Genomic DNA, 144,179 nt, shown 5'->3' on the forward strand with positions numbered 1-144,179 from the left:
GCTCTGTGTCTGAATGTCTTTTTCTCCTCAGATCATGCCGAGCACCGCCGGGTCACGCAAACCCGACCAATTCAATATTAAAATCAAATTCAGTCCTGTGGCCCGTTTTTCTATTTCGTATTTTTGATCTGTGCCTAAAATTGAAATATGAAAAACCAGACGTTTTTCCGTTTTTTGTGTTACCAACTGCATTTCTATCGCAGGTTTTCTCCGATATTGCGTTTCTTTTGGTAATGTTTAAATTTCTTTGCTGTAGTTCATGAATGTGTTTATTTGCCTCTTCCACTAATATCAACTCCAACTCGTCAAATTTCATTTTGCGCTTGTGACTTGTGACTGTGCATTCCATCCACTCTCCATGGCGCAGATCTGCGCTCGCAAACCGTAAGACACGCAACACCTCATTTAAATACTGCTGTTTGCACCTGTTATCAATTGCGCACGCATTCTTAGTTGTTCACCCGCAAACCACACGCAAACAGCACGCGAAAACCTTTTCAGTGCACACGCAATTTAGTACTCTTTATTTAGGATCTTAGTAAATCGGGCCCTAAAACTCTAAACTCTAATTGGGAATTAGAATTCATATAAAACAGTTTATTCCGTATTTCACAATCGTCCCATGCGCGTCTGTCACATACGCACACACTAGTTAAGCCTAATTATGCCTAAATAATGGTCCGCGTTAAATCGACGCAGAGCCTACGCCGTAGGGTACGCGGCGACGCGCACTGTATGGTGCGCCAGCCCATACAGTGCTCTGCGTCGATTTAACGCGGAACCATAAATCATCCTTGAGCAGCACTGAGGGAGGAGGGGGAGCGGGCTGCCGTCCCGTCTTCGCACAGTGTCCTGATGATTTGTAATACAGGCTGAGTCTACCGTTAGTTCTTAAACTGTAAAAAAGCTGGGGGGGGACTAAAGCATGAGTTTGAAAAGTGGGGGGGGGCATGCCCCCCCTGTTCCCAGTAGAAATTGCGCCCTTGCGCCTCACAGCGTTTTATTTTCACTCGCTTTATTTTTTATTTCTGCAGTTTTCATTATGGACCAATGTGTGTGCTGAAATATGGAGAACACTGGAAACAGCTCCGCTCACTTACTGAGACAAGTGCAAATTGCAATCAGCCGCAAAACTTTATGGGCGTGTTTGCGCCGGCATATCATTAGAGCAAAGTCTTTTGTGAATAGGACCTTAAAGCGGGGAAAATTGCGGGCGCTAATGCAGCGCAATTCACAGCGCTATTTGCGGGCGCAATCTGTTCTTTGTGGATTTACCGTCTTACTGATCAGTCTTACTGTCTCCTCTTCAGGGACCAATCAAATCACGGCTGTTTCCTCCCTGAATTTATCACATGGTGTGAAGATCCCTCGACCTAAATGTATCAAAACTAAAGAATTGATCAGAGATTTCAGGAAATCTAGAGTCGACCCCAAACCCAGCACTATTCACAACGAAGACGTACAAATACTACAAACGTACAAATACTTGGGCACTGTGTTTGACTCGTAACTGTACTTCAATGAAAACACTGACGGCGTTGTAAAGCGAGCGAACCGAAGGATCGTCTGCTGAGGAAACTGTTCTGGTATCAGAAATATCTGGTGAATCTTTTATCAAAATTTTGGTTTGGTGGTTTATCTATGAAAGACAAGAAGTGTCTGGATGATGATCAGAGTTTGCTCTAAAACGGATCAGCAACCTGCGGCTCTTTAGCGCCGCCCTGGTGGCTCCTAGAGCGGCTCTCTAGCGCCGCCCTGGTGGCTCCTGGAGCGGCTCTTTAGCGCCGCCCTGGTGGCTCCTTGAGCGGCTCTTTAGCGCCGCCCTGGTGGCTCCTGGAGCGGCTCTTTAGCGCCGCCCTGGTGGCTCCTGGAGCGGCTCTTTAGCGCCGCCCTGGTGGCTCCTGGAGCGGCTCTCTAGCGCCGCCCTGGTGGCTCCTGGAGCGGCTCTTTAGCGCCGCCCTGGTGGCTCCTGGAGCGGCTCTTTAGCGCCGCCCTGGTGGCTCCTGGAGCGGCTCTTTAGCGCCGCCCTGGTGGCTCCTGGAGCGTCTCTTTAGCGCCGCCCTGGTGGCTCCTGGAGCGGCCCTTTAGCGCCGCCCTGGTGGCTCCTGGAGCGGCCCTTTAGCGCTGCCCTGGTGGCTCCTGGAGCGGCTCTGTAGCGCCGCCCTGGTGGCTCCTGGAGCAGCTCTTTAGCGCCGCCCTGGTGGCTCCTGCAGCGGCTCTTTAGCGCCGCCCTGGTGGCTCCTGGAGCGGCTCTTTAGCGCCGCCCTGGTGGCTCCTGGAGCGGCTCTTTAGCGCCGCCCCGGTGGCTCCTGGAGCAGCTCTCTAGCGCCGCCCTGGTGGCTCCTGGAGTGGCTCTTTAGCGCTGCCCTGGTGGCTCCTGGAGCGGCTCTGTAGCGCCGCCCTGGTGGCTCCTGGAGCGGCTCTTTAGTGCTGCCCTGGTGGCTCCTGGAGCCCAGAGCGGTGGATTAAACAAAGACATCATATAGAACACTAGACTGAGCAACAACGTAACGCGGGGCCGCCATGTTGGAATGGTGATTCGCTCCATTATAATGGACTTTAACCGGGTTGATCGGAGCAATGAACAGTCAGCGCATTTAATTAACAACATGTCGCTAAGTAACACTCGTTTTTATGTTTTCAATATCATCCCTGAAGCACTGATAAAAAAAAAACATGGTTTGGCGGGACTTAATGTTTATTGTTCATACTTGACACACATTAACACACATCTTGAACACTGGATATACATCACACACACACACACACACACACACACACACACACACACACACACACACACACACACACACACACACACACACACACATACTGTACATACATATATATATATATATATATATATATATATATATATATATATATATATATATATATATATATATATATATATAATCTTAATCTTCATCATCATCATCATCATCTTCATCTTTATCTTCATCATTATCATCATCTTCATCTTTATCTTCATCATCATCCCGGTCCAGTCAGAGTTTGTCCACACAAACTGGTTCTGCTTCAACTCTGAGGACGATCAGGACACGACTCATCCGTCCTGGACACTCTCATCATCTCCACCTGTAGAGGGAAGAAGAAATAAGAGAGCAGATAAAGGAGTGTTAGCAGAGAGCCCTCCATCAGCTGTAGAGGGAACAAGAAATGAGAGAGCAGATAAAGGAGTGTTAGCAGAGATCCCTCCATCAGCTGTAGAGGAAGAAAGAAGAGAGCAGATAAAGGAGTGTTTGCAGAGATCCCTCCATCAGCTGTAGAGGAAGAAGAAAGAAGAGAGCAGATAAAGGAGTGTTAGCAGAGATCCCTCCATCAGCTGTAGAAGAAGAAGAAAGAAGAGAGCAGATAAAGGAGTGTTTGCAGAGATCCCTCCATCAGCTGTAGAGGAAGAAGAAAGAAGAGAGCAGATAAAGGAGTGTTAGCAGAGACCCCTCCATCAGCTGTAGAGGAAGAAGAAAGAAGAGAGCAGATAAAGGAGTGTTTGCAGAGATCCCTCCATCAGCTGTAGAGCGAAGAAGAAAGAAGAGAGCAGATAAAGGAGCGTTTGCAGAGATCCCTCCATCAGCTGTAGAGGAAGAAGAAAGAAGAGAGCAGATAAAGGAGTGTTAGCAGAGATCCCTCCATCAGCTGTAGAGGAAGAAGAAAGAAGAGAGCAGATAAAGGAGTGTTTGCAGAGATCCCTCCATCAGCACATCCAGGACTTCAGAGTTCAGAGCTGCAGTGGAGCAGCTGTGTGTCTGAACATCCTGGAAGGCCGTCAGCTGGAATACTCCTTTATTTCTGGACACGTGAACACCAGCACAACACTGGTCTACAACAAACATCTGGACGCTCTGATTGGCTGACTGCTGTCTCTGTGTGTCTGTCCAATCCTGCAGCCTGTCATCATTCTCCTCTCACAGCTTCATGAGGAAAGCAGATGCTGAGAAGCTGCAGCTTTACTGGAAACACTAATCTTTGATACCAACTGGTTTTAGTACAAAACTGCTCAAAGCAGCAGAACCGAGTCCAACCTCCACTGACCAGAGATCCTGCAGCTGGTAGTCTGGACTGTCCACCAGATCAGAAAGCTGCTTCACATCTGCAGCCTGCAGGTTGTTGTCACTCAGGTCCAGATGTTTCAGATGGGAGGGGTTGGACTTCAGAGCTGAGACCAGAGAAGAACAACTGATCCCTGACAGACCGCAGATCCTCAACCTGAATAAAGAATAAAAGATACATTACAATTCAGCATCATCTTCATCATTTTACAGATTAATTACTATTCAGCATCATCTTCATCATTATAAATGCTCCATACAGAGTAGAGTTAGAAAGGTGATGGACTTTATGAAGGCTGATGTTCATATTGATGTCACACATGTGATCAATAGTCTGCATATATTTCTCTTCAGTATTATTGACTTGATGATCAGAAAAGTCTGAGTTTGTGCTGATTTCAATAAAGTCAGTGATGAGGACGACAGTCTAGACCATGTAAAGTCCATTCGTGTCACGTGTTTCTGTCCCAATAACACGTCTGTTTGTAAATTATGTTTTGGACGATAAAGTTTTCATTCCTAGCAGGACTATGTGAGCAGAGAAAGAGTTTCAGGACAGGAGGACGTCTTTGTTTATTCAGCATTCATGAAAGACATCTCTTCCCCAGTGATGGATCTGGAACTGGTGCAGAAAACTTTTGTCTGATTAATACATTTGATTCATCAAGAACAGATGCATGATGGTACAGAAACGTACAAATCTGAACCCTTACAGGGAAACTAGAACCAAATACTCGTCAAAATATGGAAAGTAATTGATGCTCCAGGGTTTAATGTAGTTTTTGATGGCAGAATCAGTTTTGGTAGATTTAATTCAAATATCAATCTTTCTATGTAAATATTAAATGAAGGTTAAAGTTTATTGAAGCTGAGTTTTGATGTAAAATTTATAATTTGTTAAAATGTTTTCTTCCATAAACGATGAATAAATGAACAATATCATCATTTCCATGTTTTTAAGGAGACATTTCCTCATCAATCAGTACATATTTGTCTGTTTAGGAGTTTTTTCAAACATTTTCTCTGAAAAAGTTGATTGAGTGACGACATAGTTTCAACACAAAGTTTCTGATGTTCTTGTTGGATGTTTTGTTGCTGATGAAGGAAACTCATCGTCTAGACAGCAGCTTTATTTCACTTTACTAACTTCAACACACATGTATTTATATTTAGTTTTACACACTGAAAACCATAAAAAGACATTATTTGTTGCTCCTTATGTCTTGATGTCTTGAATGAGCTCTATAACTCATAAATTGGACGACTACACATTCAGTCTGTCCACTATTGTCTGTCAGACTCTCTCAGTTTATTAACATCTGGATGACATTTCTGAACGTATTAGCTGTAAAGTTAATTCATGTTTGTTCAGATGTTTTATTCCAGGTTCAGACACATCTCTGGTTCTTCATTTGTTCCTGTCTGACACATTCACATGTTTAGTTTTATGTAATGAATCAGAAGAGGAAGTTTAAGATGAAACTAAAGCAGAGAAGAAGAACTCAGAGCAGTCAGATGGTCAGTGTGGATCAGTAGAAGATCAGCCTGATGTCTGCAGGTTAGTGTCAACACAACTTTCACATCAGATTCATCTGAACACACAACTAAAACATGTCTGACCTCAGAGTCTCCAGTCTGCAGTCTGGACTCTCCAGAAATCCACTCAGATGTTTCACTCCTGAATCCTGCAGGTTCTTGTTGTAACTCAGGTGCAGATGTTTCAGATGGGAGGGGTTGGACTTCAGAGCTGAGACCAGAGAAGAACAGCTGATCTCTGACAGACCGCACCTCTCCAACCTGAACAGAAAGTAAAACATGTTCCAGTCTCATCAGAGAAGTGTTTCTTCAAATATCAACGTTGACATCAGGTCCATGTGGGTCCCCACCGTATCTGGACTTTATAAAACAGGTTTTACAGTTTTGTTACATCCATGATGTGGGTTCCTGGTTGTTCCTCTGACATGTTCACCTTTACTGAACATCCTGAGCTTTTCTGGTCCAAGTCTGACACTAGATTAAGATGAAAACACCAACATACACACCAATCCTTTTGATTAGTGTTGATGTTCAAATATTGTTCAAAGCAGCAGTTTAGAGATCAGAAGCTGATCTAGCAACAATTATTAACACCAGAATGGATCTGTGGAGAACTGCTGGACTTTATATCATGTGTCCAGTTTTATATCATTTATGCAGGATTCCTGAGCTTTTTATCATAATGATCCTTGTATGTTATAAAGAGTTAAAATGATGTTTTCTGAGAGCAGAACATATTAAAATACTTTACTTTTAGTAATGTGTCATTTATAATTTGACCTAACTTGCAAACACCTAATAATTCTGTTACAACTGAGTTTATCAGTTAATATCTTACCTTTAGTTAAAGATAAGAATGATTGAATTCTGTATATTTATCAGACTAATTCAACAGATTCTGAAGTCTGTGTGAAACTAAACATCAGGTTCTGTATCGCTTGCACTTGAAAAGTCTTTGCTTGAACAACTAATGATCTGCTTGATTAAAGGACATTTCTGAATTAAACCCCCACGGGAGGATCTAAGACACTTCCTGTCAGGACGATCACTTTGACGCTCCACCTGTAGCCGTCAGTCCAACCTGTCCAGGTCTGAGGCCTCGTTTACACGCAGCAACAACGCTGCTGTTTTCATGAGTTTTAGCCGTTCCTTTACACCAAAACGAAGCTCAAAGTCTCCAAAAACCATCATTCCTGAAAACTCCGGCCAAAGTGGAGATTTGCTTGTAAAGGGAGAGAAAGGGACATTTAGGCTTCAGAACGTCTCATTATGGACAGAAACGTCACCAGCGTCATGTGTAGCAGCTGTGGTTACGGTTTGTTTGGCCGCTGTGATCATGATGGAAGCTGTTAAGTGATAACTGACTTCACTACTGTCTTAATGTGGCTGTTCAGGTCTGAGTCAGAACCACTCCCTGATTTCTGGCTTGGATATTTGGTTTTTAGCTTCACTACTTGAAGCTGAATGCCCACGTTTAATCTGATTTACTTGGTTCCAATTACTTCTGTTTTTATCTTCAATTAACTGAATTAAATTGTGGAACCTCCACTTTTTAATGTGATCAATGCATTTGAATGCATTAAATATTTGAATTTGTTAAATGTTTTCTTCCATAAAGGATGAATAAATGAACAATATTCATCATTTCCATGTTTTTAAGGAGACATTTCTTCATCAATCAGTACATATTTGTCTGTTTAGGAGTTTTTTCAAACATTTTCTCTGAAAAAGTTGATTGAGTGACGACATAGTTTCAACACAAAGTTTCTGATGTTCTTGTTGGATGTTTTGTTGCTGATGAAGGAAACTCATCGTCTAGACACCAGCTTTATTTCACTTTACTAACTTCAACACACATGGATTTATATTTAGTTTTACACACTGAAAACCATAAAAAGACATTATTTGTTGCACCTTATGTCTTGATGTCACCTGGATGAAATGATCTTAACAGAATTATTAAAGAATAATATTAAAAACACAGAAAAATATGTTTTTCAATGTTTAGAGTTTCATATTTGGTAAATTTGTAATTGTTATAATTAAATGTAATGTTAGTCAAAGGAAGCCAACGTTGGTTTGACTGATTTCATCCACAGTAAGAAGTTATTTAGTAAATGAGCTCTATAACTCATATATTGGACGACTACACATTCAGTCTGTCCACTATTGTCTGTCAGACTCTCTCAGTTTATTAACATCTGGATGACATTTCTGAACGTATTAGCTGTAAAGTTAATTCATGTTTGTTCAGATGTTTTATTCCAGGTTCAGACACATCTCTGGTTCTTCATTTGTTCCTGTCTGACACATTCACATGTTTAGTTTTATGTAATGAATCAGAAGAGGAAGTTTAAGATGAAACTAAAGCAGAGAAGAAGAACTCAGAGCAGTCAGATGGTCAGTGTGGATCAGTAGAAGATCAGCCTGATGTCTGCAGGTTAGTGTCAACACAACTTTCACATCAGATTCATCTGAACACACAACTAAAACATGTCTGACCTCAGAGTCTCCAGTCTGCAGTCTGGACTCTCCAGAAATCCCCTCAGATGTTTCACTCCTGAATCCTGCAGGTTGTTGTTATCCAGGTCCAGAAGTTTCAGATGGGAAGGGTTGGACTTCAGAGCTGGGCCCAGAGAAGAACAGCTGATCTCTGACAGACCGCAGTTCCACAACCTGAACAGAAAGTAAAACATGTTCCAGTCTCATCAGAGAAGTGTTTCTTCAAATATCAACTTTGTCATCAGGTCCATGTGGGTCACCACCGTATCTGGACTTTATAAAACAGGTTTTACAGTTTTGTTACATCCATGATGTGGGTTCCTGGTTGTTCCTCTGACATGTTCACCTTTACTGAACATCCTGAGCTTTTCTGGTCCAAGTCTGACACTAGATTAAGATGAAAACACCAACATACACACCAATCCTTTTGATTAGTGTTTGTCATGGCACACATTCTGTGGCCTCAAATTATTTCTCCTTTGCACCACCTGGTGGTAGTTTAGTAGTGTAAGTTAAGCGTTTCTGAGTGGTTAGTTCAGATCGTGTGACTCAGTCAGCCAGGAAAAGCTCTCCATGCGGTCAGAGAGACAGCTTCTCTCCTCTTTTCTTCGCGTTTGTGCCTTGGAGACTCTTTGCTTGTAAGTTCATCACCTTTTAATGTTTGGGGAAATTTATATACTTATATATTGTTTGAAATTCATATGTTTAGCTTGTTAAAAATACTAAGCCAAGCTAAATGTAGCTTCTTGTCGTAGCAGGTGTACGTAAGCAATGTAAATTCATTTATGTTGTATATTTTTCGTAACTAAAGCTTTGTAAATTTGTGTTTATTTCAGTTTTACATAAAGAATGGAAAGAAGAGAAACTGCGTTCGACTTTCTCTGAATCCTGTCTGTTAGCTATCTGTCTGGTGCGTAGATGATACACGTATCAGGGACACAATAGTAAAAAAGCAACGCTACAGCGGGCACAACAGCTCAAGAAAGCAAGCTTCACCTCAAGTATTCCTCACACATCATCACGCGCCATACGCCTGGTAGGCAACGGCAATACATGATGTCGGAGAAAGCATTAAAGGGTGAAGATGCAAAGGAGCAAAATGAAACTCTCAAGACCAGATCCATAGCCTCAGCTTCATCACGTGGATCAAGCAGCTCATCAGCTAGCACCGCTGCTGCCAAGGCCCGTGCCAAGCTAGAGGCAGCCCGAGCCAAGGCCGAGTTCATCAAGAAGGAATCTGAAATTATGATTGAAAAAGCTAAACTCAAAGTGACAGAGGCTCGTATGGAAGCAACACTTGCAGCTATAAAGCATGATGGAGAAGTGGCCGCAGCCATCGCTGAGACAGAGGTGCTAGAGGCGGCAGCAGGAAGCGAGCATGGAGAGAACTCAGATTCAGGTGACATCTCCGAACGCATCCGCGACTACATAAAGAGCCAGTCCCAGCTGGGATTAACGATTCCTGTAGAGGCTGAGCCATATCAACCAGTAGAACCTATTATCCATGTACTCAGACCTGAAACACCAACGAGGCAGAAAGTACAGCAACCTCAAACGTTAACACCAGCGCCTCATCCCATCTCACCGGCACCTCCATTCACTTTTTCACCTATTGCTCCAAAAACACTACTCACTGGAGATAACAATGTGGGTGATGTTGCTAGGTACTTAGAACGACGTGAGCTTATTACCTCAGGACTTACCAAGTTTGATGATCGTCCTGAGAGCTATTGGGCGTGGGAATCCTCCTACATGAACACCATAGACGGGTTGCAATTATCAGCTAGTGAGCAGCTAGACCTTCTATCAAAATGGTTGGGTGAGCATTCAGCACGTCACGTGAGGAGGATTCGAGCCGTGCATGTAGGAGATCCAACTAAAGGCCTAGTAAAGGTGTGGGAGCGCTTGGAAGACTGCTATGGCTCTCCTGAGGTAATAGAAAAGTCTCTCTTTGACAGGATCGACAACTTTCCAAGGATAAGTAATAAAGATGCCAACAAACTCCGTGAGCTTGGAGATCTTCTACAGGAAGTGGAGTCTGCTAAATATGAAGGTTTCTTGCCAGGACTCGCTTATCTAGAAACAGCTCGCGGCGTAGCGCCTATTGTAGATAAGCTACCTTATGGTCTTCAAGAGAAGTGGATGGCTCAAGGTTCTCAGTACAAAACTCTACGTAAAGTAGCCTTTCCTCCATTTTCATTCTTCTGTGACTTTGTCAGCAGAGAGGCACGGACACGCAACGACCCAAGTTTTGCTCTTTCATCAGGACCAGACAGGACAGGTCTGACAAAAATGGAGCAGCCCGTAAAAAGACAAGTGAAAAGCTCAGTCTATACCCACAAGACGGAAGTCTTACCAGAGACTGCGAGTCAGACAAGAGGTTCAAGCGGTCATTTAGATGATGTTGACAAAAATTGCCCTCTACATAAGAAACCCCATCCTCTCAGACGCTGCCGAGGGTTTAGGAACAAACCCCTACAGGAACGTAAGACTTTCTTAAAAGAAAATGGCATCTGCTTCAGATGCTGTGCTACAACCACTCATCTGGCCAGGAATTGCAACATAGCAATCAGATGTAAGGAATGTAATAGTGACATTCACATCGCAGCCCTTCATCCGGGACCACCCCCTTTAACACCAATTGAGCAAAGCGGGGAGGGAGAGACCGAGGCTGCTCAACCTGATGTTAGTTCTAAATGTACTGACGTCTGTGGAGATGAGAGAGGCTCAAGGTCATGCTCGAAGATCTGCCTAGCTAAAGTGTATCCAGAAGGCCGCCCAGAGAAAGCAGTGAAGCTTTACATAATTTTAGATGAACAGAGTAATTGCTCACTCTGCAGAACTGAGTTCTTCGACCTGTTGAACATCGAAGGAGCAAGCTCAGCATACACACTCCGTACCTGTGCAGGCGTGATAGAAACCACAGGCAGGAGGGCCACAGGGTTCATAGTGGAGTCCCTAGATGGATCGACAAAGGTAAAACTGCCAACTCTGATTGAATGTAATGACGTGCCAGATAACCGGACAGAAATACCGACTCAAGAGGCAGCGCAGGTGTATGCTCACCTAAAACCTATTGCTCATTGCATTCCTCCACTGGACCCAGAAGCCCAGATTCTCATTCTCTTGGGTCGTGACATCCTTCAGCTCCATAAAGTGCGAGAGCAGCGGAATGGACCCCACAACACCCCCTATGCACACAGACTTGATCTGGGTTGGGTTGTGGTAGGAGACGTCTGCCTAGGATCAGTGCACAAGTCTGCAGCTGTAAGTGCCTACCGCACCCATGTATTAGAAAATGGACATCCTTCTCTTTTCCCTCCATGTCCCAACCGGTTCTGTGTCAAGGAGAAGTTCAGCGTTGAACCTCCGCCTGAAGTTTCTCTTGAATGCGACACTCTCACCTTCGACAGCTGTGCCATAGGGAGTGCCATCTTTGAAAGGTCAAAGAACGACGATAAAGTTGGACCGTCTATTGAAGACAGACACTTCTTAGAAATCATGAATAGAGAGATGTTCATAGATGACAGCAACAGTTGGGTGGCACCGCTCCCATTCAAGACACCGCGAAAGCGGCTCCCCAACAATAGAGACCAGGTGTTGACATGTTTAACATCCTTACTACGCACTCTGGAGAAGAAGCCTGAGATGAAAACTCACTTTGTCAACTACATGCAGAACATTTTTGATCGTGACCATGCTGAGGTAGCCCCTTCCCTGCAAGAGGGTCAGGAGTGTTGGTACCTACCGATCTTCGGGGTTTACCACCCTCAGAAGCCAGGTCAGATCAGAGTTGTGTTCGATTCTAGTGCACAAAAACAAGGCATCTCTCTGAACGATGTTCTGCTTTCTGGCCCAGACTTAAACAACAGTCTGCTGGGAGTTCTGTTACGTTTTAGATGAGAATTGGTCGCCGTAACTGCAGACATTGAGCAGATGTTGCACAGTTTCATCGTCAGGGAGGACAGCAGAGATTTTCTACGCTTTCTATGGTTTAAAGACAATGACACCAGCAAAGAGATCATCGAGTACCGCATGAGAGTTCACGTGTTTGGTAACAGTCCGTCCCCTGCTGTGGCCATTTATGGTCTCCGACGTGCGGCTGCTCATGGTGAAGAGGACTATGGCTCAGATGCTAAACACTTTGTTGAAAGAGAGTTTTATGTTGACGATGGACTTCTGTCAGTGCCTACAGCTACTGAAGCTATCGACCTGTTAGCACGAACACAGGAGATGACTCGAACCTGAGACTTCATAAGTTTGCCTCTAACAGTAAGGAGGTAATGGAAGCGTTCCCCATTGACGATCGTGCTAAAGGACTCAAGGACCTCGACCTGGAGAAAGATCCTGCTCCTATCCAACGCAGCCTCGGACTTAGCTGGGATCTGAAGAAAGATGTGTTTACCTTCTGCGTAGCTGACACAGAGAAGCCGTTTACACGTAGAGGAATACTTGCCACTGTCAACAGTCTCTTTGATCCGCTCGGGTTCATCGCGCCCATCAGCATCCAAGGAAAGTTCCTGCTACGCGAATTATCAAGTGAGGCTCTTGACTGGGATTCCCCTCTTCCTGAGGAAAAGGAAGAACAATGGAACACCTGGAGGAAATCGCTCCATGATCTTGAACAGTTGGAGATTCCCAGGCCATATGCTCCCTCCACTCTCTCTACAGCCCTGAGAAAGGAGCTTCACATTTTCTCGGACGCTTCTGTCAAAGCAGTTGCAGCAGTAGTGTACCTCTGTGTCATCGACAGAGAAGGGGCATGTCATGTTGGATTTGTTCTTGGTAAAGCGAAGCTAGCTCCACAAGCTGCTCACACTATTCCCAGACTGGAACTGGGAGCTGCTGTTCTATCTGCAGAGATAGCGGAGATAGCCACAAGTGAATTGGATCTCATCCCAGATGCTGTGGAGTTTTACACCGACAGCAGAGTCGTGCTTGGTTATATCCATAACCAGACAAGGCGATTCTACGTGTACGTCAGCAATCGAGTGCAGCGCATCAGGAAGTTCTCAAGCCCAACACAATGGCATTATGTTTCTACAAAGCATAACTCTGCAGACCATGCCACTCGCTTTGTACCAGCAGCTCAGTTAAGCTCCACCACCTGGCTAACAGGACCTGCATTCCTATCACAAACTGGAAAAGAACCTCCTTTGGAAGAGGACAAGTTTGACCTTGTTGATCCGGACGTGGATGTAGAAGTTCGTTCACTCTCCACCACTCTATCTACTCAGAGTCCCCTCCTAGGATCTCAACGCTTTGAGCGTTTCTCTTCGTGGAGGTCATTAGTGAGAGCCACAGCTTCAGTAATACATGTTGCCAAGTCTTATAAGGCTGACGTTCAGGACAGAACCTGCAAATCATGGCACCACTGTACAAAACCTTGTACCGTGGAAGAACTGCAACAAGCAGAGACTGTCATAATCAAAAGTGTGCAAAGAGAAGCTTATGGAGAAGAGCATGCTTGTATTGCTAGCGGAAAAGACATTCCAAAGAACAGTGTTCTGAAGAAACTGGACCCTTACTTGGATGATGGAGACCTCCTCAGGATAGGAGGTCGGCTTAAGCATGCTGCATTGGACTTCAAAGAAAAGTTCCCTGTGCTTATTCCAGGCAGCAGCTATGTCGCAAAGCTTCTTGTGGAACACTATCATGACAGAGTAAGGCATCAAGGTCGAGTTTTTACTGAAGCTGCTGTTCGCACCGCAGGGTATTGGATTGTTGGTGCCAGGAAGCGTGTCAACAGCATTATTCATAAATGTGTGAAATGCAACAAGCTTCGTGGAAAGGCAACCGAGCAGAAGATGGCAGACTTACCCATCGATCGCCTGTCCACCGAACCACCATTCACGTATGTAGGACTGGACGTGTTTGGTCCTTGGACAGTTGTTGCAAGACGTACGCGAGGAGGGCAGTTGCAAAGTAAAAGATGGGCTGTTCTCTTTACCTGTATAATAATAATAATAATAATTCATTTTATTTAACGGCGCCTTTCATGTCACCCAAGGTCACCTTACAGAATAAAAACAAAACAATACAATAAAGGAAATACAATAATAATACAGTAGAAATTATAATACATACACACATACACAATACATACAATTAGACAATCAAGGAGCAACAGTACAGATAACAGAACAGTATGGTGGGAGGTAGTGTGTGGTGACCGGTCAAAGTGAATGGGCAAGTTTAAACAGGTGAGTCTTGAGTTGTCTTTTGAAGATGGTGATGGAGTCTATTTGTCTTATGTGTGGGGGGAGGGAGTTCCAGAGTCTGGGTGCCGTACAACTAAAAGCTCGGGCACCCATGCTGCTAAGGTGTGAGGTGGGAGTGAAAAGAAGTCCAGCAGAGGTTGAGCGGAGGGTACGGGAGGGGGTGTATTCTTTCAGTAGGTCACAGAGGTAGGTGGGGGCTAGGTTGTGAAGGGCTTTGTGGGTGAGGAGGAGGTTTTTATAAATGATACGGTATTGGACTGGGAGCCAGTGGAGTTGGATAAGAACGGGGGTGATGTGGTCAGATGACTTGATGCGGGTGATGATCCGGGCGGCCGAGTTCTGAATGAGTTGCAGTTTGTCGGTGAGTTTGGTTAGGAGGCCAGTGAGGAGAGCATTAATTCAATTCAATTCAATTCAATTTTATTTATATAGCGTCTAATACAACAGAGTTGTCTCTAGACGCTTTACAGAGACTCATACCCAGAACATGACCCCCGAGCAGTTATTACATAAACAATGGCAGGTAAAAACTCCCCTAGTGGGAGAAAAACCTTAAGCCAAACAGTGGCAAGGAAAAACTCCCCTTTAGGAGGGAAGAAACCTTGAGCAGGACCAGGCTCATCAGGGGGGACCCTCCTGCCGAGGGCCAGACTGGTGGGTCAGGGACGGCAACAGCACAGCAGGCAGGTGGAAGCAGCAACGGGATGACCGGGGGTGGGGACCGCAGGCCAGCACACAGCTCCCGAAGCTCCGGCCCAATCAGCAAGTCCCAGGTTGGGGTGCAGGGTCAGGAAAAGACTTGTGCTCCGTAATGCAAGCTACAAGCCACCCACGGCCACCTGCAGGACAAAAGAGAGAAAAGGGAGGAGAAGGGGGGGCCAGCAACGGGATGACCAGGGGTGGGGCCCGCAGGCCAGCACGCAGCTCCCGAAGCTCCGGCCCAATCAGCAAGTCCCAGGTTGGGGTGCAGGGTCGGGGAAAGACTTGTGCTCCGTAATGCAAGCTACAAGCCACCCACGACCACCTGCAGGTTCCGGTGTCCGGCAAAGGATGCTGCAACATGGACAAAAGAGAGAAAAGGGAGGAGAAGGAGGGGCCAGCACAAGAAACCACAGGAGCGACTCTGACACACTAAAGTTTACACTACCTAGAGATTTACCAACACCAGCTAGAGGTTTACTAAACACTAACTATAGGCTTTACTAAACAGAAATGTTTTAAGTTTACAGTACAGTATTACAGTAATCGATACGGGATGTGACGAATGAGTGGACCAGAATTTTGGTGCTGGATTGGGACAGTGCTGGACGAACTCTGGAGATGTTGCGGAGGTGGAAGAATGCAGTCCGGGTGATGTTGTGGATGTGAGGTGCAAATGAGAGTGTATTGTCCAGAATGACGCCGAGGCTCTTGACGTGGGGGGAACAGGGTACCGGGAAGCCGTCGATGATGATGGGAGGGGCGGGAGAGGGTTGTGACTTGGTGAGGGTGGATTTGGAGCCGATGAGAAGAGCCTCAGTTTTATTGCCGTTGAGTTTGAGGAAGTTATTGCTCATCCAGGTATTGATGTCGTGTAGGCAGGTGGTGAGGGAAGCGGGAGGAATGGCAGCGGTGGGGTTGGAGGAGATATATATCTGAGTGTCATCGGCGTAAGTGTGAAAATGGACCCCATGGTGACGGAGAATTGAACCTAGGGGTAGGAGGTAGATGGTGAAGAGAAGTGGACCCAGTACTGACCCCTGGGGGACACCCATTGTGACACCCGTGCATCCGGATTTATGGTTCTTTAGTTGGACAAACTGTTGACGGTCAGTGAGGTAAGATGAAAGCCAGGAGAGTGCAACACCAGTGATCCCAATGCCAGCCAGGCGGTCCAGGAGTATTGGGTGAGAAATGGTGTCGAAAGCTGCGCTGAGGTCCAGGAGGATGAGGATGGTGAGTAGGCCAGAGTCAGCTGCACGGAGGAGGTCGTTAGTGATTTTAACCAGGGCTGTTTCAGTGCTGTGATTGGGGCGGAAACCGGATTGGAAGGGTTCGTGGAGTTTATTTGAATTTAGGTGGGACTGTAATTGTGCTGCTACCACCTTTTCCAGAGTTTTGGAGATGAAGGGAAGGTTGGAGATGGGCCTGTAGTGATTGAGGTCAGATGGGTCTGCACCTGGTTTTTTTAGGGTGGGTGTGATGGCAGCTAGTTTGAGGATTGGGGGAACGGTTCCAGTGGTGAGGGAAGAATTAATTATTTTGGTAATCATGGGGGAAATGGATGGCAGACATGCTTTGACAAGCAGGGTGGGGAGGGGATCGAGCTGACAGGTGGTGGTTTTGGCTTTACGAATGAGTTCTGAGATGGTGTGTTCTGATACCGGAGTGAAATTGGTGAGAGGACTGGAGAGGGGTTGGTTGGTGGTGGTTATCCATGGTGGGTCATTTGTGGGAGAGCGTGTTGAGGCCAGTTGATGGTGAATGATGTTGATTTTGGAGCTGAAGAAGTCCAGGAAGGCGGTGCACTGGTCAGTGGAGATGTCTGGAGGGAGGGTTTTTGGAGGCTGAAGTAAGCGGTTGACGGTTGAAAAAAGGACTCTATTGTTTCCTGTGGCAGAATTAATGAGGTTGGAGTAATATGATGATTTGGCGGTATTAAGTGCATTTTTGTAGAGCTGAAGGTGATCGGAGTACATTTGGATGTGCACAGTGAGTCCGGTCCTTTTGCAGAGTCGCTCCAGTTGACGGCCTGTGGATTTGAGCTGGTGGAGGTCAGGGGTGAACCAGGGGGCAGAGTGGGTAAATGAAACTGAGCGGGTTTTAAGTGGAGCCAGGGCAGTGAGAGAGGAGGAGAGACAGTTATTGTAGTGTTGTACCAGATCGGCAGGGGAGGAGGATGAGGGGGGATTGGGGAAGGAGCTGATAAGGGTAGAGAGATCTGTGGGGTTGATGTGTTTGATGTTTCTGAAGGAGATGATCCGTTGTTCTTTGACTTTGTGCAAATGGGTGTGGATGTCATAAAGAATGGCTTTGTGGTCCGAGATGGGGAAGTCCATGATAGTGAGGTTGGCGGGAGTTATGTCTGTGCAGCAGATTAAATCGAGAATGGGACCTTTGCTATGTGTTGCGAGGTTGACGTGTTGTGTGATACCAAGGCAGTTCAGAAGTGATGTGAAGTCATTTGCTAGGGTGCAGGATGGGTCGTCAATATGAATGTTGAAATCGCCATGGAGGATAACAGTAGGGGACATTGTGCATACAGATGTTAACAGTGATGAGAATTCAGTAAGGAAAACAGCGGAGGGTTTTGGTGTATGAGCTCTCGTGCCATACATATTGAGTTGATTGACTGCATGGACTCCTCTACCTTCATAAATGCCTTAAGACGTTTTTTTGCTCTGAGAGGACCCGCCAAGCAGATACGCTCAGATTGTGGGACTAATTTCACAGGGGCTTGCAAAGACCTGGAAATGCTGCTGACCGTCCCCCATAAACACAGAGTAAGGAAGTACCTTAGCGAAGAGGGCTGTTCATGGGTCTTCAATCCACCTCATGCATCCCACATGGGAGGAGCCTGGGAGCGGATGATAGGTGTCTCAAGACGCATACTTGATTCTATGCTACAACAGAACAGTCCCTCTCGTTTGACACATGATGTGCTTTCTACCCTGATGGCAGAGGTCACTGGAATCGTCAATTCAAGGCCTCTAATTCCTATCTCGACGGACCCAGAGTCACCTTTCTTGTTGACGCCAGCCATGCTCCTAACTCAAAAGGTCTGCACTCTCTCTCCTCCCCCAGGCAACTTCAAGGAATCTGATCTGCACAGACAACAATGGAAGCAGATGCAGCATCTTGCTGACATTTTCTGGAGTAGATGGAGGCGTGAATACTTGGCAACACTTCAGAGCCGAAGGAAATGGCAAGAGGACAGACCAAACCTGAAGGAGGGTGACGTTGTCCTTCTTAAAGATTCTCAAGCCAAGCGCAATGACTGGCCGATGGCACTTGTGACCAAGACATTTCCTGGCAGCGATGGGAAAGTCAGAAAAATTGAGTTGAGGGTCGCAAAACATGGGACAATCAAGACATTCCTCAGACCTGTTTCAGAAACATTTCTCCTTATGTCGCCTTGCTGATATTTTGGTGCATTTTAGTAGACATTCCTATGTTCTTAGTTAGTTACATAGTGGTATATAATTAATACCAAGCGGGGAGTGTCATGGCACACATTCTGTGGCCTCAAATTATTTCTCCTTTGCACCACCTGGTGGTAGTTTAGTAGTGTAAGTTAAGCGTTTCTGAGTGGTTAGTTCAGATCGTGTGACTCAGTCAGCCAGGAAAAGCTCTCCATGCGGTCAGAGAGACAGCTTCTCTCCTCTTTTCTTCGCGTTTGTGCCTTGGAGACTCTTTGCTTGTAAGTTCATCACCTTTTAATGTTTGGGGAAATTTATATACTTATATATTGTTTGAAATTCATATGTTTAGTTTGTTAAAAATACTAAGCCAAGCTAAATGTAGCTTCTTGTCGCAGGTGTATGTAAGCAATGTAAATTCATTTATGTTGTATATTTTTCGTAACTAAAGCTTTGTAAATTTGTGTTTATTTCAGTTTTACATAAAGAATGGAAAGAAGAGAAACTGCGTTAGACTTTCTCTGAATCCTGTCTGTTAGCTATCTGTCAGTGGTGCGTAGATGATACACGTATCAGGGACAGAATAGTGTTGATGTTCAAATATTGTTCAAAGCAGCAGTTTAGAGATCAGAAGCTGATCTAGCAACAATTATTAACACCAGAATGGATCTGTGGAGAACTGCTGGACTTTATATCATGTGTCCAGTTTTATATCATTTATGCAGGATTCCTGAGGTTTTTATCATAATGATCCTTGTATGTTATAAAGAGTTAAAATGATGTTTTCTGAGAGCAGAAGATATTAAAATACTTTACTTTTAGTAATGTGTCATTTATAATTTGACCTAACTTGTCAAATACCTAATAATTCTGTTACAGCTGAATTTATCAGTTAATATCTTACTTTTGTTAGGATATTGGGCATTATAAGGCTCATGCACATCTTCACACACCCTGCATACACTGTTTGTTTATTATTTGGCAGATTGGCACTGGGTCGATACGTCACAAGGGGGCGCGGCTATATAACGTCATCACCCGCTGACGAGGAAAGGATTGTTTGAACCAGGTGGCGGCTGGCGTGTTTTGTGTGGTATGCGGGTCGGGAGTCACTGACGTTACGATTCACACGGAGGCCAACACTCAACCGGTAGCTGATAGTTGTGCACACGGTGAGAGGAGCGGAGCTTCGTGTATGGAATATTATTATGACTGAGACGCGTGCGGCATCGGAGACGTGCAGCGACATAGAGATGGACATATGAAGAAAAACATAAAAAAAACACCTACGGGAAAAAAAAAGGATAAAACTGAAAACGTAATAAAAAGAATCCGGAGCGGGATTGGATACCCGCATCTGAACTGAACCTAACCAGCACCTCGCTTCGGCTGCGACGGCCAACGACCGTGCTGGCCGTTGCCAGCAGGTGAGTGGACAGGTTCTGTTATTGTGGAACGTGGCCGGTTTTTGTTGTTTATTTTAGTTTGACACGCACACACACACACATACATACATTTCAGGTCAGGGTTATGTCCTACTTAACGAGGTAGTAGGTTTTAACTTGTGACACTTTTAGTTAAAGATAAGAATGATTGGATTGTGTATATTTATCAGACTAATTCAACAGATTCTGAAGTCTGTGTGAAACTAAACATCAGGTTCTGTATCGCTTGCACTTGAAAAGTCTTTGCTTGAACAACTAATGATCTGCTTGATTAAAGGACATTTCTGAATTAAACCCACACGGGAGGATCTAAGACACTTCCTGTCAGGACGATCACTTTGACGCTCCACCTGTAGCCGTCTGTCCAACCTGTCCAGGTCTGAGGCCTCGTTTACACGCAGCAACAACGCTGCTGTTTTCATCAGTTTTAGCCGTTCGTTTACACCAAAACGAAGCTCAAAGTCTCCAAAAACCATCATTCCTGAAAACTCCGGCCAAAGTGGAGATTTGCTTGTAAAGGGAGAGAAAGGGACATTTAGGCTTCAGAACGTCTCATTATGGACAGAAACGTCACCAGCGTCATGTGTAGCAGCTGTGGTTATGGTTTGTTTGGCCGCTGTGATCATGATGGAAGCTGTTAAGTGATAACCGACTTCACTACTGTCTTAATGTGGCTGTTCAGGTCTGAGTCAGAACCACTCCCTGATTTCTGGCTTGGATATTTGGTTTTTAGCTTCACTACTTGAAGCTGAATGCCCACGTTTAATCTGATTTACTTGGTTCCAATTACTTCTGTTTTTATCTTCAATTAACTGAATTAAATTGTGGAACCTCCACTTTTTAATGTGATCAATGCATTTGAATGCATTAAACATTTGAATTAGTTCAAATGTTTTCTTCCATAAACGATGAATAAGTGAACAATATTCATCAATTCCATGTTTTTAAGGAGACATTTCTTCATCAATCAGAACATATTTGTCTGTTTAGGAGTTTTTTCAAACATTTTCTCTGAAAAAGTTGATTGAGTGACGACATAGTTTCAACACAAAGTTTCTGATGTTCTTGTTGGATGTTTTGTTGCTGATGAAGGAAACTCATCGTCTAGACAGCAGCTTTATTTCACTTTACTAACTTCAACACACGTGTATTTATATTTAGTTTTACACACTGAAAACCATAAAAAGACATTATTTGTTGCACTTTATGTCTTGATGTCACCTGGATGAAATGATCTTTAAAGGAACCCTGGTTATTAAGACTTGTAGTCCCTAATTAGCCACAATTGTTCTCTTATACTAAGATATGTTGTTAGAAACACATAAAATAATCTAATTGCTTTAAAAATCTACAATGTTTATCACATATTTTGACCTGCGGGAGGCGCCATGTTTTCCCTGCGCAATGCATTCTGGGGGCGATGACGTAGAGCGGTGGCTCTGGGAAGATAAGCTGCGTTAGTTTAACTGGGACAGGTATCTAAAACATAGATGAGCAGCATCTCCCGGCCGTGGAGGCTGACGAGGGAGCCCATAAGACGTCTCGGTTCAGGCAAACTGGATCAAAGTTCTGTGATGCACGAGAGATCTGCAAAAATGATCAATGTCGTGCGCATCTTACCAGTGCATTAGGCTACGGCGTCGACGGCGGAGTCTACGGCGTAGACGGCGTAGCCGTGGCTCTAGAGCCTGCAGCGCACCGCCACCCGCTCTCCGCTCCCGCCGCTGCCGGGATGGAGACGCCGGTGGGCAGGAGGCACGTTTGGGTTTGGCATAGCCCCCCCTCTCCCCCCTAAAACCGGCCTGGGTGCTGGGTGATGACAGACCAGAGGCTGAGGGGACTGGCCCGGGACTTTGATGAAACGGGAGGCCCAGACTTCGCGTCAAATAGGCAAGAACATCTTTATTTAATTTAATGACGCCAGATCTGGCTGGGGTTTTTATTGTAGCATCGGTTATCTGCTAGTTGAAACGTGTGGTCGGTTAGTCTATCTGAGTTTTATGGTGTTTTTATAGTTCATGCTTTATGGTGCGGTACTTTTTTTTTTTTTACTTTTTTGTAGGTGTTCGTCACCTTAATGTTTATCTGTGTTTTGATCTGTGTTTCTGGTGCGCCGTCACCTGTTTAGCTGTGTTTTGATCTGTGTTTCTGGTGCGCCGTCACCTGTTTAGCTGTGTTTTCATGTTTCTGGGTGTCAGAACAGTGGACGGGGGTTAGCAGGAGCCACCGTCTGACGTCACTACCCAGAATGTAAACAACAATGGCGACCTACGAGTTAAATTATATTTTCAAATTTTATAAAAACGAAGACATCAACAAGGTTTTTTATATCACATTTTTATAATTGATACCAACATTTATCTTTTAAGACCTACATGTCTTAATAGCCAGGGTTCCTTTTAACAGACATATTGAGGAATAATATTAAAAACACAGAAAATTATGTTTTTCAATGTTTAGAGTTTTATATTTGGTAAATTTGTATTTGTTAAAATTAATTTTAATGTTAGTCAAAGGAAGCCAACGTTGGTTTGACTGATTTCATCCACAGTAAGAAGTTATTTAGTAAATGAGCTCTATAACTCATATATTGGACGACTACACATTCAGTCTGTCCACTATTGTCTGTCAGACTCTCTCAGTTTATTAACATCTGGATGGCATTTCTGAACGTATTAGTTGTAAAGTTAATTCATGTTTGTTCAGATGTTTCATTCCAGGTTCAGACACATCTCTGGTTCTTCATTTGTTCCTGTCTGACACATTCACATGTTTAGTTTTATGTAATGAATCAGAAGAGGAAGTTTAAGATGAAACTAAAGCAGAGAAGAAGAACTCAGAGCAGTCAGATGGTCAGTGTGGATCAGTAGAAGATCAGCCTGATGTCTGCAGGTTAGTGTCAACACAACTTTCACATCACATTCATCTGAACACACAACTAAAACATGTCTGACCCCAGAGTCTCCAGTCTGCAGTCTGGACTCTCCAGAAATCCACTCAGATGTTTCACTCCTGAATCCTGCAGGTTCTGGTTCCTGCTCAGGTGCAGATGTTTCAGATGGGAGGGGTTGGACTTCAGAGCTGGGCCCAGAGAAGAACAGCTGATCTCTGACAACCTGCAGTTCTCCAACCTGAACAGAAAGTAAAACATGTTCCAGTCTCATCAGAGAAGTGTTTCTTCAAATATCAACTTTGTCATCAGGTCCATGTGGGTCACCACCGTATCTGGACTTTATAAAACAGGTTTTACACTTTTGTTACATCCATGATGTGGGTTCCTGGTTGTTCCTCTGACATGTTCACCTTTACTGAACATCCTGAGCTTTTCTGGTCCAAGTCTGACACTAGATTAAGATGAAAACACCAACATACACACCAATCCTTTTGATTAGTGTTGATGTTCAAATATTGTTCAAAGCAGCAGTTTAGAGATCAGAAGCTGATCTAGCAACAATTATTAACACCAGAATGGATCTGTGGAGAACTGCTGGACTTTATATCATGTGTCCAGTTTTATATCATTTATGCAGGATTCCTGAGCTTTTTATCATAATGATCCTTGTATGTTATAAAGAGTTAAAATCATGTTTTCTGAGAGCAGAATATATGGATTCAAATGATTTAATTCTGTATATTTATCAGACTATTTCAACAAATTCTGAAGTCTGTGTGAAACTAAACATCAGGTTCTGTATCGCTTGCACTTGAAAAGTCTTTGCTTGAACAACTAATGATCTGCTTGATTAAAGGACATTTCTGAATTAAACCCACACGGGAGGATCTAAGACACTTCCTGTCAGGACGATCACTTTGACGCTCCACCTGTAGCCGTCAGTCCAACCTGTCCAGGTCTGAGGCCTCGTTTACACGCAGCAACAACGCTGCTGTTTTCATCAGTTTTAGCCGTTCCTTTACACCAAAACGAAGCTCAAAGTCTCCAAAAACCATCATTCCTGAAAACTCCGGCCAAAGTGGAGATTTGCTTGTAAAGGGAGAGAAAGGGACATTTAGGCTTCAGAACGTCTCATTATGGACAGAAACGTCACCAGCGTCATGTGTAGCAGCTGTGGTTACGGTTTGTTTGGCCGCTGTGATCATGATGGAAGCTGTTAAGTGATAACTGACTTCACTACTGTCTTAATGTGGCTGTTCAGGTCTGAGTCAGAACCACTCCCTGATTTCTGGCTTGGATATTTGGTTTTTAGCTTCACTACTTGAAGCTGAATGCCCACGTTTAATCTGATTTACTTGGTTCCAATTACTTCTGTTTTTATCTTCAATTAACTGAATGAAATTGTGGAACCTCCACTTTTTAATGTGATCAATGCATTTGAATGCATTAAAAATTTGAATTTGTTAAAATGTTTTCTTCCATAAACGATGAATAAATGAACAATATTCATCATTTCCATGTTTTTAAGGAGACATTTCTTCATCAATCAGTACATATTTGTCTGTTTAGGAGTTTTTTCAAACATTTTCTCTGAAAAAGTTGATTGAGTGACGACATAGTTTCAACACAAAGTTTCTGATGTTCTTGTTGGATGTTTTGTTGCTGATGAAGGAAACTCATCGTCTAGACACCAGCTTTATTTCAGTTTACTAACTTCAACACACATGGATTTATATTTAGTTTTACACTGAAAACCATAAAAAGACATTATTTGTTGCTCCTTATGTCTTGATGTCACCTGGATGAAATGATCTTAAAAGGAACCCTGGTTATTAAGACATGTAGTCCCTAATTAGCCATAATTGTTCTCTTATACTAAAATATGTTGTTAGAAACACATAAAATAATCTAATTGCTTAAAAAATCTACAATGTTTATCACATATTTTGACCTGCGGGAGGCGCCATGTTTTCCCTGCGCAATGCATTCTGGGGGCGATGACGTAGAGCGGTGGCTCTGGGAAGATAAGCCGCGTTAGTTTAACTGGGACAGGTATCTAAAACATAGATGAGCAGCATCTCCCGGCCGTGGAGGCTGACGAGGGAGCCCATAAGACGTCTCGGTTCAGGCAAACTGGATCAAAGTTCTGTGATGCACGGGAGATCTGCAAAAATGGTCAAAGTCGTGCGCATCTTACCAGTGCATTAGGCTACGGCGTAGACGCCGTAGCGTACGCCGTCTACGCCGTAGCCGGGGCTCTAGAGCCCGCAGCGCACCGCCACCCGCTCTCGCCGCCGCCGCCGGGATGGAGACGCCGGGGGGCAGCAGGCACGTTTGGGTGGGCATAGCCCACCCCTGCCCCCCCTAAAACCGGCCTCGGTGCTGGGTTTTGATGGTTTGATGACAGACCAGAGGCTGAGGGGACTGGCCCGGGACTTTGACGAAACGGGAGGCGCAGACTTCGCGTCAAATAGGCAAGAACATCTTTATTTAATTTAATGACGGCAGATCTGGCTGGGGTTTTTATTGTAGCATCGGCTATCTGCTAGTTGAAACGTGTGGTCGGTTAGTCTATCTGAGTTTTATGGTGTTTTTATAGTTCATGCTTTATGGTGCGATACTTTTTTTTTTGTTTTTTTTTTTTTAACTTTTTTGTAGGTGCTTCGTCACCTTAATGTTTATCTGTGTTTTGATCTGTGTTTCTGGTGCGCCGTCACCTGTTTAGCTGTGTTTTCATCTGTTTCTGGGTGTCAGAACAGTGGACGGGGGCCAGCAGGAGCCACCGTCTGACGTCACTACCCAGAATGTAAACAACAATGGCGACCTACATGTTAAATTATATTTTCAAATTTTATAAAAACGAAGACATCAACAAGGTTTTTTATATCACATTGTTATAATTGATACCAACATTTATCTTTTAAGACCTACATGTCTTAATAGCCAGGGTTCCTTTTAACAGACATATTGAGGAATAATATTAAAAACACAGAAAATTATGTTTTTCAATGTTTAGAGTTTTATATTTGGTAAATTTGTATTTGTTAAAATGAATTTTAATGTTATTCAAAGGAAGCCAACGTTGGTTTGACTGATTTCATCCACAGTAAGAAGTTATTTAGTAAATGAGCTCTATAACTCATATATTGGACGACTACACATTCAGTCTGTCCACTATTGTCTGTCAGACTCTCTCAGTTTATTAACATCTGGATGGCATTTCTGAACGTATTAGCTGTAAAGTTAATTCATGTTTGTTCAGATGTTTTATTCCAGGTTCAGACACATCTCTGGTTCTTCATTTGTTCCTGTCTGACACATTCACATGTTTAGTTTTATGTAATGAATCAGAAGAGGAAGTTTAAGATGAAACTAAAGCAGAGAAGAAGAACTCAGAGCAGTCAGATGGTCAGTGTGGATCAGTAGAAGATCAGCCTGATGTCTGCAGGTTAGTGTCAACACAACTTTCACATCAGATTCATCTGAACACACAACTAAAACATGTCTGACCCCAGAGTCTCCAGTCTGCAGTCTGGACTCTCCAGAAATCCACTCAGATGTTTCACTCCTGAATCCTGCAGGTTCTGGTTCTTACTCAGGTCCAGATGTTTCAGATGGGAGGGGTTGGACTTCAGAGCTGGGCCCAGAGAAGAACAGCTGATCCCTGACAGACCGCAGTTCTCCAACCTGAACAGAAAGTAAAACATGTTCCAGTCTCATCAGAGAAGTGTTTCTTCAAATATCAACTTTGTCATCAGGTCCATGTGGGTCACCACCGTATCTGGACTTTATAAAACAGGTTTTACACTTTTGTTACATCCATGATGTGGGTTCCTGGTTGTTCCTCTGACATGTTCACCTTTACTGAACATCCTGAGCTTTTCTGGTCCAAGTCTGACACTAGATTAAGATGAAAACACCAACATACACACCAATCCTTTTGATTAGTGTTGATGTTCAAATATTGTTCAAAGCAGCAGTTTAGAGATCAGAAGCTGATCTAGCAACAATTATTAACACCAGAATGGATCTGTGGAGAACTGCTGGACTTTATATCATGTGTCCAGTTTTATATCATTTATGCAGGATTCCTGAGCTTTTTATCATAATGATCCTTGTATGTTATAAAGAGTTAAAATGATGTTTTCTGAGAGCAGAAGATATTAAAATACTTAACTTTTAGTAATGTGTCATTTATAATTTGACTTAACTTGCAAACACCTAATAATTCAGTTACAACTGAGTTTATCAGTTAATATCTTACTTTTAGTTAAAGATAAGAATGATTGAATTCTGTATATTTATCAGACTAATTCAACAGATTCTGAAGTCTGTGTGAAACTAAACATCAGGTTCTGTATCGCTTGCACTTGAAAAGTCTTTGCTTGAACAACTAATGATCTGCTTGATTAAAGGACATTTCTGAATTAAACCCCCACGGGAGGATCTAAGACACTTCCTGTCAGGACGATCACTTTGACGCTCCACCTGTAGCCGTCAGTCCAACCTGTCCAGGTCTGAGGCCTCGTTTACACGCAGCAACAACGCTGCTGTTTTCATGAGTTTTAACCGTTCGTTTACACCAAAACGAAGCTCAAAGTCTCCAAAAACCATCATTCCTGAAAACTCCGGCCAAAGTGGAGATTTGCTTGTAAAGGGAGAGAAAGGGACATTTAGGCTTCAGAACGTCTCATTATGGACAGAAACGTCACCAGCGTCATGTGTAGCAGCTGTGGTTACGGTTTGTTTGGCCGCTGTGATCATGATGGAAGCTGTTAAGTGATAACTGACTTCACTACTGTCTTAATGTGGCTGTTCAGGTCTGAGTCAGAACCACTCCCTGATTTCTGGCTTGGATATTTGGTTTTTAGCTTCACTACTTGAAGCTGAATGCCCACGTTTAATCTGATTTACTTGGTTCCAATTATTTCTGTTTTTATCTTCAATTAACTGAATTAAATTGTGGAACCTCCACTTTTTAATGTGATCAATGCATTTGAATGCATTAAAACTTTGAATTTGTTCAAATGTTTTCTTCCATAAACGATGAATAAATGAACAATATTCATCAATTCCATGTTTTTAAGGAGACATTTCTTCATCAATCAGTACATATTTGTCTGTTTAGGAGTTTTTTCAAACATTTTCTCTGAAAAAGTTGATTGAGTGACGACATAGTTTCAACACAAAGTTTCTGATGTTCTTGTTGGATGTTTTGTTGCTGATGAAGGAAACTCATCGTCTAGACAGCAGCTTTATTTCACTTTACTTACTTCAACACACATGGATTTATATTTAGTTTTACACACTGAAAACCATAAAAAGACATTATTTGTTGCACCTTATGTCCTGATGTCACCTGGATGAAATGATCTTAACAGACTTATTAAAGAATAATATTAAAAACATAGAAAATTATGTTTTTCAATGTTTAGAGTTTTATATTTGGTAAATTTGTATTTGTTAAAATTAAATTTAATGTTAGTCAAAGGAAACCGACGTTGGTTTGACTGATTTCATCCACAGTAAGAAGTTATTTAGTAAATGAGCTCTATAACTCATATATTGGACGACTACACATTCAGTCTGTCCACTATTGTCTGTCAGACTCTCTCAGTTTATTAACATCTGGATGACATTTCTGAACGTATTAGCTGTAAAGTTAATTCATGTTTGTTCAGATGTTTTATTCCAGGTTCAGACACATCTCTGGTTCTTCATTTGTTCCTGTCTGACACATTCACATGTTTAGTTTTATGTAATGAATCAGAAGAGGAAGTTTAAGATGAAACTAAAGCAGAGAAGAAGAACTCAGAGCAGTCAGATGGTCAGTGTGGATCAGTAGAAGATCAGCCTGATGTCTGCAGGTTAGTGTCAACACAACTTTCACATCAGATTCATCTGAACACACAACTAAAACATGTCTGACCACAGAGTCTCCAGTCTGCAGTCTGGACTCTCCAGAAATCCACTCAGATGTTTCACTCCTGAATCCTGCAGGTTCTCGTTCCTGCTCAGGTCCAGAAGTTTCAGATGGGAGGGGTTGGACTTCAGAGCTGGGCCCAGAGAAGAACAGCTGATCTCTGACAGACTGCAGCTCTCCAACCTGAACAGAAAGTAAAACATGTTCCAGTCTCATCAGAGAAGTGTTTCTTCAAATATCAACGTTGTCATCAGGTCCATGTGGGTCACCACCGTATCTGGACTTTATAAAACAGGTTTTACACTTTTGTTACATCCATGATGTGGGTTCCTGGTTGTTCCTCTGACATGTTCACCTTTACTGAACATCCTGAGCTTTTCTGGTCCAAGTCTGACACTAGATTAAGATGAAAACACCAACATACACACCAATCCTTTTGATTAGTGTTGATGTTCAAATATTGTTCAAAGCAGCAGTTTAGAGATCAGAAGCTGATCTAGCAACAATTATTAACACCAGAATGGATCTGTGGAGAACTGCTGGACTTTATATCATGTGTCCAGTTTTATATCATTTATGCAGGATTCCTGAGCTTTTTATCATAATGATCCTTGTATGTTATAAAGAGTTAAAATGATGTTTTCTGAGAGCAGAACATATTAAAATACTTTACTTTTAGTAATGTGTCTTTTATAATTTGACCTAACTTGCAAACACCTATTAATTCTGTTACAACTGAGTTTATCAGTTAATATCTTACTTTTAGTTAAAGATAAGAATGATTGAATTCTGTATATTTATCAGACTAATTCAACAGATTCTGAAGTCTGTGTGAAACTAAACATCAGGTTCTGTATCGCTTGCACTTGAAAAGTCTTTGCTTGAATAACTAATGATCTGCTTGATTAAAGGACATTTGTGAATTAAACCCACACGGGAGGATCTAAGACACTTCCTGTCAGGACGATCACTTTGACGCTCCACCTGTAGCCGTCAGTCCAACCTGTCCAGGTCTGAGGCCTCGTTTACACGCAGCAACAACGCTGCTGTTTTCATCAGTTTTAGCCGTTCGTTTACACCAAAACGAAGCTCAAAGTCTCCAAAAACCATCATTCCTGAAAACTCCGGCCAAAGTGGAGATTTGCTTGTAAAGGGAGAGAAAGGGACATTTAGGCTTCAGAACGTCTCATTATGGACAGAAACGTCACCAGCGTCATGTGTAGCAGCTGTGGTTACGGTTTGTTTGGCTGCTGTGATCATGATGGAAGCTGTTAAGTGATAACTGACTTCACTACTGTCTTAATGTGGCTGTTCAGGTCTGAGTCAGAACCACTCCCTGATTTCTGGGTTGGATATTTTGTTTTTAGCTTCACTACTTGAAGCTGAATGCCCACGTTTAATCTGATTTACTTGGTTCCAATTACTTCTGTTTTTATCTTCAATTAACTGAATTAAATTGTGGAACCTCCACTTTTTAATGTGATCAATGCATTTGATAAAATGTTTTAATTGGATTATAGTCTCTAGGTGAGATTCTTATATAGATTGGGGTGTCATCTGCATAGTCATGGTAATGTGGTGCCGAAGAACGGGAGTCGGAGGCGGAGTAGGAATGTTGAAAGAAAGAAAGAAGGCGCGAGCCGTTTATTAACATCAGCCATTCAAATCAAAACAACACACTAAACCGGAAGCGTAACGTCCGTTCCTTTCCCTATCCGGGCGGAACAACATTAACCCGCAGAGGGTTCCTACGTGAATTATGTAACCCACTACACCAGCACGTTTTGTTCTTTTTCATCATTTGAGCAAGTGAGAGCATGTAAATATAAACAAAAGAGGCCCCAGAATTGAACCTTGAGGAACTCCACATGTTATTTGTGTTAACTCTGATATGTAGTTACCTAAAGACAAAAAATATTCTTTGTCTTTTAGATAGGACTGAATCAGGTTAGAGCTGTGCTAGAAAGTCCCACCCAGTTCTTCAACCTGTCTATCAAGATGTTCTTGTTGATTGTGTTGAAAGCAGCACTGAGATCCAGGAGGACTAAGACTGAAATGTTGCCAGTATTGGAGTGGATATCATTAAGAACCTTTACTAGAGCTGTCTCAGTGCTGTGATGTGGCCGGAAACCTGACTGGAACTCATCAAAACCGTCATTTAGTGTCAGGACTTGTACGGGTTTTTGAAAAATGGGTTAAATTCAGAATATCAACATCCATACAAGAAAGGCCACTCCACAGCTATGGCAATTGCTCAAATAACATTTGATTGGGTTATTGAATAAGTTACGCTGCTATGGTTTTGAATCAGCTACTATTGCATGTGGTGAGAGTTATTTGTCTGAAGGGAAAAGCACTGAATACTTTAATGGTAGTGATTCCGAGCTGAGAGCGTGAGCTGTGGAGTTCCCCAAGGGAGCTCTTTGGGTCCACTTTTATTTTCAATATTCATCAATGATTTACTGTTTATTCTTAATCATGCCACCATTGCAATGTATGTTGACGATTCGACAGTTTATACATCGGCAAATGTGTCTACTGATTTAACTGAGATTTAAAGAGTGGAATTAAAACATTCAAATGGATAAGAAACAAGTGAGGTCTTTATAAGGTGAAGAGAAAGTCTACTGTTTTAGTTTCAAAACATTTATTAAGGAATGACCCTGTGCTGTGCTCAACTACGGGTGATGTAGTGATAGAGCAAGTAACAGAAGTGAAGGTATTAGGGGATGTTGTAGAGTCAAATGTCCTGGAATAGACAAGTTGACCACACAGTGCAGAGATGGGTAGAGGTATAGCTGTGATTAAACACTGCAGGAAGTTTCTGCCTAATGATTTGATTAAACAGGTGATACACGCATCGGTCTTGTCAAATGTAGATTATTGCTCCGTGATTTGGTCCGGTACAACCAAACGTAACCTGGCCAGGCTGCAGGTAAATCAGAACAAAGCAGCTGGCTGAGTCATTCAGCGCCTTTATCAGACCAGTGGAAGTTATGAGGCAATAGTCAATGATGAGTTTGATCAATGAAGTAGTTATGACTAAAACACCAGAAACACTCTACAGAAGATTATCATTTTTTTCAAACACAGACAGTCATTGGTCGACGCGGACATCAGCAGGTGGTTTTCTGTTGCCTCCATGTAGAAGTAACTTAAAACAGAAGAATCACAGAGCGATGGTGGTGTGGAGTGAATTACCAGACTTTTGGACCTTAGATAATATGATAAGCTTTAAGAAGAGGCTCAAGTTATTTGTGTTTACTCAGGAGAATAAATGGACTGTTATGAATTGAGCTTTTAATCTGTTTATTGTGTTGACACTGTTTCCTTTTCCTCTATTTCTTTTGTGTTTGTGTGTGTAGTTTTGCTGAAGGAAGTGTTAAAATGTGACCAGCACATGATTATTTGTTCTATCTCACACTGTCCAGAGAGTTGTTGTGTTGTTGAAAAATTGAAAATATTTTTGATTCTTTTTAAATTGAGCTATTCATTTGATTTTTCTTAATATTTTGTTTGAGAGTGTGATGAGAAAATGTAAATCCTGACTTTCAAAGAGGAAATATAGAGTCATAATGCCATTGTGCTGATTATAATGTTGTTTTTTACTTTTAGGAGGTGTCCTAGTGCCTGTTGTCTCTGAGTTGTGAGCATTTATGTTTATGTATTTTAATTAATGATAATGTTGTAATTAAGCTGAGGATTCTGATGAGACCCCAGAGAAACTGCTGTGAAAGGTCAGCAGCTAACGGGGATCTAATAAAACAACCAAACAAACAGTTGTAACTGTCACCAGTTGGACACTTGGTGGATTCTGACCTGAGAGACTCCAGGTGACAGTGTGGACTCTCCAGTCCAGGACACAGCTGCTCCAGTCCAGAATCCTGCAGGTTGTTGTTGCTCAGGTCCAGTTCTGTCAGACTGGAGGACTGAGAGCTGAGAACTGAGGACAGAAGTGGAAAGATGTCTTCTGAGAGGTTACAGTAACTCAACCTGCAGAGGAGATTAAAGAGAGATCATGAGGTCATTTAAAAGTAGATTATGTCATTTAACAAATAAATAAATGACATATTATCAATGAATGCTGATTATTTCAACGAATAATCAATAAGTATTGATCAAAGTGATCGCTGTATTTCTCTTCTCTGCATGTAAAGTTTCCTGAGATGAATCATTGAGGAGAACTGGTCCCACATGAATCTGAACTTAGTTGAACAGTGAATTTAACTGGTTTCCTCCAAGAACATATGATTGTAACTAAAACAGATGTGTCCGTGTTCGTCCTTACACAGCTTTCTTGGAGGCTTTGACCACCGGCAGCAGCCTCCGTAGAGCCTCCTCTGAAGCTGAGAACTTCTTCAGGTCAAACTCCTCCAGATCTCCTGATGACAGTAAGATGAAGACCAGAGCCGACCACTGAGCAGGAGACAGTTTATCTGTGGAGAGACGTCCTGACCCCAGGTACTGTTGGACGTCCTCCACCAGAGACCCATCGTTCAGTTCATTCAGACAGTGGAACAGGTTGATGCTTCTCTCTGCAGACAGATCCCCACTGATCTTCTTCTTGATGTATTTAACTGTTTCCTGATTGTTCTGTGAACTTCTTTGTTTTGGTTCCAACAGACCTCGTAGGAGGTTCTGATTGGTCTCCAATGAAAGACCCAGGAGGAAGCGCAGGAACAAGTCCAGGTGTCCGTTGGGACTCTGTAAGGCCTTGTCCACAGCACTCTGGTAGAGGTCAGTCTTAAACCACCAGAAGATGTTCTTTTTTTCCTCCAGCAGGTTGACTCCAGACTTGATGAAGGTCAGATGGACATGAAGAGCAGCCAGAAACTCCTGAACACTCAGATGGATGAAGCAGAAGACCTGGTTCTCGTACGTGTTGCTCTCCTCTCTAAAGATCTGTGTGAACACTCCTGAGTACACTGAAGCCTTTCTGATATTTATGCCACACCCTCTCAGGTCTGATTCATAGAAGATCAGGTTTCCTTTCTGCAGCTGCTCAAAAGCCAGTTTTCCCAGAGACTCCACCATCTTCCTGCTCTCTGGACTCCAGTGTGGATCCGCCCCAGCTCCTCCGTCATACTTGACCTTCTTCAGTTTGGCTTGGACCACCAGGAAGTGGATGTACATCTCAGTCAGGGTCTTGGGCAGCCCCCCTCCCTCTCTGGTTTTCAGGACGTTCTCCAGGACCGAAGCAGTGATCCAGCAGAATACTGGGATGTGGCACATGATGTGGAGGCTCCGTGATGTCTTGATGTGGGAGATGATCCTGCTGGTCTGCTTCTCTTCTCTGAACCTCTTCCTGAAGTATTCCTCCTTCTGTGGGTCAGTGAACCCTCTGACCTCTGTCACCATGTCAACACAGTCAGGAGGGATCTGATTGGCTGCTGCGGGTCGTGTGGTGATCCAGAGACGAGCAGAAGGAAGCAGGTTCCCCCTGATGAGGTTTGTCAGCAGCACGTCCACTGAGGTGGACCTTCTGGGGTCACTGAGGAATGTAGATTTGTGGAAGTCCAGAGGAGGTCGACTCTCATCCAGACCGTCAAAGATGAACACGACCTGGAACTTTTCAAAGCAGCAGATTTCTTTGGTTTCAGTGAAGAATCGATGAACTAGTTCCACCAAGCTGAACTTCTCCTCTCTCAGCACATTCAGCTGTCTGAAGGTGAATGGAAGCAGGAACTGGATGTCCTGGTTGGTTCTGCCTTCAGCCCAGTCCAGACTGAACTTCTGTGTTAGGACTGTTTTCCCGATGCCGGCCACTCCCTTCGTCATCACCGTTCTGATTCGTTTATCTCTTCCAGGTGAGGGTTTAAAGATGTCTTCCTGTCTGATGGCTGTTTCTGCTCTGCCTGGTTTCCTGGAAGCTGCTTCAATATGTCTGACTTCATGTTCATCGTTGACCTCTCCAGTCCCTCCCTCTGTGATGTAGAGCTCCGTGTAGATCTGCTGCAGAAGGGTTGTCTTTCCTGCTTTAACAATCCCCTCAGACACATGCAGGTACTTCTCCTTCAGATTAGACTTTAGCATATCTTAATGAAAGAACGTAAACACAGAGATTTAGTGTTTTATGAACTTCACTCAACAACTTAATTCTAAAAACAATCAGGATCTGAACATCTCCTAATCGGCTGTAACTTTACGACGAGCTGTCCAATATTGAATAGATCGCTTTTAAAACACCTCTGAACATTCAGGACGTGGAAGTGACAAGAACATCTGGGTTTCTAGTACCAGGATGTTAGCAGTAGAGCCCTGATGGGTTGTGGGTTGAAGTGGAAAGTCCAGGTTTAAGACTTGGAGTGGAATTGGTCCCCACTGTTGCTATCAGAGCACATCAGGTTGGTATCTCAGAAGTCTGGAGGATGCATGAATGCCTCAGTTCCTTAATTGTGTTCTTAGACACCTTCCTAAGCAAGATGTGACCAGAGACTTGTCTGCAGAAATGTTTAGGTGGGTGTTGATATAAATATATATAAAAACTGGTCAAATCTGTCTCAGCATCGCCGTCTCAGGTGTCGCTACCCAAATAACACATGAACATCCCTGACAGCTCTGCAGCTCCATCAGCATTTGATTAACTTATGGTGGATGTGTTTATAGTCCAAAGTGAGGGAAGAAAGTGGGAGATGGTTTGGACACATAAAGAGGAGGAATGGTAAATACACGAGTAGATAGACGGAGACGGAGCTGGTGGGCTGGAGACAAGCGACTATTCCCTTGTCTTCCCAGAGAAAAAGACCTTCTCCACTCCAAATAGTTTCTACTAAGTTGCCGCACTACTGTCCAACTTGTTATGTGAACAGGAAAGAAAAGCAAATAAAGATTTGCTTGGTTCTCAACCCAAGTAGTTGGAGAAACCGACCGACCGGACCAGGGGCCTCATGTACTAAGAGTGCGTGAATTTCAACGTAAAACCGAGCGTGGAATTTACACGTAACAAACAAATCAGATGTACAAAACTGTGCGTACGCCCAAATCCACGCAGGTTTCTCTGTACAAACCAATCAGCGTGGATTTGAGTGCACATGCGGGAGCACAACACTCCTCCCCGTCTCCTCCCTCAAATACACATGTTTGAATATGATAATGAAGATAATTATCCATTAAAAACCGCTCATCGTAACAAGAAATGTGCAAAAAAAGGTAAAACTAATTAGAAAAAACATCGGCTGTGAGGTGGAATAAATAATTTATTTGGGGGCATTTCTTCTGATTTCAGCTGCATTGCATTATGGGTAATGTTGTTCTTTGCTTTGCGTTGCGTTCCATGAAGAGTTGTGGTTTTATTATAATCGTACGGGTTTGTGAATGTTTATGGCAGCGTTAGTGCATCATTACACTCTGCTTTTCTTGTTTGTATTTTAAGAACCGACACCAGAACTTAAGTTGGTGGATGAAAAACGGCTCGTCGTTCCGATTTATTGTCACGCGTATTATATACTGACGGATTAAGACCAATGTACACGTTTATTGATTCCTACACATTGTGGATGTCCGCGACCACCTCTCTCATACAACAATGTGAACAATATACATTTATATTTAAAACATGAAACATCACGATCTGATTCCTCTGCTGCAGAAATAAAGACAACTTGTGCCAACGGGATTATCGAGGTGTAAGCTGAAAGAATCATGCTGGTCTGAACCGGAGCAGCTGGTCCAGTTCAGGAAGCTCCAGAAGATCCAGAAGATCCTCTTGGTACCTGAACCAGCTGATGGTCCAGTCTTAGTCCTGGACCAGCAGGTCCAGACTAAACCAGCTGATGGTCCAGTCTTAGTCCTGGACCAGCTGATCCAGACTAAACCAGCTGATGGTCCAGTCTTAGGCCTGGACCAGCAGATCCAGAACCAGCTGATGGTCCAGTCTTAGTCCTGGACCAGCAGGTCCAGACTAAACCAGCTGATGGTCCAGACTTAGTCCTGGACCAGCAGATCCAGACTAAACCAGTCTTAGTCCTGGACCAGCAGGTCCAGACTAAACCAGCTGATGGTTCCATCGTTGAGCTCCTTTAGTTGTTTGTTCAGATCATGTGGTTGATTGTGAGATTGTTGCAACTCAAAATAGAGCAGCTCGGCTTGCTCTCAAATGCACATCAAGGTCTAATGTTAATGAGATGCATGTCAACAGACACTGTTCTCTCCTACATCTGTAAATGCACAGCTGATGTGACCCACACCAAGACCATCACCACCCGGGCTAACAAAAAGCCATGGCTGACAGTCCATCGGCTGCTGAGGGCCAGAGACAAAGCCTTCAAATCCGGGGACAAAACTGGGTGAGAACAGCGAGAGCCAACCTGTCCCGTGGCATCAAAAAAGCAAAACTGGAATATACAAATAAGATCACCAGCCACTTCCAGGACAGCAGAGACAGCAGAGACACGCGCAGCCTGTGGCAGGGCATCCAGACCATAACGGACTACAAGCCTGCATCACAGACCTGCAACGACAACATCTCTCTGCTGAACGACCTCAACAGCTTCTTTGCACGGTTTGAAGCTACAAACAACACAACCCCACAGAAAACTCCACCCCCCCCCCACGACCAGGCACTGTGCCTGTCTGCCGAAAGTGTGAAGAGAACACTCTCCACCATCAACCCCCGAAAAGCAACAGGCCCAGACAACATCCCAGGCCGTGTACTCAGGGACTGTGCAGAGGAGCTTAAGGATATCCTCACGATCATCTTTAAAACTTCTCTGAGTCAAGCTGCTGTTCCATCACACCTCAAAACCTCCATACCTGTGCCTAAGAAACCATCTCCATCGTGCTTTAATGACTACCGCCCTGTGCCACTGACCCCCATCATCATGAAGTGCTTTGAACGGCTAGTCATGACTCACATCAAATCCACCCTCCCCCCCACCCTGGACCCCTTTCAGTTTGCCTACCGAGCCAAACGCTCCACAGAGGATGCAATCTGCTCTGCTCTCCACCCAGCCCTCGCCCACCTGGAAAAAGCAGACTCATATGTGAGAATGCTTTTCATAGACTTTAGTTCAGCATTCAATACCATAATCCCACAACAACTCATCTGCAAACTGGACCAGCTGGGGCTCAACGCCTCCCTCTGTAACTGGATACTGGACTTCCTCAGTGAGAGGCCACAAGCAGTCAGAGTCGGCAACAACACCTCGAGCAGCATCACACTCAGCACAGGGGCCCCACAAGGCTGCGTGCTCAGTCCCCTGCTCTTCACCCTGCTGACTCACGACTGCACACCAACCTTCAGCACCAATCACATGGTGAAGTTCGCCGACGACACAACTCTGGTGGGTCTCATCACCAAGAACGATGAGACCCACTAGAGGAAGGAGGTCAACCTTCTGACCACGTGGTGCAGAGACAACAACCTCCTGCTGAATGTCAGCAAAACTAAGGAGATCATGGTCGACTTCCAGAGAGGCCACACTGAACTCCCACCACTGACCATCAATGGTGCTGCTGCGGGTCAGTGGAACCAAATTCCTGGGGGTGCACATCAGCGAGGACCTCTCCTGGGCCACCAACTCTGCATCACTGGCAAAGAAAGCCCAGCGGCGCCTTTACTTCCTCCACAAGCTCAAGAGAGCGAGAGCTCCCACACCCATCCTGAAAACCTTCTTCCAGGGCACCATTGAGCGCATCCTGTCCAGCTGCATCACTGTGTGGGGCGGTAGCTGTACTGAATACAGCAGGAAAGCACTGCAACGCATAGTGAACACAGCTGGGAAGATCATAGGTGCCCCACTCCCCTCCTTGAAGGACATTTACACCACCTGCCTCACCCGGAAAGCTATCGCGATTGCGAGCGACACCAGCCACCCCGCACACAGTCTGTTCAGCCTCCTACCCTCAGGTAGAAGGCACAGGAACCAGACTCAGTAACAGCTTCGCATACCAAGCTGTCAGGGTGCTAAATTCTCTCCCCTCACTCCCCCCAGCCAGACCCTCCAGATCCTCCAGACCGACAGGGAACTGAACTGAAATCCCCCCAAAAGCCCCCCCATGAACACTCAGGACTACGAAACAACTGCCTCTTTTAATATCACCGCTGTGTCACTTTAAATTCACTTAATTTACTGCTCACTGTTTTTTTAACATATATTTATAAAACTGTTTCTACATACTGCACAAAAAATCTTATCTGTTGTGCCTGTGCCTGCGCACTTTATATGTTACCGAGGGAAGTGGGAAACGTCCTCTCGATTCCTTGTATGTCTGACATGTGAAGAAACGGCAATAAAGCTACTTTGACTTTGACTTTGACTTTGTCAAGCTCTCCTGGACAAAAGTCACGGAGAGGCTGACAATGTCACTCCTTGTGTTCTTAAGAAAAATTAGATTGTCAAAACATCCCATCTGTCTATATAATCAACTCACATTATGTTCTGACACACATACTTATAAAACCAGACATGCCACAAGAGGTTGTTACCAACTGCCTAAAGCAAAAAAGGACGCTATGCAAAGTACTGTGTTGTATCGAGCCATGTCATCATGGAATGCACTGCCAGAAACCATCACCAAAGAAGAAACAAACTGGGTTTAAAGAGGCTACTGAAATGTCATCTGATAGCCCATAGAAGGCAGAAGGCAGAAGGCAGACGACGAGGGCACGGGCAGAAACACATACACACTCACAGATGATGATGATTAAGATTGATGTTACTGTTTTTAGGGCCCGAGTAGAGTTTCTTCTGACGAAAGGAGGGCCTTTTTGCCCCCCTAAACGTGCCCAAAAAGTCACCAAATTTTGCATGCAAGTCAGGCCTGGCGAAAAATTTTATATTTAAAGGTTTGCATTAATGGGCGTGGCAAAATGGCTCAACAGCGCCCTCCGGAAAACTTTGTGCCTCAAGCCCCACGATACGGTTTTACGTACATACACGAAAAACGCTACACACCTGTATCATGTAGCAACTTAAAGAAAAGTCTCTTGGCGTCATGCCCGAAACCGAACAGGATGTCGGCCATCTTGAATTAGTCGTGACATTTTGGCGAAATTTATGCCATTCCTTCGGCAGTTAATACGGCCCGAACCGTAACGTGCACCCAGGTGTGTTATACATCAAAATGTGCGTCTCCATCCTCTGACACGACGCATTACTTTTCTCTTTCAAAAGCGTTACCGTGGCGACGGTAGACGCCAAAAAGCGTGACCACCCTTCATCTGGTTGGTTCACACAGAAAAAACTTTGCGCCTCAAGCCCCATAATACGGTTTGACGTACATGAACGAAAATCGGTACACACCTGTATCATGTCGCAACTTAAAGAAAAGTTTCTTGGCGCCATGGCCGAAACCGAACAGGAAGTCGGCCATTTTGAACATTCTGAATTAATTGCGTAATTTTGGAGCAATATATGCCATTCCTTCGAGAATTAATACGGCCCGAACCGTATCGTGAACCCAGATGTGTTATACATCAAAATGTGCGTCTCCATCCTGCAACTACACGCATTACTTTTCTCTTTCAAAAATGTTACCGTGGCGACGCTAGACGCCAAAAAGCGGGCCCCCCTTCATCTGATTGGTGCAAGCCAGGCCTGGCGATAAATTTGTAATTTAATGGTGTACATTATTGGGCGTGGCCTAATGGCTCAACAGCGCCCCCTAGAAAATTTTGTGCCTCAAGCCCCACAATACGGTTTGACGTACATGCACGAAAATCGGTACACACCTGTATCATGTCGCAACTTAAAGAAAAGTCTCTTGGCGCCATGCCCGAAACCGAACAGGAAGTGGAACCATTTTGAATTATTGTGTAATTTTGGCGCAATTTATGTCATTCTTTCGGCAATTAATACGGCTCGAACCGTAATGTGCACCCAGGTGTGTTATACATCAAAATGTGCGTCTTCATCTTGCGACTACGCGCATTACTTTTCTCTTTTAAAAGTGTTACCGTGGCGACGCTAGATGCCAAAAAGCGCACCTCCTTCATCTGATTGGTCCATATTTGATAGTTCTCCAAAAGTCACCAAATTTTGCATGCAAGCCAGGCCTGGCGATAAATTTGATATTTCATGGTTTGCATTAATGGGCGTGGCCTAACGGCTCAACAGCGCCCCCTACAATACTTTTCTCTGCCATAACTTTTGAATGGTTTGACATAAAGAGTCGTGGGTGGTGTCATGGGACTCGGTATTGAGTCCTTGACCATAATTGGTGAAAATTAGCCCTGCCCCTTCTTCTGATTGGTTGTCCCTTTTTTCTGCTATATCTTTTGAATGGTTTGACATAGGAAGTCGTGGGTGGTGTCATTTCTGATATGCTTATGGGGGCGGTGGCCGTGAGTGCGAGGGCCCGTTCATCGCTGCTTGCAGCTTTAATTATTATTATCATTTTACATTTTATCAAATTTTTATCCTTAACTGTTTAGTCACACAGTGCCTTTGAATCATTTTTCTTCTCCTTTTCCCTTCATGGTCTATTGTGCTGAATGTGATTTGTTTTGGTATTGTTTGAAGTAGATTAGTTTATATTTCATAATGGGTCTTTTCCCCTTCAGGGGTTTTTTCCCTCCTTATCTATGATAGAGTAGCTAGACAGATTGAGTCTTTTGACTCTCCCCTTTGTCTAGTGGAGGGAGGGGTTTTGGCTCTTCTGTACTCGTGACCTATGATCCTCTGTCAGGGTTTCTTTAACTCCCGCGTTGGAGAAGGGGTGTGCTAGCGTTTGGCTGGTGCGGGACAGAGCATAGAGGTCACGGGATAGGTTATTGCAAAATTTCCTATTTTATTATGGTTTAGCATAAAATGCTAAAAAGGGTGGAATGTAATGGAAAATGTCTGTCTGTTGCCTGTTCTCAAGTGAACATTCCTTACCAAGGTCACGCGCTTTGACACAGTACGGTTGCCAGGGTGATGGGTGATGTTTTGTCTAGTTTCCCAGCTTCCCAACTATAAGATAACTTTTCTTTAAGCACGTTCAGCTCACTCAGGACTGACGGTTCATGTGACCGGTTGGACTGTGTGGCTCCATTCAATTGAATGTTTTTGCTCTTTTCATTAAATCTTCAGAAAGACAGCTGAGGTGTCCTGACATTCTTCTTCATCAACAATTTTTGCCACCACTGACCTCTGACCTCCGTCACCATGTCAACACACTCAGGAGGGATCTGATCGGCTGCTGCGGGTCGTGTGGTGATCCAGAGACGAGCAGAAGGAAGCAGGTTCCCCCTGATGAGGTTTGTCAGCAGCCCGTCCACTGAGGTGGACTCTGTAACATCAGTCAGGTCCTCATTGTTGTGGAAGTTCAGAGGAAGTCGACTCTCATCCAGACCGTCAAAGATGAACACGACCTGGAACTCTTCAAAGCTGCAGATTCCTTTGGTTTCAGAGAAGAATCGATGAACTAGTTCCACCAAGCTGAACTTCTCCTCTCTCAGCACATTCAGCTCTCTGAAGGTGAATGGAAGCAGGAACTGGATGTCCTGGTTGGTTCTGCCTTCAGCCCAGTCCAGACTGAACTTCTGTGTTAGGACTGTTTTCCCGATGCCGGCCACTCCCTTCGTCATCACTGTTCTGATTCGTTTATCTCTTCCAGGTGGGGGTTTAAAGATGTCTTCCTGTCTGATGGCTGTTTCTGCTCTGTCTGGTTTCCTGGAAGCTGCTTCAATCTGTCTGACTTCATGTTCATGGTTGACCTCTCCGGTCCCTCCCTCTGTGATGTAGAGCTCCGTGTAGATCTGCTCCAGGTGGGTTTTCTTTCCTGCTTTAGTGATCCCCTCAGACACATCCTGGTACTTCTCCTTCAGCTTAGACTTTAACGTATCTTAATGAAAGAACATAAAGACAGAGATTTAGTGTTTTATGAACTTCACTCAACGACTTAATTCTAAAAACAATCAAGATCTGAACATCCCCTGGTCAGCTGTAACTTTACGATGAGCTGTCCAATATTGAATAGATCGCTTTTAAAACACCTCTGAACATTCAGGACGTGGAAGTGACAAGAACATCTGGGTTTCTAGTACCAGGATGTTAGCAGTAGAGCCCTGATGGGTTGTTGGTTGAATTGGAAAGTCCAGGTTTAAGACTTGGAGTGGAATTGGTTCCCACAGTTGCTATCAGAGCTCATCAGGTTGGTATCTCAGAAGACTGGAGGATGGATAAACTCCTCAGATCCTTAATTGTGTTCTTAGACACCTTCCTAGGCAAGGTGTGACCAGAGACTTGTCTGCAGAAATGTTTAGGTGGGTGTTAATATAAATATATATAAAAACTGGTCAAATCTGTCTCAGCATCGCCGTTTCAGGTGTCGCTACCCAAATAACACATGAACATCCCTGACAGCCCTGCAGCTCCGTCAGCAGTTGATTAACATATGGTGGATGTGTTTATAGTCCAAAGTGAGGGAAGAAAGTGGGAGATGGTTTGGACACAGAGAGAGGAGGAATGGTAAATACACGAGTAGATAGATGCTGGAGACGGAGCTGGTGGGCTGGAGACAAGAGACTACTCCCTTGTCTTCCCAGAGAAAAAGACCTTCTCCACTCCAAATAGTTTCTACTAAGTTGCCGCACTACTGTCCAACTTGTTATGTGAACAGGAAAGAAAAAGCAAATAAAGATTTGCCAGGTTCTCAACCCAAGTATTTGGAGAAACCGACCGACCGGACCAGGGGCCTCATGTACTAAGAGTGCGTGAATTTCAACGTAAAGCCAAGCGTGGAATTTACACGTAACAAACAATTCAGATGTACAAAGTGCGTACCCCCAAATCCAGGCAGGTCGCTCTGTACAAACCAATCAGCACGGATTTGATCCACATGCGGGAACACAACACTCCTCCTCGTCTCCTCCCTCAAATACATATGTTTGATTATGATAATGAAGATAATTATCCATTAAAAACCGCACATCCTAACAAGAAATGTGCAAAAAAAGGTAAAACAAATTAAAAAAAACATCGGCTGTGAGCTGGAATAAATAATTTATTGAGTGTCTCCAACAGACCAAACCTCAGAAAAGTGCGTACACCAGAGTTAATGTGTGAGTGAAGGACCGCAACTTTCTACGTTCAAATCAATCTTTGTACATCCGACTGTGAGCGTAGAAAGTGGCAAACGCACCATTTTTATATGGGGAGGAAGTTCCAGAGTTTAGGGGCTATTGCTGAAAAACCACGGTCGCCCCTGCTTTTTTGCCTAGTTTTGGGAACAACCAGAAGCAACTGAGTAGAAGACCTCAAAGACCTTGGGGGAGTGTAAACATGTAGGAGGTCTGAGATGTACTTTGGTGCCAACCAATTTAATGAGTTAAAAACAAACACTAGTATTTTAAAATTAATTCTAAAAGAGACAGGGAGCCAGTGAAGGGAGGCCAGAACGGGTCTATGTGATCATACGGGTTCCTGTTAAAAGATGAGCAGCCGCGTAAGCGTGCAAGGGAGGTCTGGTTGACACCAGTATAGAGGGCATTACATTAGTCCAAACGGGTTGAGATAAAAGCATGAATCACTCGTTCAAAATCATTAAAAGATAAAACAGATTTAATTTTAGATAAAAGCCTCAGATGATAAAAACTGGATTTTACTACAGAATGTACTTGCTTGTCCAGTTTAAGATCACTGTCCATTTTGACGCCGAGGTTCGTGACTGTAGTTTTCAAGTAAATGTGTAGGGAACCCAGATCAATAGGAGGGCCATCACAGGCCCGATTGGGTAAAGGAGAAAAATGGGAAGGATGTCATGCTCAAACTGTTGAAAGTGTTTTTATAACGAGGCTGTGAAGCTAATTTCCTCCATTTGACCATAAAAAATGCAAAAAATGCGCCTCTACTTCCTCCTGAAACTGAGGAAAGCCAGAGCTCCATCAGGAGCAGCTTCTACAGCGGCTCCATCGAGAGCGTCCTGACGGGAGGAAACACACCCATTTCACAGGAGAGTTTTTGTGAAGTGAATCAATGCGACTGATCAGAACCATTTACCTGTTGCACCTGCTGGAGAGACTGGAGGTTTTTCTGTTGGAGGCCAATGAAACATATTATTATCAGTTATTGTTTAAACAGGATAAAATCTTCATAGTAAGATGGTTTTTGTGTTTTTTCCTTCTCAACAACAGACCTTTATCTCTTTTCATCATCTTTAAAATCTTCTCGGCCACCTCTCTGGTCTTTGAGGAGTACCGCTGCACCATCAGGTTTCCTGTGTCCAACGGGTCCGCCTTTTCCAGATAATACAGTTCGATCGGTTTGAAACCATCCTTTGATTCATCTGCATTATTTAGGTACCACTTGAAGTCCTTCAGCCCACTGGAGTCCAAATTCTTCAAAGTGGCCTTCAACCACCTTTTTACCTTAAAGAAAGAAATCATCATAAATTAAGTCTTAAAATCTGAATTCTTGACAGAGAATCAAATGGACTTGAACAAACTCAGGAACATCCAGAAATCTGAAAATTGGTTACAGACCAGTGTTTTCCAACTCTGGCCCTCAAGGGTCACTGCCCTGCATGTTTTAGATGTTTCCTGCTCCAACAGGCCCACGTTTGGACCTGCAGGTCTTCTTGGCAGGAGCGGACTCCAGCCAACCCAGTAAAACCAAAAATGAGTCTGGCAGGAGTCTGCCAAGAGATCCCTGTGCGGTCTCTCTGATGGCAAAGAGCAACAGTGGAAGACCCTCGTCCCTCTCACGACAGACCTGGACAACATAGACTTTAAAGTCTGATGAAATCGTTCCCCCAAGACTCGGAGTGACAAGGACTCCATGTTTGATGCAAATACTGTGAAACTTCTCTGATGATTTCAGTGAACTGCTGTCTGTGATCTGTGTTGATTTAACCGTGGAATCATTGTTGCTGATTTTAACATTCATGTGGACAATCCTCAGGACATGTGGACAACCCTCATGACATGTGGACAACCCTCAGGACATGTGGACAACCCTCAGGACAACTCTCAGGACAAAGGGACTAAAGACCTGGGAAGCTCTGGACAACTTTGGGCCGACGCTGCATGTAACAGAGCACAAACACGATAGGGGGCGGAGCTAGACCTGCTGACTCTGAGCGGTCTGAGCATCTCAAAGGTTAGTGTGTCTGAAACAAACAGATCCCACACCACCAGGGATCCGAGATCTGTTCTCTTTTCTTATTAGAACAAGGTTTGACGGGTGTCTTTGCTCATGGCAATGAAAACACTCACGGTCACCATTTTTACGCACCAATTTGGACGTGCGTCTCTGTTCAGCAGTTGGGGATTGTGTAACTTTTAGAGGAAACACATTTGTATACGTTAGAATCAAGTTTCTAAAACCTTGTCCATTTGCTTCAGGGACAAGTTCATATGCGTGAAACACCGTTCTTTTCAAGTTAGCACCGCAACGGCAGAGACCAACACTAATTTAGTGCAGTAGCCCAAAATAAGAGTCAACGTCTGACCGAAACGAAGGAACTAACGTGGTGGCTTACTGACGTCAACGTGTGTGCTTTGAGGTGACGTAGCTATGGACGCGGGTCAACTCTTTTCAAGAGCTCTGATCCGGAGATGCATCGCTTGCACTAACAGCTCTTTGTTGCGTCTCCACCTCCTGAATATGAAAGGGTTAAGCGGAGATCTTCGGGGGGACAGACCTGGTTGAGGTTCAGAAACTGGATCAAGGTCCACACTGGATCACTGAACACTTGAGCAACCTCTGCTACCTTCGCATCCGCCCCGTCTACGGTGGTAGACGTTTCTAACAGCCTCTCAGACGTTAGCTGCTTTACTTCAGCTTTGTCAGAGCATTTGTCCGGTTCTTCCTCTGCCTCTGGTGGTCAAATTAGGAATTGCTAAAGTTGGCCTTTCTGCATTAGCGTCAACTGACGGGTCTGTTGGAATGATGGTGTATTCGTGGTCTGTAACATCATTTGCTCTGAAAGAGAGAGATATCTGCTTCCATCAGCTGAAGAAGCTGAAGAACAAGGAACTCTTGAGTTTCTCATTCAGGAACAAGGAGGTTGTGATTTAAGACTGGAAGCAGTTTGACTTACAGTATAGCTGTCACTCCTGGAGATCATCACTTCCCTGGAGTCATCCTGGTCCTCAGGCGTCACATCGTCACATGTTTGAAGCTGACTGCTGCAGAAATGGAGAGAACAGAGGATTGGTCTGCAGATGCTTGACTGTGATTGGTTGACAGGTCCAAGTAACAGCTTCTGAAGTCTTGTTGTGAAGCGATAACACTCTATGTACAGACGGCTGCTTCAGTCATCCACTCAAACGCGTCAGTCAAGGTTTGTGTTATTCACCTTGAACTGATCCCTCACTCGTTACCAGACCCTGAGACGCTTGGACTCCCCCACTGAGGCCAGGACCTGATCCCCGACCCAGGGAGGGTGCATGAGGTCCATGGTCTCTGATTTGGAGCTACTGATTCTCATCCCAGCTGTGAACCGCTCAATCGAGGGTAGGGCTGGGCGATGGCCTTTTATTAATATCTCCATATTTTTAGGCCATGTCACGATACACAATATATATCTTGCTAGTTTGCCTTAGCCTTGAATTAACACTTTCACCGACCCTGGTGATTGGAGACTCCATAGTCAGGCATGTGAGGCCGACTCCAGCGGCCATAGTTAGGTGCATCCCGGGGGCCAGAGCGGGCGACATTGAAGCAAATTTGAAGCTGCTGGAAAAGAGTAATCGTAAATTTGGTAAAGTTATCATAAATGTCGGAGCTAATGACTCCCGTCTTCGCCAGTCGGAAGTCACTAAAATGAATATTATGAAGCCAAATCAAGGCCAAAAGTTTTGCTAATTTGAAAATAAAATTTGAACCTAAAATTAATTTTTTACAGTTTCAATTTAATTTCAGTTTCAAATCTTTTTTTCAGTTTCAGATCTTTTTTTTTCAGTTTCACATCATTTTTTTCAGTTTCACTTCTTTTTTTCAGTTTCAGACTTTTGGCCCCGATCTGGCGTAGGGGGCGTGGCATCAACTGAGAGGGGCGTGGCATCATGAGTGACAGCAGAACAGAGAAGGCAGGGGACGTTCCTCAGTCATGTTGGTTTCAGGAAACGTAAGTTGGAGAAGTTATCAGTAGAAGTATGAATGAATGAATGAATGAATGATTGTTTATTTCGTTCAGCAGCAACATCATAAAAAAAGAACAAACATAAACAATACAGAAAAAATAAATTAAACTATGGCTGAACGAAAAGGGTTTGGCAGAAGCATAGCTTTTAGGCGCCAAACCCTTGTTTACTATTCAAAATTTGACAAACAAACAAAACATATTCTAGTAATACAGTACTTTATAGTACTACAACAATGTATATTAACATATATATCCAGAACTTTACCAAAACTACAAAGTATATTAACATAGGCTATATATCCAAAACTTTACCAAAATTACACAAGAATACACTACTATGATTGTAAACATAATTATATAAATATATCTGCACATGCATACCTTCTTGCATGCATACATACATACAAGCCATAAGCACAAGGATTATGTACCCAAATAATCCAAACTACTATTAACTTAACGAGAAAAAAAATAAAGTAATGAACTATAACATTTTATACTTTTCAAAAGTGCACCATTTAAACTTTTTTTTCAACTGGACAACACTTTTACTATCTTTTATTTCGTCTGGTAAACTATTCCACATTTTTACTCCATAGACTGAAATACACATTGTTTTTAGCGTGGTACGAGCACTTGGTTGTTTAAATTTCCCCTTCCCTCTGAGGTTATACTTTCCGTCCCTTTCCGCAAACATTTTTTGAAGATTTCCTGGAAGTACGTTATTCCTTACTTTGTACATGATTTGAGCAATTTTGCAGTCAACGATATCTTTGAATTTCATTGACCTGGATTTAAGGAACAGTGGGTTGGTGTGTTCATAGTACCCTACTTGGTGGACTATTCTGATAGCTCGCTTTTGCATAAGATATAACATTTGAGTGTTGCTTTTGTATGTACAACCCCAGACTTCTGCACAATAAGACAGATATGGCAACACAAGAGTACAGTACAGTGTGTATAATGAATTGTAGTTAAGTATTTGTTTTGTCCTATATAAAATTCCTATTGTTCTTGCAAGTTTCGATCTAATACAACTAACATGAGGTTTCCAGCTCAAATTATGGTCAATGATAACCCCTAAGAATTTATTCTCATAAACTCTCTCTAAACTTATATTATCAATCCTTACTTCCGTGGATCCCTCCAGCTGTTTATCTGATTTACCAAATATCATAAATTTAGTTTTTTTGATGTTCAATGATAATTTGTTTGTATCAAACCATAATTTGAGCTTTTCCAGTTCTACTGAGATAACCTCCAGTAGCTTCTGAAGGTTTCTCCCAGTACAAAAGGCATTTGTGTCATCAGCAAAAACAATATAATCTAATATATTAGAGACATTACAAATATCATTTATATAGAGAATGAATAATTTTGGACCTAAAACAGAGCCTTGCGGTGCACCACATGTGATGTCCGCAAGTGAAGATTTGATGTTACCCATCTGAACATACTGTTGTCTCTTTTCAATATAGCTTTTTAACCATTTCAGCCCAACTCCCCTGATCCCATATCTCTCCATTTTCTGTAATAAAATATCATGATTTATTGTATCAAAAGCTTTCTTGAGATCTATGAACACACCAACTGCATACTCCCTATTGTCTATTGCATTTGTTAATTTTTCAACCAATTCCATCAAAGCCATTGATGTTGAATGGTTTGCTCTAAAACCATACTGGCTCTCCATAAGCAACATGTGTTTTTCGGCGAAGCTGTCCAACCGAGCAACAAAGATTTTCTCTAATATTTTTGAGAATTGGGAAAGCAATGATACAGGTCTGTAATTGGTGAATAGATTTTTTTCACCAGACTTGTAAAGTGGGATAACTTTGGCTAACTTCATTTTTGTGGGAAAGCAGCCCGTTTTGAGAGAAAGATTAAAGATATATGTTAAAGGGTCTGCAATAGTATATATAACTTGTTTAACTAGGGTCATGTCAATTCCATTCCAATCTAATGAAGTTTTGTTCTTGAAATTACTAACAATGTCCATAATTTCGTTACTATCTGTGTCTCTGAGAAAAATTGTTGCTGGGGTTCTTTCATTGAAAAACTGGTCAATGCCCCCCCCTTGTGGAGGTTTTATATCCCTTGCCAGGTTGGGCCCCACGTTCACAAAGAAGTCGTTAAAGCCTTCCACCACCTCATCATCATTTACAATTTTATCATTATCAATGAAACATTGAGAGACACTCATATTGTGTTTCTTTTTTCTGATAATTGAGTTTAATATGTTCCATGTTCCTCTAATATTATTCTTATTATTTTCAAGCACCTTATTATAATAATCCTTTTTACATTTCCTTATAATATCAGTAAGTTTATTTTTATATTTTTTATATTTAATTTCATTTTCTGAGGTTCTATTCTTAATAAATTGTTTATACAATGTATTCTTTTTACTACAGGCATTCGACAACCCCTTTGTGATCCAGGGCCTCTCCTGGCGCACTTTTTTCCCCTTGCTTTGTTGCATTGGACAGCTTCTGTCGTATGTTGCTAAAAAAATATTCAAAAATATGTCATATGCATGGTCTACCTCTTTTGCTTCATAGACTGCACTCCAAATACCACGACTAGACAGTGCATTATTCAATGTATTAAGACTTTCCTCTGTCCTTAATCTTCTCTGAGAGAGTTCCTGTCCCACCTTCATTAATTTCGGTTCCCAGTCATATTTTACAAACACGGGCAGATGATCAGTAATATCATTTACTAGTACTCCACTGACGACAGTACCTTCCAGATAATTAGTGTAGATGTTGTCTATAACTGTGGCCGAGCTTACAGTTATTCTACTTGGTTTTGTTATAGTCGGATATAAGCTCATACTGTACATTGAATCACAGAAATGATCAATAGCTTCTATTTTTTTAGGATTTAACAAATCTATGTTAAAATCACCGCAGATAAAAGTGACCTTCTGCTCAGTATTTGCAAATAAACCTTCCATGATATCTTTAAACTGTTCAATGCTGGAGCTAGGCGCTCTATAGACACAGCTGACAATGATGTTTTTCCTTTTATCCATGTCAATTTCAATGGAGATGCATTCACAAACACCCTCAACAGCAAGAGTCCTATCTGCAATGATCTTGTATTTCAGTCGCCTGTCCACATACAATGCTGTCCCCCCTCCCCTTTTGTTGACTCTGCTCTTAAAATTAAATTCATATCCCTCAATATCAAAATCCATATCTTTTTCCTGGGTAAGCCACGTCTCACTTATTGCTACCGCACTAAACGGAGAAGAGAATTGTTCCAGATATTCTTTTATGTGTTGGAAATTTGCATATAGGCTCCTGCTGTTGAAGTGTATGATTGAAAATCCCTGTTTAATATTAACTATATTCTTAAACTGGTCCTCCGTATAATAACAGCACTCAGTTTTAACCTCATTCAAAAAATTATACTCTGGGTCAATATCTGAGTCGTCAAACATGATGGTTAGATAGATTAATATCTAGATTAATATTATGATTTATGTGTTTACACAAACAGCTGACATTTAATCCCTTCAGGTATAGGCCTACGTCATCCACACACCACATGCGCATCCAACCTCTGTTCTCACATCCACTCTCACTCACGCAATCATACATCCATGCCATTCTCTCATACTTAATCGAGTGCTTGGTTTGGGGTATTTGATTCGTCGGCTTGAGGCCCATGCTTCGTAGCTTTCTGAGGACCCATACACACCAATACATACGCATACATTTCAAAATAGGAAAATATGAACAACACTCACCCACATTCACACACTCTTGCATCCGTCCTTTCACACCTCCAGGCACACAGTGGTCCAAGAAAAAGGAAAAAAGCCCAAACGCAGTGGTATAGTTCTCTCCAAAAAAAAGTAAAAAAAGGAAATGTCCAAAAGATGAAAAGACAAAGTGTCCAGGTCCAGGATAAGTCCAGCGAATTGAGCAATAAAAACAAAAAATGCAGCAGCAGATAGATGTCCAAAACAAGAGTAAAAAGTCAATCAGAAACGTAATGTCCATCATTTGTAGAAAGAATGACTGGGAATCCCTCATATCTTGGCCAACTCCTCGAGACTTTTTATGACGAGGGTTTTCGCTTGCTCTGGATTGTCACCGTTTTTCTTAATGAAGATCTTACAATTCCTGATCCATGTAGACTTTATCTCGCCGTCTCTTCTCATTTCTCGAGCTTTCTTGGCAATATCCGCATTCCTTTTTGTCAGGTGTTCGTTAATGTATACATCCGTGTTCTTCAGCATTCGGCTTTGTTTCAGCAGCGCGATTTTTGATTTTCTATTTACAAACCGCAATATGACAGCAGGTTTTTCACCCTTTTTTTTCCGGGGAAGGAGATGGCATGCCTCTACGTTGTTAATGTCCAGTGTAATTCCTCGAGACTGGAAAAAGGTTGCTACTTGTCCCTCCACCGACTGGGACGCCAAATCTGTTTGATCTGTCAGACTATTGCTTTCAGAAACTGCATCAGCGTATGATCTTGGTTTAATATCCATACCTGAGATGATGATGTTATTCAACCTCGAATATTGTTCAAGATCTGCAAATCGGTCTTCCAGCTCCATAATTGTCTTGTCTTTTTTTGCATTTTCGGCTTTGAGGTTCTTGATTTCCTCAAACAGCCCCATGAGAGTCGTTTGCTTGGTACTCATTTCTTTTATCACTTCTTTTAGTCCATCTAGCGATTTACTCAACTCCTCAAACATTGCGCTCGTTTCCTTTTTCGGCGGCATGTTTTCTTTGGGGTTAGTTGCTTCTTAGATAGTTTTGTTTGTTTGTTTGCACTCTGATCCGCGAGGAGCACGCTGATCCGCATGAGCAACAGCAACTACCCTAATGAGCAACCCAGTATGATTCAACACTGTATACACCATATTCACGTGATTGGCAGTGGAAAAAACGGATACTAGTGACACATTTCTGTTTAAAAAGCTGGGTTTAGGCGGTCTTGTCTCACCTCTGAGCTTCTCGTGCTCTCCTCTGTTCTGGAGGAACGGTCTCGTCGTCCCCCTGATCCATGCTGCTGCCTTCACACACTTCCTGCCTTCATCTGCAGAGGAAACATCAACTCACCTTTACCTGATACAAGCGGGACAAATGTGGTGTAAAGCCTGGATTATGGTTCGTTAAACCAATGCAGAGCCTACGCCGTTTCCGTGACGCCGTTGCCGTGACGCCGTTGCCGTGACGCCGTTGCCGTGATGCCGTTGACGTGACGCCGTTGACACCGTTGCCGTTGACGCCGTTTTGTGACGCCGTTGCCGTGACGCCGTTGCCGTGACGCCGTTGCCGTGACGCTCTTGCCGTAACACCATTGTGAACCTTCGAACTTCTTCAGCTCCATTTCTCCGCAGTGCTAAACCCCCCAGAGCGCTAGTTGATACTTTGTTTAGCTTCCAGCTTTTCCGGTCACAGTGAATAAAAGACAACTATTGTGCAAAAAACCAAAACAACCGAAGAAAAGAGCGCTGAATGTTCACGACTGTTTCACGAACCAGAAATGCGTTGCTACCAAGCAAACCAATCACAGCCTCTCGGTCTGCGTTGGGTTAGGGTTAGGGTTAGGGTTAGCCTCGACGCGTAGTTACATTTTTTGGGAGGTGCGTCAGGCACGACGTGGCGTGCACCGTGGGGAGCTCATCACGGTGCAACCTGCGGCGTACGCTCGGCGTGGATTTAACGCAGAATCAGAATCCAGGCTTAAAAAGCTGCATTACTGCACGTACCAAAACCAGTCGACCAATACTGCCCTATGCAGGAGGTTTGGCAGCACTGTATCAGGAAACTGCGTCCTGAAAAACACAATCAGGAGGAAAAGTTGGTCACAAATGAACTGCTGTGACAAAAGAATGAACTAAATATAAACTTGGAACAACAACAGGTCAGAGCCGGGTAAAAGTAGTAGTAGTAGTAATAGAAGTAGGAGTACTAGTAGTAGTAGTGGTGGTAGTAGCAGTAGTAGTAGTAGTAGTAGTAGTAGTAGTAGTAGTAGCAGTAGTAGTAGTAGTAGCAGTAGTAGTAGTAGTAGCAGTAGTAGTAGTAGTAGTAGTAGTAGTATTAGTAGTAGTAGTAGTAGTACCAGTAGTAGTAGTAGTAGTAGTAGCGGTAGTAGTAGTAGTAGTAGTAGTAGTAGTAGTACTAGCAGTAGTAGTAGTAGTAGTAGTAGTAGTAGTAGTAGTAGTAGTACTAGCAGTAGTAGTAGTAGCAGTAGTATTAGTAGTAGTAGTAGTAGTAGTAGTAGTAGTAGAAGTAGTAGTAGTAGTAGTAGTAGTACTAGCAGTAGTAGTAGTAGTAGTAGTAGTAGTAGTAGTAGTAGTAGTAGTAGTAGCAGTAGTAGTAGCAGTAGTAGTAGAAGTAGTAGTAGTAGTAGTAGTAATAACAGTAGTAGTAGTAGCAGTAGTAGTAGTAGCAGTAGTAGTAGTAGTAGTAGTAGTAGTAGTAGTAGCAGTAGTAACAGTAGCAGTAGTAGTAGTAGTAGTAGTAATAACAGTAGTAGTAGTAGCAGTAGTAGCAGTAGTAGTAGTAGTAGTAGTAGTAGTAGTAGTAGTAGCAGTAGTAGTAGTAGTAGTAGTAGTAGTAGTAGTGGTGGTGGTAGTAGTGGTAGTAGTAGTAGTAGTAGTAAGGAGTAAGAAGTAGTAAGAAAATAATAAATAAGAACTGTTATAAAAGTGAAAAGAGTAGTTCCTACCAGCAGCGTGTAGTTTAGACTAAATTTGAATAGTTTAGGTTTTTTCCACCTGTTAATGATAAACATTACCACAACTGACTGAAGTATCAAAAGTAACGATATCTTCATTTGGAGCATTTTTAATACAAAAGGACAAGAAGTATAAAGTAGTATTAGGATCAAACTTGGCTCAGCTGGCGGTCCCGGCTCGTCATCATCTCCAGAACTCCCAGCATTCCTCACTCTGTTTCCAGAGCTCCTGACCCCCCACCCAGATCAGCACAATCATTCACATTTTAGAAATAGACTCCTTAAAACCAGCTAACGGAAACCCCAACACCAGCAGTAAAACCAACGGAAACCCGGACACCAGCAGTAAAACCAATGGAAACCCCGACACCAGCAGTAAAACCAATGGAAACCCCGACACCAGCAGTAAAACCAACGGAAACCCCGACACCAGCAGTAAAACCAACGGAAACCCCGACACCAGCAGTAAAACCAACTGAAACCCCGACACCAGCAGTAAAACCAACGGAAACCCCGACACCAGCAGTAAAACCAACTGAAACCCCGACACCAGCAGTAAAACCAACGGAAACCCCGACACCAGCAGTAAAACCAATGGAAACCACGACACCAGCAGTAAAACCAACGGAAACCCCGACACCAGCAGTAAAACCAACTGAAACCCCGACACCAGCAGTAAAACCAACAGATACTCCGACACCAGCAGTAAAACCAACGGAAACCCCGACACCAGCAGTAAAACCAACAGAAACCCCGACACCACCAGTAAAACCAACAGAAACCCAGACACCAGCAGTAAAACCAACAGAAAACCCGACACCAGCAGTAAAACCAACGGAAACACCGACACCAGCAGTAAAACCAACAGATACTCCGACACCAGCAGTAAAACCAACGGAAACCCCGACACCAGCAGTAAAACCAACAGAAACCCCGACACCACCAGTAAAACCAACAGAAACCCAGACACCAGCAGTAAAACCAACAGAAAACCCGACACCAGCAGTAAAACCAACAGATACTCCGACACCAGCAGTAAAACCAACGGAAACCCCGACACCAGCAGTAAAACCAACGGAAACCCCGACACCAGCAGTAAAACCAACAGAAACCCCGACACCAGCAGTAAAACCAACAGAAACCCCGACACCAGCAGTAAAACCAACAGAAACCCCTACACTAATAGTCAGGTGGAGTCAACGGAACTGCCCCCTCTTTTATGATGTACGTTTCTATTGCTGCATCCAGATTCATTCTTATGTGAAAAAGCCTATTAGTATTATTTTATCCGAGAACAATTGCGTTTGAGCCACATAACATATTCTTGGCGTGGCCTAATGGCTCAACAGCGCTGCCTAGAAAACTTTGTGCCTCAAGCCCCACAATACGGATTAACATACATGCACGAAAAAAGCTACACACCTGTATCATGTCACAACTTAAAGAAAAGTCTCTTGGCGCCATGGCCCAAACCCAACAGGAAGTCGGCAATTTTCAATTAATCGTGTAATTGTGGTGAAATTTATGCCATTTCTTCAGCCGCTTCTTCGCCGAACCGTAACGTGCACCCAGGTGTGTTATAAATCAAAATGTTCGTCTCCATCCTGCAACGACATGCATTACTTTTCTCAGTCAAAAGCGTTACTGTGGCGACGCTAGACACCACAAAGCGCGCCCACCCTTCATCTGATTGGTCCATATTTGATAGTTCCTACTTTCTGCCATAACTTTTGAATGGTTTCACATAACGAGTCATGGTGATGTCATCGGACTCAGTTTTGAGTACTTGACTTTTATTGGTGAAAATTGCATGCGCGAAGGCCTGTTCATCGCTGCTTGCAGCTTTAATTATATTTGTTTCTTTCTTATCCTTCAAATGTTGGAAAAGTGAGACGTGATTAAAGAGGTGATTCTGTGAAGAGTTTTCACCTTAGAAACTTGAAAATCTTGTTACTGTAATATGAGGAAACTCAGAGGTTGATCTGCAGAGACAAGAGTTCAATGTGCAAAGATAAAGAGATATAAACATGCTGTATCCAGTACAAACAAGTAATAAATGTGATATGAGGTGTGATGATTGACAGAGTTCAGAGTCTTGATTAAGTGTGTCTTGATTAAGAAGTCTTGTGACCTGGGAGAAAAAAAAATATTTTACGTCTCAGAGTAAATTTGTTTCAGTTAATCAGCCTGTTGTTTTTAACCCCGTCTGCATGAACCTGTTCATGTTCTGCATCTCTGGAAAGTTATTGATAGGTGGTTTGCAGGATGTGATTGGAAGTGTTGCACCAGGTGGGTGTTCAGACGGCCCTTCCCAATGTTATATAAGTGTTGTGTAAGTCGTGTATAAATGGAATGCTCTATCTCTCCAAAGTAGATTTTATTGCATAGGTTGCAGGTGATAGCATAAACTGCGTTGGTGGTCTGATGGGAAGGGGAACCTAGAATGGGATATTTCTTTTTTGTTTAAGGGTTGTAAATGAATTTCCTTGCTTTGTAAAAGTGACTGTAAGGGAGAGAAGGGGTTGGTTTATTGTTGGAAAAAAGTGATCTAACCAAAATATCCTGAAGACTCCGGTGTTTTCTAAATGCAGATATGGGTCTGGTGTGGTGAAGGATGGGGTGGAGAGATTGAGTAACGGAAAAGTTGCGTTTGATAGTCCTAAGTAGGTGAGTGACATGGTGAGAGAAGGTGGACATGAAAGGGATGAGATGAGTTGGAAGGGGGTTTAGGGTTGGAAATAGGGTTAACGTTAGGGGGAGAAAGAGGGAAGGGGTAGAGGGTTAGGGTTAGGTTAGGGTTAGGGTTAGGGTGGAGAGATGGGGTAGAGGGTTAAGTTTGGGGTAGGGGTTAGGTTAGGGGTTAGGGTTAGGTGGAGAAAGGGGAAAGGGGGTAGAAGGTTAGAGTTGGGGTGAAGAGATGGGGAAGGGGTAGAGGGTTAGGGTTAGGGTATGGGTTAGGGTAAGGGTTAGGGGGGAGAAATGGGAAGGGGGTAGAGGGTTAGGGTTAGGGTTAGGGGGGAGAAATGGGAAGGGGGTAGAGGGTTAGGGTTAGGGTTAGGGTTAAGGTTAGGGTTAGGGTTAGGAGTTAAGGTTAGGGTTAGGGTGGAGAGATGGGGTAGAGGGTTAGGGTTAGTGTAAGGGTTAGGGGGAGAAAGGGGGAAGGATGTAGAGGGTTAGGGTTGGGGTAGAGAGATGGGGAAGGAGGTTAGGGTTGGGGTTAAGGTTAGGATTAGGGTTAGGTTTGGGGTTGGGGTTAGGTTTTTAAGAGTTTAAGTAGGGTTAGTGTTGGGGTTGTGGTTGTGGTTAGGTTTTTATGAGTTTAAGTATGGTTGGGGTTGAGGTTAGGGTTAGGGTTAGGGTTAGGTTTTAGAAAAATTAAAATTATAAGGTGGCTCAGCAAAATTGCAGTAGCCAGGCACGGGCACGCAAGCACAAAGTTTAATCCCACTACTTTCTTGATTTTAAGGGATTAATCAAATATTTTTGGTTAGAAAGGGATGAGATGAGTTGCAGGGGGTTTAGGGTTGCAAATAGGGTAGGGGTTAGGGTTAGGGGGAGAAAGGGGGAAGGGGGTAGAGGGTTAGGGTTAGGGTTAGTGTTAGGGTTAGGGTGGAGAGATGGGGGTAGAGGGTTAAGGTTGGGGTAGGGGTTAGGTTAGGGGTTAGGGTTAGGGGGAGAAAGGGGGAAGGGGGTAGAGGGTTAGGGTTAGGGTTAGGGTTAGGGTGGAGAGATGGGGGTAGAGGGTTAAGGTTGGGGTTAGGTTAGGGGTTAGGGGGAGAAAGGGGGAAGGGGTAGAGGGTTAGGGTTAGGTTAGGGTTAGGGTTAGGGTGGAGAGATGGCGGTAGAGGGTTAGGGTTAGGTTAGGGGTTAGGGTTAGGTGGAGAAAGGGGAAAGGGGGTAGAAGGTTAGGGTTGGGGTGAAGAGATGGGGAAGGGGTAGAGGGTTAGGGTTAGGGTAAGGTTTAGGGTAAGGGTTAGGGGGATAAATGGGAAGGGGGTAGAGGGTTAGGGTTAGGGTTAGGGTAGGGGTTAGTGTAAGGGTTAGGGGGAGAAAGGGGGAAGGATGTAGAGGATTAGGGTTGGGGTGAAGAGATGGGGAAGGAGGTTAGGGTTGGGGTTAGGGTTAGGATTAGGGTTAGGTTTGGGGTTAGGGTTAGGTTTTTAAGAGTTTAAGTAGGGTTAGGGTTGGGGTTGAGGTTAGGGTTTGGATTAGGGTTAGGGTTAGGGTTAGGATTAGGGTTAGGTTGGGTTTAGGTTTTTAAGAGTTTAAGTAGGGTTAGTGTTGGGGTTGTGGTCGTGGTTAGGTTTTTATGAGTTTAAGTATGGTTGGGGTTGGGGTTAGGGTTAGGGTTAGGGTTGGGGTTGGGTTAGGGTTAGGGTTAGGGTTGGGTTTTTAACAGTTTAAGTAGGGTTAGGTTTGGGGTTGGGTTTTTAAGAGTTTAAGTAGGGTTAGGGTTAGGATTAGGGTTAGGATTAGGATTAGGGTTAGGGTTGGGGTTGGGTTTTTAACAGTTTAAGTAGGGTTAGGTTTGGGGTTGGGTTTTTAAGAGTTTAAGTAGGGTTAGGGTTAGGATTAGGGTTAGGATTAGGGTTAGGTTTGGGGTTGGGTTTAGGTTTTTAAGAGTTTAAACTTAAACTTAAACCTAAACTTTATTTATTTAGCATTTTTCATGCAACTGGAGTGCAACACAAAGTGCTTTACATTAATACATAAAAATATACAATCTCCATTGAAATCCTCCTTCAAATGAGACAAGGGTTCAATGTGCAAAGATAAAGAGATATAAACATGCTGTATCCAGTGCAAACAAGTAATAAATGTGATATGAGGTGTGATGATTGACAGAGTTCAGAGTCTTGATTAAGTGTGTCTTGATTAAGAAGTCTTCTGACCTGGAAGAAAAAAAAAATTACGTCTCAGAGTAAATTTGTTTCAGTTAATCAGCCTGTTGTTTTTAACCCCGTATGCATGAACCTCTGGGAGTATCTGTGTCAACATTGATGCTATTGGAAGTTCAGTCAGGAAGACTTCTGGAGGAAGATATGCCGTCTTCAGTAGTTACACATGCACCAAAGAACAACTTCTTCCAGGAACCAAACTGACTTTAATGTTGGAGACGACAGCTTCATTCCAGGAAATAAAAACACCTCACAGTTTGATTGATGAAGAAAACTAATGATCATTGATCATCACTGTCTCTGATCTGTGCAGCAGCAGCTGCCTCACCAGCTCTGGACCAGAAAGGTTTTTACACGCAGCAAACCGACGACGGAAACTAAAGGTCTTAACGCAAAGTTCTCCTTTTCTATGTTTACTTCAAAAACTGAAAAATCATACAAAATACAGAACCGAATCCTTAACGTTAATGAATAAAATAAAGTATACTAGTCAAAAGACTGTGTAGCTCAAAGGTCCAGTGATGTGTAAACTTTCACTGAGTTACCGTATATTTATTCTACATACAGCAGCCAATAGAAATGCAATATTCTGCTTTGTGACTAGTCACTGGTTTGAAGAAATATAAAACCAGTCTTACAAAAGGTATTAATCATCTTAAACATAAATCACATTGAGGCAAAATGGCTACAACAGATAAAAAACAAATCCAATACAAATATTGTCATCTAACAATCATGCAGCATGATCAAAGTCTGCAGTGAAAACCTTCTCCAACCAGAAACAAACAGGAATGTTCCCGAAAACAAAGTTCAAACTTACAGTTTGTTCACACAGTCCATAGAGTTGAAGATGAAGATTCTGCAGTCTGAAATAAACTACTGAGACGCAACTGAACTGATCCTGGAATGAATCAGAGCTGGAGGAGGAGGAGGAGGAGGAGGAGGAGGAGGAGGAGGAGAATGGACAGGTAGGAGGAGGATAATGGACAGGTAGGAGGAGAATGGACAGGTAGGAGGTGAATGGACAGGTAGGAGGAGAATGGACAGGTAGGAGGAGGAGAATGGACAGGTAGGAGGAGAATGGACAGGTAGGAGGAGAATGGACAGGTAGGAGGAGGAGAATGGACAGGTAGGAGGAGAATGGACAGGTAGGAGGAGAATGGACAGGTAGGAGGAGAATGGACAGGTAGGAGGAGGAGAATGGACAGGTAGGAGGAGGAGAATGGACAGGTAGGAGGAGAAAGAGTCTCATAAATCTGGCTGAACTTAAAAAATGAAGGTGACAATTTTTATTGAAGATTGTTAATGAATTTCAACTAAATTATTGAGTAAATGATCTGAGAGTTTTTTAGGTTCATTAATTTATTTTGGTTCATCATTGTTCAGATTAAGTCCCATTATTTACTGGCTCCTGTGTGTTTCTGCCAACAATGTCCATCCAGCTGTTGGGACATAGTGTGTGTGATGTCATCAGTGATGTCATCAGTGATGTCATCATAAATGCCACTTGTGGAGTGATTGATCAGTGATTGATCAGGGCGTGACAGCTGCTTCCATCATGAACACATCCCTTACTTGTGATTCTTGAATATTTCTGAGTTGTTGACTGCAGTAAAGAATCAGGGGTGAGGGTTGGATCCCACAGATCCACCAGAAAGCTTAGCTGTGGTAGGATTTCCACCAATGATGACGATCAAAACTCAGCCATGAAGGGTTTACTGTATATATTGCTACGACTGAGTATCATTACTACAGAAACTTGAAAATCTTGTTACTGTAATGTGAGGAAACACACAGGTTGATCTGCAGAGACAAATGTTCAATGTGCAAAGATAAAGAGATATAAACATGCTGTATCCAGTGCAAAGAAGTAATAAATGTGATATGAGCTGTGATGATTGACAGAGTTCAGAGTCTTGATTAAGTGTGTCTTGATTAAGAGGTCTTATGACCTGGAGAATATTATTCTTTTATGTCTCTCAGTAAAAATGTTTCAGTTAATCAGCCTGTTGTTTTTAACCCCGTCTGCATGAACCTCTGGGAGCTTCTGTGTCAACATTGATGCTATTGGAAGTTCAGTCAGAAAGACTTCTGGAGGAAGATACGCCGTCTTCAGTAGTTACACAAGCACCAAAGAACAACTTCTTCCAGGAACCAAACTGACTTTAATGCTGGAGATGACAGCTTCATTCCAGGAAAAAAAAACACCTCACAGTTTGATCGATGAAGAAAACTAATGATCATTGATCATCACTGTCTCTGATCTGTGCAGCAGCAGCTGCCTCACCAGCTCTGGACCAGAAAGGTTTTTACACGCAGCAAACCGATGACGGAAAGGAAAGGTCTTAACGCAAAGTTCTTCTTTTCTATGTTTACTTCAAAAACTTAAAAATCATACAAAATACAGAACCAAATCCTTAACGCTTATGAATAAAATAAGGTATACTAGTCAAAAGACTGTGTAGCTCAAAGGTCCAGTGACGTGTAAACTTTCACTGAGTTACCGTATATTTATTCTACATACAGCAGCCAATAGAAATGCAATATTCTGCTTTGTGACCATTCACTGGTTTGAAGAAATATAAAAGCAACGTCTTACAAAAGGTATTAATCATCTTAAACATAAATCACATTGATGCAAAATGGCTACAACAGATCCAAAATAAATCCAATAAAAATATCGTCATCTAACAATCATGTAGATTTGTCTTCAGACACAAGAATGATCAAAGTCATATATAAAGATATATAAGTCAGATATAAACATGCTGTATCCAGTACAAACGAGTAATAAATGTGATATGAGGTGTGATGATTGACAGTTATTGACAGATTGAAAGTTATTGATAGATGGTTTGTGGGATGTGATTGAAAGTGTTGTACCAGGTGGGTGTTAAGAGTTTAAGTAGGGTCATGGTTCGGATCGGGGTTGGGTTTTTAAGTGGTTAAGTAGGGTTAGGGTTAAGGTTCGTGTTTGGGTTTTTAAGAGTTTAAGTAGGGTTAGGTTAGTGATTACGGCCCCCTAAGGGGAACCAATACACTTCAGCCTCCTACGCTCGTTAGCGGTTCCAGAGATTGCTGAAGGTAGTGTCGCACTCTCCATCGTACATCCAGTTTGAGATCCGTATGCACTAAAGTACTTTGTCAGTGGTTTATGGTGTGATACCTCTGCGTTAGTCCCAGAGTTTTGTTATGAGATGTGCTGCATGGTGTATCAACGTAACTGGGTACCCCTTATGAGTGCAGTCAGATTATGGAGGATCCGGTGTCTTCGTATGTGGCTAGTGGATGCACTTTGAGAGGACAGTTGTGAGTTTTAGTAGGTGAGAATAGGGGTGGGGGGTGGGGGGGTGATAGTTCAGAGAGGAGAGGTGATGGGGGTTTGTAGAAAGGTTTTTAGGATTTGGGGTTCGGGTTAGGGTTAGAATTTGTTTGTGTAGTTTAAGATTAGGGTTAAGGTTAGGGTTTAGTTTAAGTTTAGGGTTAGGGTTAGGGTTGGGTTAGGGTTAGGGTTAGTGTAAGGGATCCAGTTGGGGTTGCGGTTGTGGTTAGGTTCTTAAGAGTTTAAGTAAGGTCAGGGTTAGGGTTAGGGTTCGGGTTTGGGTTTTTAAGAGTTTAAGTAGGGTTAGACATGAGAGGTGAGGGTTTTTTTAAGAGAGGTTTTTAGGATTTGGGGTTCGGGTTAGGGTTAGAATTTGTTTGTGTAGTTTAAGATTAGGGTTAAGGTTAGGGTTTAGTTTAAGTTTAGGGTTTGGTGTTAGTGTTAGGGCTGAAGTTAGGATTTGGTTTAGGGTTAAGGTTAGGATTTTGGGTTTTTGGTTAAGGTTAGGATTTGGGATGAGGGTTAGGTATAGTTTAGGGTTGGGGTTGGGGTTAGGGTTAAGGGTTAGGGGTTAGGGTAAGGGCTTAAGGTTAATGTTAGGGTCAAGGGTCAGGGTTAGGGGTTAAGGTTAGGGTTAGGGCTCGGGATGGGGGTTATGGTTAGGATTTGGGATGTGTCTAGTGAATGTGAAGGAGGAATGAGGGTTTGTGGTGGCCGGAATGTGTCAGGTGCTGGTCGTCAAGGCCCGGCCCCCCGTTGAAATGTATTAGGTGAAGGCCCCTGGTGGCTGGAATGTGTCGGCTGTGTGTGTTTTTGTTAGTACATCGGGAGTTATTAGGAAAAATAAAAGGATTTAAGATATAAGAAAAGGTGTTTAGAATTTTAAAGTAGATTTGAATTTGAGAGGATGACCCTGTTTGCTTGGAGATCGGTTTTAAGTATATTGATTCCTAGCTTAATCATTATCCCTCCTGGAGGCCCGGGTGAGATAGTAATAAATGGTACCTAATATGAATTTCTGGACTTTTCATCAGTGGTATGCCAACGGATCAACAGACGTTTCGGCCGTGTAAATACCAGACGTCCTCCCCGTTGGTGGCCCCCTGGGTTGATCGAGCCCAAGGTTTGTCCAGTTCCCAAATATCTTTTTAGGTTTTTCGAAGGGTCTTGTTCTTATTTACTCAGGGTACAGCACAATATTTAGGGATATTTATTGTAAACATTGTTACCGTCGGTTATTTTTATATTAATTGTTTCATGTTTTCTATTTTTATGTATTATTTGCTTTCAATTTTTTGTATTTAGGAATTGTTACCTTTTATGCTGTTCCATAAAATTAGTCTTGGAAGGAGGTTGAAATATTCCCTAGCAGGAGTTCTTCTGTTTACTTACTCTGGAGGCGTCCGTGCCGGCCGTGAAGCAGGCGGGGCGGTCGCAGTGTTTCCCCGGTCCGTGGTCCGTGATCCTGGTTTCTCTGGAGGCTTGGAGGAGGAGGAGGAAAATTGCTCAAAGCTCTTAAAAGAGCTTTCGGTATTTTCTTGAGTGGGTCCCACGGAGGTTCTGGAGTCCTCAGCCTCAGGAAATCTTCAATACTTGTAATCTTCAGGTGTAGTTGAGGTTTTATTCTTTGTTATCCCCGCAGGGCTCCGGTTTTCCCTTATTCCAGGTAATTATCTATTTAATAGTTTTATTCTGTGTGTTAAAGTTCTTTTTCCGATATGTTTCTCTTTGGATAGGTTTTTTGCTTTAGATTTTTATTTTATTTCATATTTATGTCCATTGTATTTTTGATTATGTGTATTAAAGTTGGTCTGTGGAACACTTCGGGTTTATTTGTGTCAGAGTGGCTGTGATTGACGGGCTGTGAGCCGTGGGCGGGGCTTTGTGTCTCCTGGTGGATTCTGGTCGTGTTTTGTGCATATATTAAATAATCTGGGTTTATTGCGTTATTAGTATTTTCCTTCCTTCCTATTTTTGTGAGAAAAGTTGTGTTTGTATTTGTTTTTTACTCCAGTAAAGGTTAGGTGGGTTGTTATTTGTCTGTATGTTTATTGTGGGTCGGGTTTATCCCGGAGGTTTATCACAACCGTCAGTAAAGTAGCTGGTCCTGTTGATGGCTTGGAGCATTCAGGCTGCTGTTTGAGCATGTCATCGAAAGCTTGTACTGGTTTAATCCTGTACTTTTGTAAAAGTAAGGGGAATTGGCTTCTGCCCTAATAAAGCCTTGTTTAAAGAAAAACTAATCTGGGGTTGTAAGTAGGCTTGGGGATTTATGGTTAATAATTTTAGATATTTGAAGTTTAGGTATTTTTAAAGTAAACTGAGTTCAGGTGTAATTTTAAGTGAATAAGTGAAAACGAGTTTTATAAGGTCTTTTTCGTTTCTAGCAAAATAACTCAAGTTAAAATACAGTTTAAAGTGGATAAGGGAAAAAGAGTTTTAGAAGGTCATTTTCGTTTTTAACAGTAAATCCAGTTAAAAATGCAGTTTAAATGGATAAGTGAAAAATAGTTTTAGAAGGTAATTTTCGTTTTTAACAGTGAATCAAGTTAAAATACAGTTTAAAGTGGATAAGTAAAATCGAGTTTTAGAAGGTCATTTTCGTTTTTAGCAGTAAATCCAGTTAAAATACAGTTTAAAGTGGATAAATGAAAACGAGTTTAGAAGGTCATTTTCGTTTTTAACAGTAAATCAAGTTAAAATGCAATTTAAAGTGGATAAGTGGAAACGAGTTTTTAGAAGGTAACTTTCATTTTTATAAGTAGGGTTAGGGTTGGGGTTAGGGCTAGGGTCAAGGTTGGGGTTGGGGTTAGGTTTTTAAGTGTTTAAGTAGAATTAGGGTTGGGGTTAGGTTTTTAGAGTTTAAGTAGGTTTAGGGTTAGGGTTGAGTTTTTAAGAGTTAAAGTAGGGTTAGGGTTGAGGTTGGGGTTAGGTTTTTAAGAGTTTAAGTAGGGTTTGGGTGAGGGTTAGGATTAGGGTTAGGTTTAGGGTTAGGGTTGAGTCTTTAAGAGTTAAAGTAGGGTTAGGGTTGGGGCTGGGGTTAGGTTTGTAAGAGTTTAAGTAGGGTTAGGGTTAGGATTGTGGTTAGGTTTTTAAGAGTTTAAGTAGGGTTAGGGTTTTTGTAAGGTTTTTAAGAGTTTACGTAGGGTTAGGGGTGGGGTTGGGGTTAGGTTTTTTAAGGGTTTAATTAGAATTAGGGTTAGGGTTAGGATTAGGTTTAGGGTTAGGGTTGAGTCTTTAAGAGTTAAAGTAGGGTTAGGGTTGGGGCTGGGGTTAGGTTTGTAAGAGTTTAAGTAGGGTTAGGGTTAGGATTGTGGTTAGGTTTTTAGAGTTTAAGTAGGTTTAGGGTTAGGGTTGAGTTTTTAAGAGTTAAAGTAGGGTTAGGGTTGAGGTTGGGGTTAGGTTTTTAAGAGTTTAAGTAGGGTTTGGGTGAGGGTTAGGATTAGGGTTAGGTTTAGGGTAAGGGTTGAGTCTTTAAGAGTTAAAGTAGGGTTAGGGTTGGGGCTGGGGTTAGGTTTGTAAGAGTTTAAGTAGGGTTAGGGTTAGGATTGTGGTTAGGTTTTTAAGAGTTTAAGTAGGGTTAGGGTTTTTGTAAGGTTTTTAAGAGTTTACGTAGGGTTAGGGGTGGGGTTGGGGTTAGGTTTTTTAAGGGTTTAATTAGAATTAGGGTTAGGATTAGGTTTAGGGTTAGGGTTGAGTCTTTAAGAGTTAAAGTAGGGTTAGGGTTGGGGCTGGGGTTAGGTTTGTAAGAGTTTAAGTAGGGTTAGGGTTAGGATTGTGGTTAGGTTTTTAGAGTTTAAGTAGGTTTAGGGTTAGGGTTGAGTTTTTAAGAGTTAAAGTAGGGTTAGGGTTGAGGTTGGGGTTAGGTTTTTAAGAGTTTAAGTAGGGTTTGGGTGAGGGTTAGGATTAGGGTTAGGTTTAGGGTTAGGGTTGAGTCTTTAAGAGTTAAAGTAGGGTTAGGGTTGGGGCTGGGGTTAGGTTTTTAAGAGTTTAAGTAGGGTTAGGGTTTTTGTAAGGTTTTTAAGAGTTTACGTAGGGTTAGGGGTGGGGTTGGGGTTAGGTTTTTTAAGGGTTTAATTAGAATTAGGGTTAGGGTTAGGATTAGGTTTAGGGTTAGGGTTGAGTCTTTAAGAGTTAAAGTAGGGTTAGGGTTGGGGCTGGGGTTAGGTTTGTAAGAGTTTAAGTAGGGTTAGGGTTAGGATTGTGGTTAGGTTTTTAAGAGTTTAAGTAGGGTTAGGGTTAGGATTGTGGTTAGGTTTTTAAGAGTTTAAGTAGGGTTTGGGTGAGGGTTAGGATTAGGGTTAGGTTTAGGGTTAGGGTTGAGTCTTTAAGAGTTAAAGTAGGGTTAGGGTTGGGGCTGGGGTTAGGTTTGTAAGAGTTTAAGTAGGGTTAGGGTTAGGATTGTGGTTAGGTTTTTAAGAGTTTAAGTAGGGTTAGGGTTAGGGTTTTTGTAAGGTTTTTAAGAGTTTAAGTAGGGTTAGGGGTGGGGTTGGGGTTAGGTTTTTTAAGGGTTTAATTAGATTTAGGGTTAGGGTTAGGATTAGGTTTAGGGTTAGGGTTGAGTCTTTAAGAGTTAAAGTAGGGTTAGGGTTGGGGCTGGGGTTGGGTTTTTAAGAGTTTAAGTAGGGTTAGGATTGTGGTTAGGTTTTTAAGAGTTTATGTAGGGTTAGGGTTTTGGTAAGGTTTTTAAGATTTTAAGTAGGGTTAGGGTTAGGGTTAGGTTTTAAAGAGTTTAAGTAGGGTTGGGGTAAGGGTTGGGGTTGGGTTTTTAAGAGTTTAAGTAGGGTTAGGGGTGGGGTTGGGGTTAGGTTTTTTAAGGGTTTAATTAGAATTAGGGTTAGGGTTAGGATTAGGTTTAGGGTTAGGGTTGAGTCTTTAAGAGTTAAAGTAGGGTTAGGGTTGGGGCTGGGGTTAGGTTTGTAAGAGTTTAAGTAGGGTTAGGGTTAGGATTGTGGTTAGGTTTTTAGAGTTTAAGTAGGTTTAGGGTTAGGGTTGAGTTTTTAAGAGTTAAAGTAGGGTTAGGGTTGAGGTTGGGGTTAGGTTTTTAAGAGTTTAAGTAGGGTTTGGGTGAGGGTTAGGATTAGGGTTAGGTTTAGGGTTAGGGTTGAGTCTTTAAGAGTTAAAGTAGGGTTAGGGTTGGGGCTGGGGTTAGGTTTGTAAGAGTTTAAGTAGGGTTAGGGTTAGGATTGTGGTTAGGTTTTTAAGAGTTTAAATAGGGTTAGGGTTTTTGTAAGGTTTTTAAGAGTTTACGTAGGGTTAGGGGTGGGGTTGGGGTTAGGTTTTTTAAGGGTTTAATTAGAATTAGGGTTAGGGTTAGGATTAGGTTTAGGGTTAGGGTTGAGTCTTTAAGAGTTAAAGTAGGGTTAGGGTTGGGGCTGGGGTTAGGTTTGTAAGAGTTTAAGTAGGGTTAGGGTTAGGATTGTGGTTAGGTTTTTAAGAGTTTAAGTAGGGTTTGGGTGAGGGTTAGGATTAGGGTTAGGTCTAGGGTTAGGGTTGAGTCTTTAAGAGTTAAAGTAGGGTTAGGGTTGGGGCTGGGGTTAGGTTTGTAAGAGTTTAAGTAGGGTTAGGGTTAGGATTGTGGTTAGGTTTTTAAGAGTTTAAGTAGGGTTAGGGTTAGGGTTTTTGTAAGGTTTTTAAGAGTTTAAGTAGGGTTAGGGGTGGGGTTGGGGTTAGGTTTTTTAAGGGTTTTATTAGATTTAGGGTTAGGGTTAGGATTAGGTTTAGGGTTAGGGTTGAGTCTTTAAGAGTTAAAGTAGGGTTAGGGTTGGGGCTGGGGTTGGGTTTTTAAGAGTTTAAGTAGGGTTAGGATTGTGGTTAGGTTTTTAAGAGTTTAAGTAGGGTTAGGGTTTTGGTAAGGTTTTTAAGATTTTAAGTAGGGTTAGGGTTAGGGTTAGGTTTTAAAGAGTTTAAGTAGGGTTGGGGTAAGGGTTGGGGTTGGGTTTTTAAGAGTTTAAGTAGGGTTGGGGTTGAGGTTAGGTTTTAAAGAGTTTAAGTAGGGTTAGGGTTAGGGTTGGGGTTGGGTTTTTAAGAGATTACGTAGGGTCAGGGTTAGGGTTATGGTTAGGGTTGGGGTTGGGTTTTTAAGAGTTTAAGTAGGGTTGGGGTTGAGGTTAGGTCTTAAAGAGTTTAAGTAGGGTTAAGGTTAGGGTTGGGGTTGGGTTTTTAAGAGTTTAAGTAGGGTTAGGGTTGAGGTTAGGTTTTTAAGGGTTTAATTAGAATTAGGGTTAGGGTTAGGATTAGGTTTAGGGTTAGGGTTGAGTCTTTAAGAGTTAAAGTAGGGTTAGGGTTGGGGCTGGGGTTAGGTTTGTAAGAGTTTAAGTAGGGTTAGGGTTAGGATTGTGGTTAGGTTTTTAAGAGTTTAAGTAGGGTTAGGGTTAGGATTGTGGTTAGGTTTTTAAGAGTTTAAGTAGGGTTAGGGTTAGGGTTTTGGTAAGGTCTTTAAGATTTTAAGTAGGGTTAGGGTTAGCGTTAGGTTTTAAAGAGTTTAAGTAGGGTTAGGGTCAGGGTTGGGGTTGGGTTTTTAAGAGTTTAAGTAGGGTTGGGGTTGAGGTTAGGTTTTAAAGAGTTTAAGTAGGGTTAGGGTTAGGGTTGGGGTTGGGTTTTTAAGAGTTTAAGTAGGGTTGGGGTTGAGGTTAGGTTTTAAAGAGTTTAAGTAGGGTTAGGGTTAGTGTTGGGGTTGGGTTTTTAAGAGTTTAAGTAGGGTTAGGGTTGGGGTTGGGGTGAGGTTTTTAAGTGTTTAAGTAGGTTTAGGGTTAGGGTTAGGTTTTTAATAGTTTAAGTAGGGTTAGGTTAGTGATTACGGCCCCCTAAGGGGAACCAATACGCTTCTGCCTCCTACGCTCGTTAGCGATTCCAGAGATTGCTGAAGGAGTGTTGCACTCTCACTCGTACATCCTGTTTGAGATCCATATGCATTAAAGTACTTTGTCAGTAGCGTATGGTGCGGTATCTCTGAGTTAGTATCAGAGTTTTGTTATGAGATGTGCTGTATGGTGTATCAAGGTAACTGGGTACCCCTTTGGAGTGCAGTCGGATTTTGGAGGATCCGATGTCTTCGTATGTTGCTAGTGGATGCATTTTGAGAGGACAGTTGTGAGTTTTAGAAAAGGAGAAGAGGGGGAGGATGATAGTTCAGAGAGGAGAGGGTTTTTTTAGGATTTGGGGTTCGGGTTAGGGTTAGAATTTGTTTGTGTAGTTTAAGATTAGAGTTAAGGTTAGGGTTTAGTTTAAGTTTAGAGTTTGGTGGGATTTGGGGTTTTGGTTAAGGTTCGGATTTGGGATGAGGGTTAGGGTTAAGGTTAAGATTTTGGGTTTTGGTTAAGGTTAGGATTCGGGATGAGGGTTAGGTTAGGATTTGGGGTTCTTGGTTAAGGTTAGGATTTGGGATGAGGGTTAGGTTAAGTTTAGGGTTAGGGTTAATATTAGGGTTAGGGTTAGGAGTTACGGTTGGGGTTAGGGTTTAGGGTTAAGGTTAGGGGTTAAGGTTAGGGTCAGCGGTAGGTTAGGGTCAGGGTCAGGGTTAAGGCTAGGGTCAAGGTTAGGGATTGGGTCTGCGTTAGAGTTCAGGTCAGGCATGAGGGTTAGGGTCAGGGTTAAGGTTAGGACTTGGATTTGGGTTAGGATTCGGGGTTTTGGTTAGGGTTAGGATTTGATCTGAGGTTGGGCTTTGGGTAAGGTTAAAGGTTAGGATTTGGGATGTGTAAGATGAATGTAAATGAGGCATGGAGACCCCTTGTGGCTGGAATGTGTTATGTGCATGTGGTCGAGGTATGACACCCCGTTGAAATGTGTTGGTGAAATGTAAACGAGGCATGGAGACCCCTTGTGGCTGAAATGTGTGTACGTGTGTTAGCAATTCTGTATTTATTAAGATCATTAAAATAATTTTAAGATATAAGCCAAGGTGTTCAGAATTTTAAAGTAGATCTGAATTTAATGAGAGGATGACCTTGTTTGTTTGGAGGTCGGTTTTAAGTGTATTAATTCCTAGTTTAGGAAAACCTTAATTATTATCAATCCTGGAGGCCCGGGTGAGATAGTAATAATGGTACCTAATGTAAATTTCTGGACTTTTCTTCAGTGGTATGCCAACGGATCAACAGACGTTTCGGCCGTCTAAATACCAGACGTCCTCCCCGTTGGTGGCCCCCCCTTGGGTTGATCAAATCCCTAGGTTTATGGTTAGGGTTGGGTTTTTAAGAGTTTATGTAGGGTTAGGGTTGGGGTTAGGGTTAGGTTTTTAAGAGTTTAAGTAGGGTTAGGGTTGCGGCTGGGGTTATGTTTTTAAGAGTTTAAGTATGGGTAGGGTTAGGGTTGGGGTTGGGGTTAGGTCTTTAAGAGTTTATGTAGGGTTAGGGTTAGGGTTGGGGTTTGGGGTTGGTTTTTTAAGAGTTTAAGTAGAATTAGAGTTGGGGTTAGGTTTTTAAGTGTTTAAGTAGAATTAGGATTTGAGTCAGGTTTTTAAGAGTTTAAATAGGTTTAGGGTTAGGGTTAGGTTTTTAATAGTTTAAGTAGGGTTAGGTTAGTGACTACGGCCCCCTGAGGGGAACCAATACGCTTCTGCCTCCTACGCTCGTTAGCGATTCCAGAGATTGCTGAAGGTAGTGTTGCACTCTCACTCGTACATCCTGGTTGAGATCCGTATGCACTAAAGTACTTTGTCAGTTGTGTATGGTGTGGTACCTCTGAGTTGGTTTCAGAGTTTTGTTATGAGATGTGCTGTATGGTGTATCAGGATAACTGGGTACCCATTATGAGTGTAGTGGGATTATGGAGGATCCGGTGTCTTCGTATGTGGCTAGTGGGTGGATTTTGAGAGGACAGTTGTGAGTTTTAGAAGGGAAGAAGAGGGGGGGAATGATAGTTCAGAGAGGAGAGGTGAGGGGGGATTTTAAGATTTGGGGTTAGTGTTAGGGTTAGAATTTGTTTGTGTTGTTTAAGATTAGGGTTAAGGTTAGGGTTTAGTTTAAGTTTAGGGTTTGGTGGGATTTGGGGTTTTGGTTAAGGTTCGGATTTGGGATGAGGGTTAGGGTTAAGGTTAAGATTTTGGATTTTGGTTAAGGTTAGGATTCGGGATGAGGGTTAGGGTTAAGGTTAAGATTTGGGGTTTTGGTTAAGGTTAGGATTTGGGATGAGGGTTAGGTTAAGTTTAGGGTTAGGGTTAAGATTTGGGGTTTTGGTTAAGGTTAGGATTTGGGTTAGGGTTAGGGTTGTGGTTAGGGTTGGGGTTGGTTTTTTAAGAGTTTAGGTAGAATTAGAGTTGGGGTTAGGTTTTTAAGAGTTTAAGTAGGGTTTGGGTGAAGGTTAGGATTAGGGTTAGGGTTGGGGTTGGGGTTAGGTTTTTAAAAGGTTAAGTAGGGTTAGGGTTAGTGTTGTGGTTGGGGTTAAGTTTTTAAGTGTTTAAGTGGAATTAGGGTTGGGGTTAGGGGTGGGGTTGGGTTGGGTTTTCAAGATTTTAAATAGGGTTAGGTTTGGGGTTGGAGTTAGGTTTTTAAGAGTTTAAGTATGGTTGGGGTTAGGATTTTAAGAGTTTAAACTTCAACTTAAACCTAAACTTTATTTATATAGCATTTTTCATGCAACTGGAGTGCAACACAAAGTGCTTTACATTAATACATAAAAAGAAACAATCTCCCTTGACCCCCCCACTACCCATACCCTCATTCATACACACACACACACACACACACACACACACACACACACACACACACACACACACACACACACACACACACACACACACACACACACACACACACACACTCGCCCCCCCACCCAGACAGAGCGGCCCACACCACGGCTATAAAGCCCTGGAGCAGGACCCCCAACTATCCAGGACAGCAGGACCCCCAACTATCCAAGACAGCAGGACCCCCAACTATCCAGGACAGCAGGACCCCCAACTATCCAGGACAGCAGGACCCCCAACTATCCAGGACAGCAGGACCCCCAACTATCCAGGACGGCAGGACCCCCAACTATCCAGGGCAGCAGGACCCCCAACTATCCAGGACGGCAGGACCCCCAACTATCCAGGGCAGCAGGACCCCCAACTATCCAGGACGGCAGGACCCCCAACTATCCAGGGCAGCAGGACCCCCAACTATCCAGGACGGCAGGACCCCCAACTATCCAGGCCTGGAGCAGGACCCCCAACTATCCAGGACAGCAGGACCCCCAACTATCCAGGGCAGCAGGACCCCCAACTATCCAGGACAGCAGGACCCCCAACTATCCAGGACAGCAGGACCCCCAACTATCCAGGCCTGGAGCAGGACCCCCAACTATCCAGGACAGCAGGACCCCCAACTATCCAGGCCTGGAGCAGGACCCCCAACTATCCAGGACAGCAGGACCCCAACTATCCAAGACAGCAGGACCCCCAACTATCCAGGACGGCAGGACCCCCAACTATCCAGGACAGCAGGACCCCCAACTATCCAGGACGGCAGGACCCCCAACTATCCAGGCCTGGAGCAGGACCCCCAACTATCCAGGACAGCAGGACCCCAACTATCCAGTACAGCAGGACCCCCAACTATCCAGGACAGCAGGACCCCCAACTATCCAGGACAACAGGACCCCCAACTATATATTCTGCCATAACCTTTAAATGGTTTTACATAAAGAGGCATGGTGATGTCATCGGAATCAGTCGCTGTTTGCAGCTTTAATTATATATAATTCTTATCCTTCAAATGAGACAAGGATTCAATGTGCAAAGATAAAGATAAACATGCTGTATCCAGGGCAAACAAGTAATAAATGTGATATGAGGTGTGATGATTGACAGAGTTCAGAGTCTTGATTAAGTGGCGGCGGCAGTAGCTCAGGTGGTAGAGCGGGTCGTCCAATGATCGGAAGGTCGGCGGTTCGAATCCCGCTCTGTCCCAGTTTGCTGTCGTAGTGTCCTTGGGCAAGACACCTTACCATGCTTGCCTCGTGTGAATGTGTTTGAATGTGTATGAATGTTGGTGGTGGTCGGAGGGGCCGTTAGGCGCGATATGGCAGCCACGCTTCCGTCAGTCTGCCCCAGGGCAGCTGTGGCTACATATGTAGTTTACCACCACTGGTGAGAATGTGTATGAATGAATAATGATCTCTGTAAAGCGCTCTGGGTGCCTAGAAGGGCGCTATATAAATCCAAGTCATTATTATTATTATTATTATAAGTGTGTCTTGATTAAGAAGTCTTATGACCTGGAGAAGATTATTCTTTTACGTTTCTCAGTAAAACATTTTCAGTTAATCAGCCTGTTGTTTTTAACCCCGTCTGCATGAACCTCTGGGAGCTTCTGTGTCAACATTGATGCTATTTCAGTCAGGCAGACTTCTGGAGGAAGATATGCCATCTTCAGTAGTTACACAAGCACCAAAGAACAACTTCTTCCAGGAACCAAACTGACTTTAATGCTGGAGACGACGGCTTCATTCCAGGAAATAAAAACACCTCACAGTTTGATTGATGAAGAAAACTAATGATCATTGATCATCACTGTCTCTGATCTGTGCAGCAGCTGCCGCCTCACCAGCTCTGGACCAGAAAGGTTTTTACACGCAGCAAACCGATGACGGAAAGGAAAGGTCTTAACGCAAAGTTCTCCTTTTCTATGTTTATTTCAAAAACTGAAAAATCATACAAAATACTGAACCAAATCCTTAACATTTCTGAATAAAATAAAGTATGCTGGTCAAAAGACTGTGTAGCTCAAAGGTCCAGTGACGTGTAAACTTTCACTGAGTTACCGTATATTTATTCTACATACAGCAGCCAATAGAAATTTAATATTCTGCTTTGTGACTAGTCACTGGTTTGAAGAAATATAAAAACAAAGTCTTACAAAAGGTATTAATCATCTAAAACATAAATCACATTGATGCAAAATGGCTACAACAGATCAAAAATAAATCCAATAAAATTATTGTCATCTAACAATCATGTAGATTTGTCTTCAGACACAAGAACGATCAAAGTCTGCAGTGAAAACCTTCTCCAACCAGAAACAAACAGGAAAATTCCAGAAAACAAAGTTCAAACTTACAGTTTGTTCAAACAGTCCAAAGAGTTGAAGATGAAGATTCTGCAGTCTGAACAAAACCTACTGAGACGCAACTGAACTGATCCTGGAATGAATCAGAGCAGGAGGAGGAGGAGGAGGAGGAGGAGGAAGAGGAGTAGGAGTAGGAGGAGGAGGAGGAGGAGGAGGAGGAGGAGGAGGAGGAGGAATAGGAGGAGGAATAGGAGGAGGAATAGGAGGGTTAGGGTTGTGGTTAGGTTTTTAAGAGTTTAAGTAGGGTTAGGGTTGGGTTTTTAAGAGTTTAAGTAGGGTTAGGGTTGGGGTTGTTGTTTGATTTTTAAGAGTTTAAATAAGGTGCACAAGCCTACTGTGCTGAAGGGGAAAGGATGGGACAGTGGGAGCACGGTCGTCTCACATGCAAGTGACCGGGGCTCGAACCCCAAGCAGGATTACATCTGGCAGGGGGACTACCGATGTAAATCAGCCTATGGCTGCAATCTGGGTTCATCTACATTTTATTTTTTTATTAAAAGAAAATGTTGCCTGATGTACACTGTCCCTACCAAAATAAATAAATTGAAATTGAAATTGACCAGAAGGACGGACAGAGGGAAAACCAGCATATTTTTCCATCCATTTTATTGAAAAATTCTGGAAAAAAAAACGGGAGGAGGGGAAAGAAGGGAAGTGTTACTCCAAGGGGTGTGGTCCGGAAGGGGAAGAGCAGCCAAGGGTAAGTATAAATGTGTTAAAAAAATAAATGTACAGTACAAACAGGTTAGTAAAAAACACACTAAAAATCACAATGTAGGCTGCCCTTTCCTAATGTGGTGAAATTCCAAGGTGGTAGGTTGGGGAACAAAAGAAAAGAAATATATACATATTTTAATAAAATGATGGGGGAGGGGACTCGGATCCCACAGGCCAGTAGGGGGCAAACGCCCCCTACTGGCGTAGAGTAGATGATACATTAACTGGCGTTAAGTAGATGATACATCATTTAATCCCCCCCGGTGCAGCAGTCCCCAGCCTATGGATCCCTGAACACCCACCTGGTACAGCACTTTCAATCACATCCCACAAACCACCTATCAATAACTGGTCTTGAACAAAATGACCATTGGACGGACGGATAGAGGAGGAGGGCGGAGAGGACCTGACGGCCCTTCCCAATGTTATATAAGTGTTGTGTAAGTCGTGTATAAATGGAATGCTTTATCTCTCCAACGTAGATTTTATTGCATAGGTTGCAGGTGATAGCATAAACTGCGTTGGTGGTCTGATGGGAAGGGGAACCTAAAATGGGATATTTCTTTTTTGTGTAGGGGTTGTAGATGAATTTCCTTGCTTTGTAAAAGTGACTGTAGGGGAGAGAAGGGGTTGGTTTATTGTTGGAAAAAAGTGATCTAACCAAAATATCCTCAAGACTCCGGTGTTTTCTAAATGCAGATATGGGTCTGGTGTGGTGGAGGATGGAGTGGAGAGATTGAGTAACATAAAAGTAGCGTTTGATAGTCCTAAGTAGGTGAGTGACTTGGTGAGAGAAGGTGGAAACAAAAGGGATGAGATGAGTTGGAGGGGGTTTAGGGTTGGAAATAGGGTAGGGGTTAGGGTTAGGGGGAGAAATGGGGAAGGGGGTAGAGGGTTAGGGTTAGGGTAGGGGTTAGATTAGGGGTTAGGTTTAGGGTTAGGGTTAGGGTAAGGGTTAGGGGGGAGAGATGGGGGTAGAGGGTTAAGGTTGGGGTAGGGGTTAGATTAGGGGTTAGGTTTAGGGTTAGGGTTAGGGTTAGGGTAGGGGTTAGGGGGGAGAAATGGGAAGGGGGTAGGAGGTTAGTGTTAGGGTTAGGATTAGGGTTAGGGGGGAGAAAGGGGGAAGGATGTAGAGGATTAGGGTTGGGGTGAAGAGATGGGGAAGGGGATAGATGTTTGGAGATAGGATAGGGGTTAGGGTTAGGGTGGAGAGATGGGGTAGAGGGTAGAGGGTTAGGGTTGGGGTGGAGAGATTGGGAAGGGGTAGAGTGTTAGGGTTGGGTTAGAGAGATGGGGTAGAGGGTTAGTGTTAGGGTCAGTGTCAGGGTCGAGAGATGGGGAAGGGGGTAGAGGGTTAGGGTTGGGGTAGAGAGATGGGGAGGGTCATGTTCTGGTAAGTCCTCCTTTGTTAGGGTTGCGGGTCTGGATATTTTTCAATCCTCAGTGATTGGTCCGTTGGTTCGCTGTGGGCGGAGCCTCATGTTTGTGGTTTTATTCTGCATTTTGTGGTCGTGTCTTGTGTATAAGTTTATGATGCTTGGGTTTTTTTAATGTGTTATAATTTTAATAGTTATGTTTTACTGTTGATCCTGTGTGGAATTTCCTGTTTGCAGTTGTTATCCAAGTTGGTCCCGGTGGGCTGGGCTGTGATTGGTCCGTTAGTCCGTGGTGGGCGGAGTTGGTCCTGGAGTTGGTGGAACTGTGAGTAAAGAGACTGGTTGATTTCATGGCTTCGGTGCAGGTCCGTTTTTAAATCATGTATTCACAGGTTTTTCAATGGTTCTGATGGAACTGATGGAGCTCTCCAATGTTCTGATGGAGCGATCCATGGTTCTGATGGTGCTGATGGAGCTCTCCAATGTTCTGATGGAGCGATCCATGGTTCTGATGGTGCTGATGGAGCTCTCCAGGGTTCTGATGGAGCTGATGGAGCTCTCCAGGGTTCTGATGGAGCTCTTCAGGGTTCTGATGGAGCTCTACAATGTTCTGATGGAGCTCTCCATGGTTCTGATGGAGCTGATGGAGCTCTCCAGGGTTCTGATGGAGCTCTCCAGGGTTCTGATGGAGCTCTCCAGGGTTCTGATGGAACTGATGGAGCTCTCCAGGGTTCTGATGGAGCTCTCCATGCTTCTGATGGAGCTGATGGAGCTCTCCATCGTTCGGATGGAGCTGATGGAGCTCTCCAGGGTTCTGATGGAACTGATGGAGCTCTCCAGGGTTCTTATGGAGCTCTCCATGGTTCTGATGGAGCTGATGGAGCTCTCCTGGGTTCTGATTGAGCTCTCCAGGGTTCTGATGGAGCTGATGGAGCTCTCCATGGTTCTGATGGAGCTGATGGAGCTCTCCATGGTTCGGATGGAGCTGATGGAGCTCTCCAGGGTTCTGATGGAACTGATGGAGCTCTCCTGGGTTCTGATTGAGCTCTCCAGGGTTCTGATGGAGCTGATGGAGCTCTCCTTGGTTCTGATGGAGCTGATGGAGCTCTCCAAGGTTCTGATGGAGCGATCCATGGTTCTTTTTTTTTAATGGGAAGTGTATTTGTTTAATGTATTTCCTTTAAATTAATTCAAAAAGCACGACAACAGGCAACACATAAAGAAAAGGTATAAAATAAAGACAGGATTTAGGGTTAGGGTTAGGGTTAGGGTTAGAGTTTATTACACCCTAACCTACCTAACCCTAACCCTAACCCTAATCAATCAATTAATCAATTAATTAATTAATGAGGTCATTAATTAATTAATTGATTAATTAATCAATTAATTAATGTATTTATTTATTTTTCTTCTTTTCCCCTATTCCCCTTCCCCTGCTACCCCTCCTGATTAATTTAATAGAGGGAGGAAGAAAGAAGAGAGCAGATAAAGGAGTTTTCGCAGAGATCCCTCCATTAGCTGTATAGGAAGAAGAAAGAAGAGAGCAGATAATGGTGTGTTTGCAGAGATCCATCCATCAGCTGTAGAGGAAGAAGAACGAAGAGAGCAGATAAAGGAGTGTTTGCAGAGATCCCTCCATCAGCTGTAGAGGAAGAAGAAAGAAAAGAGCAGATAAAGGAGTGTGTGCAGAGATCCCTCCATCAGCTGTAGAGGGAATAAGAAAGAAGAGAGCAGATAAAGGAGTGTTTGCAGAGATCCCTCCATCAGCTGTAAAGGAAGAAGAAAGAAGAGAGCAGATAAAGGTGTGTTAGCAGAGATCCCTCCATCAGCTGTAGAGGAAGAATAAAGACGAGAGCAGATAAAGGAGTATTTGCAGAGATCCCTGCATCAGCTGAAGAGGAAGAAGAAAGAAGAGAGGAGAAATAAGGAGTGTTTGCAAAGATTCTTCCATCAACTGTAGATGAAAGAAGAGAGCAGATAAAGGAGTGTTTGCAGATATCCCTCCATCAGCTGTAGAGAAAGAAGAAAGAAGAGAGCAGATAAATGAGTGTTTGCCGAGATTCCTCCATCAGCTGTAGAAGAAAGAAGAGAACAGATAAAGGAGTGTTTGCAGAGATCTCTCCATCAGCTTTAGAGGGAAGAAGAAAGGAGAGAGCAGATAAAGGAGTATTTGCAGAGATCCCTGCATCAGCTGAAGAGGAAGAAGAAAGAAGAGAGGAGAAATAAGGAGTGTTTGCAAAGATTCTTCCATCAACTGTAGATGAAAGAAGAGAGCAGATAAAGGAGTGTTAGCAGAGATCTCTCCATCAGCTGTAGAGGAAGAAGAAGGAGGAGAGCAGATAAAGGAGTGTTTGCAGAGATCCCTCCATCAGCTGTAGAAGAAAGAATAGAGCAGATAAAGGAGTGTTTGCAGAGATCCCTTCATGAGCTGTAGAAGAAAGAAGAGAGCAGATAAAGGAGCGTTTGGAGAGATCCCTACATCAGCTGTAGAGGGAAGAATAAAGAAGAGAGCAGATAAAGGAGTGTTTGCAGATATCCCTCCATCAGCTGTAGAAGAAAGAATAGAGCAGATAAAGGAGTGTTTGCAGAGATCCCTTCATGAGCTGTAGAAGAAAGAAGAGAGCAGATAAAGGAGCGTTTGGAGAGATCCCTACATCAGCTGTAGAGGGAAGAATAAAGAAGAGAGCAGATAAAGGAGTGTTTGCAGATATCCCTCCATCAGCTGTAGAAGAAAGAAGAGAGGAGATAAAGGAGTGTTTGCAGAGATCCTGCCATCAGCTGTAGAAGAAAGAAGAAAGAAGAGAGCAGATAAAAGAGTGTTTGCAGAGATCCCTCCATCAGCTGTAGAAGAAAGAAGATAGGCGATAATGGAGTGTTAGCAGAGATCCCTCCATCAGCTGTAGAGGGAAGAAGAAAGAAGAGAGCAGATAAAGGAGTGTTTGCAGAGATCCCTCCATCAGCTGTAGAGGGGAAAAAGAAAGAAGAGAGCAGATAAAGTTGTGTTAGCAGAGATCCCTCCATCAGCTGTAGAGGGGAACAAGAAAGAAGAGAGCAGATAAAGTTGTGTTTGCAGAGATCCCTCCATCAGCTGTAGAGGGAATAAGAAAGAAGAGAACAGACAAAGGAGTGTTTGCAGAGATCCCTCCATCAGTTGTAGAGGGAATAAGAAAGAAGAGAGCAGATAAAGGAGTGTTTGCAGAGATCCCTCCATCAGCTGTAAAGGAAGAAGAAAGAAGAGAGCAGATAAAGGAGTGTTAGCAGAGATCCCTCCATCAGCTGTAGAGGGAATAAGAAAGAAGAGAGCAGATAAAGGAGTGTTTCCAGAGATCCTTCCATCAGCTGTAGAGGGAATAAGAAAGAAGAGAGCAGATAAAGGAGTGTTTGCAGAGATCCCTCCATCAGCTGTAGAGGGGAAAAAAGAAAGAAGAGAGCAGATAAAGGAGTGTTTGCAGAGATCCCTCCATCAGCTGTAAAGGAAGAAGAAAGAAGAGAGCAGATAAAGGAGTGTTAGCAGAGATCCCTCCATCAGCTGTAGAGGAAGAAGAAAGAAGAGAGGAGAAATAAGGAGTGTTTGCAAAGATTTTTCCATCAGCTGTAGAAGAAAGAAGAGAGCAGATAAAGGAGTGTTAGCAGAGATCCCTCATCAGCTGTAGAGGAAGAAGAAAGAAGAGAACAGATAAAGGAGTGTTTGCAGAGATCCTTCATCAGCTGTAGAGGAAGAAGAAAAAAGAGAACAGATAAATGAGTGTTTGCAGACATCCCTCCATCAGCTGTAGAGGAAAGAAGAGAGCAGATAAAGGAGTGTTTGCAGAGATCCCTCCATCAGCTGTAGAAGAAATAAGAGAGGAGATGAAGGAGTGTTTGCAGAGATCCCTCCATCAGCTGTAGAAGAAAGAAGAGAGCAGATAAAGGAGTGTTTGCAGAGATCCCTCCATCAGCTTTAGAGGGAAGAAGAAAGGAGGAGAGCAGATAAAGGAGTGTTTGTAGAGATCCCTCCATCAGCTGTAGAGGGAAGAAGAAAGAAGAGAGCAGATAAAGGAGCATTTGCAGAGATCACTCCATCAGTTGTAAAGGGAAAAAGAAAGAAGAGAGCAGATAAAGGAGTGTTTGCAGAGATCCCTCCATCAGCTGTAGAGGGAATAAGAAAGAAGAGAGCAGATAAAGGAATTATAGGCCAATTTCTAACCTTCCATTTGTATCTAAAATTCTGGAAAAGGCAGTTTCAAGCCAGTTATGTGACTATTTGTATAGAAATGATCTGTTTGAAGTCTTTCAGTCAGGGTTCAGAATGCATCATAGCACAGAGACAGCACTGGTTCGAGTCACGAATGACCTCCTTATGGCCTCAGATAAGGGATTAGTGTCTATACTGGTTCTACTGGACCTCAGATAAGGGATTAGTGTCCATACTGGTTCTACTGGACCTCAGATAAGGGATTAGTGTCCATACTGGTTCTACTGGACCTCAGATAAGGGATTAGTGTCCATACTGGTTCTACTGGACCTCAGATAAGGGATTAGTGTCCATACTGGTTCTACTGGACCTCAGTGCTGCTTTTGACACTGTTGATCATGGCATTTTACTGCACAGGTTAGAGCATGTTGTTGGGATTAAAGGGGCAGCTCTATGTTGGTTTAAATCATACCTATCTGACAGGTTCCAGTTTGTTCATGTACATGAGGTTTCTTCAGAACAGTCGAGGGTCTGTTATGGTGTTCCGCAGGGTTCAGTGCTAGGGCCAATCTTGTTTAGTTTATACATGCAGCCCTTGGGAAGTATAATCCAGAATCACGGCATACACTTTCATTGTTATGCTGATGATACGCAGCTCTACTTGTCTATGAAGCCGGATGAAACAGAACCGTTAGTTAAACTTCAGGCATGTCTTAGGGACATCAAGGACTGGATGTCCAGAAATTTCTTGCTTCTAAATTCAGATAAAACAGAGGTTATCATTCTTGGTCCAGAGCATCTTAGGAAGGGATTAGATGGTGTTGCGATGGCTTCCAGTGCAACTGTGAGAAACCTTGGTGTTGTTTTCGATCAGGATTTGTCGTTTAAACCATATGTTAATCAGGTTTGTAAAATAGCGTTTTTCCATCTCCGTAATATTGCAAAAATTAGGAAAATCCTCTCGCAGAGGGATGCAGAAAAACTAGTTCATGGGTTTGTATCTTCTAGACTGGATTACTGTAATGTGTTGTTAGCAGGATGTCCAAGTAATTTGCTGAATAGGCTCCAGCTGATCCAGAATGCAGCAGCACGAGTACTGACAGGAATTAGCAGGAGAGACCACGTCTCTCCAGTGTTAGCGTCGCTCCATTGGCTACCTGTAAAATTCAGAATTCAATTTAAAATTTTATTACTTGCATATAAAGCCCAAAACGGCTTAGCTCCGCAGTATTTACAAGATTTGATAGTGCCTTATGTTCCTGGCCGAGCTCTCCGCTCCCAGGGTGCAGGTTTACTCGTAGTTCCTAGAGTATCTAAATGTAGATTTGGAGGGCGGGCGTTCTGCTATCAGGCACCATTACTTTGGAACCAACTTCCAATCTGGGTTAAGGAGGCTGACACCACCTCCACCTTTAAAACTAAACTTAAAACCTTTCTGTTTAGTAAAGCTTATAGTTAGTGTTTAGTAAACCTCTAGCTGGTGTTGGTAAATCTCTAGGTAGTGTAAACTTTAGTGTGTTAGAGTCAGTAGTCATAGTTGCAGCTATAGAACAAGACTATAATAGTTAGTCTCAAATATAGCTTCGCGGTAGATATGCTGCTATAGGCTTATAATGCAGGGGGGCACCGACATGATCCGCTGGGCGGTGCCTCTCACCCTTCTTCTCCTCTCATTTTCCCTGCCTCTCTTCTCCATTACCATTTTTATTTATTATAAATATCTCATAGCTATCTATTTTGTCCATCGTTCCTGTAGTTTCTTGTGCCGGCCCCCCTTTTTTCTCTTTTGTGTATGTTTGCAGGCCGGAGCCTCAGGAGCTGCGTTCTGGCCTGTGTTCCCGGCCCTCCCCCCCCTCTGGTCATCCCATTGCTTCTTCCACCTGCCTACGTGGATGTCTGCTGTTGCTGCTTCCGCCTGCCTGCACCCCCCCCCCCCCCTCTGGTCATCCCGCTACTCCTTCCACATGACTGTTGTGTGCTGCTGACGCCCCCCCCCCCTCTGGTCATCCCGCTGCTGCTTCCACATGACTGTTGTGTGCTGCTGACGTCCCTGACTCCCCCAGTCTGGCCTTCGGCAGGAGGGTCCCCCCTTATGAGCCTGGTCCTGCTCAAGGTTTCTTCCTCCTAAAGGGGAGTTTTTCCTTGCCACTGTTTGGCTTAAGGCTTTTCTCCCACTATGGGAGTTTTTACCTGCCATTGTTTATATAATAATTGCTCGGGGGTTTATGTTTATGTTTATGTTTATGTTTATGTTTATGTTCATGTTCTGGATCTCTGGAAAGCGTCTAGAGACAACATCTGTTGTATTAGACGCTATATAAATAAAATTGAATTGAATTGAAAGGAATGTTTGCAGCGATCCCTCCATCAGCTGTAAAGGAAGAAGAAAGAAGAGAGCAGATAAAGGAGTGTTAGCAGAGATCCCTCCATCAGCTGTAGAGGAAGAATAAAGAAGAGAGCAGATAAAGGAGTATTTGCAGAGATCCCTGCATCAGCTGAAGAGGAAGAAGAAAGAAGAGAGGAGAAATAAGGAGTGTTTGCAAAGATTCTTCCATCAGCTGTAGTAGAAAGAAGAAAGAAGAGAGCAGATAAATGAGTGTTTGCAGAGATTCCTCCATCAGCTGTAGAGGAAGAATAAAGAAGAGAACAGATAAAGGAGTGTTTGCAGATATCCCTCCATCAGCTGTAGAGAAAGAAGAAAGAAGAGAGCAGATAAATGAGTGTTTGCAGAGATTCCTCCATCAGCTGTAGAAGAAAGAAGAGAGCAGATAAAGGAGTGTTAGCAGAGATTCCTCCATCAGCTGTATAGGGAAGATGAAAGGAGAGAGCAGATAAATGAGTGTTAGCAGAGATCTATCCATCAGCTGTAGAGGAAGAAGAAAGAAGAGAGCAGATAGAGGAGTGTTTGCAGAGATTCATCCATCAGCTGTAGAAGAAAGGAGAGAGCAGATAAAGGAGTGTTAGCAGAGATCCCTCCATCAGCTGTGGATGAAGAAGAAAGAAGAGAGCAGATAAAGGAGTGTTTGCAGAGATCCCTCCATCAGCTGTAGAGGAAGAAGAAAGAAGAGAGCAGATAAAGGAGTGTTTACAGAGATCCCTCCATCAGCTGTAGAGGAAGAAGAAAGAAGAGAGGAGATAAAGGATTGTTTGCAGAGATCCCTCCATCAGCTGTAGAGGAAGAAGAAAGAAGAGGAGTCAGGAAGTCCATGATATGGTATCTCCGTGGATCAAGTCCTCGTCTCTGCAGGGGCTGGAAGTCAAAGCCACTTCCACGGTGCCATCTCAGCAGGGATTCAGGATGCCGGAACTTGTGTGACAATGGGTCAAGCGGGGGTATGAGGCTGGGGAAACCTGCAAGGCGTTGTTCCCCTGCAGGGGTTACAGGAAACTGTAACTTGCATGACAATGCGTCTCGACACTCTTTAAATTAATTCTGGTCTTTCTGCGCTGCTTTTTCCCTCAGCCGTCTGTCGCCATGATGCTTATATCTTATATAGCGATTAAGCGGCTAAGATAGTTTTTCTTCCGGTAGTTTAACTTCCGGTCCGCCCCCCTAACCAATCAGAACCTTCCAGTCCGTCCCCCTATCCAATCAGAACCTTCCCAACCCCCAGACCTGGAGAGGAATTGGAGAAAGACCATCAAAGTGTTTTCCATGGAAATCTCAATTCAGAATTACTATTTCAATGTAAACTCCAAGGAAAATAGTTTAAATCTGAATTATTTAATTCCGAATAATTAAAAAACATCATGTGACTTTCTGTGATGTCATGATTGAGATAAGAACCTAAACATGAAGCTCCCGTCTGAAAGTTTGAATTGATCTTTCTACACAAACTGGCTGTGGAAGAACGAGCTCCACAAACGAGCAAGATAAAGTCCAAGCAGAAACGACTGGAGCAGATGAGGAGACAAGGAGATGGGTGGCCCCGAAAGTAGCTTTAAATCTTAAACTAAAGTTATCAGCGGCTCCTGCGAGGGAACGGAGAACTGTTCACTGTTCACTTCACTTCTCTGACAAACTAACTCCAGAAAAAAAGACGTGAAACCAAGACGGACTCAGCCAAACCAAAACCTCTCTAGATACTGGAGCTGTCGGTGCAGGATCTAGAAGACCACGTTTTCAGATGACACAGTCTTACTGTCTCCTCTTCAGGGACCAATCAAATCACGGCTGTTACCTCCCTGAATTTATCACATGGTGTGAAGATCCCTCGACCTAAATGTATCAAAAACCCACAGAAATGATCAGAGATTTCAGGAAGTCTAGAGTCGACCCCAAACCCATAACTATTCACAACGAAGAGGTACAAATACTACAAACGTACAAATACTTGGGCACTGTGTTTGACTCGCAACTGAACTTCAATGAAAACACCTACGGCGTTGTAAAGCGAGCGAACCGAAGGATCGTCTGCTGAGGAAACTGTTCTGGTATCAGAAATATCTGGTGAATCTTTTATCAAACTTTTGTTGAGAGTCTTAACATTTTCTTTACTCTGTTGGTTTGGTGGTTTATCTATGAAAGACAAGAAGTGTCTGGATGAAGATCAGATTTTGCTCTAAAACGGATCAGCAACCTGCGGCTCTTTAGCGCCGCCCTGGTGGCCCCTGGAGCGGCTCTTTAGCGCCGCCCTGGTGGCTGCTGGAGCGGCTCTTTAGCGCCACCCTGGTGGCTCCTGGAGCGGCTCTTTAGCGCCACCCTGGTGGCTCCTGGAGCGGCTCTTTAGCGCCACCCTGGTGGCTCCTGGAGCGGCTCTTCAGTGCCGCCCTGGTGGCTCCTGGAGCGGCTCTTTAGCGCCGCCCTGGTGGCTCCTGTAGCGGCTCTTTAGCGCTGCCCTGGTGGCTGCTGGAGCGGCTCTTTAGCGCCGCCCTGGTGGCTCCTGGAGCAGCTCTTTAGCGCCGCCCTGGTGGCTTCCTGGAGCGGCTCTTTAGCGCCGCCCTGGTGGCTCCTGGAGCGGCTCTTTAGCACCGCCCTGGTAGCTCCTGGAGTGGCTCTTTAGCGCCGCCCTGGTGGCTTCCTGGAGCGGCTCTTTAGTGCCGCCCTGGTGGCTTCCTGGAGCGGCTCTTTAGCACCGCCCTGGTGGTTCCTGGAGCGGGTCTTTAGCGCCGCCCTGGTGGCTCCTGGAGCGGCTCTTTAGTGCTGCCCTGGTGGCTCCTGGAGCGGCTCTTTAGCGCCGCCCTGGTGGCTCCTGGAGCAGCTCTTTAGCGCCGCCTTGGTGGCTCCTGGAGCGGCTCTTTAGCGCTGCCCTGGTGGCTCCTGGAGCAGCTCTTTAGCGCCGCCCCGGTGGCTCCTGGAGCGGCTCTTTAGTGCCGCCCTGGTGGCTTCCTGGAGCGGCTCTTTAGCACCGCCCTGGTGGTTCCTGGAGCGGGTCTTTAGCGCCGCCCTGGTGGCTCCTGGAGCGGCTCTTTAGTGCTGCCCTGGTGGCTCCTGGAGCGGCTCTTTAGCGCCGCCCTGGTGGCTCCTGGAGCAGCTCTTTAGCGCCGCCTTGGTGGCTCCTGGAGCGGCTCTTTAGCGCTGCCCTGGTGGCTCCTGGAGCAGCTCTTTAGCGCCGCCCCGGTGGCTCCTGGAGCGGCTCTTTAGCGCTGCCCTGGTGGCTCCTGGAGCGGCTCTTTAGCGCCGCCCCGGTGGCTCCTGGAGCGGCTCTTTAGCGCCGCCCTTGTGGCTCCTGGAGCAGCTCTCTAGCGCCGCCCTGGTGGCTCCTGGAGCCCAGAGCGGTGGATTAAACATAGACATCATATAGAACACTAGACTGAGCAACAACGTAATGCGGGGCCGCCATGTTGGTTTGGTGATTCGCTCCATTCAGTATAATGGACTTTAACCGGGTTGATCGTAGAAATGAACAGTCAGCGCATTTAATTAACAATATGTCGCTAAATAACACTCGTTTTTATGTGTTTTCAATATCATCGTTGAAGCACTGATAAAAAAAAACATGGTTTGGCGGGATTTAATGTTTATTGTTCATACTTGACACAACGTAACACACATCTTAAACACTGGAACACTGGATATACATCACACACACACACATAATCTTCAGGAAACTTCTCAGAGACTGTGGCTCTGTAGCAGCTCTTCATGGAGAATAATCTTCAGGAAACTTCTCAGAGACTGTGGCTCTGTAGCAGCTCTTCATGGAGAATAATCTTCAGGAAACTTCTCAGAGACTGTAGCTCTGTAGCAGCTCTTCATGGAGAATAATCTTCAGGAAACTTCTCAGAGACTGTGGCTCTGTAGCAGCTCTTCATGAGGAATAATCTTCAGGAAACTTCTCAGAGACTGTGGCTCTGTAGCAGCTCTTCATGGAGAATAATCTTCAGGAAACTTCTCAGAGACTGTGGCTCTGTAGCAGCTCTTCATGAGGAATAATCTTCAGGAAACTTCTCAGAGACTGTGGCTCTGTAGCAGCTCTTCATGGAGAATAATCTTCAGGAAACTTCTCAGAGACTGTGGCTCTGTAGCAGCTCTTCATGGGGAATAATCTTCAGGAAACTTCTCAGAGACTGTGGCTCTGTAGCAGCTCTTCATGGGGAATAATCTTCAGGAAACTTCTCAGAGACTGTGGCTCTGTAGCAGCTCTTCATGGGAATAATCTTCAGGAAACTTCTCAGAGACTGTGGCTCTGTAGCAGCTCTTCATGGGAATAATCTTCAGGAAACTTCTCAGAGACTGTGGCTCTGTAGCAGCTCTTCATGGGAATAATCTTCAGGAAACTTCTCAGAGACTGTGGCTCTGTAGCAGCTCTTCATGGGAATAATCTCTGCTTATCTGAGAGGCTTCTGAAGAGAATCAAGACCTTCCTCAGGAACATAACGGCACAGCATCGTCTTAATGCATCGGCCCTGCTCTCTATGGAGAAGAAACTTGTCATAAAAAGTTCACACAAAATGTATGTACAAGAAATAAAACACTGCATGTTATTATAATGTTTTTATTGTTGATTTAATTTAATCAAATACAGAAGTGATACTTTAGTACATCATTTTACTGCTTTTTGGTATTTTGGAGTTTGGTATATTTTGGAGAAAACTACACCGGCTTCATCATCATCATCATCATCATCATCATCATCATCATCATCATCATCATCATCATCATCATCATCATCATCATCATCATCATCATCATCATCATCTTCTTCTTCTTCATCTTCATCTTCATCTTCATCACGGTCCAGTCAGAGTTTGTCCACACAAACTGGTTCTGCTTCAACTCTGAGGACGATCATGACACGACTTGTCCGCCCTGGACACTCAATATTTCCACCTGTAGAGATAAGAAGAAAGAAGAGAGCAGATAAAGGAGTGTTTGCAGAGATCCCTCCATCAGCTGTAGAGGGAAGAAGGAAGAAGAGAGCAGATAAAGGAGTGTTTGCAGAGATCCCTCCATCAGCTGTAGAGGGAAGAAGAAAGAAGAGAGCAGATAAAGAAGTGTTTGCAGAGATCCCTCCATCAGCTGTAGAGGAAGGAGAAAGAAGAGAGCAGATAAAGGATTGTTAGCAGAGATCCCTCCATCAGCTGTAGAGGGAAGAAGAAAGAAGAGAGCAGATAAAGGAGTGTTTGCAGAGATCCCTCCATCAGCTGTAGAGGAAGAAGAAAGAAGAGAGCAGATAAAGGAGTGTTTGTAGAGATCCCTCCATCAGCTGTAGAGGAAGAAGAAAGAAGAGAGCAGATAAAGGAGTGTTTGCAGAGATCCCTCCATCAGCACATCCAGGACTTCAGAGTTCAGAGTTGCAGTGGAGCAGCTGTGTGTCTGAACATCCTGGAAGGCCGTCAGCTGGAATACACCTTTATTTCTGGACACGTGAACACCAGCACAACACTGGTCTACAACAAACATCTGGACCCTCTGATTGGCCGACTGCTGTCTCTGTGTTTCTGTCCAATCCTGCAGCTTGTCATCATCCTCCTCTCACAGCTTCATGAGGAAAGCAGCTGCTGAGAAGCTGCAGCTTCACTGGAAACACTGGTCTTTGATACCAACTGGTTTTAGTAGAAAACAGCTGGAAGCAGCAGAACCGAGTCCAACCTCCACTGACCTGAGAGTCTGCAGCTTGTAGTCTGGACTCTCCACCAGAGCAGAAAGCTGCTTCACATCTGCAGCCTGCAGGTGGTTCCCACTCAGGTCCAGATGTTCCAGATGGGAGGGGTTGGACTTCAGAGCTGAGACCAGAGAAGAACAGCTGATACCTGACATACCGCAGTGATACAACCTGAATAAAGAATAAAAGATAAATTACAATTCAGCATCATCTTCATCATTTTACAAATTAATTAAAATTCCGCATCATCTTCATCATTTTACATATTAATTACAATTCTGCATCATCTTCATCATTTTACAGATTAATTACAATTCAGCATCATCTTCATCATTCTAAATGCTCCATACAGAGTAGAGTTAGAAAGGTGATGGACTTTGGGCCGCTCGGTGGCGCAGTGGGTTAAGCAGCGGGCCATATACTGAGGCTACAGTCCTCCTCCTGCAGCGGTCGCGGGTTCGAATCCAGCCCGTGCACCTTTCCTGCGTGTCTTCCCCGTTCTCTCTCTCTACCCCTTTACAATCTGCATCTCCAATAAAGGGCCACTAGAGCCCAAAAAACCTTTAAAAAAGAAAGGTGATGGACTTTATGAATGCTGATGTTCATATTGATGTCACACATGTGATCAATAATCTGAGTATATTTCTCTTCAGTATTATTGACTTGATGATCAGAAAAGTCTGAGTTTGTGCTGATTTCAATAAAGTCAGTGATGAGGACGACAGTGTAGACCATGTAAAGTCCATTCGTGTCACGTGTTTCTGTCCCAACAGGGGAAGGTGGCTCAGTTGGTAGAGCGTTCGCCCATGAGCCTGAAGGTCAGTGGTTCGAACCCTAGTTCCGCCTGTGTCCACCAAAGTGTCCTTGGGCAAGACACTGAATCCCCTGGTTGCTCCCGGTTGTCAGGCCAGCGCCGTTGTCTATGGCAGCTCCGCCGACGACCGGTGTGTGAATGTGTGCGTGTGTGGGTGAATGTTTGCAGTGTAAAGCGCTTTGGGGCTGTAGGAGTACAGCTGGAAAGCGCTATATAAGTGTAAGCCATTTACCATTTACCATTTACCAATAACACGTCTGTTTGTAAATTATGTTTTGGACGATAAAGTTTTCATTCCTAGAAGGACTTTGTGAGCAGAGAAAGAGTTTCAGGACAGGAGGACGTCTGTGTTTATTCAGCATTCATGAAAGACATCTCTTTCCAGTGATGGATCTGGAACTGGTGCAGAAAACTATTGTCTGATTAATACATTTGATTCATCAAGAACAGATGCATGATGGTACAAAAACGTACAAATCTGAACCCTTACAGGGAAACTAGAACCAAATACTCGTCAAAATATGGAAAGTAAGTGATGATCCAGGTTTTAATGTAGTTTTGGATGGCAGAATCAGTTTTGGTAGATTTAATTCAAATATCAATCTTTCTATGTAAATATTAAATGAAGGTTAAAGTTTATTGAAGCTGAGTTTTGATGTAAAATTTATAATTTGTTAAAATGTTTTCTTCCATAAACGATGAATAAATGAACAATATCCATCATTTCCATGTTTTTAAGGAGACATTTCTTCATCAATCAGTACATATTTGTCTGTTTAGGAGTTTTTTCAAACATTTTCTCTGAAAAAGTTGATTGAGTGACGACATAGTTTCAACACAAAGTTTCTGATGTTCTTGTTGGATGTTTTGTTGCTGATGAAGGAAACTCATCGTCTAGACAGCAGCTTTATTTCAGTTTACTAACTTCAACACACATGGATTTATATTTAGTTTTACACACTGAAAACCATAAAAAGACATTATTTGTTGCAACTTATGTCTTGATGTCTTGAATGAGCTCTATAAGTCATATACTGGACGACTACACATTCAGTCTGTCCACTATTGTCTGTCAGACTCTCTCAGTTTATTAACATCTGGATGACATTTCTGAACGTATTAGCTGTAAAGTTAATTCATGTTTGTTCAGATGTTTTATTCCAGGTTCAGACACATCTCTGGTTCTTCATTTGTTCCTGTCTGACACATTCACATGTTTAGTTTTATGTAATGAATCAGAAGAGGAAGTTTAAGATGAAACTAAAGCAGAGAAGAAGAACTCAGAGCAGTCAGATGGTCAGTGTGGATCAGTAGAAGATCAGCCTGATGTCTGCAGGTTAGTGTCAACACAACTTTCACATCAGATTCATCTGAACACACAACTAAAACATGTCTGACCTCAGAGTCTCCAGTCTGCAGTCTGGACTCTCCAGAAATCCACTCAGATGTTTCACTCCTGAATCCTGCAGGTTCTCGTTGTAACTCAGGTCCAGAAGTTTCAGATGGGAGGGGTTGGACTTCAGAGCTGAGACCAGAGAAGAACAGCTGATCTCTGACAGACCGCAGCCCATCAACCTGAACAGAAAGTAAAACATGTTCCAGTCTCATCAGAGAAGTGTTTCTTCAAATATCAACGTTGTCATCAGGTCCATGTGGGTCACCACCGTATCTGGACTTTATAAAACAGGTTTTACACTTTTGTTACATCCATGATGTGGGTTCCTGGTTGTTCCTCTGACATGTTCACCTTTACTGAACATCCTGAGCTTTTCTGGTCCAAGTCTGACACTAGATTAAGATGAAAACACCAACATACACACCAATCCTTTTGATTAGTGTTGATGTTCAAATATTGTTCAAAGCAGCAGTTTAGAGATCAGAAGCTGATCTAGCAACAATTATTAACACCAGAATGGATCTGTGGAGAACTGCTGGACTTTATATCATGTGTCCAGTTTTATATCATTTATGCAGGATTCCTGAGCTTTTTATCATAATGATCCTTGTATGTTATAAAGAGTTAAAATGATGTTTTCTGAGAACAGAAGATATTAAAATACTTTACTTTTAGTAATGTGTCATTTATAATTTGACCTAACTTGCAAACACCTAATAATTCTGTTACAACTGAGTTTATCAGTTAATATCTTACTTTTAGTTAAAGATAAGAAAGATTGAATTCTGTATATTTATCAGACTAATTCAACAGATTCTGAAGTCTGTGTGAAACTAAACATCAGGTTCTGTATCGCTTGCACTTGAAAAGTCTTTGCTTGAACAACTAATGATCTGCTTGATTAAAGGACATTTCTGAATTAAACCCACACGGGAGGATCTAAGACACTTCCTGTCAGGACGATCACTTTGACGCTCCACCTGTAGCCGTCAGTCCAACCTGTCCAGGTCTGAGGCCTCGTTTACACGCAGCAACAACGCTGCTGTTTTCATGAGTTTTAACCGTTCGTTTACACCAAAACGAAGCTCAAAGTCTCCAAAAACCATCATTCCTGAAAACTCCGGCCAAAGTGGAGATTTGCTTGTAAAGGGAGGGAAAGGGACATTTAGGCTTCAGAACGTCTCATTATGGACAGAAACGTCACCAGCGTCATGTGTAGCAGCTGTGGTTACGGTTTGTTTGGCCGCTGTGATCATGATGGAAGCTGTTAAGTGATAACTGACTTCACTACTGTCTTAATGTGGCTGTTCAGGTCTGAGTCAGAACCACTCCCTGATTTCTGGCTTGGATATTTGGTTTTTAGCTTCACTACTTGAAGCTGAATGCCCACGTTTAATCTGATTTACTTGGTTCCAATTACTTCTGTTTTTATCTTCAATTAACTGAATTAAATTGTGGAACCTCCACTTTTTAATGTGATCAATGCATTTAAATGCATTAAAAATTTGAATTTGTTAAAATGTTTTCTTCCATAAACGATGAATAAATTAACAATATTCATCATTTCCATGTTTTTAAGGAGACATTTCTTCATCAATCAGAACATATTTGTCTGTTTAGGAGTTTTTTCAAACATTTTCTCTGAAAAAGTTGATTGAGTGACGACATAGTTTCAACACAAAGTTTCTGATGTTCTTGTTGGATGTTTTGTTGCTGATGAAGGAAACTCATCGTCTAGACAGCAGCTTTATTTCACTTTACTAACTTCAACACACATGTATTTATATTTAGTTTTACACTGAAAACCATAAAAAGACATTATTTGTTGCTCCTTATGTCTTGATGTCACCTGGATGAAATGATCTTAACAGACATATTAAAGAATAATATTAAAAACACAGAAAATTATGTTTTTCAATGTTTAGAGTTTCATATTTGGTAAACTTGTATTTGTTAAATTGAAATGTAATGTTAGTCAAAGGAAGCCAACGTTGGTTTGACTGATTTCATCCACAGTAAGAAGTTATTTAGTAAATGAGCTCTATAACTCATATATTGGACGACTACACATTCAGTCTGTCCACTATTGTCTGTCAGACTCTCTCAGTTTATTAACATCTGGATGACATTTCTGAACGTATTAGCTGTAAAGTTAATTCATGTTTGTTCAGATGTTTTATTCCAGGTTCAGACACATCTCTGGTTCTTCATTTGTTCCTGTCTGACACATTCACATGTTTAGTTTTATGTAATAAATCAGAAGAGGAAGTTTAAGATGAAACTAAAGCAGAGAAGAAGAACTCAGAGCAGTCAGATGGTCAGTGTGGATCAGTAGAAGATCAGCCTGATGTCTGCAGGTTAGTGTCAACACAACTTTCACATCAGATTCATCTGAACACACAACTAAAACATGTCTGACCCCAGATACACCAGTCTGCAGTCTGGACTCTCCAGAAATCCACTCAGATGTTCCACTCCTGAATCCTGCAGGTTGTCGTTCCTGCTCAGGTCCAGAAGTTTCAGATGGGAGGGGTTGGACTTCAGAGCTGAGACCAGAGAAGAACAGCTGATCTCTGACAGACCGCAGTTCTCCAACCTGAACAGAAAGTAAAACATGTTCCAGTCTCATCAGAGAAGTGTTTCTTCAAATATCAACGTTGTCATCAGGTCCATGTGGGTCACCACCGTATCTGGACTTAATAAAACAGCTTTTACACTTTTGTTACATCCATGATGTGGGTTCCTGGTTGTTCCTCTGACATGTTCACCTTTACTGAACATCCTGAGCTTTTCTGGTCCAAGTCTGACACTAGATTAAGATGAAAACACCAACATGCACACCAATCCTTTTGATTAGTGTTGATGTTCAAATATTGTTCAAAGCAGCAGTTTAGAGATCAGAAGCTGATCTAGCAACAATTATTAACACCAGAATGGATCTGTGGAGAACTGCTGGACTTTATATCATGTGTCCAGTTTTATATCATTTATGCAGGATTCCTGAGCTTTTTATCATAATGATCCTTGTATGTTATAAAGAGTTAAAATGATGTTTTCTGAGAGCAGAACATATTAAAATACTTTACTTTTAGTAATGTGTCATTTATAATTTGACCTAACTTGCAAACACCTAATAATTCTGTTACAACTGAGTTTATCAGTTAATATCTTACTTTTAGTTAAAGATAAGAATGATTGAATTCTGTATATTTATCAGACTAATTCAACAGATTCTGAAGTCTGTGTGAAACTAAACATCAGGTTCTGTATCGCTTGCACTTGAAAAGTCTTTGCTTGAACAACTAATGATCTGCTTGATTAAAGGACATTTCTGAATTAAACCCCCACGGGAGGATCTAAGACACTTCCTGTCAGGACGATCACTTTGACGCTCCACCTGTAGCCGTCAGTCCAACCTGTCCAGGTCTGAGGCCTCGTTTACACGCAGCAACAACGCTGCTGTTTTCATGAGTTTTAGCCGTTCGTTTACACCAAAACGAAGCTCAAAGTCTCCAAAAACCATCATTCCTGAAAACTCCGGCCAAAGTGGAGATTTGCTTGTAAAGGGAGAGAAACGGACATTTAGGCTTCAGAACGTCTCATTATGGACAGAAACGTCACCAGCGTCATGTGTAGCAGCTGTGGTTACGGTTTGTTTGGCCGCTGTGATCATGATGGAAGCTGTTAAGTGATAACTGACTTCACTACTGTCTTAATGTGGCTGTTCAGGTCTGAGTCAGAACCACTCCCTGATTTCTGGCTTGGATATTTGGTTTTTAGCTTCACTACTTGAAGCTGAATGCCCACGTCTAATCTTATTTACTTGGTTCCAATTACTTCTGTTTTTATCTTCAATTAACTGAATTAAATTGTGGCACCTCCACTTTTTAATGTGATCAATGCATTTGAATGCATTAAAAATTTGAATTTGTTAAAATGTTTTCTTCCATAAAGGATGAATAAATGAGCAATATTCATCATTTCCATGTTTTTAAGGAGACATTTCTTCATCAATCAGAACATATTTGTCTGTTTAGGAGTTTTTTCAAACATTTTCTCTGAAAAAGTTGATTGAGTGACGACATAGTTTCAACACAAAGTTTCTGATGTTCTTGTTGGATGTTTTAGAATAGAATAGAAAGCCTTTATTAGGGCCCGAGCACTGAAAGTGCGAGGACCCTATTGTATCTGTGATGTTTATTAGGGCCCGAGCACCTTCAGTGCGAAGGACCTATTGTATCTGTAGGAATTTTTTTTTCTTTTTCTTCTGACGAAAGGAGGGCCTATTTGCCCCCCTAAACGTGCCCAAAAAGTCACCAAATTTTGCATTCAAGTCAGGTCTGGCGAAAAATTTGATATTTAATGGTTTACATTAATGGGCGTGGCAAAATGGCTCAACAGCGCCCCCCGGAAAACTTTGTGGCTCAAGCCCCACAATAGGGTTTGACGTACATGCACGAAAATCGCTACACACCTGTATCAGTACGCAACTTAAAGAAAAGTCTCGTGGCGACATGGCCGAAACCGAAAAGGAAGTCGGCCATTTTGAATTAATCGTGTCACTTTGGCGCAATTTATGCCATTCCTTCGGCAGTTAATTCAGCCCGAACCGTAACGTGCACCCAGGTGTGTTATACATCAAAATGTGCATCTCCATCCGGCAACCACACGCATTACTTTTCTCTTTCAAAAGTGCTACCGTGGCGACGCTAGACGCCAAAAAACGCACCCACCCTTCATCTGGTTGGTTCAGACAGAAAAAACTTTGCGCCTCAAGCCCCATAATACGGTTTGACGTACATGAACGAAAATTAGTACACTCCTGTATCGAGTCGCAACTAAAAGAAAAGTCACTTGGCGCCATGGCCGAAACCAAACAGGAAGTTGGCCATTTTGAACATTCTGAATTAATTGCGTAATTTTGGAGCAATATATGCCATTCCTTCGAGAATTAATACGGCCCGAACCGTATCATGAACCCAGATGTGTTATACATCAAAATGTGCGTCTCCATCCTGCGACTACACGCATTACTTTTCTCTTTCAAAAGTGTTACCGTGGCGACGCTAGACGCCAACAAGCGCACCCCCCCTTCATCTGATTGGTCCATATGTGATAGTTCCCCAAAAGGCACCAAATTTGGCATGCAAGCCAGGCCTGGCGATAAATTTGATATTTCATGGTTTGCATTAATGGGTGTGGCAAAATGGCTCAATAGCGCCCCCACGGAAAACTTTGTGCCTCAAGCCCCACAATACGGTTTTACGTACATGCACGAAAATCGCTACACACCTGTATCATGGCACAACTTAAAGAAAAGTCTCTTGGAGCCATGGCCGAAACCGAACAGGATGTCGGCCATTTTGAATAAATTGTGTCATTTTGGCGAAATGTATGCCATTCCTTCGGCAGTTAATTCAGCCCGAACCGTAACGTGCACCCAGGTGTGTTATACATCAAAATGTGCGTGTACATCCTGCGACACCACGCATTACTTTTCTCTTTCAAAAGTGTTACCGTGGCGACGCTAGACGCCAAAAGGCGCGCCCCCCCTTCATGTGATTGGTCCATATTTGATAGTTCTCCAAAAGTCACCAAATTTTGCATGCAAGCCAGACTTGGCGATTGATATTTCATGGTTTGCATTAATGGGCGTGGCCTAACGGCTCAACAGCGCCCCCTAGAATACTTTTATCTGCCATAACTTTTGAATGGTTTGACATAGGAAGTCGTGGGTGGTGTCATGGGACTCTGTAATGAGTCCTTAAGGTTTGTTGGCCTTAATTAGCCCCGCCCCTTCTTCTGATTGGTTGTCCCTTTTTTCTGCTATAACTTTTTAATGGTTTGACATAGGAAGTCGTGGGTGGTGTCATGGGACTTTGTACTGAGTTCTTAAGCTTCGTTGGCCTTAATTAGCCCCGCCCCTTCTTCTGATTGGTTGTCCCGATTTTCTGCTATAACTTTTGAATGGTTTGACATAGGAAGTCGTGGGTGGTGTCTTTTCTGATATGCTTATGGGGGGCGGTGGCCGTGAGTGCGAGGGCCCGTTCATCGCTGCTTGCAGCTTTAATTAGGGCCCGAGCACCTTCAGAGCGAGGGCCCTATTGTATTTGCAGGAATTTTTATTATTATTATTATTTTCCTGACAAAGTGAAGGCCTTTTTGCCCCCCTTAACATGCCCAAAAAGTCACCAAATTTTGCACCCTAGTCAGGCCTGGCGAAAAATTTGATATTTAAAGGTTTGCATTAATGGGCGTGGCAAAATGGCTCAACAGCGCCCCCTTGAAGACTTTGTGCCTCAAGCCCCACGATACGGTTTGACGTACATGCACGAAAATCGGTACACACTTGTATCATGGGACAACTTAAACAAAAGTCTCTTGGGGTCATGCCCGAAACCGAACAGGATGTCGGCCATTTTGAATTAGTCGTGTCATTTTGGCGAAATTTATGCCATTCCTTCGAAAGTTAATTCAGCCCGAACCGTAACGTGCCCCCAAGTGTGTTATACATCAAAATGTGCGTCTCCATCCTGCGACAACACGCATTACTTTTCTCTTTCAAAAGCGTTACCGTGGCGGCGCTAGACGCCAAAAAGCGCGCCCACCCTTCATCTGATTGGTTCGACAGAAAAAAATTTTGTGCCTCAAGCCCCATAATACGGTTTGACGTACATGAACGAAAATCGGTACACACCTGTATCATGTCGCAACTAAAAGAAAAGTCTCTTGGCGCCATGGCCGAAACCGAACAGGAAGTCGGCCATTTTGAACATTCTGAATTAATTGAGTAATTTTGGAGCAATATATGCCATTCCTTCGAGAGTTAATTCAGCCCGAACCGTATCGTGAACTCAGATGTGTTATACATCAAAATATGCGTCTCCATCCTGCGACTACACGCATTACTTTTCTCTTTCAAAAGTGTTACCGTGGCGACGCTAGACGCCAACAAGCGCACCCCCCCTTCATCTGATTGGTCCATATTTGATAGTTCCCGAAAAGGCACCAAATTTGGCATGCAAACCAGGCCTGGCGATAAATTTGATATTTCATGGTTTGCATTAATGGGCGTGGCAAAATGGCTCAACAGCGCCCCCCGGAAAACTTTGTGCCTCAAGCCCCACAATACGGTTTGACGTACATGCACGAAAATCGCTACACACCTGTATCATGGCACAACTTAAAGAAAAGTCTCTTGGAGCCATGACCGAAACCGAACAGGATGTCGGCCATTTTGAATACATTGTGTCATTTTGGCGAAATTTATGCCATTCCTTCGGCAGTTAATTCAGCCCGAACCGTAACGTGCACCCAGATGTGTTATACATCAAAATGTGCGTCTACATCCTGCGACACCACGCATTACTTTTCTCTTTCAAAAGTGTTACCGTGGCGACGCTAGACGCCAACAAGCGCACCCCCCCTTCATCTGATTGGTCCATATTTGATAGTTCCCGAAAAGGCACCAAATTTGGCATGCAAACCAGGCCTGGCGATAAATTTGATATTTCATGGTTTGCATTAATGGGCGTGGCAAAATGGCTCAACAGCGCCCCCCGGAAAACTTTGTGCCTCAAGCCCCACAATACGGTTTGACGTACATGCACGAAAATCGCTACACACCTGTATCATGGCACAACTTAAAGAAAAGTCTCTTGGAGCCATGACCGAAACCGAACAGGATGTCGGCCATTTTGAATACATTGTGTCATTTTGGCGAAATTTATGCCATTCCTTCGGCAGTTAATTCAGCCCGAACCGTAACGTGCACCCAGATGTGTTATACATCAAAATGTGCGTCTACATCCTGCGACACCACGCATTACTTTTCTCTTTCAAAAGTGTTACCGTGGCGACGCTAGACGCCAAAAGGCGCGCCCCCCCCTTCATGTGATTGGTCCATATTTGATAGTTCTCCAAAAGTCACCAAATTTTGCATGCAAGCCAGACTTGGTGATAAATTTGATATTTCATGGTTTGCATTAATGGGCGTGGCCTAACGGCTCAACAGCGCCCCCTAGAATACTTTTCTCTGCCATAACTTTTGAATGGTTTGACATAGAGAGTCCTGGGTGGTATCATCAGATTCTTTATGGAGTCCTTGACCTTCATTGGCCTGAATTAGCCCCGCCCCTTCTTCTGATTGGTTGTCCATATTTTCTGCTATAACTTTTGAATGGTTTGACATAGGAAGTCATGGGTGGTATCATGGGACTCTGTAATGTGTTCTTAAGCTTCGTTGGCCTTAATTAGCCCCGCCCCTTCTTCTGATTGGTTGTCCCGATTTTCTGCTATAACTTTTGAATGGTTTGACATAGGAAGTCATGGGTGGTATCATGGGACTCTGTAATGAGTTCTTAAGCTTCGTTGGCCTTAATTAGCCCCGCCCCTTCTTCTGATTGGTTGTCCCGATTTTCTGCTATAACTTTTGAATGGTTTGACATAGAGAGTCGTGGGTGGTGTCATCAGATTCTGTATGGAGTCCTTGACCTTCATTGGCCTGAATTAGCCCCACCCCTTCTTCTGATTGGTTGTCCCTATTTTCTGCTATAACTTTTTAAGGGTTTGACATAGAGAGTCGTGGGTGCTGTCATTTCTGATATGCTTATGGGGGGCGGTGGACGTGAGTGCGAGGGCCCGTTCATCGCTGCTTGCAGCTTTAATTACATTTGTGTTTGGATATGATACAGTTTGTTTAAATTACCCCCAATTTCCAATTAATTCCCATAAATTCCCAATAATTCCCATAATTCCCATGGAAAGTTTCCAATTTGGAATATTTCCAAAATTTCCCAGCTTAACTTCCCATGGAAAGTTTCCGGAAAGTTTCCGGAAATTTACCGGAAATTTTCCACCCCTTTGCAACCCTAGGAATAGGCGTTAAAAATGTTGGACCAGAATGTGTTAAGTTTGGGGCAGAACATGTGTATATAATCTGCTGGTTGACCTTTACAGCGAGGGCATGAAGGGTCAACAGTAGGGAAGATCTGGGCTAGTCTTGCCTTGGTCAGGTGTGCCCTCAAAACTATTTTAAGTTGTATCACGCTGTGCCTGGCGCAAGGGGAAGAGGTATATACTAGGCCAAGTACTGCCTCCCATCGACCGTCTGTCATTTCCTCACCAAGGTCGTTCTCCCAAAGTCTCTTAACATCCTGCAGAGAATGAGGGGTGATGTCACAAATAGCGTTATAGAGAGCAGAGATTAGAGCCTTGCGGGAAGGGGAAAATGACAGAATATTATCAATTGTGTTGTTTGCTGGAAGATTTGGAAAGGAAGTGATATTTTTCTGAACAAAATGTTTAATTTGTAGGAATCTAAAGAAGTGGGATTTTGGAAGATCAAACAGTTGCGAGAGTTGCGCGAAAGATCCAAACTTGCCATCCACAAACAGATGAGAAATAGACTTAATGCCCTTTGTGGACCAAATACCGAAGGTAGAATCAGAGAGAGAGGGTTGGAAGTTATAATTGTTTTTAATGGGGGAATGCACTGAAGTTGTTTGCAATTTAAAATGTCTTCTGAACTGTGACCAAATTCTGATTGAGTGACAGCCCACAGGGTTAGCGCAAAACTGGGTAAGAGTGGGGGGTGATGGGGCACATAGTATGGAACCTAGATCAAGTGAACTATAAGCGTATTCCATTCTCACCCAGACCTCACGCACACACTCCCATCCAGTGCAACATTGCTTTAATATTACATGCCCAATAGTAATAAATAAAGTTAGGTTGGGCTAGGCCAGCAAGCTTTTTAGGTCGTTGGAGAGCACTTCTTTTAATTCTGTGTGGTTTACCGTTCCAAATAAACGATGATATGTTCCTTTCTAATGAGTTAAAGAATGTCTTCTTAATCAAGATCGGGATGTTCTGAAAAAGGTAAAGAAATGTAGGTTGTATAACCATTTTAATCAGATTAATTCGGCCAGCTATGGACAGTGGGAGGTTCATCCATCTAACCATGTCTTTTTTACATTTTCCAAACAAAATACCAAAATTCTTTGTAAAGAGGGACGAAAAAGCAGGAGTGATCTGGACCCCAAAATATGTAAAGCCCTTACTAACAATTTTAAATGAGAAATGTGATTCCGGGATTAGAGTGGCCGCTTGATTGAGAGGGAACATTTCGCTTTTTTCAAAATTGATTTTATAGCCTGAGATTTTTCCGAATTGAGTTAGAATGTTGAGAATGGTAAGAACGGATTTCAATGGGTCTGTAACATATAAAAGAATGTCGTCTGCATATAAAGATATTTTGTTTGTTAGGCCACCTCGCTCTATACCCTGGAAGTCCTTGGATTGCCTAAGAGCAATGGCCAGAGACTCAATGGCAATGGCAAACAGCAAAGGTGACAGACTGCAGCCCTGGCAAGTGCCTCTGCCAAGGGAGAAATGCTCCAATTGCTGTCCATTAGTAATTACTGTGGCTAGAGGATGAGAATAGAGGAGTTTTATCCAAGAAACAAAAGAATCACTGAAACCAAATTTTTTTAAAGTTGCAAATAAATACTGCCATTCCACTCGGTCAAACGCTTTTTCAGCGTCAAGTGATATGACCATTTCAGGGAAGTGGGACGCAGGGGAATAAACAATATTGAAATATTGCAAACTTTTTTGTCATTTTTATTTCATTTTAAATTTTGTAAAAGCTATTTTGATGTTTGTCTTATTTTTATTATTTTTTTTGTGATGACCGAAAAACAAACTGAGACCGATCCACAAATGCACACACCGATCCACAAATGCACACACCGATCCACAGATGCACAGACCGATCCACAAATGCACAGGCCAAAATTCACAAATGCACAGGCCAAAATTCACAAATGCACTGTTCTAGCTCCATACGCCGGCGCCCCCTGGTGGTCGAACCCGGAGCTGATCCATCTCTCTCTCCTCAGCTCTCCAGGGTGATCACCTTGTGCGCCTACCGGGACGTTAGCGGCATGTTCACCACGGAGAACCGGGTCAGCTGCTGCACCAGAGAAGACTCGCTCAGCCGGAACCCATCGGAGGTGGAGACGGTGATCCAGGAGCTCAGGTGAGGAGTTGGGGCCCGACCCGGGGCTGAGATGGTACTGTCCCGGTTACACCAGGCTGCTGCTACTACAGCTGATAAAGGATTGATAGTTGTCTGGTGACATTAATTACACCAGGAACAGTCTGTAAATGACTGTTATTCTATTGATGACATCATTCATGTTCAACAGCAACACCATGGATGACGAGGAGGAGATGCTCTACGGAGACTCCAATGCTAACTAGAGCTTAACTAACACTAACTAGAGCTTTATTAACACTAACTAGAGGTTAAGAGGTTAACTAGCACTAACTAGTCTCCGTGTTCAACAGCAACACCATGGACGACGAGGAGGAGATGCTCTACGGAGACTCCAACGCTAACGCTGGACCTGCTAAAGATGAACCTGGTTCTGGTTCCGGGACCGAGGGAAGTCCCGGGAAGACGGAGCCGAGTCACTGGTGTGTGATCTGCAGGGAGAACGGAGTCATGGAGGTGAATAAAGATCTATCTATCTATCTATCTATCTATCTATCTATCTATCTATCTATCTATCTATCTATCTATCTATCTATCTATCTATCTATCTATCTATCTATCTATCTATCTATCTATCTATCTATCTATCTATCTATCTATCTATCTATCTATCTGCTCTACATTACTCTGTTCTATGCTCTCGTCCTCACACGGGGCACCATGTATGTTTTGCTCAAAGGGCTGGTTCAGTTATGATATCCTGATTTAAGGTTCTGCGTTAAACCAACGTAGAACCGACGGGAATATCTTTCTTTCTTTCTTTCTTCCTTCCATAAATCAGTTTTACACAAAAACATCATCAACAGGAATTTATCATTTTTATCGTGAGATACAAATTCTTACCGTGGGGAATTTTTTTGACGGTTTATCGTGAACGGTAAAATATCACTCATTCCTGCCTCTCGTTTCCAGGTGTACCAGCTGACATGTCTCTCCTCTCTGATTGGTCAGATCTACGTCTCTCATATCTGTCCTCTCATCTCCAGGTGTACCAGCTGCCGGACTGGCGCCTGGTGTTCCTGGTGAAGAACTTCCCGGTGGGCCAGAGGGTTCTGGTGGACTCGTCGTCGGGTCAGTCGGCCTCCCAGGGCGGGGACTCTAAGAAGGAGGAGCTGACCCGGCAGGGAGAGATCCCTCTGGTGAAGGAGGTGGTTCTGGTGTCGCTGGGACACAACCGGACCCGCCCCTACCTGCTGGTGAGTTCCTGCTGCCAGGAACCGAGAACCTGGAACCTGCTCAGGAACCAGGAACCTGCTTAGGAACCAGGAACCTGCTCAGGAACTGAACCTTGTCTCGTCTCCAGGTCCACGTGGAGCACGAACTCCTGATCTACGAAGCTTTCACCTACGACCAGCAGCAGCCGCAGAACAACCTGAAAGTCCGATTCAAGAAGGTAGGAACTACGAGGGAGACCCCCGTTACACCTCCAGGTGTTTAACAGGAGTCTCCTTGTTCCTAAATCAACATACATAAATTAACAATTTAGGAAAGACACAAAGACTGTTAGAAATTATTTTTCAGGCCTTCTGCGCAGAAGGGAAGCAAAGTCGGAGCCCTGCAGAGCAACATGGCTCTCTGGCTCTCGACGAAATGCTTGTTTGCTCCTCCTTTGCATCACGCTTTTATTTGAAAATGGGAAACAGGAAATGACCATATACGGACTGTCAGTGTATAGATAATGGACAATGGACGAAAACAGATGGTCACACATGTGACTTTTCAGTTAAAGAGGCTTGGTATTGTGAGGGACCAAGCAGTAAGACGGCAAAACACCAGGTGTGTAAAGTAAAGGCTTGGAGTTTATTTTACAAAATAACTTTAACTAACAAAATAAACCTCCAAAGTACAAACATAGGAAACCAACTTCTGAAAAATAGGATCCTTTAAACCAAAATGAGGTCAACAGAAACAAAGAGTAACTTAGAATGAACTCAACATAACTGACCTGCCATTAGACACAAAGGGGGGGTTTATATACAGACAGGCTAGACTACAAAGACACAAAAGGGGGGCAGGAATAAACAATTAACGCCATACCATAAATTAACACTAATAACAATAAAGATTGAAATAACTAAATTATTTTCAACTAAAATTATTGTTATTTAACAAAACCAAAACAAACCAAAAAGTCAAATAGAATAAATTAATCTGGATCATTGCTGGTAGAGTCCCCCCTCTGGCACACTCAGTTGGCTTCTTCCACTTCCTGCTCCAGGATAAAAGGCCAACTCAAGCAGCGTCGCCCCCTTTTGCCAGGGGAGGACTCTCCAGATCCATGTCAGGAACAAAAAGTAAAAGCACTCAAATTAGAAACTAACTGTCAAATAATAAAATGTGTGCCATGTGAAAACAAAAGACTATGTGTACTGTCATTACTTGAAATGTTTGCATGTTAATAGTGAAACACAAACAAAACTACAAAGAAAATGACAACCATTTTGGTGTGGTGCGACCTCCACAGTATGAAGAAACAAACAGACATCTTTAAAAGCAGCGGGTCACATAGGGTCGATGGTAGGGCTGCACGATTAATCGTTAAAAAAATCGCGATCTCGATTCATGCTTGAACGCAATCTCATTTCCAAATGACGACAATTTAAATTTTTTTTTTTTTTTTTTTTTTTTTAAAGATGGCTGCATAAAAAAAGGACTAGGCCTATGTTCTAGGTTGTTGTAGTCCTGTCATGGTCAACCATCATGTTGTCATGTTTGTTATATTTTGTTAATGATTGTGGATTACATTTGGAGAAACATCTACCTTTCTCATCACCTGACACATATTGCACATAAATATTGTTAAAATTGTTATTGTTAAAATTATTTAAAGACAAGAGAGATGTTTATTGTTTTTATGTTCAATGTCAGCTGTTACAGCAAAAAGCAGCCAGAGGAATAATTTGTTGCCTCAGAACTACAGGATCTGTTACAAGTCCCCTTTCTGAAAGGGTGTTCAACTCAGGGAGGAACAAATATTGTTCAAAATTGTTATTATTGTTTAAATTATTCAAAGGTTTGTGTAAAGAAGACAAGAGATGTTTATTGTTATTATATTTTTGTTCAGCTGTTGCAAAGTTAAAGTAATAAGTGCAATACATTTTATATTGGAAAAAAATCGTGAGAGAATCGTGATCTCAATTCTAAACAAAAAAATCGTGATTCTCATTTTGTCCAGAATCGTGCAGCCCTAGTCGTTGGGGCCCCTTCCTGAAAACAGGAAGTCTTGGACAGATGTGTCCAACTGTTAACAGAGCAGACGACCCCCCCGAGTACCCCCAGGGAGTGGCCTGTCCTGTGACTTCTGTTAACAGTGATAAGGATGTGAAAAACCCAGCAGTCACTTCTCTGAGCTGACCTAATTAAACCTAATTAAGCCTATTCTGATAGTTTAATTGTTTCATAAGGACAAATTAGTCGAAAAGGTTGATTAACCTTACACTCCTCCTCCCCTCAGGTTCCCCACAACATCAACTTCAGGGAGAAGAAGACGAAGCTGAAGAAGGACAAGAAGGGCGAAGGCGGCGAGGACTCGGGGGTCAGAGGTCGCATCGCCAGGTTCCGCTACTTCGAGGACATTTCCGGCTACTCGGGGGTAAGACGCGTCTCTGAAGGTTGTATCTCTGTCCCAGCACCGTGCTCACCGCTTCTCCTCGTCCTCCAGGTCTTCATCTGCGGCCCGTCGCCACACTGGATGCTAATCACCTCCCGCGGCGCCATGAGGCTCCACCCCATGACCATCGACGGCCCCATCGAGTCCTTCTCCCCCTTCCACAACATCAACTGCCCCAAGGGCTTCCTCTACTTCAATAAACAGGTATTAAAATAATACTAAACCTAAATCTGCCCCAAGGGTTTCCTCTACTTCAATAAACAGGTATTAAAATAATACTAAACCTAAATCTGCCCCAAGGGTTTCCTCTACTTCAATAAACAGGTATTAAAATACCGTATTGGCCCGAATATAAGACGACCCTGATTGTAAGACGACCCCCTTTTTCAAGACTCAAATTTGAAAAAAGACTTTTTAAACACCAAATTAAATTTTTATACAGAAAATAATTACAGAACATCTTAAACAAATGATTATAACAATATATTCGAGAGAAAAAGCATGTTATTTTGCCTCATTCAAATCATGATCTTGAAGTTTGCATCATAACGCCTTCGACCCACTTTTCTCCAGATTGTCGCTACATTTCTCATTTTCTGTTATCTCTTCTGTTATTTTCTTTTCTTTTCTTTCTTACCGCTATTTTTTATTTTTCTTATTCATGCTACTGCTATTTTTATTTTTCTTCTTGGTGACAGGGGTTTGCTTTGGCCTGGGGAGTAAATTTCAGCATTCGCTTTAAAGATATCTGGCGCCATCTAGCGGTGTAACTGGGTATAACGTCTAGACCCCGAATGTAAGACGACCCTCACTTTTTCAGTCTTATTTCAATGCAAAAAACACTGTCTTATATTCGGGACAATACGGTAATACTAAACCTAAATCTGCCCCAAGGGCTTCCTCTACTTCAATAAACAGGTATTAAAATCTGCCCTTCTTCTGATATGAATGTTTCATGTACCGTAATACCGGTGAGTTTGTACAGTAGCTACACAACGTTGGGAACGTAGCGCCGCTGGACACTGTTTGTGAGGGGACTGTTTAGCAGCAGTGATGCTCCGATTGTTCAGTAATGGCAAAAAAACACTTTCGGTGTTCGGCGGAACAAGTGAGAAAAAAAAACAACAATTAATAACGGCGTTGTAAAATAAGGAAATAGACTGGCCGCACTAACCCCATAAGAATTTTACCAACATTCACCAGGAGGTGGAACCAAAACAACAGAATGCTGGAAATTAAAACATGTTCAGTTTTTTATGTTCAATAAATATTTTCTACCTTGTAATTTTGTAAAAGATCAGTCAGACACTTAAAGTCTTTAAGTGTTGTCTAACTGATTCTCTCACTTCATTAGAATCATAAGTGCCGGCCATGCAAACCTGTATTTATACTAATGTGGACATTAATGTTTTTCTACAATATTTCCTCCTCATGACAGTAAAATAGAACATTCTAAGCCAATTTACTGCAGCAATTCCTTTCCAAATCGTTAGAAAATGTGGTTAAAGGGAAAGTTCGGTTTTTTACAACCTGGACCTTATTTCTGGCATTTTTTATGGTCGTATAATCACCCAGGCAAGTTTGGTGTCATTTGGAGTCCTTCGGAAGATATTGGGGTTTTTTGCGAGCCGCTTCTCCATATAACGGTAGTGAACGGGGCACAGCGGGACACAGACGATGGTTTCCTCTACTTCAACAGCAGGTATTCTGGGCGTCTACACGCCGTTAGGAACTTAAATCTGCAGGTTACGTCCAGCTGCAGAACTTCAGAGATCATTAAATCGTCCTGGGAGACTTTGGGTTGGGGTTGGGTGGACCCCAGAAGAATGAATGTGGTTCCTGAGTCGTTCCTGTTCTCCCCCCCAGGGGGAGCTGAGGATCAGTATCCCCCCCCCCTACCTGGTTCTGGGTTCTGAGAACCAAGAACCTTCGCCCAGAGTGCAGACAGTTCTGGGAGGTGGATCCTCAGGTGTTTGTGAGAGAGGGGGAGGGTTGAGTTGGGTGCAGAGCGTCATGTTTACATTCCTCCAGGGAGATTGTGACGAAGAGGCCTGCCAAGCCGCTCCATCAAGGCCAAATCAAATCAACAATTTGCAGGCAGCTCAGTAATTTTCCGTCTGCGTTTTCAGTCTTCTGGTTCCTCAATAAACTCCGATCAGACGAACTAGTGATCAATCAATTCCGGCCAAGCTGAACTCCCAGCTTCTCCATGTTGTTATCCATCTTGTTAATGAGCTCAAAGACCCCCGCCAGCCTGCGGTTCTGCTCGAGAATCTCATCCAGCTTACGGGCCTGCTCCCCCAGCGTAAAAGTCAGAGCGCTGATCGCTTTGCTTGATCCATCTGCCACGTCCGGCAGCCTGGAAAAGTGACTAAAGGAGGCCGCCGACGACTTACGCATTTGTCGATACATCAGGAAACCACCTCCTCCGATCAAGGAGATAATCAGGAGAAATCCTGCCATCATAAATCTGTTTCTGGTTCGGGTTCTGGTTTCTGATTGGTTTGTTCTCCCCCCACCACTAGGGGGAGCTGAGGATCTCTGTCTTCCCCACCTACCTGGTTGGGGTTAGGGTTAGGGTTCTGGTTTCTGATTGGTTCCTTCTCCCACCACCAGGGGGAGCTGAGGATCTCCGTCCTCACCCCCTACCTGGTTGGGGTTAGGGTTAGGGTTCTGGTTTCTGATTGGTTTCTTCTCTCACCACCAGGGGGAGCTGAGGATCTCCGTCCTCCCCACCTACCTGTCCTACGACGCCCCCTGGCCCGTGAGGAAGATCCCGCTCCGCTGCACCGTCCACTACGTCTCCTACCACGTGGAGTCCAAGGTGAGTCACTTCTCCACCGTCCAGGAGACGTATTTAAACAGTTTCTTTTATGTGAACAGTTTCTTTTCTGTGAACACGGCAGAGTTAGGGCTGGGGATCGATTAGCTACCTTATGAAAAGCGCGTTTTTTGCGCGAAGGGGTCAAAGTGTGAGTATTTGACACTGCACAAAAAATAATAATGCATGAAAATCAATGTTGCTACTCATCATTGACATATCCCAGGCTGTAATAACCCAAAACAAAAAAATCTACTTTGCATGTAGTATATTGAAAATAATTCAATTTTTCTGTTTTTTTCATCTAAAAACATGGTGGCATCGTGACAAAAACCTGGCATTTAAAGGGTTAAATCTTTAAAAAATCATGAATATTTGATATCAATACTTAGGTCACAGTGAAAGAAATTAGCTCAATTAAAGTGGAATATAATATTAATGTATAATATGTTTTATAGCTACCTTATGAAAAGCATGTTTTTTGCGCGAAGGGGTCAAAGTGTAACAATTATTCTAGGTGTCCCGGAGGGTTAATACTAGTATTATATTGAGATTCAACAGCAAGTATTGCAGCTAATGATGCTGTGAGGACCAATCAGCTCCCAGAATGCTGATAGAACTGTATATATGATATATATATATATATATATATCTATAACTATAACTGCTTTCAGAAACATCGTGAATCAGAATTACCAAACAGATCCAGGGAGGAAACAGAGGACGAAAGAAAAATTGCTTTTATTTTGTCCCCATTTATGAGAATTTGGTTTTTAACATTTATGCAAATGTAACCCCAAGACAGAATATAAAGCAAAGAAATATAGACAATTTATGCAATTATAACTGAAAACTTTAATGTTTTCATACCTTTAAACATATTTAAAGGCAAAAACATGGCACCAGTTATTCTCGTGTCCAACAAAATATTCCTTTTTTGGGGATAAACAAAAAAATAACCAAAAGTTGTAATGACAGAAAAAAAAAAAAAAATGTTTTAAGATATTTTTATCCCGGTTTTTTCCCATTTTTACCTACCCGTGCTCCTACCTAAGTGACAGTCCTGTGCATTTCCATCCTCTACCAACCCCGGGAGTTCCTGCACTGAGCTCAGGTCTCCTTCTTAACCTGAGGAGCAGCAGCATCTTTTCACCAGACAGGGTGGGGTTTCTCCGGCCGAACGTAGCGCGTGGAAGGATCACGTTATTCCGGCCGGATCCTCCCCACCCCATCTGTTCCCCGGTTGGCCAGAGGGGGCAGTATAGCCCAGGACTGTTGCATGTTTTTGTGAGGGTAGAGAACATTAACTACCCAAGGGAACACGGGGAGAACATGCAAACTCCACACAGAAAGATCCTTTCTCTAACCCACCCAGGGTGTGGGTGCTGAAGTCATGGAGGAACTAACACGCACTTCAGCACCCACAGCGTCCCCCGGCGGGAATCAAACCCAGGACCTTCTTGCTGTGAGACCGCTGCACTACCAGCTGCACCGTGCCCCAAAAAAAAAAAAAAAAAAAAAAAATTAAATCGATCTTTAGGAATTAATATGGGAATCGATTTAAAATCGGAGAATCGATGTTTTCAACACAGGCCTAAGCAGAGTTAACGGCTAATGTGAACAGTTTCTTTTATGTGAACAGAGTTTACGGTTTAATGTTTGATTCCAGGTTTACGCCGTCTGCACCAGCGTGAAGGAGCCGTGCACTCGGATCCCCCGCATGACCGGAGAGGAGAAGGAGTTCGAGACCATCGAGAGAGGTTAGAGGTCACGCTGGTCCCCCATCATAATACTTACCTGTAGAGGTCAGAGGTCACGCTGGTCATGCGTGCGTTTTTGCGTGCGTTCGTGCGTTTTTTGGTGCGTTCGTGCGTTTTTGTGTGCGTTCGTGCGTTGGTGCATTTTTTTGTGTGTTTTTGAGTGCGTGCGTTCGTTTTGCGTGCGTTCGTACATTTTTTCATGCGTTCGTGCGTTTTTTCGTGCATTTTTGCGTTCGTGCGTTCGTTTTTTGTGCGTTCGTTTTGCGTGCGTTTTTTGCGTTTTTTCGTGCGTTTTTTGTGCGTTTTTGTGTGCGTTTGTGTGTTAGTGCATTTTTTTGTGCGTTTTTGAGTGCGTGCGTTCGTTTTGCGTGCGTTCGTACATTTTTTCGTGCGTTTTTTCGTGCATTTTGCGTTCGTGCGTTTGTTTTTTGTGCGTTTGTTTTGCGTGCGTTTTTTGCGTTTTTTCGTGCGTTTTTTCGTGCATTTTTGCGTTTGTGCGTTTGTTTTTTGTGCGTTTGTTTTGCGTGCGTTTTTTGCGTTTTTTCGTGCGTTTTTTCGTGCATTTTTGCGTTCGTGCGTTCGTTTTTTGTGCGTTCGTTTTGCGTGCGTTTGTGCGTTTTTTTGCGTTTTTTCGTGCGTTCGTGCGTTTTTCTGACCTGTAGAGGTCAGAGGTCATCTGTGATATATTGAGCGTAAACCACAGCCTGGCGGGATGTATTGCTTAAATATTAGTATTTAATTAATATAATATAAAACTCTCCCACTCTGTTAAAAACGTCATGTGTTCATCTTGATATTTTCCTGCAGACGATCGTTACATCAACCCTCAGCAGGAGAAGTTCTCCATCCAGCTCATCTCCCCGGTGAGCTGGGAGGCCATTCCTAACGCCCGGTAAGACATTCACCCTCTCATTCTGAGTTCCTAACGCCCGGTAAGACATTCACCCTCTCATTCTGAGTTCCTAACGCCCGGTAAGACATTCACCCTCTCATTCTGAGTTCCTAACGCCCGGTAAGACCCTCACCCTCTCATTCTGAGTGATTGTGTCGTAACCTGAGGTTCTGGTTCTCTGTTTTGGGAGAAATCTCTGGTTCGAGAGCGGTCGGCTGTGCAAAAATGAATCAGACACACACTTGCTTTCGCTATAATGAAAACATTTATTAAAGGCAGTGCAAACAAAAGACTCACACACAACTGCCCTTTGCTAGGATAACTCTGTGTCAAGTTATCCCCCCGCAAATGACAGAGCAACATACAATTACACAAGGGGCTAGGCCTGAACTCTTACCTTAACACAGAGGACTGGGAGAGCCGGACAGTCCAGGCAGAGGCAGCCATCAACCCTAGCTCAGCGTCCGTGCACTAGACCCACAGCAGACTCTCACTGAACTTCCGGCTCTCCCGTCTTTATACCTTTCTCGCGGAGGGGGTTGCCCCTTCAACCCCCGCCTGCCAGTTCTCACGCTAAGGCCTTGCCCACACGGGACTGAGCTTCCCGTGTGGGCCAAGCGCCTCTCTCACGGTTACAATAAACAACAGGTGCTTGTAGCGGAGCCAGGGGGGGAGGGGGGGGCGAAGGGTCGGGCGCCCCAGGGCCCACAAGCTCATAGGCCTCACTGATAGGGCCCCGTTTTGTGTGATACGTTCATATATAATCGTAAATTGTAGGCTATAATTACGATAAAATGTGCATTGTGCGGCCAGTGTAGCTTTACAACTGTCCTGAATGCATCAGGGCCATGAGCCAACGCTGATTGGTTCCGCGTTAAATTGACGCAGAGCATACGCCGTAGGGTACAGCGTAGCCTACGGCGTATGGTACGCGGAAACGCGCAACGTACGTGCGCATCGCCGCGTATCCTACGCCGTAGGCGCCGCGTTGGTGTAACGCGGAACCATAAATCAGCCTTTACAGTTAATTTGCCGACTTGGCAAATTTGCGGCCATGAAGGAGATGAGCGCTAAACTTTAAAAGAGGACTAAGCATGTACAAAGTTTTATGGAAGAGTTAACTACCATTGGTGAGTCAGTGTAACCTTCATAAATAATGTCTTTATCAGAATGTTGTGTAGCTTTGACCACCTGCCTATTTTAATGAGCTTTGTGTTGTTTTCAACTAGACCGTGTGTGTGTGTGTGTGTGTGTGTGTGTGTGTGTGTGTGTGTGTGTGTGTGTGTGTGTGTGTGTGTGTGTGTGTGTGTGTGTGTGTGTGTGTGTGTGTGTGTGTGTGTGTGTGTGAGACATTACTCTGCTTTCTGCAGCATAGGCCTATAGGCTTGGCTCAATAAAAGTGAGAATAAATGTAGTTTGATGGGTAGGATGATGTTGTTGAACGGCCCATGGAGAATGCTCCGCCCCGTCTGTACTGAGACCCGCGCTCCACCACTGACAGGTGCATAGCTGATATGACTGTTTTGAGAATGACGGACATTTCAGGTCACAAAACTTTATTTTTTCTTCCTTCATTCCCTAACCCGGTTCTGGTTGTGTTCCCTAACCCTAACCCGGTGCAGGTTCTGTTCCCTAACCCGGTTCTGGTTGTGTTCCCTAACCCGGTTCTGGTTGTGTTCCCTAACCCTAACCCGGTGCAGGTTCTGTTCCCTAACCCTAACCCGGTTCTGGTTGTGTTCCCTAACCCTAACCCGGTGCAGGTTCTGTTCCCTAACCCGGTTCTGGTTGTGTTCCCTAGCATGGACCTGGAGGAGTGGGAACACGTCACCTGCATGAAGACGGTGGCTCTGCGGAGCCAGGAGACGGTGTCGGGCCTGAAGGGCTACATCGCTGCAGGAACCTGCGTCATGCAGGGGGAGGAGGTCACCTGCAGGGGGAGGGTGAGTAGAACCAGAACCAGAACCAGGACCTGGGTCATGCAGGGGGAGGAGGTCACCTGCAGGGGGAGGGTGAGTAGAACCAGAACCAGAACCAGGACCAGGACCTGGGTCATGCAGGGGGAGGAGGTCACCTGCAGGGGGAGGGTGAGTAGAACCAGAACCAGAACCAGGACCTGGGTCATGCAGGGGGAGGAGGTCACCTGCAGGGGGAGGGTGAGTAGAACCAGAACCAGAACCAGGACCTGGGTCATGCAGGGGGAGGAGGTCACCTGCAGGGGGAGGGTGAGTCAGAACCAGAACCAGGACCTGGGTCATGCAGGGGGAGGAGGTCACCTGCAGGGGGAGGGTGAGTAGAACCAGAACCAGAACCAGGCACGCAAAAACGCACGAACGCACGAAAAAACGCAGGCAAGACGCACACAAAGCGAACGCGCGCACGGAAAAAACGCAGGAAAAAACGCACGCAAAACGCACAAAAAAACGCACAAAAAAACGCACGCAAAACGAACGCACGCACGAAAAAACGCAATGGAATAGAAACAGTCCTGGAGTAGAACCACTAGGATTCAGATCTCTGAGCCTCTAAATCTAGATCTAAACTGCTTCTATCCTGGTCATAAACGTCCTCCAGAGTTCATCTCTGAACTGGACCTGGTTCCCTCTGAACTTCCTGATGATCCACTGATCCTACTGGGAAACATGAATATAGCAGACTTGAATTAGCTGTAGAAATTGGCGAGCCAGCCAGGAGGATAATCAGTCTTTTTTTTCTTATTTTCAAAATGATCAAAATCACAACTATATTTAAAAATTATTATTTAACATTTAATTATTCATAAACAAGCTAAATAAAATAAAAAGTACATGTTCCTATTACAAGTGGTCCGTTTTTTCTCTTTACTATCTTATCATTAAATCATTAAAAATCAATAGTGCAATTAAACAATTAAAACAATCCAGTTTAAAAAATACACACAACATACACTGTCACATATTAAAATATACATGTCTGTTTTCATACTCAAAACGACGGCTAAAATGCCACAACAGCTGTAACTGTTTTTTTTTTAATCATTTAACCATCATTTAGCTGTTCTAAAGCTAAACTAACGATCTTTTCTTCCCTTATCACATTAAAACAAAGTTATCTCTTATCGCTCACCAAGGTTTCTTTGGTTTTGAAAACAGACATAACAGGAGGGTTTTCTGTTCCAGGGTTTGTTTTTACTTTCTTGTTCATTGATCTCTTTTGATATTTATCTAAATCAATCAGCTGTTTTTCAGCTGCTGCTCAGACGTCACTCAGAACGTGCTGCATGAACTGTCATGACCTTTTCTGATTAAAATACTTTTTTTTTAAACCAATAATTTATTATTTCAATCTTCTTCACATAGCTGCCAATCACGCTAAGTGAAATAAATAAATAAGATTAAAAAATGATTGTCTTTGGTAACCCGGGGTTACATGAACAGTGAGTTTCTGGCCTCATTTTCTTTTTTTGAGATTCATAGTTTTATTATCATTTTTCATCAAGACAAACAGCAAGGATCAACATCACACTAACAGAAAGAGCAACCCCTTAGGAAATTACATCAGCTCAATTCTAAATCCAATGAAAGATAGAATGAAGAAAGATTATAATTAAGTTAGGAATATGTGAAAACAAACAAAAAAAATAAAAATGAAACAGATTAAAAAAAAATAAAAATAAAAAAAAATAAAAAGATAATAAAATAAAATAATAATTAAATAACATTGAGATGGTTAACATATATGGCAATGGTACACAAGGTTATGTATGAATTGGAGTCCTGTCTAATCTATCAATATGAGTTATCCACTTTCTGGCCTCATTTTCAATCTTACTGGTCCAGACTCCAACACACAAAGCTGGTCACATCCTGGACCTGGTTCTGACCAGAAACTGTCCTGGTCCAGGTCCTGGTCCAGGACCAGGACCAGGACCAGGACCAGGACCTGGTCCTGGTCCTGGTCCTGGTCCTGGTCCAGACTCCAACACACAAAGCTGGTCACATCCTGGACCTAGTTCTGACCAGAAACTGTCCTGGTCCAGGTCCTGGTCCTGGTCCAGGTCCTGGTCCAGGTCCAGACTCCAACACACAAAGCTGGTCACATCCTGGACCTAGTTCTGACCAGAAACTGTCCTGGTCCAGGTCCTGGTCCTGGTCCAGGTCCTGGTCCTGGTCCTGGTCCAGGTCCAGGTCCTGGTCCAGACTCCAACACACAAACCTGGTCACATCCTGGTTCTGGTTCTGTCTGGATTGATGTAATAATTGATGGGGGTCACGTTCTGGTCTCTGGAAACTTCCTGGAGAAACTTGTGTGGTAATAAAGTTATATCTGACCTGGGGAACCGGTTTGAACCCGTTTGAGCCGGTTTGAACCAGTTTGAACCAGTTTGAACCGGTTTGAACCAGTTTGAACCCGTTTGAACCAGTATGAACCCGTTTGAACCGGTTTTCTTGTGTCCAGATCCTGCTCCTGGACGTGATTGAGGTGGTTCCAGAACCGGGTCAACCCCTCACCAAGAACAAGTTCAAGATTCTGTACGAGAAGGAGCAGAAAGGACCGGTGACGGCGCTGTGTCACTGCCACGGATACCTGGTGTCGGCCATCGGCCAGAAGGTAACGCTGCTAACGCTAACCGCTAACCCTGACCCTACACACTCACCTGCATGTTTACCTGGTGTCGGCCATCGGACAGAAGGTAACGCTGCTAACGCTAACCGCTAACCCTGACCCCAACCCTACACACTCACCTGCATGTTTACCTGGTGTCGGCCATCGGACAGAAGGTCTGTAGCTGCTAACCGCTAACCGCTAACCCTGACCCCAACCCTACACACTCACCTGCATGTTTACCTGGTGTCGGCCATCGGCCAGAAGGTAACGCTGCTAACGCTAACCGCTAACCCTGACCCCAACCCTACACACTCACCTGCATGTTTACCTGGTGTCGGCCATCGGCCAGAAGGTAACGCTGCTAATCGCTAACCGCTAACCCTGACCCCAACCCTACACACTCACCTGCATGTTTACCTGGTGTCGGCCATCGGCCAGAAGGTGTGTAGCTGCTAACCGCTAACCGCTAACCCTGACCCCAACCCTACACACTCACCTGCATGTTTACCTGGTGTCGGCCATCGGACAGAAGGTAACGCTGCTAACCGCTAACCGCTAACCCTGACCCCAACCCTACACACTCACCTGCATGTTTACCTGGTGTCGGCCATCGGACAGAAGGTAACGCTGCTAATCGCTAACCGCTAACCCTAACCCCAACCCTACACACTCACCTGCATGTTTACCTGGTGTCGGCCATCGGACAGAAGGTAACGCTGCTAAACGCTAACCGCTAACCGCTAACCCTGACCCCAACCCTACACACTCACCTGCATGTTTACCTGGTGTCGGACAGAAGGTAACGCTGCTAACGCTAACCGCTAACCCTGACCCCAACCCTACACACTCACCTGCATGTTTACCTGGTGTCGGCCATCGGACAGAAGGTAACGCTGCTAACCGCTAACCGCTAACCCTGACCCCAACCCTACACACTCACCTGCATGTTTACCTGGTGTCGGACAGAAGGTAACGCTGCTAACGCTAACCGCTAACCCTGACCCCAACCCTACACACTCACCTGCATGTTTACCTGGTGTCGGCCATCGGACAGAAGGTAACGCTGCTAACCGCTAACCCTAACCCCAACCCTACACACTCACCTGCATGTTTACCTGGTGTCGGCCATCGGACAGAAGGTCTGTACGGGAATGTTTTTCTGGTTTTACCTGGTTCCATCTGGTTCCATGTGGTTTTACCTGCGGTGCGTCCGAAATGCCAGACTAAACAGTAAATACTCAAAAATTATAGTTAAGTTAGCCACACTTTTGAGTAAAGTAGTAGCATTAATTCAGACGTACTACTCAGGGGGGGAGCTGTTACCATGGTAACAACTCCCCCTCCCAACGGCAGGAAGTGCATTCCTCCTACTTCTCCCCACTTCTCTGCCAACAACGGCTGAGTTAATTACCCCCAGATCTTCCTGTGGGCCCTGAAGGAGGTTTTACCCGGTTTTATCTGGTTTTATCTGGTTTTACCTGGTTCCAGATCTTCCTGTGGGCCCTGAAGGAGGTTTTACCCGGTTTTACCCGGTTTTATCTGGTTTTACCTGGTTCCAGATCTTCCTGTGGGCCCTGAAGGACCAGGACTTGACGGGGATGGCGTTCATCGACACGCAGCTCTACATCCACCAGATGATCAGCATCAAGAACTTCATCCTGGCGGCCGACGTGATGAAGAGCATCTCGCTGCTACGCTACCAGGAGGAGAGCAAGACGCTATCGCTAGTTAGCAGGGTGAGCATCTCGCTGCTACGCTACCAGGAGGAGAGCAAGACGCTATCGCTAGTTAGCAGGGTGAGCATCTCGCTGCTACGCTACCAGGAGGAGAGCAAGACGCTATCGCTAGTTAGCAGGGTGAGCATCTCGCTGCTACGCTACCAGGAGTACAGCAAGACGCTATCGCTAGATAGCAGGGTAAATATTAGCTGCTACGCTACCAGGAGGAGAGCAAGACGCTATCGCTAGTTAGCAGGGTGAGCTATAGCTGCTACGCTACCAGGAGGAGAGCAAGACGCTATCGCTAGTTAGCAGGGTGAGCTATAGCTGCTACGCTACCAAGAGGAGAGCAAGACGCTATCGCTAGTTAGCAGGGTGAGCTATAGCTGCTACGCTACCAGGAGGAGAGCAAGACGCTATCGCTAGTTAGCAGGGTGAGCTATAGCTGCTACGCTACCAGGAGGAGAGCAATACGCTATCGCTAGTTAGCAGGGTCAGCTATAGCTGCTACGCTACCAGGAGGAGAGCAAGACGCTATCGCTAGTTAGCAGGGTGAGCATCTCGCTGCTACGCTACCAGGAGGAGAGCAAGACGCTATCGCTAGTTAGCAGGGTGAGCTATCGCTGCTACGCTACCAGGAGGAGAGCAAGACGCTATCGCTAGTTAGCAGGGTGAGCATCTCGCTGCTACGCTACCAGGAGGAGAGCAAGACGCTATCGCTAGTTAGCAGGATGAGCATCTCGCTGCTACGCTACCAGGAGGAGAGCAAGACGCTATCGCTAGTTAGCAGGGTGAGCATCTCGCTACTACGCTACCAGGAGAAGAGCAAGACGCTATCACTAGTTAGCAGGGTGAGCATCTCGCTGCTACGCTACCAGGAGGAGAGCAAGACGCTATTGCTAGTTAGCAGGGTGAGCTATAGCTGCTACGCTACCAGGAGGAGAGCAAGACGCTATCGCTAGTTAGCAGGGTGAGCTATAGCTGCTACGCTACCAGGAGGAGAGCAAGACGCTATCGCTAGTTAGCAGGGTGAGCTATAGCTGCTACGCTACCAGGAGGAGAGCAAGACGCTATCGCTAGTTAGCAGGGTGAGCATCTCGCTGCTACGCTACCAGGAGGAGAGCAAGACGCTATCGCTAGTTAGCAGGGTGAGCTATAGCTGCTACGCTACCAGGAGGAGAGCAAGACGCTATCGCTAGTTAGCAGGGTGAGCTATAGCTGCTACGCTACCAGGAGGAGAGCAAGACGCTATCGCTAGTTAGCAGGGTAAATATTACCCATGATTCATAGTGTTCTGCTAGTCGGATACGTTAACCCTGCTCTCGTCTCCAGGAAGTATTTGTAGGTATTAGTAGGTATTTTTTAAGTACCTGTAGGTATTTATACTCCTCTCTGGTCTCCAGGACGTATTTCCAGGTATTTCCAGGTATTTCCAGGTATTTCCAGGTATTTGTAGGTATTTGTAGGTATTAGTACTTGTATTTACTGCTGCTCCTCTCTGGTCTCCAGGACGTATTTGTAGGTATTTCCAGGTATTTGTAGGTATTAGTATTTGTAGGTATTTATACTCCTCTCTGGTCTCCAGGACGTATTTGTAGGTATTTCCAGGTATTTGTAGGTATTAGTATTTGTAGGTATTTATACTCCTCTCTGGTCTCCAGGACGTATTTTCCAGGTATTTGTAGGTATTTGTAGGTATTAGTACTTGTATTTACTGCTCCTCTCTGGTCTCCAGGACGTATTTGTAGGTATTTCCAGGTATTTCCAGGTATTTCCAGGTATTTGTAGGTATTAGTACTTGTATTTACTGCTGCTCCTCTCTGGTCTCCAGGACGTATTTTCCAGGTATTTGTAGGTATTTGTAGGTATTTCCAGGTATTTCCAGGTATTTCCAGGTATTTGTAGGTATTTGTAAGTACTTGTAGGTATTTATACTCTCCCCTCTCTGGTCTCCAGGACGCAAAGCCGCTGGAGGTTTACAGCATTGAGTTCATGGTGGACAACAACCAGCTGGGCTTTCTGGGTAACTGATCAGCTGATCAATAAATCAATCAATAATCACTTCTATTATTAACTCTTTATTGTTTCCTCCTCAGTGTCGGATCGAGACAAGAACCTGTTTGTGTACATGTACTTACCTGAAGGTACGCTGGTTCTATCTATTTTTAATCTTTACAATGGTAATATTTAATTATTAAAATAATTTCTATCTCTAATCCGTTTTGATAATTATTTAAAAAACGTTTTTAGAGACCTGCTCATTATTGTTTGGTTACGGTTGAGTCATATTCCAGTTTGATTATTGCTGAGTCTTTGGAGACTTAATTCATTAATTCATTCATCCATCTATCTATCTATCTATCTATCTATCTATCTATCTATCTATCTATCTATCTATCTATCTATCTATCTATCTATCTATCTATCTATCTATCTATCTATCTATCTATCTATCTATCTATCTATCTATCTATCTATCTATCTATCTATCTATCTATCTATCTATCTATCTATCTATCTATCTATCTATCTATCTATCTATCTATCTATCTATCTATCCATCTATCCATCTATCTATCTATCTATCTAACCTGTTTGTGTACATGTACTTACCTGAAGGTACGTCTGTCTGTCTATTATCATTATTGGTGAAGTTATTACATTATTGGGTTTTATTACATTTTCGATTGAGTTAAGTGCAAATTTTATTACAATTTCAGGCGTTATTACATTATAGGAAATTATTACATTATAGGAAATTATTACATTATAGGAAATTATTACATTATAGGAAATTATTACATTATAGGAAATTATTACATTATAGGAAATTATTGCATTATAGGAAATTATTACATTATAGTAAATTATTACATTATAGGAAATTATTGCATTATAGGAAATTATTACATTTTCAGGAAATTATTACATTATAGGAAATTATTGCATTATAGGAAATTATTACATTATAGGAAATTATTGCATTATAGGAAATTGCATTATAGGAAATTATTGCATTATAGGAAATTATTAAATTTTCAGGAAATTATTACATTATAGGAAATTATTGCATTATAGGAAATTGCATTATAGGAAATTATTGCATTATAGGAAATTATTGCATTATAGGAAATTATTGCATTATAGGAAATTATTACATTATAGGGATCTACAGTCCTGGTCCTGGTCCAGGTCCAGGACCAGGACCAGGACCTGGACCAGGTCCTGGACCAGGTCCTGGTCCTGGTCCAGGTCCCCTAGTTTAACTGTGTTTTTCTCTCTACCAGCTAAGGAGAGTTTTGGCGGGATGCGTCTGCTGCTGGTCCTGGTCCAGGTCCTGGTACCCTGACCTGTACCTGTATCTTGTCTCTCTACCAGCTAGTTTAACAGTGTTTTTATCTCTACCAGCTAAGGAGAGTTTTGGCGGGATGCGTCTGCTGCAGGTCCTGGTCCAGGTCCAGGTCCAGGTCCTAACCTGTATCTTGTTTCTCTACCAGCTAAGGAGAGTTTTGGCGGGATGCGTCTGCTGCAGGTCCAGGTCCAGGTCCTGGTCCTGGTCCAGGTCCTAACCTGTACCTGTATCTTGTCTCTCTACCAGCTAGTTTAACGGTGTTTTTATCTCTACCAGCTAAGGAGAGTTTTGGCGGGATGCGTCTGCTCCGCCGCGCCGACTTCAACGCGGCCGCTAACATCAACGCCCTGTGGAGGATGCCCTGCCGGGGAGCCCTGGAGCAAGGCAGCAAGAAGAGCCTGACCTGGGACAACAAGCACATCACCTGGTTCGGTAGGTCACCATGACAACCAGCACATCACCTGGTACACCTGGTTACCATGACAACCAGCACATCACCTGGTTCAGCTGAGGCCGTCGCCATGGGAACGTCCTCCTGAGTCCCAGGCTGGATTCACTCTGAAAACCATAGCAACCTGTGTTTCCATAGCAACGCTGGACGGCGGCGTGGGCCTGATACTAGGGCTGCAACTAACCACTATTTTAATAGTCGACTAGTCACCGACTATTGAAACCATTAGTCGACTAATCGGATAATTAGTAATTTTTTTTAAATTTAGTATGCGGTTGCATTAATTATGATAATAAACACCAGAAAGATGCACTAGAGCCTCATCCTGCTATAGCGGGACTGTTTTCTACATCCTGATATAGCGGGACTGTTTTCTTCATCCTGATATAGCGGGACTGTTTTCTACATCCTGATATAGCGGGACTGTTTTCTTCATCCTGCTATAGCGGGACTGTTTTCTACATCCTCATATAGCGGGACTGTTTTCTTCATCCTGATATAGCGGGACTGTTTTCTACATCCTGATATAGCGGGACTGTTTTCTTCATCCTGATATAGCGGGACTGTTTTCTACATCCTGATATAGCGGGACTGTTTTCTTCATCCTGCTATAGCGGGACTGTTTTCTACATCCTCATATAGCGGGACTGTTTTCTACATCCTCATATAGCGGGACTGTTTTCTACATCCTGCTGTAGCGGGACTGTTTTCTTCATCCTGCTATAGCGGGACTGTTTTCTTCATCCTGCTATAGCGGGACTGTTTTCTTCATCCCGCTATAGCGGGACTGTTTTCTTCATCCTGCTATAGCGGGACTGTTTTCTTCATCCTGCTATAGCGGGACTGTTTTCTTCATCCTCATATAGCAGGACTGTTTTCTTCATCCTGCTATAGCGGGACTGTTTTCTTCATCCTGCTATAGCAGGACTGTTTTCTACATCCTGCTGTAGCGGGACTGTTTTCTTCATCCTGCTATAGCGGGACTGTTTTCTTCATCCTGCTATAGCGGGACTGTTTTCTTCATCCTGCTATAGCAGGACTGTTGTCTTCATCCTGCTATAGCAGGACTGTTTTCTACATCCTGCTATAGCAGGACTGTTTTCTACATCCTGCTATAGCAGGACTGTTTTCTACATCCTGCTGTAGCGGGACTGTTGTCTTCATCCTGCTATAGCGGGACTGTTTTCTACATCCTGCTATAGCGGGACTGTTTTCTACATCCTGCTGTAGCGGGACTGTTGTCTTCATCCTCATATAGCGGGACTGTTTTCTTCATCCTGCTATAGCGGGACTGTTTTCTACATCCTGCTATAGCGGGATTGTTTTCTACATCCTGCTATAGCGGGACTGTTTTCTTCATCCTCATATAGCGGGACTGTTTTCTTCATCCTGCTATAGCGGGACTGTTTTCTTCATCCTCATATAGCGGGACTGTTTTCTTCATCCTGATATAGCGGGACTGTTTTCTACATCCTGCTATAGCGGGACTGTTGTCTTCATCCTCATATAGCGGGACTGTTTTCTTCATCCTGCTATAGCGGGACTGTTTTCTTCATCCTGCTATAGCGGGACTGTTTTCTACATCCTGCTATAGCGGGACTGTTTTCTACATCCTGCTATAGCGGGACTGTTTTCTACATCCTGCTATAGCAGGACTGTTTTCTTCATCCTCATATAGCGGGACTGTTTTCTTCATCCTGCTATAGCGGGACTGTTTTCTTCATCCTCATATAGCGGGACTGTTTTCTTCATCCTGATATAGCGGGACTGTTTTCTACATCCTGATATAGCGGGACTGTTTTCTTCATCCTGCTATAGCGGGACTGTTTTCTTCATCCTGCTATAGCGGGACTGTTTTCTTCATCCTGCTATAGCGGGACTGTTTTCTACATCCTGCTATAGCGGGACTGTTTTCTACATCCTGCTATAGCGGGACTGTTTTCTACATCCTGCTATAGCAGGACTGTTTTCTTCATCCTCATATAGCGGGACTGTTTTCTTCATCCTGCTATAGCGGGACTGTTTTCTTCATCCTCATATAGCGGGACTGTTTTCTTCATCCTGATATAGCGGGACTGTTTTCTACATCCTGATATAGCGGGACTGTTTTCTTCATCCTGCTATAGCGGGACTGTTTTCTTCATCCTGCTATAGCGGGACTGTTTTCTTCATCCTGATATAGCGGGACTGTTTTCTACATCCTGCTATAGCAGGACTGTTTTCTACATCCTGCTATAGCGGGACTGTTTTCTACATCCTGCTATAGCAGGACTGTTTTCTTCATCCTGCTATAGCGGGACTGTTTTCTTCATCCTGCTATAGCGGGACTGTTTTCTACATCCTGCTATAGCGGGACTGTTTTCTACATCCTGCTATAGCGGGACTGTTTTCTTCATCCTGCTATAGCGGGACTGTTTTCTTCATCCTGCTATAGCGGGACTGTTTTCTTCATCCTGCTGTAGCGGGACTGTTTTCTTCATCCTGCTATAGCGGGACTGTTTTCTTCATCCTGCTATAGCGGGACTGTTTTCTACATCCTGCTATAGCGGGACTGTTTTCTTCATCCTGCTATAGCAGGACTGTTTTCTTCATCCTGCTATAGCAGGACTGTTTTCTTCATCCTGCGATAGCGGGACTGTTTTCTTCATCCTGCTGTAGCGGGACTGTTTTCTACATCCTGCTATAGCGGGACTGTTTTCTTCATCCTGATATAGCAGGACTGTTTTCTTCATCCTGCTATAGCGGGACTGTTTTCTTCATCCTGCTATAGCAGGACTGTTTTCTTCATCCTGCTATAGCGGGACTGTTTTCTTCATCCTGCTATAGGGACTGTTTTCTTCATCCTGCTGTAGCGGGACTGTTTTCTTCATCCTGCTATAGTGGGACTGTTTTCTACATCCTGCTATAGTGACTGTTTTCTTCATCCTGCTATAGCGGGACTGTTTTCTTCATCCTGCTATAGCGGGACTGTTTTCTACATCCTGCTATAGCAGGACTGTTTTCTTCATCCTGCTATAGCGGGACTGTTTTCTTCATCCTGCTGTAGCAGGACTGTTTTCTTCATCCTGCTACAGCGGGACTGTTTTCTTCATCCTGCTATAGCGGGACTGTTTTCTTCATCCTGCTATAGCGGGACTGTTTTCTTCATCCTGCTATAGCGGGACTGTTTTCTTCATCCTGCTATAGCGGGACTGTTTTCTTCATCCTGCTGTAGCGGGACTGTTTTCTTCATCCTGCTGTAGCGGGACTGTTTTCTTCATCCTGCTATAGCGGGACTGTTTTCTTCATCCTGCTATAGCGGGACTGTTTTCTTCATCCTGCTATAGCGGGACTGTTGTCTTCATCCTGCTATAGCGGGACTGTTTTCTTCATCCTGCTATAGCGGGACTGTTTTCTTCATCCTGCTATAGCAGGACTGTTTTCTACATCCTGCTGTAGCGGGACTGTTTTCTTCATCCTGCTATAGTGACTGTTTTCTTCATCCTGCTATAGCGGGACTGTTTTCTTCATCCTGCTATAGCGGGACTGTTTTCTTCATCCTGCTATAGCGGGACTGTTTTCTTCATCCTGCTATAGCAGGACTGTTTTCTCCATCCTGCTATAGCGGGACTGTTTTCTTCATCCTGCTATAGCAGGACTGTTTTCTACATCCTGCTGTAGCGGGACTGTTTTCTTCATCCTGCTATAGTGACTGTTTTCTTCATCCTGCTATAGCGGGACTGTTTTCTACATCCTGCTATAGTGACTGTTTTCTTCATCCTGCTATAGCGGGACTGTTTTCTTCATCCTGCGATAGTGACTGTTTTCTTCATCCTGCTATAGCGGGACTGTTTTCTTCATCCTGCTATAGCAGGACTGTTTTCTTCATCCTGCTATAGCGGGACTGTTTTCTTCATCCTGCTATAGCAGGACTGTTTTCTACATCCTGCTATAGCGGGACTGTTTTCTTCATCCTGCTATAGTGACTGTTTTCTTCATCCTGCTATAGCGGGACTGTTTTCTTCATCCTGCTATAGCGGGACTGTTTTCTTCATCCTGCTATAGCAGGACTGTTTTCTACATCCTGCTATAGCGGGACTGTTTTCTTCATCCTGCTATAGTGACTGTTTTCTTCATCCTGCTATAGCGGGACTGTTTTCTTCATCCTGCTATAGCGGGACTGTTTTCTTCATCCTGCTATAGCAGGACTGTTTTCTACATCCTGCTATAGCGGGACTGTTTTCTTCATCCTGCTATAGCGGGACTGTTTTCTTCATCCTGCTATAGCAGGACTGTTTTCTTCATCCTGCTATAGCGGGACTGTTTTCTTCATCCTGCTATAGCGGGACTGTTTTCTCCATCCTGCTATAGCGGGACTGTTTTCTTCATCCTGCTATAGCGGGACTGTTTTCTTCATCCTGCTATAGCGGGACTGTTTTCTTCATCCTGCTATAGTGGGACTGTTTTCTTCATCCTGCTATAGCGGGACTGTTTTCTTCATCCTGCTATAGCGGGACTGTTTTCTTCATCCTGATATAGCAGGACTGTTTTCTTCATCCTGCTATAGCGGGACTGTTTTCTTCATCCCGCTATAGCGGGACTGTTTTCTTCATCCTGCTATAGCGGGACTGTTTTCTTCATCCTGCTATAGTGGGACTGTTTTCTTCATCCTGCTATAGCGGGACTGTTTTCTACATCCTGCTATAGCGGGACTGTTTTCTTCATCCTGCTATAGCGGGACTGTTTTCTTCATCCTGCTATAGCGGGACTGTTTTCTTCATCCTGCTATAGCGGGACTGTTTTCTTCATCCTGATATAGCAGGACTGTTTTCTTCATCCTGATATAGCAGGACTGTTTTCTTCATCCTGCTATAGCGGGACTGTTTTCTTCATCCCGCTATAGCGGGACTGTTTTCTTCATCCTGCTATAGCGGGACTGTTTTCTACATCCTGCTATAGCGGGACTGTTTTCTTCATCCTGCTATAGCAGGACTGTTTTCTTCATCCTGCTATAGCGGGACTGTTTTCTACATCCTGCTGTAGCGGGACTGTTTTCTCCATCCTGCTACAGCGGGACTGTTTTCTACATCCTGCTATAGCGGGACTGTTTTCTCCATCCTGCTACAGCGGGACTGTTTTCTACATCCTGCTATAGCGGGACTGTTTTCTTCATCCTGCTACAGCGGGACTGTTTTCTACATCCTGCTATAGGGACTGTTTTCTTCATCCTGCTATAGCGGGACTGTTTTCTACATCCTGCTATAGCAGGACTGTTTTCTTCATCCTGCTATAGCGGGACTGTTTTCTTCATCCTGCTATAGCAGGACTGTTTTCTTCATCCTGCTATAGCAGGACTGTTTTCTTCATCCTGCTATAGCAGGACTGTTTTCTACATCCTGATATAGCAGGACTGTTTTCTTCATCCTGCTATAGCGGGACTGTTTTCTACATCCTGCTATAGCGGGACTGTTTTCTTCATCCTGCTATAGCGGGACTGTTTTCTTCATCCTGCTATAGCGGGACTGTTTTCTACATCCTGCGATAGCGGGACTGTTTTCTTCATCCTGCTATAGCAGGACTGTTTTCTACATCCTGCTATAGCGGGACTGTTTTCTTCATCCTGCTATAGCGGGACTGTTTTCTTCATCCTGCTGTAGCAGGACTGTTTTCTTCATCCTGCTATAGCGGGACTGTTTTCTACATCCTGCTATAGGGACTGTTTTCTTCATCCTGCTATAGGGACTGTTTTCTTCATCCTGCTATAGGGACTGTTTTCTTCATCCTGCTATAGCGGGACTGTTTTCTACATCCTGCTATAGCAGGACTGTTTTCTTCATCCTGCTATAGCGGGACTGTTTTCTTCATCCTGCTATAGCGGGACTGTTTTCTACATCCTGCTATAGCGGGACTGTTTTCTACATCCTGCTATAGCGGGACTGTTTTCTTCATCCTGCTATAGCGGGACTGTTTTCTACATCCTGCTATAGCAGGACTGTTTTCTTCATCCTGCTATAGCGGGACTGTTTTCTTCATCCTGCTATAGCAGGACTGTTTTCTTCATCCTGCTATAGCGGGACTGTTTTCTTCATCCTGCTATAGCGTGACTGTTTTCTACATCCTGCTGTAGCGGGACTGTTTTCTTCATCCTGCTATAGCAGGACTGTTTTCTTCATCCTGCTATAGCGGGACTGTTTTCTTCATCCTGCTATAGCAGGACTGTTTTCTTCATCCTGCTATAGCGGGACTGTTTTCTTCATCCTGCTATAGCGTGACTGTTTTCTACATCCTGCTGTAGCGGGACTGTTTTCTTCATCCTGCTATAGCGGGACTGTTTTCTTCATCCTGCTATAGCAGGACTGTTTTCTTCATCCTGCTATAGCGGGACTGTTTTCTTCATCCTGCTATAGCGGGACTGTTTTCTTCATCCTGCTATAGCGGGACTGTTTTCTACATCCTGCTATAGCAGGACTGTTTTCTACATCCTGCTATAGCAGGACTGTTTTCTTCATCCTGCTATAGCGGGACTGTTTTCTTCATCCTGCTATAGCGGGACTGTTTTCTTCATCCTGCTATAGCGGGACTGTTTTCTACATCCTGCTATAGCGGGACTGTTTTCTTCATCCTGCTATAGCGGGACTGTTTTCTTCATCCTGATATAGCGGGACTGTTTTCTACATCCTGCTATAGCAGGACTGTTTTCTACATCCCGCTATAGCGGGACTGTTTTCTTCATCCTGCTATAGCAGGACTGTTTTCTTCATCCTGCTATAGCGGGACTGTTTTCTTCATCCTGCTATAGCGGGACTGTTTTCTTCATCCTGCTATAGCGGGACTGTTTTCTTCATCCTGCTATAGCGGGACTGTGTTCTTCATCCTGCTATAGCGGGACTGTTTTCTTCATCCTGCTATAGCGGGACTGTTTTCTTCATCCTGCTATAGCGGGACTGTGTTCTTCATCCTGCTATAGCGGGACTGTTTTCTTCATCCTGCTATAGCGGGACTGTTTTCTACATCCTGATATAGCGGGACTGTTTTCTTCATCCTGCTATAGCGGGACTGTTTTCTTCATCCTGCGATAGCGGGACTGTTTTCTTCATCCTGCTATAGCGGGACTGTTTTCTTCATCCTGCGATAGCGGGACTGTTTTCTTCATCCTGATATAGCGGGACTGTTTTCTACATCCTGCTATAGCGGGACTGTTTTCTTCATCCTGCTATAGCGGGACTGTTTTCTTCATCCTGATATAGCGGGACTGTTTTCTTCATCCTGCGATAGCGGGACTGTTTTCTTCATCCTGATATAGCGGGACTGTTTTCTTCATCCTGCTATAGCGGGACTGTTTTCTTCATCCTGCTATAGCGGGACTGTTTTCTTCATCCTGCGATAGCGGGACTGTTTTCTTCATCCTGATATAGCGGGACTGTTTTCTTCATCCTGCTATAGTGGTAGGGCTGAACGATATACCGTTATCGTATCTATATCGAGATATGAACATTCAAGACATTAATAACGGAAAAGCAACGATATAAACGATATATTTCCGCTCGCCCTGCTTATACAGCGCGAGCAGTCTCCATAAACATTACTTTTAAGATTGCTCTTGAACGCACCACTACGGCCAGCCAACCACAAAGCTTATTTCATGCTTGCTGTTGATCGACAGCTGAAGCCAACCAATGACAAACATAGGAGGGTGGGAGTGAGGGAGACGTGAGACACACACAGCCACACACACACGGAGCGGAGAAGAGCGGAGAAATCCAAACGGAAGAAAAGAGACGAGTGCGGAGGATAATGTGGCCGGTGGCAGTGCAGAATCTAATTTTGTGCCAAAACATAAATCATCCTCCATTATTTGGAGGTATTTTGGATTTAGAAAGGATGATGTCGACGACCAGAGCGAGGTGTTGTGCAAGTCGTGCTTGGTGGAAATTGCGACGTGTCCATCCGTTTATAAAAACGAGAAATAAACCAAAATAATCCGTTCCCCATCTTTTGTTTTGATAATAAAAAATTAATTGATGTGTTTGAAAATCGAAATTGGGAATTAAAACAGCGAGTGGAAAACTCTTTTGTCTATTTCCTATTCGTTGGAGGATACTGAAAAACAAGGATTGGACAAATGGGGGGATTGCACATGCACAGTAATAAATTAAGAAAGTTGTTTCTGGTTCTTTTGTTGATCAGATTGAAAGTTAACATTTTTAGATATTTAATTGTTGAAACAGAAAATAAATCAAATATGAAACCTGGGAGTGAAACATGAGTTTAATCTGTAATCTGTCTTCACTCCGTCATGAAACTGCAGTGATTTTGTGACAGTCCGTTCAGCTGCAGCGTCCAATCAATAACATGTACTGAACTCTAACTCTAACTGCATTGGTTATTTATCGTTAAAGCGGAGCTACAGTAAAATATTTTGATTATTATTTATTATTGAGTGACTTTATGTTAATGTTGATGACTGGCAGTGAGTTCTAATCAATAAAACTGCACTCTTTTGATTTCTGATGTTTTTATTTTTCTGAAAAATGCTTGGTTTTCACCGAACCGAAGTCATATCGTATCGTATCGATATCGAGATATCTGGCATGAATATCGAGATATGAAATTTTGTCCATATCGTTCAGCCCTATATAGCGGGACTGTTTTCTACATCCTGCTATAGCAGGACTGTTTTCTACATCCTGCTATAGCGGGACTGTTTTCTTCATCCTGCTATAGCAGGACTGTTTTCTTCATCCTGCTATAGCAGGACTGTTTTCTACATCCTGCTATAGCGGGACTGTTTTCTTCATCCTGCTATAGCAGGACTGTTTTCTTCATCCTGCTATAGCAGGACTGTTTTCTTCATCCTGCTATAGCGGGACTGTTTTCTTCATCCTGCTATAGCAGGACTGTTTTCTTCATCCTGCTATAGCGGGACTGTTTTCTTCATCCTGCTATAGCAGGACTGTTTTCTTCATCCTGCTGTAGGGACTGTTTTCTACATCCTGCTATAGCGGGACTGTTTTCTTCATCCTGCTATAGCAGGACTGTTTTCTTCATCCTGCTATAGCGGGACTGTTTTCTTCATCCTGCTATAGCGGGACTGTTTTCTTCATCCTGCTATAGCGGGACTGTTTTCTTCATCCTGCTATAGTGGGACTGTTTTCTTCATCCTGCTATAGCGGGACTGTTTTCTTCATCCTGCTATAGCGGGACTGTTTTCTTCATCCTGCTATAGCGGGACTGTTTTCTTCATCCTGCTCCCGCTGAATTTCTGACCATTACCTCCAACGTGTGTTCCACTCCCGCTAAACTCAGGAATTCATGCCCGCACGGCGCACAATAATATAGATGCTTTGTTTTAGTGTCTTCTCCCGTCCCGCAAGAGAAAAGTCCAGACAAATCTGTCTGATCTAATGTTAATTAGACCATGACCATTGTGGAGTTTGATGGATGATTGACAGGTCACCTGACTGAGAGTTAGACGCAAATCCATCATTGTCTTGTTCGCACAAGCCTTTTTTTGCTTTTCGCGCTGCATCAATAATGATTGAGGTTATATAAACGAGTAGGCTGTGAGTGGCTCAAATAATACTAATAAATAACATAAAACAAAGTTAAGAATGAAACAAATTAGTTTAACAAATGAATCTCTTGGCCATTACATTGATGGAGGGAGAGAAGCTGCTGACCGACTGCTGGTTCCAATCCTCCGTCTCCGTAAAGCCAAAATACACTTAATATCTTACCAGGCGAGTCCGTTTCGTTCAGCACTCCGACGTGCATTTTCAAATACGTTACCGACGTGCTCCGTGAAAAGCAACGTCGGCTTTGCAAACCCTGCAAGTATCTTTTTATTCGGGGTATCCATGCTAAAATGATCCCAAACTTTTTTAAGTTTTATTCCCTGCAGCTGTAGAGACTGTCGTGCATGCGCGACAGTCTCAGCAGAGATCGTACTGGAGTGAGACGCCTCACTCCGTTGGAAAAACACGTCGGGAGACAATTGTGGACGATGGAATTCATGGTCAACGATTTTGATTATCGAGTTTTGTCGACAACGTGGAGGAATCGTTGCAGCCCTACCTGATACCTGTGTTTGTGTTTCCATAGCAACGCTGGCCTGATACCTCTGTTTCCATAGCAACCCTGGCCTGATACCTGTGTTTGTGTTTCCATAGCAACCCTGGCCTGATACCTGTGTTTCTCTGTTTCCATAGCAACCCTGGCCTGATACCTGTGTTTGTGTTTCCATAGCAACCCTGGCCTGATACCTGTGTTTCTCTGTTTCCATAGCAACCCTGGCCTGATACCTGTGTTTGTGTTTCCATAGCAACGCTGGACGGCGGCGTGGGCCTCCTCCTGCCGATGCCGGAGAAAACGTACCGGCGGCTGCTGATGCTGCAGAACGCTCTGACCACCATGTTACCTCACCACGCCGGGCTCAACCCCAAGGCCTTCAGGTGGGTGACCCCTGACCCCTACCTGACCCCCCCCCCACACTAACCTGACCCCTGCCTGACCTCTACCTGACCCCCCCAGGCCTAGGGATGGGAATTGAGAACCGGTTCCCAGTGTTTAAATTCCTTGGAATCGTTTGCCTTTTTTGCAAACGATTCCCTTATGGATTCCAGTGGAAACAAATGACGTCACGTGATGGGAGGGAAACCCCGGCCGTGATGGGAGGGAAACCCGGCCGTGATGGGAGGGAAACCCGGCCGTGTTTTCCTCCCAACCCGGCCGTGTTGGGAGGGAAACCCGGCCGTGTTGGGAGGAAAACCCGGCCGTGATGGGAGGAAAACCCGGCCGTGTTGGGAGGGAAACCCGGCCGTGTTGGGAGGGGAAACCCGGCCGTGTTGGGAGGAAAACCCGGCCGTGATGGGAGGAAAACCCGGCCGTGTTGGGAGGAAAACCCGGCCGTGATGGGAGGGAAACCCGGCCGTGTTGGGAGGGAAACCCGGCCGTGTTGGGAGGAAAACCCGGCCGTGATGGGAGGGAAACCCGGCCGTGATGGGAGGAAAACCCGGCCGTGTTGGGAGGGAAACCCGGCCGTGTTGGGAGGGAAACCCGGCCGTGTTGGGAGGGAAACCCGGCCGTGTTGGGAGGGAAACCCGGCCGTGATGGGAGGGAAACCCGGCCGTGTTGGGAGGGAAACCCGGCCGTGATGGGAGGGAAACCCGGCCGTGATGGGAGGAAAACCCGGCCGTGTTGGGAGGGAAACCCGGCCGTGATGGGAGGGAAACCCGGCCGTGTTGGGAGGGAAACCCGGCCGTGTTGGGAGGGAAACCCGGCCGTGTTGGGAGGGAAACCCGGCCGTGTTGGGAGGGAAACCCGGCCGTGATGGGAGGGAAACCCGGCCGTGTTGGGAGGGAAACCCGGCCGTGATGGGAGGGAAACCCGGCCGTGTTGGGAGGGAAACCCGGCCGTGTTGGGAGGAAAACCCGGCCGTGATGGGAGGAAAACCCGGCCGTGTTGGGAGGGAAACCCGGCCGTGTTGGGAGGGAAACCCGGCCGTGTTGGGAGGGAAACCCGGCCGTGTTGGGAGGGAAACCCGGCCGTGATGGGAGGGAAACCCGGCCGTGATGGGAGGAAATCCCGGCCGTGTTGGGAGGGAAACCCGGCCGTGTTGGGAGGGAAACCCGGCCGTGTTGGGAGGGAAACCCGGCCGTGATGGGAGGGAAACCCGGCCGTGTTGGGAGGGAAACCCGGCCGTGATGGGAGGGAAACCCGGCCGTGTTGGGAGGAAAACCCGGCCGTGTTGGGAGGGAAACCCGGCCGTGATGGGAGGGAAACCCGGCCGTGATGGGAGGGAAACCCGGCCGTGTTGGGAGGGAAACCCGGCCGTGATGGGAGGGAAACCCGGCCGTGATGGGAGGAAAACCCGGCCGTGTTGGGAGGAAAACCCGGCCGTGTTGGGAGGGAAACCCGGCCGTGTTGGGAGGGAAACCCGGCCGTGTTGGGAGGGAAACCCGGCCGTGATGGGAGGGAAACCCGGCCGTGATGGGAGGGAAACCCGGCCGTGTTGGGAGGGAAACCCGGCCGTGATGGGAGGGAAACCCGGCCGTGTTGGGAGGGAAACCCGGCCGTGATGGGAGGGAAACCCGGCCGTGATGGGAGGGAAACCCGGCCGTGTTGGGAGGGAAACCCGGCCGTGTTGGGAGGGAAACCCGGCCGTGTTGGGAGGGAAACCCGGCCGTGATGGGAGGGAAACCCGGCCGTGATGGGAGGAAAACCCGGCCGTGTTGGGAGGAAAACCCGGCCGCGTTGGGAGGGAAACCCGGCCGGGTTGAGAGCGCGGTGTCGGCCGGCGTGATCCTGTTTTTAGTTAATTTCTACAGAAGAATATTTATTTTATTATAATTTTATATTAAATACATATTTTGTATTACTAATAATTTGGGGGGAGCAGCCCAAGGCTGGTCTTAAGACCTCACCTGTATTTTTTTGTTTAAACATACAAACAAAGTGTTTGTTCTCCTTTTTTCCAAATGAGAATCAATAAGAGAATCGATAAAGAATCAAATCCTTAAACAGAATCGAAAATGAAAATGGGAATCGATAAAATCTTATCAATCCCCCCCCCAGGATGATGCAGAGCGACCTCTAACTGACCTCTGACCTCTCTCCCCAGGATGATGCAGAGCGACCTCTGACCCCTCTCTCTCTCCCCAGGATGATGCAGAGCGACCTCTGACCCCTCTCTCTCTCCCCAGGATGATGCACAGCGACCTCTGACCTCTGACCTCTCTCCCCAGGATGATGCACAGCGACCTCTGACCTCTGACCTCTCTCTCCCCAGGATGATGCAGAGCGACCTCTGACCTCTGACCCCTCTCCCCAGGATGATGCAGAGCGCCCTCTGACCCCCCCCTGACCTCTGACCCCTCTCTCTCCCCCCAGGATGATGCAGAGCGACCCCCCCCTGACCTCTGACCTCTCTCTCTCCCCAGGATGATGCAGAGCGACCTCTAACCCCCCCCTGACCTCTGACCTCTCCCCCCAGGATGATGCAGAGCGACCGGCGCAGCCTCCAGAACGCGGTGAGGAACATCCTGGACGGAGAGCTGCTCAACAAGTACCTGTACCTGAGCATGATGGAGCGCAGCGAGCTGGCCAAGAAGATCGGAACCACGCAGGACATCGTGAGTCTGGACCTGACCTCTGACCCCCAGAACCCCCGACCTCTGACCCCCAGAACCCCCGACCTCTGACCCCCAGAACCCCCGACCTCTGACCCCCAGAACCCCCGACCTCTGACCCCCAGAACCCCCGACCTCTGACCCCCCAGAACCCCGACCTCTGACCCCCAGAACCCCCGACCTCTGACCCCCCAGAACCTCCGACCTCTGACCCCCAGAACCCCCGACCTCTGACCCCCCAGAACCCCCGAACTCTGACCCCCAGAACCTCCGACCCCCAGGACCCCCGACCTCTGACCCCCAGGACCCCCGACCTCTGACCCCCAGAACCCCCGACCTCTGACCCCCCAGAACCCCAACCTCTGACCCCCAGAACCCCCGACCTCTGACCCCCCAGAACCCCAACCTCTGACCCCCAGAACCCCCGACCTCTGACCCCCAGAACCCCCGACCTCTGACCCCCAGAACCCCCGACCTCTGACCCCCAGAACCCCGACCTCTGACCCCCAGAACCCCCGACCTCTGACCCCCAGAACCCCCGACCTCTGACCCCCAGAACCCCCGACCTCTGACCCCCAGAACCCCCGACCTCTGACCCCCAGAACCCCCGACCTCTGACCCCCAGAACCCCCGACCTCTGACCCCCAGAACCCCCGACCTCTGACCCCCCAGAACCCCGACCTCTGACCCCCAGAACCCCCGACCTCTGACCCCCCAGAACCTCCGACCTCTGACCCCCAGAACCCCCGACCTCTGACCCCCCAGAACCCCCGACCTCTGACCCCCAGAACCTCCGACCTCTGACCCCCAGAACCCCCGACCTCTGACCCCCAGAACCCCCGAACTCTGACCCCCAGAACCTCCGACCCCCAGGACCCCCGACCTCTGACCCCCAGGACCCCCGACCTCTGACCCCCAGAACCCCAACCTCTGACCCCCAGAACCCCCGACCTCTGACCCCCAGAACCCCCGACCTCTGACCCCCAGAACCCCAACCTCTGACCCCCAGAACCCCAACCTCTGACCCCCAGAACCTCCGACCTCTGACCCCCCAGAACCCCCGACCTCTGACCCCCAGAACCCCCGACCTCTGACCCCCAGAACCCCCGACCTCTGACCCCCAGAACCCCCGACCTCTGACCCCCAGAACCCCCGACCTCTGACCCCCAGAACCCCCGACCTCTGACCCCCAGAACCCCCGACCTCTGACCCCCAGAACCCCCGACCTCTGACCCCCAGAACCCCCGACCTCTGACCCCCAGAACCCCCGACCTCTGACCCCCAGAACCCCCGACCTCTGACCCCCCAGAACCCCGACCTCTGACCCCCAGAACCCCCGACCTCTGACCCCCCAGAACCTCCGACCTCTGACCCCCAGAACCCCCGACCTCTGACCCCCCAGAACCCCCGAACTCTGACCCCCAGAACCTCCGACCCCCAGGACCCCCGACCTCTGACCCCCAGGACCCCCGACCTCTGACCCCCCAGAACCCCAACCTCTGACCCCCAGAACCCCCGACCTCTGACCCCCAGAACCCCCGACCTCTGACCCCCAGAACCCCCGACCTCTGACCCCCAGAACCCCCGACCTCTGACCCCCAGAACCCCCGACCTCTGACCCCCAGAACCCCCGACCTCTGACCCCCAGAACCCCGACCTCTGACCCCCAGAACCCCCGACCTCTGACCCCCAGAACCCCCGACCTCTGACCCCCAGAACCCCCCGACCTCTGACCCCCAGAACCCCCGACCTCTGACCCCCAGAACCCCCGACCTCTGACCCCCAGAACCCCGACCTCTGACCCCCAGAACCCCGACCTCTGACCCCCAGAACCCCCGACCTCTGACCCCCAGAACCCCGACCTCTGACCCCCAGAACCCCCGACCTCTGACCCCCAGAACCCCGACCTCCCCCCACCCCAGGGTGCAGCTCTGCTGGGCCTTGATCAGTGTCGGGACTAACACGCTATTTAGTAACGCGTTACAGTAACGCGTTACTAGTCTAAATGTATTTCAAATGTATTTCAGCTTTATTCTCGACATTTCTACTTTTTTCTCTTTATTGTACTAGTTACCACCAGTTACTAGTCAGTATTTTTCTCTTTATTGTACTAGTTACCACCAGTTACTAGTTAGTATTTTTCTCTTTATTGTACTAGTTACCACCAGTTACTAGTTAGTATTTTTCTCTTTATTGTACTAGTTACCACCAGTTACTAGTTAGTATTTTTATCTTTATTGTACTAGTTACCACCAGTTACTAGTTAGTATTTTTCTCTTTATTGTACTAGTTACCACCAGTTACTAGTTAGTATTTTTCTCTTTATTGTACTAGTTACCACCAGTTACTAGTTAGTATTTTTCTCTTTATTGTACTAGTTACCACCAGTTACTAGTTAGTATTTTTCTCTTTATTGTACTAGTTACCACCAGTTACTAGTTAGTATTTTTCTCTTTATTGTACTAGTTACCACCAGTTACTAGTTAGTATTTTTCTCTTTATTGTACTAGTTACCACCAGTTACTAGTTAGTATTTTTCTCTAAATTGTACTAGTTACCACCAGTTACTAGTTAGTATTTTTCTCTTTATTGTACTAGTTACCACCAGTTACTAGTTAGTATTTTTCTCTCTATTGTACTAGTTACCACCAGTTACTAGTTAGTATTTTTCTCTTTATTGTACTAGTTACCACCAGTTACTAGTTAGTATTTTTCTCTTTATTGTACTAGTTACCACCAGTTACTAGTTAGTATTTTTCTCTTTATTGTACTAGTTACCACCAGTTACTAGTTAGTATTTTTCTCTTTATTGTACTAGTTACCACCAGTTACTAGTTAGTATTTTTCTCTTTATTGTACTAGTTACCACCAGTTACTAGTTAGTATTTTTCTCTCTATTGTACTAGTTACCACCAGTTACTAGTTAGTATTTTTCTCTTTATTGTACTAGTTACCACCAGTTACTAGTTAGTATTTTTCTCTTTATTGTACTAGTTACCACCAGTTACTAGTTAGTATTTTTCTCTTTATTGTACTAGTTACCACCAGTTACTAGTTAGTATTTTTATCTTTATTGTACTAGTTACCACCAGTTACTAGTTAGTATTTTTCTCTTTATTGTACTAGTTACCACCAGTTACTAGTTAGTATTTTTCTCTTTATTGTACTAGTTACCACCAGTTACTAGTTAGTATTTTTCTCTTTATTGTACTAGTTACCACCAGTTACTAGTTAGTATTTTTCTCTTTATTGTACTAGTTACCACCAGTTACTAGTCAGTATTTTTCTCTTTATTGTACTAGTTACCACCAGTTACTAGTTAGTATTTTTCTCTTTATTGTACTAGTTACCACCAGTTACTAGTTAGTATTTTTCTCTTTATTGTACTAGTTACCACCAGTTACTAGTTAGTATTTTTCTCTTATTGTACTAGTTACCACCAGTTTACTAGTTAGTATTTTTCTCTTTATTGTACTAGTTACCACCAGTTACTAGTTAGTATTTTTCTCTTTATTGTACTAGTTACCACCAGTTACTAGTTAGTATTTTTCTCTTTATTGTACTAGTTACCACCAGTTACTAGTTAGTATTTTTCTCTTTATTGTACTAGTTACCACCAGTTACTAGTTAGTATTTTTTCTCTTTATTGTACTAGTTACCACCAGTTACTAGTTAGTATTTTTCTCTTTATTGTACTAGTTACCACCAGTTACTAGTTAGTATTTTTCTCTTTATTGTACTAGTTACCACCAGTTACTAGTTAGTATTTTTCTCTTTATTGTACTAGTTACCACCAGTTACTAGTTAGTATTTTTCTCTTTATTGTACTAGTTACCACCAGTTACTAGTTAGTATTTTTCTCTTTATTGTACTAGTTACCACCAGTTACTAGTTAGTATTTTTATCTTTATTGTACTAGTTACCACCAGTTACTAGTTAGTATTTTTCTCTTTATTGTACTAGTTACCACCAGTTACTAGTTAGTATTTTTCTCTTTATTGTACTAGTTACCACCAGTTACTAGTTAGTATTTTTCTCTTTATTGTACTAGTTACCACCAGTTACTAGTTAGTATTTTTCTCTTTATTGTACTAGTTACCACCAGTTACTAGTTAGTATTTTTCTCTTTATTGTACTAGTTACCACCAGTTACTAGTTAGTATTTTTCTCTTTATTGTACTAGTTACCACCAGTTACTAGTTAGTATTTTTCTCTTTATTGTACTAGTTACCACCAGTTACTAGTTAGTATTTTTCTCTTTATTGTACTAGTTACCACCAGTTACTAGTTAGTATTTTTCTCTTTATTGTACTAGTTACCACCAGTTACTAGTTAGTATTTTTCTCTTTATTGTACTAGTTACCACCAGTTACTAGTTAGTATTTTTCTCTTTATTGTACTAGTTACCACCAGTTACTAGTTAGTATTTTTCTCTTTATTGTACTAGTTACCACCAGTTACTAGTTAGTATTTTTCTCTTTATTGTACTAGTTACCACCAGTTACTAGTTAGTATTTTTCTCTTTATTGTACTAGTTACCACCAGTTACTAGTTAGTATTTTTCTCTTTATTGTACTAGTTACCACCAGTTACTAGTTAGTATTTTTCTCTTTATTGTACTAGTTACCACCAGTTACTAGTTAGTATTTTTCTCTTTATTGTACTAGTTACCACCAGTTACTAGTTAGTATTTTTCTCTTTATTGTACTAGTTACCACCAGTTACTAGTTAGTATTTTTCTCTTTATTGTACTAGTTACCACCAGTTACTAGTTAGTATTTTTCTCTTTATTGTACTAGTTACCACCAGTTACTAGTTAGTATTTTTCTCTTTATTGTACTAGTTACCACCAGTTACTAGTTAGTATTTTTCTCTTTATTGTACTAGTTACCACCAGTTACTAGTTAGTATTTTTCTCTTTATTGTACTAGTTACCACCAGTTACTACTTAGTATTTTTCAGTAACTAACACGACACTGGCCTTGAATCTTCTCCTCTTTCTCCTCCAGATCCTGGACGACCTGCTGGAGGTCGACAGAGTCACGGCTCATTTCTGAGCACAGTTCTGGTCCCGACCCGGAGGACCTGGATCTGGTTCTGGATCTGGATCTGGTCCCGACCCGGAGGACTTGGATCTGGACCTGGATCTGGATCTGGTCCCGACCCGGAGGACCCGGGAGACCCGGGAGACCCCAGACCCCAGACCGGACTTTAGAAACCCGTTTCCTCGCTAGGAGGAAGGAATGTTTTCTTATTGATTTTGTAATAAAACTTCAAACACTCAGTTCTGGTTCTGGTTCTGATTCTGGTCCTGGTTCTGTTTCTGGTTCTGATTCTGGTTCTGGTCCTGGTCCTGGTTCTGGTTCTGATTCTGGTTCTGGCCCTGGTCCTGGTTCTGATTCTGGTTCTGGTCCTGGTCCTGGTTCTGGTTCTGATTCTGGTCCTGGTCCTGGTTCTGGTTCTGATTCTGGTTCTGATTCTGGTCCTGGTCCTGGTTTCTGTTTATTAAGGACCACCATTAGCCGCCAGGCTCGTCTTCCTGGGTCCGGTTTAACAAGTACAATATAAACAACAATAACATACAATTCCAGTTACAAACACACAGAACCAATTACAATTAAAACTAGAAGAAAAGAAGAAATCACAGTTCCCAGAAAAAAGATGACCTAACATGTTTTTTGAATGATTTCTTGTTTGGAATGCTGCTAATATTTAAAGGGAACATGGGAAGTTTAATTCCTCTTTAATTCACAATTAGAATTAAATCCGATTTAAAATTAGTAAAAATGACCATTTAATCACCTAATTCTGAATGAAAATGTCCATTCTGAATTAAACTTTATTCTGATTTTAAATCCCAATAGAATAATTCTGCGATCATGTTTACAGTACATTCATTCAAAAAAGAAAAAATAAATAATAAAAAAAAAAAATTAATATTAGAATTAATAAAAAAGAAAATAAAGGGTTCTTCCGGGAAGACGGCTGAGTGAGCAGACGTGTAGTCAACTACCCCCCAGGTCGGACATAAAAAACCCACCGTAAGGTTTAAACTCGACGACTGAAAGTTATATTATGGGTGGGAGAGGCAACCGAAGGTTAGGAAAACCTAACCAGAAACAAGACGAGCTGAGAAACTACCCGAAAAAATACCTGAGACCTCCTGAAAACGAGGACAGCGAACACGAGGACGACGCAGCAGAGAGAATGGAGGGTCGAGACCATAATGAGACACTGTGAATCGGGCTGGCTACAATTAGTTAGGATATAAAAGACCTCAAACAAGAGATACGACACGAACTGGGCACGCTAAAAGACGAGTTGAAAAAAGAAATGAAAGAAGAAATCACCGCTCTTAAACAAGAAATTGAGCGCAAGCTAACGGATAATAAAACGAGCTCCAAGCGCAGAAGGCCACTAGCTGAAGCGCAGGAGCGCATAGCAGAGCTGGAAGAGTGGAAAATAGACGCGGGAGACGTGATGAAGGAAATGCTGGAGCAGACTCACCGGATGCAAGAAAAGGTGACAGACCTCAAAGGGAGATCAAGAAGGAATAATATCCGTATTTTCGGCATCCCAGAGGAGACGGAGGAGAACTCCACTAACAAGTACGTGGACCAGCTGCTAAAAACCGAGCTGCAGCTACCTGAAGGAACGGAGCTTCACATCCAGAGAGCGCACCGCGCTCTCGCACAGAAACCGAACCCGAACGCGCCACCCAGGTCCATTATAGTCAACTTTCTCAAGTTTGAGACAAAAGAAATGATCCTGCAGGCGGCATGGAAGAAAAAGATACAAGTAGGAAACAAGCAGGTCTTTTTCAACCACGATTATCAGGCTGAAGTCGTCCAGAAAAGGAGGTCATACATGGGCATTAAAAGGGTGCTCAAAGAAAAAAAAATAAGTTTCCAGACGCCACTGACTAAAATGCGGAGCAACGGAGTGAAAACATACGACACCGCCGCGCAGGGGCGGACTGGCCATCTGTGTGATCTGGAGAATCACAGAACGGCCGGTAGTCCAGGACGGTCCGCGTGCCGTGTACCTATCTACCATGGCCTCAGTGTTAGGGCTCGGCCAGGCGGGGCTTTATAAATATATGGGCTTTATAAATGTATTAAATACATGAGCGCGGAGTCGGCGTGGCGAGGAGCTGCGCGGCGACGAGCACGAGCCGGGCGCGCGCCGGTGGCAGTGAGTCGCGCTGTGAAGCTTGATTTATGGTTCCACGTTGGACCGACGCAAAATTACGGCGTAGGTTACGCGGCCACGCGCGCCGTACGGTGCGCGTGGCCGCGTACCCTACGGCGTAGGTTCTGCTTCGATTTAACGCGGAACCATAAATCAGCCTTAAACCACACCTGCAGCCCGTCAGCTCAATCAGGAGGAGAGGTTAAGGAGCCAGTTGTTCATTGCTCGTTTTGTTAACTCTGTGAGCTTTGTTGGTTTGTTTGTTAGTTTGCTGGTGTTTTTTCCGTTCTGTGATTTTTAAGTTATTTGTGAAGAAGTTCTGAGTTCCCTGTGGGAGTTTTTCTATGTTTTTCTATTAAACTACGCCTCGTTTTGTCTAAAGTTTAACCCGGTTTGGTGTTGTGTGATTGGGTTCAGAGAGAACGACCCGTGTGTAGACGTGTTAAAGAGGTAAAGCCACAGATTTGTTTTCTTTATTGTTGTAATCTGTGCTTTAAATAAATCTGACATTGTTTATTATAAAACAGATTGATTTGTGGCTTGTTTAGATGAAAAATACATGAGAACAGGGCCTTGAAAAAATAATAGCATATTAAATCGCAATCGCAATATTGAGGAAAAAAATCGCAATTAGATTATTTTCAAAAATCGTTCAGCCCTAGTTTTACGTCTCATTTATTCATTCACACACGCACTAATATACTTGGGAAACAGTTAGGCACCAAATATAATATATTTAATTTTCTCAGATGGCAAAAATAAGAACTTTATTGATCCCACATAGGAGTAATTCATGTTATATCAGCAGAACAAGGTAGTGTCGAAAAACAATATATATCCCCCCTCAAAAAAATAAGAAAAATAGAGAAACATATTTTCTCATCAACAAAACATATTTAACATTTTCCAAGTAACAAAATAACATTTGAACCATTTTTCGGACAATAAAATAACATTTGAATCATTTTTCAGACAATGAAATAACATTTGAAAAATCTTTCAGACAATTAAATAACATGTTTTGTTCATGAGAAAATATGTTTCTCTCTTTTTCTTTTGTGAGGGGGGAGCACACAGTCACAAGAACACCTGGAAGCGTTCATGCTTATCACCACAGAGAAAGATCCTCATGTCCCTTGACAATGACAGAGTTGCAGAAAAAAGTGACCTGTTGAAGAAACTCCTTATCCCTAAACATTGAGAAAAATGACATTGCTGGTTTGTTTTTTTAGGTTAGTATTCAACCTTCATTTATATGTGAGTATTCAAGTTAAACTGTGTATTTACAGCCTCTTTACATTGTGATTTATCATAACTCATACAGTGTTGTGTATTTCAGATAGCTGTTTTGTATTGGTTCAACCAGAGGGACTGCAGTGAGACCTTCATTTCTATGTGAGAGTATTCAAGTTAAACTAGAATACTATGCTCTTAACACATCTAGTCAAATCAGTGCTATTGCTATAATTTGGATGGTATAGTATCATGAGCCACAATTAAGTATTGTGACACTCATGCCAGGCGTTAATGTTGTTTTTGTTGAGTTTCCGCGCGCTGATTGCTTTGGGCTGGGCCTAGTCAAACTCCAGGGCCGTTTTTTAGTCCCAGTCCGTCCCTGCCGCTGCGGAAGCCGCGCAGGCGATGAGAGAGAGAGGATTCATCACAGACCCACCGGGAGATGACGCGCGCCGGCGGCGGGGGAGAAGACACGAGTAACACCGGAGTGGCAGCGGGTCAGAGGGAAGGAGGCGAGACGTGAAGCAACGCACCGTGCCAGAGAGAAGCTGCAGGAGTATCTCAGGAAAACATAAACATGCACTGAAGAAAGGTAACAGTGAAACATAAACTTAAATACTGATATTATTTTTTCCGACCGGGAGATGTTTAGTTTTCTTTTCTATAGTTGGACAAATCTAGACATGTTCATTAGGAACTAATCAAGTCTAGGAAGGGGCCCCCATGAGAGATGAGGATTTCCCCTTCACCCACCCACGGGGACTCAGAGTTCACCCCATTGTTGGAAGTCACAATTGTTTTGGTTTATGTTGTTTTATTTACTGTTCATGAGTGTTTTGTTCAGAAATGTTTGGGAGTATACTTACAAATAATAGCAAAACAAAATGATGACTAACCATATCAAAATAATGTCGTTGAATAATAATAATAATAATATATATATAATAATATATATATATATATATATATATATATATATATATATATATATATATATATATATATATATATACATTTTATATATTATATTATATATATATATAATAAATGGACTGAATAATCCCATTAAAAGACAAAAGGTCATAACAAAACTTAAAAAAGAAAAAGCACAAATAATTTTTCTACAGGAGACCCACCTGTCACAATCAGAACATGACAAACTTAAAAAATATGGCTA

At 43.9% G+C, this 144,179-nt stretch overlaps 2 protein-coding genes across 12 annotated transcripts; one reads left to right on the top strand and one right to left on the bottom strand.

The window, feature by feature from the left end:
• Positions 1-2,743: 2,743 nt before the first annotated feature.
• On the bottom strand, positions 2,744-74,765 carry LOC133460987 (NACHT, LRR and PYD domains-containing protein 12-like). Of its 11 annotated transcripts, XM_061741720.1 has the most exons (17): positions 61,358-61,413; positions 56,354-56,406; positions 53,454-53,519; positions 52,685-52,777; positions 46,673-46,760; positions 44,768-44,999; positions 44,632-44,664; positions 41,780-42,475; positions 32,997-34,743; positions 32,528-32,701; positions 28,715-28,891; positions 26,296-26,472; positions 22,847-23,023; positions 8,109-8,282; positions 5,691-5,867; positions 4,054-4,227; positions 2,745-3,099 (listed from the first exon to the last, which is right to left on the bottom strand). In XM_061741720.1, the coding sequence occupies exons 4-17, from the start codon at positions 52,744-52,746 to the stop codon at positions 3,090-3,092; spliced, it is 4,098 nt and encodes a 1,365-aa protein (XP_061597704.1). In that variant the 5' UTR covers positions 52,747-52,777; positions 53,454-53,519; positions 56,354-56,406; positions 61,358-61,413; the 3' UTR covers positions 2,745-3,089. The 11 variants fall into 11 exon arrangements, with proteins under 11 accessions (XP_061597709.1, XP_061597704.1, XP_061597702.1 ...); XM_061741718.1 differs by lacking the exons at positions 56,354-56,406; positions 61,358-61,413 and adding an exon at positions 74,689-74,765; XM_061741716.1 differs by lacking the exons at positions 56,354-56,406; positions 61,358-61,413 and adding an exon at positions 60,143-60,218.
• A 26,769-nt stretch (positions 74,766-101,534) lies between these two features.
• LOC133460974 (cleavage and polyadenylation specificity factor subunit 1-like) lies at positions 101,535-139,682 on the top strand. The gene is made up of 19 exons (XM_061741684.1): positions 101,535-101,571; positions 102,101-102,263; positions 102,575-102,737; positions 103,268-103,477; positions 103,585-103,674; positions 105,736-105,873; positions 105,943-106,095; positions 108,599-108,715; positions 110,382-110,472; positions 111,280-111,364; positions 113,163-113,304; positions 115,799-115,951; positions 117,508-117,684; positions 119,623-119,689; positions 119,763-119,810; positions 121,295-121,450; positions 131,770-131,899; positions 134,440-134,578; positions 139,585-139,682. The coding sequence occupies exons 1-19, from the start codon at positions 101,535-101,537 to the stop codon at positions 139,630-139,632; spliced, it is 2,307 nt and encodes a 768-aa protein (XP_061597668.1). The 3' UTR covers positions 139,633-139,682.
• Positions 139,683-144,179: the final 4,497 nt, after the last annotated feature.

The sequence above is a fragment of the Cololabis saira genome, chromosome 15 (assembly GCF_033807715.1).
Source record: "Cololabis saira isolate AMF1-May2022 chromosome 15, fColSai1.1, whole genome shotgun sequence".
Taxonomy (NCBI): Eukaryota; Metazoa; Chordata; class Actinopteri; order Beloniformes; family Belonidae; genus Cololabis; species Cololabis saira.

Bases quoted from the DNA above. Each gene is read 5' to 3' on its own strand.
- LOC133460987 (XM_061741718.1), bottom strand. From the start codon at position 52,746: ATGGATCAGGGGGACGACGAGACCGTTCCTCCAGAACAGAGGAGAGCA. The intron at 46,761-52,684 runs GTGAGACAAGAC...CCATTTCTGCAG, and splicing joins AGAGCACGAGAAGCTCAGAG to CAGTCAGCTTCAAACATGTG. The intron at 8,283-22,846 runs GTCAGACATGTT...CTTTCTGTTCAG, and splicing joins TGCAGACTGGAGACTCTGGG to GTTGTGGAACTGCGGTCTGT.
- LOC133460974 (XM_061741684.1), top strand. From the start codon at position 101,535: ATGGCCAGAGACTCAATGGCAATGGCAAACAGCAAAG. The intron at 119,690-119,762 runs GTAACTGATCAG...TTTCCTCCTCAG, and splicing joins CAACCAGCTGGGCTTTCTGG to TGTCGGATCGAGACAAGAAC. The intron at 131,900-134,439 runs GTGGGTGACCCC...CTCTCCCCCCAG, and splicing joins CTCAACCCCAAGGCCTTCAG to GATGATGCAGAGCGACCGGC.